A 110,523-nucleotide genomic window follows, 5' to 3' on the forward strand; every position below is an offset into this window, starting at 1 on the left:
CGTTACTACACATTTCAGTTCTGGCTCGGATCAACACATCTGGGACATTTTAGACCAAATATTATTGGTGTTATCCAAGTAGATATGTAGCCTGCTTGAAATGTACTTCTGTATCTCAACTCGTGAGGATACGCCCCCAGTTCAGTCCAGAAAGGGAAGACAGATAAGCAACCACATTGAAGTCGTTTCACTTGAGCGTTCCTTTTTTAAATTTACCTCCTTACTTGTTCGGTTGCACAACCTTAAAGGCGTGTCTGTGCTCATGGCCTCCAATGAAATAGGGTCTGCTTTCTGCGTCACTTTTTCTGGAGTAGATTCAATCTCTTTTTTTCCTAGTTTTATGAACGCACTCGCTCATTCTGGGGAACGGAACACGTCGGCGCCGAGACCCCCGTGACTGAACTGAAGTGAACATGCTGTCGTCTCGAGGGACCCGCTTCGCACCGACTGCATTAGATGGGTGCTCCAAAAAGCACCCACGCCTTCATGACGATGCAATCTGTGTGTTTTGTCTCCAGACATGAATTTGGCTTCAACACATCACGTTTCAGACGCAGTCGAGCTCATTCCAATGTTCCAGTCATCGTCGCCCAGTCACTCCCAGAGGGATTCCTTCGGTCTCACTTTCCTGAGTCGCCGGGTCTCCACAGAGAAAACATAGCAAGTAGTTTATCAGAGTGCTATATTTTAAGATGGGGCATTTGGGTTGTCTGTAATCCTTATGATGCATTCTGCTGAACAAAATGTTCATAATTATTGACTTGGAGTTCTAGGTCACCAACCAGTCGACTGAAAACGCTTCAGGTGTTGAAGAGAGGAGTTGTTTTTGCTCCGAGGACCTGACTGCGTTGGCGTCCCCATTCCTGTATTACGATCGGAGCGCTGCCTTTACGGTGAACCGCTGATTCAGCTGTTATTGGATCTGCATATACCGGTCCAAAATGAAGGTGACCTGGAACATGTCCGAGGGCTAACGCACCACGTATCGGCACTCAGCGGTTTTCATTTGTCATTGCACTAGATAATTGATTGAATGTTGCTTATTTTGTTATACTAATGTAAAGTTGTACAAGAGAACGCTAATAAACTCGAGTGAAAATGCACATTGTGTCAACGGTGGGAAATGTGGATGAAATGCTTTTGATTGTTTTCGTTTCCACTGAGGCCTTTAGCGCGTCCGTTCTGCTAACAACGAGATTAGTTTTCCTTGACCGTCACCTCGCCTTCCACTCAGTTTATCACACACCTTCTAGTCCTCCTGAGAAGAAAGCCCTTCTACTCCCTTTCCTGACCGTCTGTCAGCAGGAAGGGGGCCTCTATGGCCCGGATAGTAACCACACTGTGTGTGATCCCCAGCTGAGAATTATTACTCTATTTAATCAAGTATTGCATATAAATTACAATAATGCAAACACACTACAGTGTGCTAATGGTGTCCGTTTATTAAAGCCGAGGCCTGTCACTTTAAAATAACATGGAAGTGGAGCCCAACAAACATCATGGATACGAGACAAACACTTCAGAACCCAGTTAAAAGTGCAGAATACATGACTACAATACAGATGTGGCTCATTCAATAGAGCGGGTAGAAATTAAAAAGTTTGATCCCTGATGTGTGTCCTCGAGCGAGACACTGAGCCTCAGGTTGATCCCCAGGTGCTTTACGTGCTTTACAGCAGCCAGCGCACCTCAATACTTCAGATGGGTTAAATGCACAGGTCAGATTCCATAATATGTACCTGTATGTATATGATGAATGTAATTAAAGTTATTCCCAGGTGTTTGAGTTGTTGCCATACTTCAGACGAAAGAATCATGTGAATTCATAATTCATTATGTATTATTTTATAAGCTTTTATAAGCAATTTTGTATACTAAATGTGTGTTTTAGCCTTTGGTAAATAAATAAATCTAATCAAAGTAAAAAATCGGTTGCAATATGATTGCTGACTCATCAAACTTGTAATGAAAGCAGTAGCCGGAGGTCAACAAATTTATATATTAGGTATTAATTTATCACACCGACAAAGTATAAGTATATCAGAAGATCCCGGTCACCTCACACCGACGGCTAGAGTCACGGAGATGTGGAAGACACAGCTGGACGGTTCTTCAGCTCGGAGCATTTACACGGCACAACGAGGGACGTCGTGCCTCCAACACTCCATTCGGTAAACAGTCGCACGAAATATGCTTTTCTTATGCATTTTCATAACTGCCCTTCCCTCAGTGGCAATTTTGGCAGTTGGGATGGCACGGCTGGTTATTCACTCGGCATCTGCAGCCCCCAGATGTGTCGCCGCTGCCCTGCAAGACACGACAAAAAAGGGAAAAATCAGATTTTCTTGAATTCCATTCCCAAGACTGAAAAAGTGTTTTTCGTCTTCTTTTTCTTTAGCGTGTAAGTGAATATTTTTAAATTTTTTCCCCCTTTACATTTGGTCCCCAGCGAGCTTGCTTGGTGACCCAGCAGACTTCCGTCTTGCACATCAAACAGCAGATCCAGTCGCAGCCGTCTTTCTTCTGGATGACGATGTTACAGCGTGGGCATTTCATGGCCTCCCCGTTCTTAAGGAGGCTCTATATTCAAATGAATGTGGAATTAAATCAATCAAAATGCAAAGTAGCCAGTAGCCAGTAGCCAGTGGGTGGTGAGAACTGGCCAACACGACCACTCAGACAATCAACTGCTGGATTACACTTCCGGTACAAGTATCCAATACACGATGGCGATTACAAATATAAAAGTACAATAATAACCACCGTTAAACAGCCACATACACACCTCCACTCAAAACTAAAAATAATATGTTGATCAGGGCGCTTGGAAAAAGGAGCCTGAGGTTTTGGACATAAAAATGCATTTTAAATTCAAATATAAAGTCTACAACTAACTAACTGACTCCAATAAGTGCAGACAGTGAGACCGCCTCTTTATCCACCACTCATCGTAGAATTATTTCATAGCATTAGATTTGATTAAATCAACGTATTTATGAAACTCTAATGTTTCCTTCTGGTCACATGACATCTATTGTTCTGTCCATCCTGGAGAGGGATCCTCCTCTGTCGCTCTCCTGAAGGTTTCTTCCCTTTTTTCTCCCGTGAAATATGTTTTTCTATTTCTCTTTATTTTTCCTGATCTGATGTGAGGTCAAAGGTCAGGGATGTCGTATGCGTACAGATTGTTAAGCCCTCCGAGGCAAATGTGTAATATCGGGCTATACAAAATAAACTGAATTTAATTGAACTTTTCTGCGTGCTCAGGTTTTATTTGTGTTTTCGTCCTCCAGGACGTAATGAAGCTGCATTAAAGACCCCTCAGAACTTCCTGTACTGGCTTATGGCTTCCTGGGTAGAACACTGGTGCACAGCCACAGAAAGTGATGTGTTTTGTGTGGTTTCAAACTGGGCCACACACACACCCACACACACACACACGTTTATTGCCAAACGTCGCCTTCGAGGCCGACCTACCTCGAGCATCTGCTCCGTCTGCTGGGCCGCCTGGTCGTTCATTGCTCGTGTGCGCAGGTCATCCTGGTAGTCCTTGCAGTTCATGTCATTGTGGATGGCCTGCGAACACACACACACACACACACACAACTTCCTTTATGTTTGCCGCGCGGCGAGAACATCTCGGTGTCGGCGTGTCCCGTGAAGTTCCAAAAAGACTATACCCTGCAGAGGATGCAGTTGGTCTCGTCGCAGAGGGCACAGAGGAATTGGTTGACCTCGTCCTCGTAGATGCACCAGCCTCGACAGTTGGGCGTCTGGCAGTGGAAGCTGTGCTCCGAGCGGCTCTCTGCGATGCTCAGACGCAGGTCCTGGAAGCGCTGGCGCTCCTCGTCCGTGAGCAGCTGAACGCAGGATCACACAACGGGGACAGGGAGGGAGGAGAGAGAGAGAGAGAGAGAGAGAGAGAGAATGAATGAGTGTGCATACTGTAGGGTTGTCATCTCAGCAAAAACTGGCTATCTACTGCCTGTTGGAGGCTCTTGAGTTTGGAATATTAGATGTAAACTACCATTTATATTATATACAGTACGTTTCCGTTGGAATTCCAGACAGTACATGTCGATGCCAGATTCCTCTGAGGCCCCTGAGGAAGGTTCTCGCCCTCCAGCCTTACACTCACCGCATTGATCTCTCGGTCCAGCAGCTTGCTGTCACAAGCCTCCGGACAGGACACCTCGGCGTCTTGACTGTTCACTATCGTCGCTTTGAGACAGTCCCTAAACAAGGAGACGAGCACCAATCTAAACGTGCTTAAAATAGGAACATGTCGCCCACGTTGCAGATGATGAAGTCATCCGCCATGTCTGACCTGCAGAAGGTGTGCAGACACTCTCGGAGCACGACGCCCTGCTGGGCCGGGATGGCAGAGAAGCAGATCGGACAGTCGGTCGCCGTGGCGTTGGGGAAAAGGCTCGGCTCTTCGGTGGCCAACAGATGCAGGAAGTTGTTATGTCGTTCCTCCTGCTGAGCCTTCATCGACGAGAAAGGGAGGGAAGCAGAGATTGACTCCAAATTACAAACCCAGTGATCCTGGATTACCAGAAAATACATCTACGCTCTTGGCATCAGCTTTTACAAGTTTCCTTGAGCACTCGGTCCTCTATTGGTTCTGCGTTTATCATATCATGAGTATTAGTTCAACTATTGATACCCATTCAAAAGCCCTTCCATCAAGTTACAGTTTCTCTTTCCTTCCAGAATGAGACATTCATTAAATGACCAGATTACTTCACGTACACATTTTCATCTACAGGATATAACAATGTGGTGCAAATTGCTAAAAACAGAAAGGCAACATTGTGTCGCTTCAAAATTGGAATGTTGATTAAAAAAAATGTGTCACGGAACAAAAATGTAGAAATCTTTTCGGCCGGCTGACCGTGTGATCGGAGCTGAAAAACAAACACCCGACGTACCTTTTCACACCAATACGACAGCTCGGCCAATGCGTTTACTTCGGTGAGGCCTCTACATGTTCGGTTCGACAAAGTCATGAGAGTTATTAATTTAATGACATGTTCCAGCATGCGTGACTTTGTGTACAGTCGCCCGGTGAGTTCGATCAGATCCAATAGAATAGCCTCCAGACACCACTGCACCGTTCCATTTCGCCGCACTGCATTCATGTCATCCTTTTCGGTAAAAGCCACCAATCAGTGGAACACCCTGCTGGACGTGATGAAGAGCTGCAGCTCTATAAGCGCTTTTAAAAATAGTTGAAAGTTGGTCAGCGCTGTACTCATTAAGTACAATTATTATGGCTCGTATTACTTACTTTTAATGGTTTTTATTACTTGCTTTTGATGGTGTGTATTACTTACTTTTAATGGTTTTTAATACTTACTTTGAAATGGTATGTTCTTCTTAAATTTGAAATGTTGTACTTTGCATGTGTGTATTTATCCTACTATTAACAAATATACTATTTGTTATTGTTTTATGTTTCATGTTGTAAGGTCTGTCAGGGGACTACAGCTGCTTGAAGCTACACTGTGGTTCAGTGCATCGAATGGTGACATTTATGTTTTCACTCTACATGGTGCCTTTTAAATAAATATAATAATAATAATAATAATAATAATTGAGGCCATAGTCAGCGACGGAGCCGTTGAGAGGTGCTTCTTTAACTTGTGTGTGGACGTTTTGGAAAGTTGCGATGAGTCTCTCGTGTTCCGGTGCCGAATACATTTCAGGAGCACTAGTCGCCGTGTTTCCTAGGCAACGGCACTGGTACCTGTTCGTATTGCAACGTGGCCAGGGTCTCCTGCCGGAGGCGATGAACCTCCTCCTTGTCCGGCTGGTAGACGTCCGGCACCTGATAATCCTCTGGCCGATCTCCTCCACACATCTCACAGCCGGGGCGCGTCGGTTTGTTCACGAACGTACAGACGGCGCAGGGCCAGCCCAACTACACGGGAACACGGGGAGGGCTGAACTCAACGCTCACAATGCAGACGGGATGGCGAATGCACAGGTTGTTGTTCTGACCTGAGGTTTAGGCTGCAACGCAGGTTTAGGAGGAGGGGCGGGGAGAAAGTGTTGAGAATCAGGAGGAGCAGCTGTCTTCTCACCACCTCCTCCTCCTCCTCCTCTGCCCAGCCCTCTGGGCAACAGCTGCATGGCCTCGATGATGCCTAAGAATACATAATAGTGTTATTGAACTTAAATATAACCTGTATGACACCTTGTTTCTTCTACCTGTAATCAAGGCTGGGATTGAGATTGAGTTTATTGAAATGTGTCCGCAACAAAATTCAAAAACGCATCGAGTCAGGATTCAATATTTTTGACGGACGATATGATCATTTTTTTCATATGAATGGAACAGATTAGCCGAGAAAGAGAATAAAAGTCGTCACCGACCGTCGAGGCGCTGCTGCTCCTCGTCCTGCTTGTGTTGCCGCAGTGTGAGGTGAGTGGTGTTTGCAGAAGGGATGAAGAGGAACGCCTGGTCTCCATCCCGACGGACGCCGTGGCTGTGCAGCGTCTCCTGGTCGCCGGCCAGCCGCTTGCCGATCACCCAGCGCTGCAGCGGGGGCGGGAACCCGTAATCCTGGTTGACCTGTGGACACAGAACGAGGGATAGACGGGTCCTTTCAGTGACATTTGGATTTGAAAGATTCGAGACATAAAGCACACACTCTCTCGTAAGGGCTTCACTGTAGCGGCCATTTGTCCAATAAATCAAATAAAACTATGAATCTAATTGCCACCGTGGGTTTTGGAGTTGACGCAGACAAAAGAAAGTAATGTCCACTTCCTGATTCCATTATTCTTACAATTTATTTCCTAAACAAACAAATAGAAGAAAAAAAATGCTGACACTGCCTCTCGTGTGCTGGAAAAAAACCATCGGCCACCCCGGTGCATGCTGGTCCTGAAGCTACACACACCCACATACAACCACAGGTGCCCAGTGTTACTCAATCAGTGAACCGATCCTACAACTAAATATATTTAAACAACAATCACAATGAATTAAACTCAACTAAAACTATCATAAGAAAAAAGCTCTTCTAACATATCAAAATATAACCTAAACTAGAATGGGCACTCGGTAGAGCGCATACCTTCGCATATCACAAGATTGGGCATTGAATTATGAACATTTTGGCATTAGTTGCATGCCAATTGGACAAAAATGTATCGTGCTATGGTAAAAAAAGAGTTTGACCTTTCCATGACCTTGACCTTTGACCCGATCGATCCCAAAATCTAATCAACTGGTCCCCGGATAATAAACAATCATCCCACCAAATTTCATGCGATTCGGTTCAATACTTTTTGAGTTCTGTGAAAGATTTGGACCTGTTCATGACCTTTGACCCGATCGATCCCAAAATCTCATCAACTGGTCCCCGGATAATAAACAATCATCCCACCAAATTTCATGCGATTCAGTTCAATACTTTTTGAGTTTTGCGAATAACACGCATACAAATAAATAAATAAATAAATACACGGCGTTCAAAACATAACCTTCCGGCATTTTCAATGCGAAGGTAATAAATAAATAAATAAATACACGGCGATCAAAACATAACCTTCCGGCATTTTCAATGCGAAGGTAATAAGCAATGAATAATCAATATTACTTTACAATAAAACGAAATACAAATGTCAAAATAAATCGCTCCAACAAGCACCTTGTCTTTAAGTTGTGCGATTGTCATGCCGGAGGAAACCACAACAATCACGGGGATCGCGACGTCGGACTGACCGTCCTCCACTCCGACCCGCAACCTGAGGCAGAGAAAACAAAACAATGGAGCAGCTTCGCCTTCATGTTTCTGTTGTTTATGCATCCAAACCACACTTAGTTTCACATTTCTAAACAGTTACTACATACAGAGACACATACAGTACATGCACACACACACACACACACACACACACACAGTCAAGTCAAGTTTTATAGAAAAAGATATACAAACTAAGAAAAAAATATATAAATAAAAATAATTGTAAATTAATAAATCAATTGGGAACGTGGGGAAATAATCGCAAATTAAAATAAACGAAGCAATTGGCAAAATACTTTGAATTAACATCCAACGTGGGAAACGGGGCGGAGCTAAGAAGCCACCGGAAGCAACAGCGGGGGCTTCTTCACCAGTCTAGGTCGAGCGACAGATCGGGACACGCAGAAGAAAAATGTCTACAAGTCCAGAGAAGCAGACGGGTTTTTTCAGCGCATTCTGATCAATGAAGCTTTTGCTTTGTCACATGACTCGGAGTGAACCTACCTAAAAATAAATAAATAAAAAGGAGGAAAAAAAGAGCAAGTTTGTGTGGTCTGAGTGGAATTCCAGTTTTTAAATCTGTGTAGACGGATCTATTTCCTCTCAAGTGGGTAATTGCAAAAATCCAAAAGGACGTAACTTGACACACACACACACACACAGGTTTACTTATCAATGACATAATCTAAATACAAAACTGAATCCGTAACTTAACGCTGTCATCAGAATGATGTAAATTATTTCCCGCGGGCCAATGAGGTTCATGTTATCTTGTATACTAACTATGGGGCGAAATGAGGAGGTCACCCAGTTGCGTCCCACCTGATGGAGTCCTGGAGGTAGGCCTTACTGGTGACGCTGACGGTCACCGGGACGGAGAGTTGGGACAGTCTCTGGCAAAGCTGGACGGCTTCCTGTTCGTCCCCGCTGTTGAGGGCTTCGCTCAGGGAGAGCGCCAGTTCTTCGGCTGCACAGGGAGCAAGGGAAGAGTTCTTATCGGCGTGTGTTCTTCATCTTATTGACCACACGCTGCCTTCCTCCTCAGTGATGGATGTCACTGTCTGCTGCACGACGTGGTGCGTTGTCCGTGGATTTCTCTTCTGCATTTCAAAGCATTCATGTTTAGTGTTACAGCTGATACAATAATACACAGTTGTATTTGATTGTTGGGCGGGACTAGGGGCAATTGTCTTTCAATTCCTCCAATCAGAAACAAGCTAGAGTGATGACACCTATTCTGCACATGCCCAGGAGAAAAACATGCAAAACTAGGTATGAAAGTTACTCTTTGGATGTACAGTCCTTTTCTTCTGCTGTCTAATTAAATTAGCATCACTTCCATCTTTAATTCATTGGTTAAAAATTAACAGAAGCAACTGATGTTATCATGGCTGCAATAAACATGGCAATATAATGGAAGCACCATGAGCCCGTGTTGTCTTATTTTTCAATACAAATAATAGTTGTCCCTTATTCTAAACTAAAGGGTAGAATGTGAGAGTGGGGTACAACATGCTGACTTCTTACATTAATTTAATTAAAGACTTGTCTTTATTAGTGCTAATATATTATATTATTAATTAGTGTGCATATGTTTCTTATAGCAAAAGATGACTTGTATATTAAGTAGTCTGTGAGTTATGAAGGAAAATGTTAGCACATGTTATTGACCCCGGTCTCCCTTATTTAGATGTATTGGTATTGCATGATTAATAAGCTCTTTGACGCACTTTCACCTTCATCTACAACATGGAGCCCATATATTAAACATGTATTTGACACAAGTTATAATAACCTGTGATATATTGTGAATAGGAAGTTGTGACGTGACATCACAATCGAAACCAAATGGAGCCGCTCACCCTCTTTCACATCGACTCCCGGTGTCACTTCAGAGGCCATAATTACACCTACAACGAGGAGGGGAACAGCATATGTATCGTTATGGTTATGACAAACAGAGCTGTCGCGAGGGACACTCGTGTGTGTGTGAGTGTACGTGTGTGTATGTGTGTGTGTGTGTGTGTGTGTGTGTGTGTGTGTGTGTGTGTGTGTGTGTGTGTCAGTGTGTGTATGTTCTACCTGATCGGGTCGTGTTGTCGCAGTAAGAAGTTGAGAAGTTTCGTTTCCGGTCCGATTGGAGGACAACTCACAGCCAGGTGGAGAGAGACCTCCTTCTCGCGGTGGCCAGCGCCGACTTCTCAGCAGGGAGAACGGAAAGTGAAACTGACTCCGGATCAGGAAGAAGAGCTTCAAACGGGTTGTTCTGGAATCGCTGTGCTCCGCCCCCTTGAACTCCAGGAACCTGTCAAAGTGTATGGCGATTTGGTAGATCAACAACTGTATAAAAAAAAATATTTTAAAACAATAAAATATAGCCTCTAGTAGAATACCCCCCCCCCCCCCCCACACACACACACACGCACACGCACACACACTTTAAATGCCGGCGGACCACATTCGACACCACCTGGGTATTCAGCTCTTCAGTTCAAAGGCAATAATTTAATAAAAGGTATTCTTAAGAACGGAATTAACTTGAATGCAATATATAACAACAAATGTAATATGACGCAATCATAATGTATTCTCTATTTTTCAGAAAAAAAGGATCGAAATAGTGACTCCCAGCATCCAGCAGATGGCAGTGTCTGACACAAGATGGTCTTGTGGAATTGTAAAGCTCAAAGTGCTTTTGACGTGCATGTATTAAACATTCACAACGTTAAATTTACGTTGTGAATGTTCACGATGTACATTTGTATTTTTCCGCACCGTATGTGGACGTCATAATATATTTAAACACAATTATATATATATATATATATATATAATTATATATCAGAAAATATGACTTGCATTAAATATATTGACTAAATATGTCAATATCAGAGGCGACGGAGCGTCATTTGGGTCCGGATGAAGTTGACGCTTCTGCTCCAGATGCCCAGCGCAGATAAGCGAGCCAATCACAGCGGCTCCAGCAGGAGGAGCGCTGTGATTGGCCGGCAGCTCTCCGCTCGCCAGCGCACCTCAAAGTTGCAGAGCATCTCCCCGAGTGCCCGCCCGCTCCTCGCCTTCACTTGGCATATAATATCTGTCACACCTGCAGCCAGCCTCTCCTCCGGACTGCCGCCGTGACTTTAATACTTCAGCCTTACCCACCCACCACCGGGCCCCCCGCCCCCCTCGTTTGAGCGACCCGTCGGATCGTGCTGTGTCTCGACGCGTTTTAAAGATGCTGGCTTGTACGGAGATGATCACCATGTGCCTGCAGTCGGCCAAACAGAAGCATCTTCTGGCTCAGCAGCAGCAGCAGCAGCAGCAGCAGCACACCGCCGGACAGGGGCTGACTATCTTTCATGATGTGAGTGCATGACTCTCTCTCTCTCTCTCTCTCTCTCTCTCTCTCTCTCTCTCTCTCTCTCTCTCTCTCTCTCTCACATCTGTCAGCTATTTGATGTTATTCTCGACGTCTCTTTAATAGCTTTTTCGTATTTTTTTTAATCAGAAATGTTTTATCAATTGTATTTACTCGTTTGTGTGTGTGTGTGTTTGTGTCAGAGGAAGAGCTGCAGCTGCTGCCTCTGCATGAAAAATTAAACTCTCGCAGTCGGACAGGTTTAGGGACTGCTGGGGGTTCTCCTCTTTTTGTTGCACACACAAACACACACTCAGACACACTTGCTGCAAAAACACATCTCAAAAGTGTTACGCAACTACAGATATCACACACACACACGCACAAACACACAGAAGCAATCATTTTTTCATTTCTCAAAGACATAATTCTCACACACACTCTGGCAGTGCATGCAACATATCATATATCGTGATATGAATACCGTCTTAGATTTGAGATATTGTAATATCACATGCATTACACGTTTTCCAGACTACAGCCCTATTGGTCATTCGAGGAATTGCAGTTGTTGGCAGTTCCGCGTGAGCTTAATTTTTTTGCACATTAAGGTGGTCGCTTGGCTGCATGCCAGTAAAATGATGTCATTCTCCAGACTTCTCTCGCTGCCCTATTAGTTGCCTTTATACCCACTTAGTCGTTATATCCACATTACTGATGTACTATATCAAGATCAAGACTTTTGTGAGATGTAGCAGAAACTTTCCAACGCCACAGAAATGATCCATCCATAACACAACTGTCGTGTTCTGGGTCAGTCGGCCAAGGATGTGTCCAAATCAGAGCTCTTATAGACTAACTGCCATCTCTCCGTCTCCTCCGTACACAGAGGTGCAGCACAGAAGTTTGAAGACGTGTCATTGTTGTTGTTGATTTTGGCTCCAGAATATAGAGCATTTTTTAGTACGACAGCTCAATAAATCCAGCAACAGTTTGGATTGACGCCCAAAAAAAAGCATTGAATGTGTTGTGTACCCCAGAGTAAAAGATGTGAAGCAGATCAATGGGTATTGATTTGTGGAGAAAATGCCAGTGGATGAACTTCATTATTTCAGTATGCACATTGATTTTAAATAATCTACTGAAGACTTTTTTTGTTTTGTTGAAACAACGCACTAGATGGGGATAGTAATTAACATTAAAAAAGAAGAAGATTGAGATTGTTTGAAAGCATCGGACCGACTGATTATAAAAAACATGCATGCAAGAGGGAGAGCGATCAATACATCGATACACTCAACGCCAATATTGAGTCCTTTGCCCATGGTCATGAGCCGGTCGGTATACTGTTAGAGCGACGCAGTAACAAAGCAATGGCTTTAAAGAAGGCTCCAGTTCAAAGTGGGCCGGGTCCCTGGAGGTGGTTTCATCATCCGCCCTGCATGTCGCCGCTCTCTTCTCATGTGTTGGTTTCGTGTCTCCGGTGGATCTGCATGTTTGAGGATTTCTCTGTCACCACCACCTTTTCAGATTTTCTCTCACTCACTCTCGCGATCGCTGTCCTCCCTCTCATCAACAACATGTCACGTGAGGAAACAGGAAGGGAAAATCCGTCTCAGTAAATTACTCCCAATCGGCAAGAAAAAATATATATAAAATCGATAAAATATGATGTCGCGCTCTCGTTTTCCTCTTTTTTTCTTTTCTAAACACATGTTAAGCACATCTGTGTCAGCAGAGCCCGAGAGACGGCGCCACCGCCACCACATCACATAACAGCAGCGCTCTGGGAAGCACGGTCTGACCTTTCCTTGGGGCTCGCTGCATTATTATCATCCCCTGGAACTGGAGCCCCTCCTCCACCCCCAAAGCTAAACCAAAAAAAGTGCAACAACAAACAAGTTTTACTGTCTTGTCGGTGTTCTCCGCTGACTCAATGAGAGAAGGGAAATGCAGCTTCCCATGTGCGGCCGGGTTACAGGGCCGAGGAGGGGAAATGAAAAGCTGCTGCCGTAGTGAGCAGGAGGGTTGCTGGGTCAGAATATTTTGTCCTCAACAGCAGCATTTCACTTAATGAGAAAAAAAACACAGGCAGTAATTTGAAGCTTTAAAGTCACCTTGGAGTCTCGACAGACAAATCCAAAACAGAGCTGTGTGTTGTGAAGTGGATTGAAATGACCTGGCTCTGGTTATTAACAAGGACTGAAGCGGTCTTGCTGACGCAGGGGAAATGAAAGTGAGGGGCAGGTTCTGCTGTTATTTATAACCTGTAGGTCAAAGCTGTCAAGCATGTCTGACCGCTACCGAACAATGGAAAGAAACTGAGGGCGTGGAATAGAAGCGATGGGAGAGAACAGCTCTTTCGCAACATCTGTGATGAAGTTATGTTTATTCATGTGGTGTCTTTCGTGCCTCTGGTTGATTGCCGTGCTGCCCACGTGAATCTTAAACAGAAGATAGTAGCAACATTTGTCGTATTCGCCTTGCAGTTGTCATAGTCTCATTCAACTGCTGAAATATTGTGTTTGTCGAATAATACAAAACAAAGAAATTAATGTAAACAAGTAGGTTGAAAATGAATGTAGTGGTTTAAAATTCCAGTTTTAGATTCTTTGTTTTTGTCATTGAAATCTTAACTTTTTGAAAGACATCTCAGGACACAGAGGACTGTGTTTTTTCATTCTCTTATTTTCATTAATCTTTCTTTAATCTTCTTAACTCAGAATATTACAAAATAACAGGTCAAACACACACAATCACCATGGTTCTAAAAGAGTACAAACCAACACTGAGGAACGAGACAGGGTTCAAATACACAGGGAAGGCGCAGGTGATTGGACACAGGTGCAGGTGATTGGACACAGGTGGAAACAATCAGGACCAGGGCTGACAATCAAGGGACAGGAAGTGCAGGGAAAGAGAGCACACGAGAGACAAGGACTTCAAAATAAAACATTACACAAGACACAACAACTCCAGATCCTAACAGAAGTCACCTGTTTTTATTTTTACATATTGAGTCACAGGTACTCCAGTCGACATTCATAATGGAGGAGTTTTTTCTCTCGGTTAAGTCAGATTATTTAACCCACTTAGTGAACATGAAAACAAAGCTGAGCGTTAAAACCGTCAACAGTAAATATCTGTTTGGTTTTCAAGAGCTACTCCAGCTTTGATTGACCGTACTTTAGTTGTGTGATTACAATAAGCCTTTTGGGTGCACTGACCTGATTTTCAGTCTATAAAAAGTGGTTCAGTGCCTATGGATTCACTGCGGACTTATTAAAAACATGCCTGATCAAATATGCGGCTCCCCAGTGCAGTCGGTGGACCTCAGATCCTGTTATTTCTTCCTTTAAACTGCATGGAGGTCTTTCAAAGCCACGTTAACACCCCCTCACATGGTCAGCCATAAGTCATATTGTATGGCTTTGTGTCTTTTTCATGTCAGCCAACAAATTGCTTTCCCGGTGTTCGTCACCCGCACATACGGAGGTCATTCTGTTGTTGATTTCAGACAATCTGTGTCAAAGTTTTTTTTTCATGTGCCTTGAAGCAATAAGGCGGCGATATACATTTTCTGAAATTTTGATTTTAAGTGTGTTTAAACCTTTGTCAAAAATAGGCATTTTTATAATCCGACATATCGTAAAATCTCCATGGAAATTCATAGAATTGCCGACTCCAAACTAGTCATACAATTACAAGAGCTGTGAGGTGCCGACTCGCCGCCGCCATGTTGAGAGACTTTCTGAAGCAATCGAAATTCTCCAAATCTCCTATTTAGCACTTTTTAATAAACTGTCCATTTCTAATCAGCGACAGATCTCCGAAAGCATATTTGGGCTTTTGTGCAAAAGTTAACCGGTCCTTGTTATATTCCTCATTCTTCGGGGGTCGAGGTCATGCACTTTTTTACTCTTCGTGTGCGATATAAAAGGAGCTTATGCGACCAAATGAGCCAGCAAGCATGATTCACCCATCGTTAAAGTTATCACTTCCCCCCCTGCGTCATGTTGACATGTCTTCAATAGAAGTGGTCTGTTGGATCCCACATGGGTGGAGCCCGGACCGGTGGGTGGTGTCTTTCATCTTGCAGTTGCAGCCACTGGCCAGTGAATACCGTGAGCCGTAACAGGAGCCCGAAGCAGCAGCTGGAGTCGGGACTGATACTTAGAGTCCAGGTTTTTAATAGATTGCTCTGCTAGGAGATTGTTAGCGCTCGGAGAGGCCAGCTGGCCTCGTGTTCCTGCCTGCATCCTTATTCTGGGCATTATCGATGAATCAGCTAGTGGCCATTGCTCCTCTGTTTATTGTTTATTTTGAGCCCCATCCCCACAACTACTCTTCCAAATATAAAATATACACTATGATTGACAAATGTTACACTGACAGCATATACAGTAAATTAAACAGTTAATTTCAGTACAATACAAAACCATATCACCGAGACACCAAGCTCAATATACTGTAATAACATCTTTATTACAAACATCTCAGTTGGCTTAGTTTTTCCTCTGAGCCTCTTTCATGACTGAGGCACCTGCCAGATACGGACGATGAAGCCTCTTTGCTCTTAACCCTCTTCTGGAATAGCTTTTCACCCCAGAGGTGATGATGGCACCTGTTTTACAACTGACACGTACTACAAACTGCCGTCCCACCGCTCATGACTCATGAATAGTTTACCTCCATCGGGAGACGTCCTTTACAGAGATGACATCATTTTTAATAACCTGTATTAATATATTATAAGAACCCCTTTAGTAATGATTGGCTAAAGGTAATAACCATCCCCTCCTATTTTTTTTCAGATTTTCCGCAGAGCTGACAAAAACGGTGAGTCAACAAATGTGTGTTGATGAATAATTTGTGACGATGCATGCTTGTTGTTCACCCACATCCTCCTATTGGTTATCAGGCCTCAGATAATCAAGGCGGAGGAATAAAGGATTTGTATGGATGACTCTTGAAGTGAAGGTCCTTCCCTCCTCACGCACCAAAGAGTTTCTCCGGCCAATTAAAACGATGCTAAAATGCTGGATTATAGCCACGACTGGAAGAATGTGTCACACAGATAAAGCACCTCTCTGTCCGTGTCGGCTCAGATGACAGGGTGCTGTTTACAAATGAATATGAGTCATAATAAAGCCGGATAAGCCATGTAATCGTTTCAGCTGTGAATCCCTCATAATATGGCTGTATTAGTGAGTGCAAATAAGCTAACGGCGCATAGATATTAATATAAACACACACATCCTTCATAAGTAAGTATGTACTTTGAGTAATTTGAACACATTTTCCTTAAATTTCTGCTTCGGTTTAAACCCTGAAAAGAGGTTAGTGGGAGGATTGGCATTTATGGACTGGGCAATGTGTGCTTGTCAAATCAGGGTCATTATTTTAAACTGAAACTAAAACTAAAAGAAAATAAACAGTGAAATGTATTGTTAGTAATCTGAAAGGAAATGAAAAATATATTCAAAAACTAAAATTAAACTGAAACAATATTGCCTGGTGAAAAGAATACAAATTAAAACAAACAAACACAAAGAGTGAAAAAAAGAAGAGACCATGAATCTCATGACATTAAACCACAGAAACTGAGAGGACGTGACCGTCGAAGACATGATGTTATGCTGCTATCGTTTTACATAAATTAGCGTGAAGATTAAACATTAAATATTTAGGTCGTTCCACAATTCAAAACTGTTATACACTTCTTTCTTTTCATATGGTCAGATGTCCTACAGCAATCACTGTGATCGGGTGATTCCGGTCTCGTTGGGCACCCGGTGGAGCCACCGATTAGGTGATTTATTTCTAAAGTTAATCATAAAGACAAGAAATGAAATCAATTTTCTTTAACCAGGTGTACGTGATTGTTTTTGCAGTGTGTATTGAACTCTGTGATGTTTGCTATGAGGATCAGGTCTCAGTAAGAATTTCTTTATCTCATTACATGGAGTGGTTCAGTCCAATTAGGGTGGGGCCAGGAGGGGTGTATAACGCCACTCTGACTGTGGGAGAGTTCTGTTATTTGGCAGCTACAGTTACTTCAGTTATATTTTCACCCCATTTGCTCCTTGGTAATTTCGCTGACTGTGGTTCTTCTCCTCTGTTTCATTGTGATGTGTGGTTTATAAAACCACCCCCTTTTTTGGAGGACTTCTGTCTTTTTCTACTCACCTTCAATGCCATGAATAAATACCAACAATGCTGCAATTGCTGAATTGTTTTATAACAATACAAAAAATGTGTATTTTGACTTTTCGTTTGACTAAATAAATAATAAAGTAATAAAAAGAAGGGGAAAAGTAATAAAGTAATTAAAAAGTACAAAAGTAATGTAAATACAAAAGTAATGAATAGTACAAAAGTAATACAAAAGTAATAAAAAGTAATTAAAAAGTAATTAAGTTACAAAAAAGTAAAAAAGTAATACAAAAGTTTTTAAAAGTTAAAAAGTAATACCAAAATGTAAAAGTAATAAAAAGAAGAAAAAAGTAATAAAGTAATTAAAAATAATGAAAAAGTACAAAAGTTATAACAAATTACAAAAGTAAGAAAAGTACAAAAGTCAGAAAAAAGTACAAAAGTGAGAAAAAGTAATAAAGGTTATGAAACGTTAAAAGTAATAGAAAAAGTAATAAAGTAATCAAAAGTAAAAAAGTAATACAAAAGTAAAATTGCTATATTTTCTGAACTCTGACTAAATGTATCAATGAGGTCTTTCTAGAAACATTACCCTTGTGATTACTTGTGAAAGTGTCAGAAATCCTTCAGGTCATACAGAAACAGAGCAGGGGGCCTTTGAAGTCAGTACAAATTGAAGATTCTTGTCCGCCTACAATCAAAAAGTATATTTCAGTATAAGTAACTGCCTGTGTCTGTATATGTACAGGAAAAGGACAGTATATGTGTGTAACTGCACTATTTTTAAACACCTGCTTCAAAATTTGAAGTGGATTGTTTTTCATGAAAAGATCCAGGCTGAGCTCCAAAAAGGACATTTGAACATATGGTAACCAAAATGGTGAGACACTAAAGGTGTTTTTTCCTTTCCATGTTGATGTGGTTAAACATATACCAATAGTTATAACTGTGTAATAACACTTTTTTTTCCTGAGTTGAGACTATCCTGCCCTAAAGATGGCAAAAAATGTATCTCATGTTGAACTCACGCTACACTGTACTGCTGTTCATGGTCTGTAGAATCATACCGAGGTGCGTCACACACACCTAAACCACTCCCGTAGCTGCATAAAGCTCCTTACGAGAAGCCGATCGGTCAGGACCACTGCGGTCCAGACACAAACGATTAAGCCTGAAAAGACTCCTAAATATTACAAGAATCCACAGTCATATTTTTATTATATTGTGCTCAGTTCAGACGTCATCACTGAACCAGTCTTTGAGAAAGGATGATGGGGTGAGGAGGAGGAGGAGCGTTAATATAAAAAGGAAAACACAAAGACGATATATGCTGCGCTACATTCACTGCTCTTCATCTTTTAGCAATGAACACCACTGAGATTATAGAGTAATGTAAAATCAACAAAATAAAGATACAACACTACGATATGCTCTATTTTTCTGGCATCTCAATGAATGCTAATGATGCTCTGTGCCAGCAGGAACAGAGCTGGTTCTAAAGAACTGTGAAGAATTTAATTAAAGCCAGTTCATGTTAATTGACGTTTCGTGGTTCAAGCATATGCTTTTAATGGTTTAAGACCAAATATTACCCATGTGCATGACATCTTGAGGATAATGGGCCAACCCTACATAACCCCAACTGTCACAACCTCATTAGACAAATTGTCACAAACCAGAAATCCTGTTTGAGATTGTAATGCGGATTTAAAGTTCAGGTCAATCTATTAAAAGATAAACGTCTACATTTAGCGGTAACATTATATTCTTTGTCCTGATATTCATATATCCCATAAATATACACTTTCCATTGTGATAGCTGAAGAGACGGTGTGCTCTTTTTCTCCAACGCTTTTAATGAAGCTCGCTTCTCACCTGACAGCTGCTCCAGGAAAAGACCAGCGAGCTCCAGACCATTAGTGAGGTGGAGAATCGAGAAGCAGTGTGATGTGCGCTCTAATAGCAGCATCGAGGCTCAAATTGGGATATGGATATGCAAAAAGGAAGCTTATATCATAGCTGTCCTCACAGATGGCCTGGTGGAACACATCTTAAGTGGAGCATCAGCAATTAGAATACCAGCATCTGCCATGGTTTGGTACAGGAACAGGAAACAAGACCCAACTCTCTTTGCAATGTGAAGCTGTGATGCGTTTATGGGAATTCATAAACCACTTAGGAGAGGCAGAAATGAGACTCGCCTTTACAGTGATAAGAGCACGGCCTACTTTGTGCCCTACTTTACACGACTTCCTCACTCACTCATTTGGTTCTTGTTTACTCTTTGTTTAGAGTATTCTGGCTTTGTTTTTTGTTTTTAAGAAGAAAAGGTCACAGAATCACCACATTTCACATGCATTAGTCCATCTATGGAAACAAAGTTCTCACCTTGAAATTGTTTTTCTGCTTTAGATTAATAAGCAATTTATGCACAGTGCTTCTGGCTCAAGTGTGATTTACAGATATATATATATATATATATATATATATATTGAGCCAGAAGCACTGTGCATATATTGCTTTTTACAGCTATATATATATATATATATATATATATATAGCTGTAAAAAGCATATATAAAAAGTATATATATATATATATACACATATATATACATATATATGTATATATATGTATATTTATTGCTGTATTAATAGAATTGCCTGTGCAGCAATGTGCTGTATGAAGGCTTGAACTGCTTACATTGTAAAGGAGGATATCACACAGTTAGATGATGCCTTTCTTTCTCACATATGCTGTGAATATTCTCTCCCACATCTACGCTCAACATACCGCCGGTTTATTGTTTTTTAAATAAGACAACTGCTCGGACAAACTGCTCCAGCGATAAATGGTTGTGTTTGGGTTTTAAGCCTTATTATTCCTTACTGCTTTAGATTCTGGATTTGTTTTTAATTTCTTGATCTTCAAAATAAGAAATCATGCAAATGGTTTATTTGAGCTGAAAAAAAAACTGCAGATGATATTCCAAGTTTTAAGTCTACTTTTCAGTGAACAAGACAAACACAGGGATGTTGTTTATCTTAAGTAGCTCCTATTTCCTTTCAAACCAGTTCCACAGCATTTGCTAATGCAGAGATATGATTCATTTGTGGACTATGATTGAGTTATTTACAAGGAAAATGGTCCAGGAATAGCTTCACATTAACTGGGAACACAACAGGAGCAATGCTTCAAGTGTTGTGTTCACAATAAACATAATGTGTATATGATGAGTGTTATTGGAAATGGTGATCTACTTAGGGAACCCATGCGTGTTCCTTTTTGTTGGGCCATGCATGAATGATTCATCAATCTAGACTCTGGAGGCATCAGCTGGCGTTTGGGAATCTGCAGTGAAACATTTGAGACAAAGACAGTTTCAAATATAATACGACATGACATTAGCTGAGTGTATGCAAGCTGTGAGGGAGACAAAGAGCTTATGAGCTGTGTCATTTTGGCAGGTTAAGAAATGTATCTCAAAATATCAAATCTCCCTGGACGCTTTCTGCTTCAGTGACCTCGCATGAGGGTTCTGACCCCACACCAGGAAACTCTTCAGTAAAAGACAACAGATGTGTCCAGAACAGTCCACCAATTAGTATTACATAATACAGCTGCTCAAAGTGTCATAAATGATAAACATCACTTCAGAATGACGCTCGACTGAACAAGGATGTCCCATTTGGTAAACAAGCGCCGCATGAATTCCTTCACCCTTGCATGTGTCAAGTCATCATAAGAGATGCAGATGAAGTGAGGATGCATACGTTGGGATTGAGAGGAGGCCAACAGGTATACACGTCTTGATGTAGCAAACATATAATCCCTTCGTCTGACTCTTGAATCTTCATTTTCCTGATGCTTTTATTTAATTGTTTTCATTTATTTATTTATTTGAACAAGGACCGTACACATCAATCAACCCAGGGGTAAATGTGTCGGTCTTAGCTAAGGCTACATTTCAACCGTCGTCCCTGTGGCCAGATATGACAAGCCTTCACTAATGGAGAGAATGGTTATCGCAAAAACATCATAAAAAGCAATAAACATACTGGTTACGATCAAATATAGGCCTCAACATTTCGTGGCATCTTTCGTTGCCCCCTGTTACCAGAGGATGTGCGTGAGATTAAAAGCAGGGTGGCTGTTTGACTCTTAAAGGGCCAGTGTGTTAGATTTAGTCGCGTCTTACCCCTTTGGTGGAAGGGGCAAACACACTCAACGGACCTGCGTTGATGTCCAGTGTGAAACCAAATACTTTAGTGACTTTAACTGACGACATTATGTCATGTGATGTTATGTCATGTGACGCTAGGTCACTGGGTCACATGACGTTAAGTTTGAAGTTTAGGTTACATTACAAGCGGACTTATTCTCGGCTTATTCTCGACCGTCCTCAACCGTCACCATACAAAGTAAACCGAGTGCAAATCTTGAGCTTTGAATACTGCGTGAAAAGGCCGCCCCTTGTGACAAGACCCTGACAGTGACAGATGGGGGATCATAACACGTTCTAATAATAGAAGAAGTAAGACACATGGATGCCCGTGGCAGGCTCGTGTATTTCTTGTGGCCGTCCTTTGTCACGAGGAAGACATTTGACCCAGAACTGTCCGTGGATAGAAGAGACTGCTGGTCGTCATCAGTCGTCCATCAAACTGATTATGAAGAATGTCACTTCTGAGCAGAACTGCTGCCTTGACACCCTAATTATAGAAATCCTTCCAAATACAACCCTCTGAGAAAGGACACATGTGTGGAGGGATCTTTAGTCATAGATCCACAAACTACAGATGGCATCCAAACTAAACTAAGTATAAAATACGTTAAAAGTATGATATTATTGCATGAATATAGCTAGTTTTAAAATATACGCATATACAGCCATATATATCATGGATACATATTTGTTAATGTATAGTTTGCTAATAGTGCATTATAGGTTAATTGCAGTATGCTGAATTATGACGGATAATGACAGCAGTCAGCTTCTGCCTTCTGATTGGTTCAAACGTGAAGCAAGTTGCCTGATTGTGTTAATTTAGTTGTATCTGCTTACTGTGCTTGTATAGCTTAATGTTGTTGATTTGGGTTTTTCTACCTGTTCAGTAAATGAATGAAGCAAAGCAAATAGACAAAAGAGTTTCATTGTATGTGTCAACCATATACTTGTAGAATTTTCAAGAAAAAGATGGAGCCACATTACGAATAAACTTAATGTTCTCCATGTGACGGAGGACAGTTCAGTCTGTGTCCTGCATGCACAATAGAAACCAAAATAATGACCCTCGATGGCTCTAAAATACAAATAATTCGGTGCTTATGAAGACGTTGGAGGGAGTCATTTGGAAAAGGAGACAGAAATATGTCTAAGATTCAGTGTATATATATATATATGTATATATACATATATGTATATAGAGATCTATATATATACATCTATATATATATACACTACCGTTCAAAAGTTTGGGGTCACTTAGAAATGTCTTTATTTTTCAAAGAAAATCACTGTTTTTTCAATAAAGATAACATTAATCAAAAATACACACTATACATTGTTAATGTGGTAAATGACTATTCTAGGTAGAAACGTCTGGTTTCTAATGAAATATCTCCATAGGTGTATCGAGGCCCATTTCAATCAACTATCACTCCAGTGTTCTAATGGTACATTGTGTTTGCTAATCGCCTTAGAAGACTAATGTCTGATTAGAAAACCCTTGTGCAATTATGTTAGCACAGCTGAAAACAGTTATGCTGGTGATATAAACTAAACAACTGGCCTTCCTTTGAGCTTGAAGGTTGAAGAACAAAATTAATACTTCAAATATTAATCATTATTTCTAACCTTGTCAATGTCTTGACTATATTTTCTATTCAATTTTCAATTCATTTGATAAATAAAAGTGAGTTTTCATGGAAGACACAAAATTGTCTGGATGACCCCAAACTTTTGAACGGTAGTGTATATAGATCTATATATACATCTATATACTTTATATACATCTATATATAGATATAAATATCTATATATCGATAGATAAATACATAGATATATATGTTCCTATAAGGTCATCAAAATCTACCACTAACTTTAACCTTGCAGTCAGTGAACAAGGACGGTCAATGACAATTAGCTATTCACTATTTAATTCTACACTTTATTGGACAATTGTTGTACAATTAGCTTTAGTTTGTTGTATGTGTTCCTTTCAAATAAACAGACCATCTGAAAAAGAGAGCCCGGCCCTTGACACCTTCTGGTACGAGGTCACGACGAACAGATGGTGTTCGCTGCCCTTGAGTCTCCGGCTCCCGCGAGTCAGCCGACTGGAACTCCACGGCGCGTTACGTTGCTCTCGTTCTACCTCGCCGTTGTGCAGACAGGGTCATCGGGTAGATCGCCGTAGGCCAACGGTGACCCTCGGTCTGTGTGTGACCCGATGAAGTCAGACTCGTTTGTGTGCGTGTCATCTGGACTCCAACGTATCACGCGGACTGTTCACACAACGACTGACTCAGTATCCAACTCCCGACTTCTGAAAGCTCGAGTGTCTGTCGTGGCTCAGAAAATATCCACAGACTCCAATCTGTCTGTTGGCGTGGACTCTTTTATCTTCTGCTGCAGATTTCTCTGTGAGTTGTGTTTCACAGCAAGCTGTGCTTACAGCCAGCTAGTCTGAGGAGAAGAAGAAGAAGAAGAAGAAGAAGAAGAAGAAGGAGAAAAAATCCTAATCTGCTCACAACACATGGCCCCTTCCATTTGAAAGTTGTTGCAGTAATTATTAATCGTACAAATTATTACATTTTAGTGATCAGAACTGTCATCCAAACAGCATAAGGTTGAGATAACGTTTGAATGTAGTCGAAATTGTTCAATATGACAGAAAATATCAATATATTTTTGCATTTTGTACTTTAAATGTTTCTAGGTGAATTGTTTAAACCAAAACATAAATGTCAAACTCGCTTTGGCGCCTAAAAATGTGAAAATGTGCTGGTTTTGTGTCTTTTTATATGATTCTAAATTAATTTCTCGCATGAGAATGTCTTTTTTTTCAACAATCAAGGGCTGGTTATAAGTCATAAAGTAACTAAAGTTTATTTATATTGCACTTATAAAGACAAAGTATCACAAAGTGCAGTACATTAGTCAATTAAAACAATTGGGCAATAACAGGAGGCAAAACACATCAATAGTTAAAAGAGCAAAGTACAATACACAGTAAAAGATGGTGCAAAAAGATACATAAACAGAGATATGAGTCTAAATGATTCTATGGAATCAGAAATCCTTCGGGGTGTAGGCAGAGCGTTCCACAGCTTTGGTGCTACTGCCTCAAAAGCTACACTTATGGTGCACTCTTCTAATTATCGTTATGCATATAATTGTGTACTGAAGCCTGTACTTGTGTTGTACTCCATGTTCCAGACGATGGCAAGCTGTCATTTGAGGAGTTCAATACTTACTTTGCGGATGGAATCCTGACCACTGAGGAGCTGCAGGAGCTTTTCTTCTCCATAGATGGCCGACAAAATAAGTGAGTTTTTGTTATTTTAAATGAGCTCTGATTGTCCCTCATGGGGAAAAAAATGACTAATGGTTTGTTTTTTTGTAGTGCTATATAACATATGTGCCTTTCTCAGTGAGGAAGAATCAGAAAAACAGAGTGAACAACAAGTGTTGGAGGGTTTACGTCACAGTCGATGTGTTCCTTTCAAGTCATCAGTTACAGGCTAAATGTCTCACAGCTGGAGGGAGTCTTCAGTAAGAAATGAGCCCTGTCGCCAAACTCAAGCAGGCAGAATGAATGTTTACCCTAATTCCTCTGGTCATAACATGCTGCAGACTGAACCAGCCACTTCAAAACCCACTCGCCCGCAATTACAATCAGAGCGATGTGCCTGAGGGCTGCTGCTGAAATCACTGGCCTGCGGAGAATGTTTAACTCACTGCAGCCGCAGAGGAAAAGACCATTTATACTCTATATGGAAGGCTTTCTATCCTTTCTCTAAAACCACTTCTTCTCTGTTCTCTTTGCGAGATGAGAGATTTGTTTTCATGATATGTTTACAATCTTTGCTTTTTTCTTTCATCATTTACTTCTTTCTCGTACCAATGCTGGAAGACTAATCCAGACTTTCTAACTCAGCTGTGGGTCAGTGGTCAGCAGGTCTGTCTTTCAAGCAGTGGGTTGGCGGTTCAATGCCCGCCCGAAGACACTTAACCGTAACATGATTCTAAGTCGCTTTTGATAAAAGTGTCAGCTAAATGAAATGTAAATGCTTCCGTGTTGTTGATGTTTAAAGTCACATAACAACGACGATATACCCTCTCTATTGAAAATATAAAGATTCTCTTTGCTCATCGTACTAAACTGCAACAGTGGACATCAACAAAACTGACGAGCATTGTTTTTGCCACTGAGGCTGGCTGAGATTTCTGATAACACAAGCAATTATGCTAATTGTCTGCATTTGATAGGGGAAATGACCCGGACAGTGGCAGTAAACCCACAGGGGAACTTTTCCGATCTATTTCATCAAACTGAGAACAATGTAGACATGGTCAAAGGAGTATTGATCTGAAAATATTTACAACACTGGAGGGAGTTCAAAATAAAATGTTGAAACATGCTTTCAAGTTTCAGAATTTTGTGCAAAGTTGAATGATTTTGTTTGTTTATAATGGAATAAGAACTGTCGAACAAAAGCTTTTTTTCTCAGAATGTCGCGTCAGACGTCACTGCAAATGTATAACTATTGTAATGCTTTCATCAGTGGCAATAGATAGTGACTTAACATGTATTTATTTCAATGAAAATATTTGAGGCAGTTTTAACATGCATTTTTATAAATCAATAACAACTATATTCTTAGCTGATTTGCATGTCTTTTATTTGCCTTTTTGGGGATTGTATTGTAACATTCACACAGTTTGGAGCCACTCACTTTATCTAGCCGAAATAAAGAGCAGCATGACCTTGAATTTTGAATTAATTTTCTCAACACGTTTATCTCATTTTGTGTTCTGCGCTGCAGCAATCTGGACACTGAAAAGCTCTCAGGTTGGTGGGAAACTGCTCTGTCTGGTTTAATGTGTCGTCATACTTCAATATCTGTAAAGCTGCTCTTTAAAAAAAAATGTGTCTCATTGTGGATCCATATTTTGGACATTTAAGGGAATTAAACAAATGAGATAGCCATCCATTCATCAATCCATTATCTGTAACCACTCATCCCTTTTCACGTACATTTATTTCTAATCACATGACTCACGTGAGTGGTCAGTCACATGACTCGTAGTAACGTAAATGATTAGTCAGTCAAGTTAACGTCAATCACCCTCTTTCTCAACCAAACTAAGTTGTTTTGTTGTCAAACCTAACGTTTAGAATAACAGTATGCATGTTACGGGCATTTATTGACGCTACAAGGGTACATAGAGCATAATAGTTTGAAGCTTTGGGCCACTGACCAAAGTATTTGGCTAGCATTGGGGTGAGAATGTGTTGCACATTCTTGTCTCATTCAACTCCACAAGCTCTCTTCTTCTCTGTTATTTAGATATTTTGGGAGTTAAAAAAAGAGCTATGATATACAGCAACCAACACCACCATCCACAAATCGGAGGGAAAAGAAATGGCACAGATCTAATGACCTATTTTTTTGTAATTAAAAAATGCATGTAAGTGTCAGATGGCCTGATTGAAGCGAATAAATGGGCCGGAGACCCGTAAATACCAATAGGACCCAGAAAAAAACTTCTGCATAATTTATTGAATGGAAATGGCAGATCTGATGTCTAGATGTCGACTGTTTGACTGTTCTCAGATTTAGTTCACTCGTCGTAAGAGCGGTAAAACTGGTGCTGCTGATCTATTAACCTTGGATATGAGTTTCATGTTGAGTGCACTCGTTGGTTGTCGTAAAATAAGTTTTTTTCAGTTCAGAACTATTCAAGATCAAAATCCATACTCTGCTTTACTGGTTTTAAGCACTTTCACCACACATTTACCTTGATTCATTTTGGTAAATATTAATATTATTGGCATGTATGTATGCATGAATGTATTCATCAGTTGTTTTTGGTATCAAATGAACCCTTATAGCTCCTTTCACCAACTGTACGTGGACGAGCTATCGTCATAACGCTCGGTGATAATATGATGGTGAATCAACACAGTTTCCACTTCACGGGGAACATTAATTGGTATTGACACGTAGGCATGTGAACATCAAATGCTTCCACCTGGACGGGGACGATGGCTATTTTTACCCACATCTAAGACATCCTCACTGCCTTTGTCATGGTCTTCTTTTAATTGGAGTCTGTCATGGCAACATATAGGAGTTTTTCTCCTAACTGCTATGAGTTAAAAGAAATCTTTGACTCTTCTGACATTACAATAACACTGACAGCTTATTTTCTATTTCCTCTTAGAGTATTTCTCTGAGCACCTGGGGGAGTATCTCAATGTACTTTCATCTCTGGAGAGCCTGAATGTTGCCATTTTAAAGGCCATGGATAAAACTAAAGAGGTAAGATTGATGGTTAATGTGAATTGTCTTTAAATCAAACTTCTATATCACAAAAGCACATATGCAAGTTGGCCATCTGTGCGACAGTTATGCGTAGTTGTGTGCTGAGAGGAAATACTGGTCCGCACAGATGGAGCCAATGTTGTGCCAATTTTCCCAAAAAGAGGAATAAAAAACACTTCAGCCGCGCACACGCTGTACCAATGTATTACGCTTGACTTTACAGGAATAGTCCATCATTGTAGGAAATATGTGAATTCAATTTCTAGCAACGATTTACAGGAGATTATACTCAGGTACGGTGAGTGTTAGTTTATCTTAGCGCTAAGAGCGGGAACAGCGGGAAACCGCTGGCTAGCGCAAACATAAATAGCTCCATTTGACCGAGCCAGGCTAACTGTCCCCCACTGTTTGCAATATTTGCGCGAAGCTAAGCTATCAGGCTATTGGTGTTATCCTCGTATTTGCTGTATATTTAAGGATATGATATCAATCTTCTCATTTAGCTCTCGGCGGGAAGGTAAATAGATGTATTTCCCAAAATGTAGGAATATGTCTACAATAGTCATCGGAAAAGTCTTCACTTAGTAGGATACAGAACAAGAGTCACAGTTGGTCCAGGTATTCTTTTAAATGTTTTATCTCTGATGTCGCTAAGTATCGGAGGGACTTGCCAGCTCTGTATTTTGACATTATATTGAATCAGAATGGGAATCAGAACCTTATATTAGTGTGTTTTCACATACGAGTAACGTGTCGTGGCAGGTAGTGCAACAATATACAATAACATTAACAACTAGAATGGGCACTCGGTAGAGAGCATACCTTCGTATATCACAAGATTGGGCATTAAATTATAAACATTTTGGCATTAGTTGTATGCCAATTGGATAGAAATTGACCGCGCTATGGTAAAAAGAAGATTTTGACCTTTCCATGACCTTGACCTTGACCTTTAACCCGATCGATCCCAAAATCGAATCAAATGGTCCCCGGATAATGACCAATCATCCCACCAAATTTCATGCGATTCGGTTTAATACTTTTTGAGTTATGCGAGTAACACGCATACAAGTACATAAATAAATAAATACACGCCGATCAAAACATTACCTTCCGCATTTTCAATGCGAAGGTAACAATCAACAACAATCAACACATTGCAAGCATTAAGATACAAAGTGTATCAAGTGATTCGTGTTGTTTCTCCAGAAAAGGATTCACTCCATATTCCAGCGTGATTAAGACGCCGAAGAACCCGAACATGTTGCTTCCCAGTAAATACATCATTTAGTTTCAAATTACCGCATTCCTTTTTTTCAGGTAACAGCCTCGAATCAGGGATTTTAATTGTAATACCGGCGTAAAAAAAAAAAAAGCAACGCTTGTTAAACGAGATGTGGAGAGGAGATGTGTGATGTGTAATTATGCATCCCGCCTATAGATCACCTTGTTCCTCGGTTTCCCGCTCTACTTTCAAGCTGTCGGATTGTAGAAATCCGAAGAGCATTGTGCAATCGTTAGCAGCTGTGGTCTGTCACAGAGTGCTCTAGATGGTAATCACATGATGCGTTTTCAGTTGAGGCTACTTGTCATTATAAGTTAGAACAAAGCGCTACTGCACTGATTCTTCATTAGCACTTGGCATGAATAAAACTCCCTCGAGAGTGCGTAATCACGTTTGTGTTGACGGAAGCAAGCAGCAATTATTTTGAAGTTCCTACACCTTGGAAGTTGGATGTGTGCTGTTGAATATTGCATAAGATAATTAATTCGCATATTTAATTGCCGCTGTCACACATTTAAACAAGTAGGTCTACCTGTTGTTGTTTTGGAGAAGCTGTGTCTCTTTCTCCGCTTCTCTGCGGTCTACTTACTTCCTTGTTGCTTCTGTTTTGAGCATCATGTGCTCTAACCGCTCCTTCTGTGTGTCTCTCAGGAGTACCAGGGTTCCAGTGTGTTGGGCCAGTTCGTCACCAGGTTCATGCTAAGAGAGACGTCCAATCAGCTGCAGTCTCTACAGAAGTCCCTGCAGTGTGCAATAGAGGCTGTGGAGGAGCAGAGCAGCCCTGCACCGTCAGTACTGCAATATACAATATACATGTCTGGACTCTGTGTTACTTGAACAGATATCAATAACAATAATAACTAGAACGGGCACTCGGTAGAGCGCATACCTTCGCATATCACACGATTGGGCATTGAATTATGAACATGTTGGCATTAGTTGCATGCCAATTGGATACAAATTGACCGTGCTATGGTAAAAAGAAGATTTTGACCTTTTCATGACTTTGACCTTGACCTTTGACCCGATCGATCCCAAAATCTAATCAAATGGTCCCCGGATAATAACCAATCATCCCACCAAATTTCATGCGATTCGGTGTAATACTTTTTTAGTTATGCGAGTAACACGCATACAAATGAATAAATAAATACACGGCGATCAAAACATAACCTTCCGCATTTTCAATGCGAAGGTAAAAATCATTTGGACTACGGATGGAAATTAGCTCAAAGCTATAATCTGGCATATTTACACTGAAAACATAACCTGTCTAAAGTGTTCATTAATGTGCATTGTCCTTAAAATAACATAACATAACATAACATTTATTTTATATAACGTTTCGCAAGACACCCGAAGTCGCTTTACAGAGTCCAGAGTCCAGTAATCAAGACATTATCTATACTCCACTATCAAAGATCTCTAGGTTACAATAATGAACCAGGACACTAATAAGGCCTGTGTGTACATTTGATGCTAAAGCAGGAAGTAATGTGATGTTCTTCATACTGGAAAAAAACAAAACAACTATGGGTATCTCCAAAAAACTGTTAATTGTTTTTTCCCGGAAAGTGCTTCAACTTAAACAAAACGTAACAAAAAAACACGATTTTTTTTCATGAATACATATTTTACTTCATCATACACATTAATGATGAGCCAGACCAGAACATATTTGAGTGTGGAAGTTACACAAGGAAACCTCTTGTTTGTTGTTTAGATACCATAACTTGTTTTATTATCTTTTATATAATAAGAAAGGTCCCATTGAGATTCAATTTCCCTTCTGCAACGGAATCCTGGTCAAGATAGGCAAACCGGTTTTAGGTACGACTGCAAACGGCGGACAGTTCAAAAACATACCAAAACACGACAAGAAGAACTACTTACAGGAACCACAGGCTTGCATATGGAATTAAAAAGTATTTCTAAACATGAAAAGAGAGGCTAAAGATTGACCCAGCTCTGTTTGAATGAGGTGAGGATCATGTGCTCTTGGGTACCCAATGTTGGAGCAACATGTTTTATAACAGGATATTTATTCAAATAAATTTTTTGTTGCACTTTACACCGAATAAAAACTAGAGAAAGTGCCACTCATACTATAACACTATAAGCAGTAAGAAACAACAGTGTGTCCACAGACACAAAAACCCTGGAGGTGAAGAACGCCAAAGGTTGCTGCAAATGTCTGACGACTGATGGAGAAAATGTTCAGTTTAAATGACTATTTATGCAAATTCATCCACAGCTATGCCAGACCACAATCAGCAATGCAAAACTAAATAGACTGTACTTTGTTTCTTTACTACACCGTATTATCAAATTATCAAATGCACTGCAAGAAAGCAGCCCTGAAAAGCACATCAGCTTGACAACTATGCTGGAAAAAATGAAAATGTTAGCGGGCAAGTCCGCCATGGTCTTTGCAGAAAGGATATCCAACTAATCACAGCTGCATTTTTTTACAATGTCACAGTAATTCAAACGTTCACTAAAACGCAGGCTGCTTGAAATTCAACATTCCCATCAAAGAGCTTCACTTTCATGAAATGTATATGGAGCTCACAGAATTAAAAAAACATCTAAATTGCTGTCACTAATTTGGGATTTGGTGAACCACCGCGTGAAGGGACACGGTCACTGTTGGAAAGGAAAAAAGCTGCACTTTATACATCTCTCTACACGTTGTGGTTCATCAAAGACCCCGGCCTAGGCCCCCGCATGTCTTCAATGTGTCGCATATTAAAGAAATTCAATGCAGAAGGTGTGTAGAGGAACAATCCGTCAAGGACCTTTTGATGAGTAGAAATCCATCTCACCACAGGTCGATACCATGACCAATGTTTCATCTGACTCATGACTACTTTGAAGAACAAAGATGCTTCCTCCTTAACTTGCAGCTGAGGTTGTCTGGTACACACTGCGTGTGTCTTTCTCCCCTCTGGGTGCCACAGTGGTATTGTTGGGAATAATGGAGTGAATACAGCCAAGGTGAATTATTGAGATGGGACCGGGGGGAGGCAGAGGGGGAGCAGAATGTGAAAGGATGATATGGGTGGCATTGGAATATGAGTCATAGGGAAAGAGAAAGCAAAACGAAGATGAATACAAAAATGTAATGAAGGTCTGATATGAAGGAAACAAAGAAAGAGAGAGAGGAACCAGGACACGATGAGGATCCTCTAGTCCACAAATAGCTTATAAGATTGTATAAACGGGTATAGATTTTGGAAAGAGAAAGGGCGAGTGTGGCAGGTGGGGCTGAATTAGAGAAACAAACAGAGTATTTCTCTCCTCTCTGCTCCCCTGCAGTGGATGTATGGCTGTCGCCGTGGCCTTTGGGCTGCAGGCTGTTCTCAGCATGAAAACCTCCTGGCAATGCGCTCCCTCTGCGCCGTCAGCATGACGCTGCACACACACACACACACACAGAGAAACACACACTTACACAAAAAACATTATGTATGCACACACACACAGAAGCACACACTAACACAAACAAGATCACATTTTTTGTGTGTGTGTGCGTATAAATGCCCTCGACACGATGCATTTACAGGCGGCAAACACTGTGTGTGTTTGTGTGCGTGGGGACAACAATCAGACAGGTATATATATATATATATATATGGAGACAATGTACCCATAACATTAATTATAACATTAATCATAACATTTGAGGGGGAATACTTGGTTTAAGTTAGAGTAAGGGTAAGGATTAGGCTTGTAGTGGTTAAAGTTAGGGTAAGACTCCAGGAAATAAATGTAATGCACCCAAAAGTCATGAAAACCAGACAGTGTGTGTGTGTGTCTGTGTGTGTGTGTGTGACATTTTTAGTGTGTATGTATGAGGGCTCATCCCCCTTAACATCTAGCCTGTGGGTTAATAAGCTGTGGTGTGTATCTGACCTTTCTCTAAATGTTTTCACCTCTATTATGGACACTTCCAATCTGCTTCTTGTGTCTCTGCACAATTGAATGCTCTCTCTCTCTCTCTCTCTCTCTCTCTCTCTCTCTCTCTCACACACACACTCTCTCTCTGTCTCTCAGACATTATTCTGTCTCTGATTTGAATCAATTATTAATGCCTCCTTCCGTACCTTCCTCTGCTTTGCTCTGGTACCCTCTCTGCCCATCTTCTCTCTTTCCTCTTGAGTGTACTCTTCTGTATTCCCTCTGCCTTTCCAATCTTCAATTTAATTTGATTAAATGTTGTTTCAGTCCACACGCCTCTGACTCTCTGATGTTTTCCTACCTGGCAGGAGAGAGGCAAAGGCTCCGGAGCTGACAGCAGTCCAGAAGAGTGGCCGGCGGTGTGGTCGCAGGATCCATAACAACCTGTGCATGTCCCCATCAGATCCCTCCTCTGGCATCCTGACCACAGGTCGGAAGACTATCATATTATATGAAAACATTCTTTTAAATTATTTGTATTATCCTCAACAAACCTCAGGAAAAAAAGCAAAAGACAATTTACCCTCCTAAATATTATTACACTTGACAAATTAATTGATGCATTGTCAACACTCACTAATGTTGAGACTCTTTGAGTCTCTCAACCCCAGGTTCCTGCTGAGGACGTCATTATTAGGAATGGGTCACGCGTATCAGCGATATTGCGAGGTACACTGTATTTAACCGTGAGTCTACGTCGACGCTCACTTAACTTACTTAAATGTATTTACTTACTTAAATATAATTCCGTAGGATTTATACTCGGAAATCGTTCAAATTATGAAAAACATTTGACTTTGTCACACCGACATTAACGACCTAAAGTAAACACATAAAATGAAGGTAAAAAAAACCCCATGTCTAGTTTAGAAAACAGTTTACGTGTTCATTCAATTGTGAATATTGTAAGTCAAAAATACTTTTTTTCGTGAGCCGCCATCTCGAAAAACTGAAGAACAAGCAATAAGACGTGTGAGGCACTCGGAAGGAGTTTGGGGAAACTGTGGGATCCTAAAACTTGTCAAGCATGCATTTATTCCAAATGTTTTTAAATATTCGTAAGATACGCCAAAGCCTTTTGACAGTATTTGTTATCGTAGAATGTGAATAAGTCATAAAGCCATCAAGTATTATGTTTGCAAGACAGCGTTAGCTAACGACAGTAGCACGCTGACACAGTAATATCATTACATTCCGAGTCCGTGAACGCTTCCAGTGCGCAGATTGCCAGTTATTTACTCATGTCAAAGGTCACCACCATCGTAGAGTCGTGAAAAAAAGCCCAGCGAGCCAACTCACTTTACACGCTGCTTCTGGGATAGATCGGGGGCCCCAACCAGTTCGATCCCCTGGAGTTCGCCAAGAGTGCAAGGTGCAAGGCGTCGCGCTCTAAATAATAAAAATAAACAAAAAGTTGCCAAAGCGAAGTTCTTGCGCTAGTACCTAGAAAAGAGGAAAAGCAGAAGAAAGAAGGAAGAATTTAAACGCTGCACTTACTAACCTTAAAAACATTTAACATTTACATTCAACAGAATGGAAAGATCATGGTATGATCCAGATTGAAGATGAACATGTATGAAAAAATGTTGAGGCGAACGACGGTCCGAGTTGAAAATCAATGGAGATACTGCTAATGCCACGACTACACGGGCGGCGGCCTTATTCGATTATTACCGCTGCCTCTGGTGCGCGGCCACCACTGAACCGCTATATAAAATATAATTCTTTAGTCTATGCTGAGGTTTTCAACGCGCTTTGCTGTGGTTTTTTTTAGGCTACGCCAATAGTAGCTTGTGTTCTGTTCTATAAACAAACACCCATAAGCCATCCACGCTCGTAGCGCCTCCCCTGACAGGGTCGCAATATTTCGCCTGCTTTCTTTATATTTATCGATTCTCAGCATTTTGTTTCATGGCTGTTTATTTATTTGTTTACATTGGTTTCACACATCCTCTGCTTGTCGATCTATCAACGATGTGCCGTGACGACACCACACCACCGCCATATATTCACAAGCATGCAATGTCGGCTTGTGGAGGGACTTTGAACAGCCTAAACTAATTGTTATTGTGTACTGGATACTGGACACAAAGTGAAATATGACATTCGTTTAACAACTAACGGGGCGTCGTTGGGCCTCTTTCAGAGGGGCTTTTTATTTCCATTGAATAGTGTATTTGACACTAAAGTAGTTCATCTTTATCTCAGTATTCATGTCCAAATTAACATAAAATATCACGATGAGCCTAAAATTCTGTCTCTAACAATGGATATCAAGGCCCCCGAAAAGAAAAGTCAAACATGACCGGCCACTCCGCTCCCCTTGGGGCTGAGCCCCCCCGTTCTTTGAATCCTACAAACACCCCTGGTCTCATCCTCATGCTTGTAACTGTACCAGTGCTAGATTAATCCTTTGACATGCAGACATCTGATATTTATAGTTAGATACTTCCGCTGTAAATCTATTGGGTCAAATTCTGCCTACTTGGACAAAAATGACACCAGGCTATAAATCGGCATGTCAAACGTCCTCATGACATTACCACCAAAGCATATGAGTAACGACATGTACTTATTGTCACCCCTCAGGGAGACGTGTTCAGCGATGGATCATTCCCATCGTTGTCATTATTGGAAGCGTCTGGAAGCTCTCTGAGGGCTCTTTTCACTTCAATCATATTGAGACGAATATTTCATGTTGAGTCTCGAGTCAATTTTCACTCAACCGCATGAGGAGTTGGGTGTCTTTTTCGATACATGATAACAAGTCAGTAATTGTACATTAGTTGTCATATAGTTGAAGGATTTTAGTGTATTTCTCAATCATTGTTTCCCTTGATTCTTTTATATGATTTTGCTTTTAAATAAGAATATATTTTGCCAATTTTTAAAACCATGTCTGAATTGCTTTCTGTGTTTTTTTGTTCTTAAGCAGATGGAAGACATCTGTTTTGACGAGACTTTTCAAATGATAAACACAAAAAAGGAAACTTTCAGCGCTGTCTTCTTACCACAAAGTATATATTACGAGTAAAAAGCCGACTTCTCTGTGTACTACTGCTCCGACCCAGTCAGCTGGAGAACGCACAAAGGAGCTGGGACAGTTTTACATGTTGTTGGACATTCTGATGACTTGTTGTGATGTCTGCAGGTGTCTGCATGGAGGATGGAGAGAACTGGTGCTCTCAAGTCAACAGGCTGCAGCAACTGCTGGATAAACTGGAGTGTCAGGTATATGAAGCCACTCCTTGAGGTTGAAATGTTTATTTATTGTCGTTGCACAACACGGTTGTGCTTTTGTTGTTGTTGAAAACACAACTAAAATATATGGTGGATTTTGGAGAATTAATGTATGAGTCTCGCAAGAAGGAAAGATGCTCTGAAGTGGATACGTTGATCGAGGTGGGTGGTGGGTGTTGTCTTTTAATGCCATTTGTGTCAGGTCTTTGTGACGGGGTGAGGCTTAGGCGCAGAGAGACAGGCTGGACGCAATATAAATAACAAAAAAGCACTCTTTAATGAGGCAAAACAGTTTACAAAAAAACCAAGGTCCAAAAGGGGCAGGCAGAGGATCGTCTGTCAGGGCAGGCAGGCAGGATCAGATACGACAGACAGGACGACGGGAAAAAGACACGGAACTAGAGACGACAATCCGACAGCAGACAAGGGAAAGACTGACACACTATATAGGGGGGGAAACAGGTGTACGACATCAGACAGTAACGAGACAAGAGTGGCTGAGGGCAGGTGCAGGGAATTAAACAATTAAGACAGAGAAGACACAGAGGAGACATAGGAGACACGGAACACAGGAGAAACAGAACAGGTTGTTACAATTTGGGCTCCTAGCAGTCACCTCTCGTCACCAATATCACGGATGCTCGGTAGATGGGTACCAATAATATTCTGGGTGGTTTTAACACCCGCCCTGGAGCCCTCCTGTCACATCCCATACCAGTTTGCGATGTCTCCAGTCAGGATGCATTCCATTTAAAGGGGAATACCACAGGTGTGGCACATCCCTACCTGTGAAATCTCTCTGCAAGGCTACATGATCACAGAGGACACGTGGGTTTCACTTGAATGGTTCGACGTTCTGTTTTTGATGATGACGTCCTGGACACGGTGTCAGCTTAGTGCTTCGATGGTTTCAGCCGTGAAGTGGAAAACGACAAGCCTGCTTGCTTTCAGTTGTTTAGGTCTCATAAAACTGTCTATTATTTAGAATATCGAGCGTAATTCAGAGTATGTCTTTGTGCTTTAGTCCAGTTATTCTCTTCTATATATGCTCATTGATTTATGCTCATTCTTCCTCTGCTTCCAGTCGCTCTGAGCTTTTTTTTTCTCTCTCTCCGGCCCTTCGTTCTGCCGACCCAGAGGGACTCAGAGTGCAATATCAAAAGCAATTCATAACCTGCAGCATGTTCTGAGTGCAATATTCATCCCCACACTTCAACGCTGCCTCACACGTACACCTTCTGTCCACTTCGCTCCCTTTCTCGGCTCTCTCAAATGCAAGAGAATGGGTTTTAAGGCTCAAAGGTTATGTTCTCTGTGTACTAACACACACACCCACACACACACACACACACACACGCAAACACACAAGAACCATAACCTTTAATATGGAAAGCTCAATCTGTTTTTATTAGATTTACTATATTTCATTATTCATAACATCATACATTTACTCTGTGCTGTATATATGGTTGAAAGAAGGACGTGTTTCCACTTGTTTTTCTTCTCTGTGTTGCAATGGCTGACGGCATCCCATCATCTGTTTACTTTCACATCACATATTTAGCTCTAAGATATATAATGGCATTATTGAATGCATGGATATAACCTTTATAGCCCTGGAGGATATTTGTGTTACACAACGATCTTTAAAAAAAAAATGCCAAATCCCATCACAAGGACACTTCCGGTGTTTAACCAATTGTTTTTTTTAATGACTTTCAAAAGAATACTGAATCAATCAGACAATATGAACTGTGTTACAGAAAGAAAAATAACCCCCATAACTATTACGTCACCAGGCTTTCATTACGAGATGTTTAACAGAGCTGATACGTTCATCTATATTATATACTATCGATATAAATATAAATATTATATATATTATATATATATATATATTTATATTATATATACTATATATTATATATATACATATTATATATTATATATATTTATTATATATTCATATAATATATATATAATCTATATATATATAATATATATACATATATATATTATATATTATATATATATATATATATTTATATTGTTACCTTCTTGTTTCAGGGTCCCAAGTTGGAGCCACTGAAGGAGGACACACTGGCCACCACGTACAAGTCTGTAAGTCAGCACTGATGAACACAACAAAGACGCACTGACTAAACATGTTGTTTTGGGGCACATCTCTTTATTTAGCATTTGGGTTTTTCCTCATTAAAATAGAATTTGTAAACGGTTAGCGATCGCTTAAGTGTGTGGGTTAAATTCAGGCTGCCACATACAGGGTGTTATGATAGCAAGGTGTAAAAAGGGTGCTAATGACACAACTTATTTTTACATTTTACAGGATAATTAAGGTAGCATAGCCACACGCGCACACTATTCTGTAAATTGTATTTTTCGTTGTCCTTTTGAACCAAGGCTTTTTCATTGTTATGTTAAAATGTGATATTTAATCAGCCTGGTTTATAATATAGAACAAAACGTTCTTTATGAGACTTCACAGTGCCTTGATTACAATGATTGTGAACGACTAAGTAGAGTACACTGTGCAGACAAAATGATTCAATTGTTTTGTTAATCCTTTTTTTATTGCATAATCCCCCTTTAACTAAATACTCCGTCACCACCCCTGGTTACTCCACGCGTTGCTCTCTCTGACTGTCTCCTCCTCCGGTAGTTACGCTACCTTCCAAACAGCTGTTTCTGCACATAGAAATGAGTTCACCGTCCCCCATTTTAAATGTCAAGCGGCGCATGTGTTTTCTTCTCAAAACAAATGATACCATAACAGCGGGTCGCGGTTTTTCAGTCACATTTGTGCTCATTCTAGCCCATTCCAGCTATGAAAAATCAATATATGACAAGCCTGGCAGGCGAGGGTCAGTGTGTGTTGACAAGGTCACACAAAAGAGTCAATGATTATCAGTCTGAGTTTGGCTCTGAGTGGATAAAATAATGTGATGCACTTGAGAGGTAGAAATGGTGTGAAAACACAGACCGGTGGGAGCCAGTGACCTATATTGTTGGTGGGAACTGTGACGACCCTTACATCAGAGGATATTTAAAACAGCGATTGTAAAGTGAAGTCTGTTTTCACAAGTTTCAATACTTGTGAAAATGGAAATGATGGAAAAAGCAACATTTGCGTTTATCCGTTTATTCTATGATTTTAGAATACGCCTTCTGAAATGAAACCCAGTAAAAAGCAAACATTATTTCAATAAGAGCCTGTGACTAATTACTACAATTACACGCAGGATCCATGTACAGCATAAACTGCTGTCCTTTTTCACTTTGTATTTCCATGCACAATAAAATCCACAAGATCTAATGCTAGATATTTTGCTTAATTACAAAAACTATATATATTTTCAGTCATCTTTAGTCGTTTGTTATGTGTCTGAAGGATGCACCTATAAAGTTTCTGTCACTGTAATTAAATTGACACTGACACATTAATTTTAAAGAAGTTCAATGACAGCTCTTTAAAGATGGGTCTGTGGGTTGTGCAGTTTATATATTTTTTAAATGCAATGAGCATCATCAATTCAATTCCCTTTGCCGCTTTTTTTTTAATGACTATTTTAAGATTACTTTATTCTACTGCCTCTATCTTACTTTGTGCTGCTGTTTCCACTCAGGCTTTACATATTAAATATTGGCAAACAAAATGTCCAAAAAAAGTGCCTAAAGTAGGAGTGATATTCTAAGTTGCAAAACTGTTTATTTACTTCCCATCTGTTGTTAGTGAAAGGGAGATTTATACATTAGAATATGCTCAGTTCCTCATCAAATGCTTCAAAAGTATCAATCTCGACAATATCTACACACACATGGCTGCGCCTCAGGGGGTGATGTGAGCCTCCTCACACACACACACACACACACACACACAGAGCAACATGCTCTTCTCCTGGTCCACCAATGTGTCATCCCTCTCCGTCTCTGGTCTCGTGGCCAACAGAACATCCTGCTGGTTCAGAGGCAGATGTCGCTGACCGATGAAGCTGAAGATCTGGACAACTTCCGGAAAGTCCTGAAGAGCTACATCACTTCCACCGCAGCGCACTCCGACAACCTGCAGTGAGTGTTTTGCCCCTTTTCAGGAGCTTTCGGGTAGTTTCGTGAAGATGGAGATGTTGAATCGAGGTTTCGGAGCGTCGACTTTGCCAAAAATGAAACGAAAATGAAAATGAAAGGAGGAAATCGACTGTTCACGAAAAGTCCCCATCATCATTTCATCATCCCTCATCCTTACAGCGTACATACATTACAGCAGCTTTTACATGACCCCGAGCTGTGAGCAGTTTATATACAATTAAAATCCTTGAAATAACAATCTAATATTTTCACAAATATGAAGGCTAATCTTTTAATGCCGTTTGTTGTCATGCAACAAGCGTTCAACCCGTGGTGGAAGAAGTATTCAGATCCTTTACTTCAGAAAAGCTACAATTGGTAACTGATGAAAATATATTATTTTCATAATTACTCAGACTGTTGCTATTGTGTTTTGTGTTTTATTTTTTATCTTTTAATAATGCTCTAATGTGCACCTGCACATATCAAAAGAAGCACATATCAAGGAATATCAAATCTAATCTAATGTGCGGACAGCAAGACGTGAGATGGCTCATCTGTGAACAAATCAGCCAATCAGAGCCGAGGAGTCTCGACCGCAGCTGTCAATCACAGCTTGTGAAGCTCTGGGCTGATCAAGCTGTCAAAAAAAGCCGCTTTGATCAAACATGAATCAATACTTTGTGACTGTATTGCTTAATTCTCGCCTCAAAATGTGTTCAGAAAGATATTTCAGTGTTCCGTTTAGCTGCGAAGTGACAATGATCTTTCTTCAGTCAGTGGGTGGTTCTTGGTTTTAGCTTTTACAGCTCACTTGAGTTAGGAGTATCGGCAAACTGTACTTGAAGTGTGAAAAGTAAAATAAGTCACTGTGCAGTAAAATGTTACCTCTAAAATGTGTTTTACTATCATTGTGATTTTGGATCAATATAACTGCGGTGTTGCATTTGACTGATGCCGATGTTTACGGTCGTTCGAATGTGAACTACTTTATTCAGTGGGGTAAATTAAACAACAGCATTTTATTCTATCATATAAGTTCATCATCGTGTTTGTAACGCCCCTGTCCTGTGACAGACGCTTCAGAGAATGTTCTCAACAGATTAAGGAACGTTGCATCCTTAGATACATGGTTCACAGGAGGGGGGCGAGAACATATTCTGAAAAGCAACGAAATTAAACTGAGGTGCAGCAAAAAGTATATATATTATTTACCTCTGACATGAAGTGAGACAGGAGGATAAAGTTGTATCGGGAAATACTAGAACCTGGACAAGTACGATGTGTTTTTTTCTTCTTCTCCCTCCTGCTGTCAGTGTGTCCGTTCAGAAGCTCCCGGGAAAGTCGTGTTACATAATGTATGAGTTCTGGCAGGACCGCATCTCCTGGATGAGGTCAGTATAGTGTGTGTGTGCATGTGTGTGTGTGTGTGTGTGTGTGTGTGTGTGTGTGCATGTGTGTGTGTGTTGTGTGTCAGATATTGGCGGACTGTTTGGCAATCTGAACATTTTGATGGAAATGTTCCCCCACCAGGGAAGACGAGCAGATGGCCCATCTTTCAGTTCACAAACACACACACACACACACACACACACACACACACACACACACACACACATGGATGGATGGAGATTAAATGGTTTTAAATAGCATCTATATCTTTATCTGGGAATAAATTACTCTGCACAGACCTGTTGAAGATGTGGTTTCAAAAAATCAATTACGGTTTTCAATTACACGTTATAAATAATTAAAGGGCCAGTGTGTAGAGTTTGGTGCCATCTAGTGGTTTGGTTGTCGATTGCAACCAGACAGCAACCGCCAGATTTGTTGTGCGAGAAAAATATCCTATTTTTCACTTGATTTAACACCTGAGTAAACATTATTAACATTAATTTAATCTCAATAGCTGGATTCAAATCATATTCCAAACAGCATGATGCTCATATCATGAGTTATGGTCCCAGTAAAATAGACCATAAAGCACCATACATGTTTTGATGCTGAACTCAAAGCCGTCTCTCTGCTGCCTCATCGTTGTCTCCTCTGTAGCTACCTGCAGTCCAACAGCAGCAAAGACTTCCAGCGCTGCACCATTGACATGTTGGAGGATGCTGAAGTAGTTTCTACCATGTTGCTGCCAGGTATTTATATATATGTGTGTGCGTGTGTGTGGAATATTTCAGTTTTTCTTTTTTAATAAATTTGCAAAAATGTCTACATTTCTGTATTTTTCTGTCGAGATAGGGTGCTGAGTGTACATTAATGAGAAATAAATGGTACTTTTTTGATTTTAGCAAATGGCTGCATTGAAACAAAGAGTGAACATTTTAAAGGGGTCTGAATACTTTCCGTACCCACCGTATGTTTGGCATCTCTGTAAACTGACTTTCAGTGAGACCTCGTTGTGTCAAGCAGCAATGAGTCGCCACATGACGACATGTTGTCACTGTTTCTGGCACAGTGATGAAACATTAGACCCAAACTGTGATCTGTGGTCATAATGTGCGTGTCACTCAAACAGAGCCTTGTGTCTTCAGCAGATCAAGTCTTTTCAAGAATATCTTCCAGGGATAAAAGCCTCGCATGATACTGGATTTGTAAATGGCAGCAACACGTGTCTGTGACAGGGATCTGCTCACATTCACCAACCGTTGCATGCTTTGAACTTTCCAAATAACTTGTTATCAGCCTATCTTTGCTCATCTTAGTTAAAAAACAACCGGTGGCTTGTGCAGACGACCTGACTGTTGTAAGACAGTCAACATGCAAGTGTTTGTTTTTTTAACCCTCCTGTTACCTTCAAATTTACTAACATCTTTTACCCCTGGGGTCAATTTGACCCCAGCAATTAAAACCTAGAGAAAATTATTAGAATTTATATTGTTTCCCAACTTTAAGTGTCATGTATGTTTGTTTGTTTGTTGACTACCTAAATAGCCCTTTAAATAAATAAAAAAGTTGATATTTCTTATATGTTTTACACAGTGAAAAAAGCCTGGGGTCAAATTGTGCAGGACAGTGAAAACATATCATCATGTGAATTTTATGTTTTCCCAGTTGTCCCCAATAAATTAGGAAAAGTCATGAAATATGAATCCCAAAAAATGATGTCAATGATTTTTTTAGAGACGTTAAACATTGAATGGGGTCAAATTGACCCCAGAGGTAATAGGAGGATTAAGCATTCTGCATTCTAAACATTTTTTAGTGGACTTTTGTCCCTTTTCAGGTGATAGTATGTTTGTAATATGCATTGGGACACAGGGGGAGAGCGTTGTGTTGGCCGAACAGCCTTTTTCATGTTGGCCCAGACTCGTTCATGTGGTAATCTGTGTGTCACGTTCAGCTGTTGCATCAGTACATGAGGCCTGGACGTGTTGTGATATGTTAATATGTACTAAAAACCTCCCATCTGTGGAAACCGGCGGTGCGTCCAAAATTTCTGGGCCTCCTGACAATAAATCACTTTGAAAAATTGGTTAAAGGTAAAAAAAAATTCTAATCAGGGATTTAATGTGAAAATATTGAATTGTTTCTGAATAAATAAATATCCAAGTGGGAATATTCTCTCCAAACACCCCAAGAACCGGCGTGTTGTGATGTGTTGCTCACACAGATACTGTGCGTGTGTATTGTAAAAGGTGTAATCACTACAACAACACAGATTATCAAATACTTTCTTTGCAACAGGCTTAATTATTATTCCTGCATCCATTGCGAAGGGTTTTAAGCGGTGTGGGCTGCACGGGTCACACTCGTTGCTATGGTTACTGTACGTGGTGTGGTTTACTTCCACATCTGCGACTCGCACGTACGCATGCTGACTGTTTCCAACATAAATGAACAGCTGTGGCGTAAATACAGGAATTAGATAAGGGTCACTTTTTATTTTAAGCAGGAGTACAAACAAATCTGATGAAACGAAAAATAGAAGAAACAAAACCTCAACGTGGACTCAGAAGTCATTGTACTTTATTTAAGAGAACTACAGAAATAGAGTTTGTGTGTGAGTGTCTGTGAGTGTGTGCATGTGTTTGTGTGTCTGTGTATGTATGTGTGTGTGTAGGTGTTTCGGTGTGTGTGTGTGATAAATCCACAATAAATCAAAAGTAGATTTCCAGAACAAAAACTAATCAACATTTTAAAGACATTATGTCAATATTTGAGTGAATTAAAAAGTTAAAACATTATAAAAGATGATAAATTGTATTAAATTGTACTGAGACTGCACTTTGGCGTGCATGCTGTGCAGCATTTCCAATAAAATAGCTGTTAGGCTGCTTCTTCGAGAACACCGTGTGTGTGTTTTCATCAAGAGGCTCTCGGATGAAGTTTGGCTGCTGGGGATTCGAGGGAGGCCAGAATGCGCAGATTGGAAGAAAGAGGGAGGACAGTTTACGAGGCGCACGTCAGAAGCGCAGGAAGGAGTGGACGCTGGAATCAATAATAGAACAAATAAATAAAACACCACCAGGGGGAAACCACTCCCATAGCTGCATTCTCCTTGGATGCCCAAAAGGCATTTGATAGGGTGGAGTGGAACTTTTTGCGATATACTCTTAAACGATTTGGGTTTGGGGAAACATTTGTTAAATGGGTAAACGTAATTTATTCAAATCCACGAGCAGCAGTGATGACAAATGGAATGATATCCCCCTTTTTTAATTTAGAGCGAGGTACCAAACAGGGAGACCCTCTAAGTCCCCTACTCTTCACACTATTCTTAGAGCCTTTGGCTATTGCAATAAGGACAGAGGCGGGTATTAAGGGGAAGAGGAACATAACATGTTTATGTATGCAGATGACATTTTATTATTGATCAAGGATCCTTTGATGTCAATCCCTAATGTTTTATCCACAATTGAGTCCTTCTCAAAAATATCAGGTTACAAAATAAATTGGCAAAAGTCTGAATGCATGCCGATATCAAGAGGATGCATTCTATCAAGGGTCGATTCATCCCAGTTTAAATGGATCCCAAGGGGACTAAAATATGTGGGTATTAGGCTGTGCTCAGATATAGAAAATATAATCTCTCTTAATATGCTTCCTTTAATAAAAAAATTAGGACTAACTTTGACAAATGGAAAGTGTTAAATCTTACCTTATGGGGAAAGATTAATATCATTAAGATGGTGGTCGCTCCACAATTTAATTACATCTCTATGATGATACCAGTAACCATCTCCGAGGAGATCTTTAAACAATATAACCAGCTTTGTAAAACATTTTAATGGAATAACAAAACGCCTAGAATTAGTATGAAAAAGCTCTGGGCCTCAAGAGATAATGGGGGATTGGCTCTTCCAAATATGGAATTGTATAGCATAGCAATCGAAATACATAAAATTGCACGGCACTGGGCAAATTATGAATCCAATCCGGCATGGGTAAAGATGGAAGGGGAATTAGCCTTTCCACTCCAGGTTATGGACTTGCTATCTCAGAAACACACAACGGAAACCGACCAAAGAAATCTAGTAGTACAACACTCCAAGTGGGCATGGGCAAGGGCACATAAGATTCTGGGGATTTCTCAATATAAAAAAAGCTATTCCTCCACTTGGAATAACCCTCACATCTGCTTAGGGAAAAAAGTATTTATATGGGATACATGGCTGGCAAAAGGAGTACATGTCATCAAAGATCTCTATAGAGATGGCTCATTTAAATCATTTGAGGACCTTAAAGAAACGTTTAATTTAGATGAGAAGGGGGATTTCTGGAAGTATTTACAGTTGAGGAGTAGCATGGGCGCTGGGTTCGGACTGAAAATAGAAAAGAAAGAAGAGAATAAGATTCAGGAGTTCCTAAATGCTTCCCGTACCCAACAATCTGCCTCAATATTTTATCGAAAATTGTCGAATATTCAAGTTGGAATGTGCGATGGACTGAGACTAGTATGGCAAAAAGATCTTCGGACTGAAATAAGGGGAGATGTATGGCAAGAAATAATATCAAATGTAGGCTGGGCTACAAGGGATGCAAGAAGCAAGTTTACTCACTATAAAATTGTACACAGATATTATTTTACACCTTTGAAACTGTATAAAATGGGATTGAGGCAAGATCATAATTGTTGGAAATGTAATATAGAAACGGGCACTTTTCTACATGCTATGTGGGAGTGCTCCAATGTGTGGCCTTTATGGAATGCAGTTCTAAAGACATTAGAAGGGTGGCTCAAGCGGCCTTTACCAGAATCCCCACAACTGTGTTTATTAGGGGACACATCCCTGGTGCCACCAGGCCTCACCAAAGCAGAGATCAGACTGTCACTAACAGGCTTCCTGGTGGCAGCGAGGTTTATCCTGAGAAACTGGAAGAGCCCACATACGGCCACGCTCACAGACTGGCTCAAACTCATGACGGAGACGGCTGCTTTTGAAAGTATGATTGCCAGGCTGAAGAACAGTTCAAGTCAAACTGACCAAGCATGGAAAAGTCTGATGGCTTTCATTACAAATTAGAGGAGGGGTCAAATACTCAGGGGTAAGATTTGGATTTTGAGGGGATTGCAAATATAGATGCGTGTGGAAAATCTTTCCCAGCTTGCAGACATATACTTGGCATTATGACGACTATCTGAAACACATTTCTTATTTTCTCGTTATGACATCATCACATGGCAGAGCAGCACTGATCACTGCCGGCGGCCCGTTCTGGGGCCACAATCAGGACTCTCCTCTTGACATTTGATTCATTTCTTTTGCTTGCCTCAAAAACATGCTTCAGAAAGCAACAGGCTTAATTATTATTCCTGCGTCCATTGCGAAGGGTTTTAAGCGGTGTGGGCTGCACGGGTCACACTCGTTGCTATGGTTACTGTACGTGGTGGTTTACTTCCACATCTGCGACTCGCACGTACGCATGCTAACTGTTTCCGACATAAATGAACAGCTGTGGCGTAAATACAGGAAATAGATAAGGGTCACTTTTTATTTTAAGCAGGAGTACAAACAAATCTGATGAAACAAAAAATAGAAGAAACAAAACCTCAACGTGGACTCAGAAGTCATTGTACTTTATTTAAGAGAACTACAGAAATAGAGTTTGTGTGTGAGTGTCTGAGTGTGTGCATGTGTTTGTGTGTCTGTGTATGTATGTGTGTGTGTAGGTGTTTCGGTGTGTGTGTGATAAATCCACAATAAATCAAAAGTAGATTTCCAGAACAAAAACTAATCAACATTTTAAAGACATTATGTCAATATTTGAGTGAATTAAAAAGTGAATACTTATAAAAGATGATAAATTGTATTAAATTGTACTGAGACTGCACTTTGGCGTGCATGCTGTGCAGCATTTCCAATAAAATAGCTGTTAGGCTGCTTCTTCTAGAACACCGTGTGTGTGTTTTCATCAAGAGGCTCTCGGATGAAGTTTGGCTGCTGGGGATTCGAGGGAGGCCAGAATGCGCAGATTGGAAGAAAGAGGGAGGACAGTTTACGAGGCGCACGTCAGAAGCGCAGGAAGGAGTGGACGCTGGAATCAATAATAGAACAAATAAATAAAACACCGCACTCTGCTGCTGCTAGCTGCGGCTATTATTGTCTGCGCCAGTCACACTGCTTTCTCTGTTTGTGATCCAGGAGGAGCGTTGCACTTGTTTCCGTTTAAATGCCACTAACAATCTGTTCAGTAAGCAAGTGCTTCTCTTTAACCGAAAATGACTTCAGGTTAAACATAATGTCAAATCAATGTCTTTTGTATCTGCCCTGTGTTTGCTGGAAATTGACTGGGACATAAACAACTAGAACGGGCACTCGGTAGAGCGCATACCTTCGCATATCACAAGATTGGGCATTGTATTATGAACATTTTGGCATTAGTTGCATGCCAATTGGATAGAAATTGACCGTGCTATGGTAAAAAAATGATTTTGACCTATCCATGACCATGACCTTGACCTTTGACCCGATTGATCCCAAAATCTAATCAAATGGTTCCCGGATAATAACCAATCATCCCACCAAATTTCATGCGATTCAAGAATATGTTGACCTTTTCATGACCTTGACCTTTGACCCGATCGATCCCAAAATCTAATCAAATGGTCCCCGGATAATAACCAACCATCCCACCAAATTTCATGCGATTCGGTTTAAAACTTTTTTTGTTATGCGAATAACACGCATACAAATAAATAAATAAATACACGGCGATCAAAACATAACCTTCCGCATTTTCAATGCGAAGGTAAAAAGGTGTAAACAGTTTGAAAAGAGCAGAACTCTGTGCACACAATGGATGCTCCTGTATCTATTAAACTGAGATGTTCCAGCATTTCATGGATTTAATAGCCGCCATTCCCAAATGATGTAGATCGTTTACACATGTGTCATTTAGCTGATGTAAAGGGTCAGCTGAAATGAGAGTTTCATCAAGTGTGAACTCGATGGAAGATGGTTTCTAGATGTACCCGGACGCTGACCCAACTCTGTGTGTGTCTCCTCAGCTTCCTGGTGGATTATGACTAACAACTAGCAACTGAATCCAGAATGTCACATCTACTGCCGACACTGTCACAGGGACAAAGACACACACACACACACACACACACACACTCACACGATAATTCAGAAGGCCTCCGTGTGTTTGAAAGCAACAGGAGACGGTGACGTCATCCGGCGCTCTCCAGCAGCATTTTCTCTCTCTGTGTGTTCTTCTGTGTCCGACTGCTCATTATTGTGCCGCTTGTATCCAAAGGGATGGTTGCATCCCTGTAGCCAATCTAATGACTTGAACGTGTTTGATTATCTGCAATGCAAAAAAAATTGAATTAAAGTCACCATGCCAGTGGTGTTAATGTGTTCTTCTTATGAGTTGTTTCAAGTTGAATAACATTACATAGGAGATGAAGAGTTTCTTCAGGCAAAACGTGCATGTCCTTTAAATCCTGGCTGTGTATGCTGTTTTTCTTTTATTTATAGCTATCGTGTGCTCAGAATTATACAAATCGGCCCTTATTGCTAGATATACATATTTATTATATTAGTGACGTCTACTCTGAAACACACTCTTTGTTTCTAAAGTATCTCCAGAAGTGTGACTATCTAACGGAAGTCACGCTTTGTGAGGACATTCCATTGTATCACTAAGTTATAAATAGAAAATGTGTTTAATGTGTCATGTGTTTACTTTGTTCATGTCCATATGTAGCTCAGATATATTCATAGTTATGCTGTGTTTTGCTTCTGTAATCTTCACCACAAGTTGTAACTAAACTGAAACTGGACTTCAATACAAATAAGATTAAAGCTATTCATTGTTTTGAACAAGTGAAAATGCCTCTGAATGTTCAGTTTTCTACAGATATTTTCCTTGGATAATGTGACTTTGAATTCATTTTAAGTGAATTTTCAAATGTTTCAGTTTCCATTCATTCTAAGATTCTCTTCTCACGGAACAATTTGAAGCTGCATTAATAAAGTTTTGGACCATGAGGAGGAGAATAATAATTTTAAAAAGCCGTTAGGTGCAGATTATCAATTCATAAAGTTGTTATGGCCAACATGGAGCACACGTCAGCAACGCAGGGGGCACAGTATTCACCTGATACACATTTCAGGTTGTTTGATTTCCATAACCAGGAAGTTGTTAACTTGTCTCTCCAGGACAGGAAGTCATTTACAAATATGGTTCATCAGTGTTTTTGTTCTTGGACTCAACCATGAAGTATTAAAAAGATTTAAACAATCTTAAGAGAGTCAAATAGCTCATGCGTGTGTCACAAGCAAATATTCTCACATTCTACTTGGTCATTTAATTCAGTGCTTACAACAACAACAAAAATATGAACTTCTCCAAGTTGACACCAGATGAGTCTGAACTTAATTAGTTGGAATGCTTTATTAAACTTTTTTTTATTATTCTATTTCTTCCGGACCTTTTTTGTCCCTCTTCTTCTCCTTCATATATTCAGCTATTTAAACAATTCAAATATTAAGAAAGTCAGCTTCTTCAGCAATAGAGGGGAAAGACTTTTCATATTTCAAATGTTTCAAATAGTTGTATCTTTAAATACATTAATGTTATTTTTAATTCATCAGATCCTATGGAGAAAAGCTTAAATTTAAAAAGCTTACAGTATCTTCATATTTCGAGCAAATTCAGCTATTTAATTTTTTAAATGTTCACATAGCCTTCACCTATTACTGTATATTTTCAAATTATTAATTTTTTTATGGAATAAAAAATTAATGGGATCCAATGGTGGAAATCTTCAAATCCGCTTAACCCTCCCGTTGTCCTCGGGTCAATCTGACCCGCGTCACTGTATATACACGTACATATGTGAATTACAGGCCCTCTACCCCTGTCCTCTATGTTCAGCTTTAAAATAAGTATATTTCAGCTATTTTCAGACATGTTCAGCTATTTTCAAACATTTTCAGCAATTTATTTTTTATTTTTCAGCTTCAAGCTTTCAGATGTTAGCATTCCAACGCATTTTCAGCAGGAAATGCATTTTCTAGTTGGAGTAAGTTGTAGAAATAAATATAACTAAGTGAGCAATCTGAAAACTAAAATTGCCCTGAAGTCTGGTTCACAGTTCTGGATCATACAAATAAAACTCTGCTTTCTGTGACCTATACATTCCACCGCATTGCCTTAAAATATTGATAGTTTCCGTGGATGACAGCAGCCACTTCCCTGACTGAGATTATTCAAGTGTGTGAGCAGAATGCAGAAGAATTAATGGAGCTTCTGCATCGTGAACCGTGTTGGTACATAAATGTGGACTCTGGACGATGCATGCAGAGCTGAAGAGACGTCTAAAGTTACAGCAAATTGTTGCCAACAACTACAAAATAAAGGCGGTTGCTGTTTAAAGAGGAATATGTCCAGCAGTAGGAAATGGACAGTACATTCTAAACGTCATTTGTTCCCCGGTTTCCAGCTGTTCTTCAGAAAGCAACACGTGTAACATTTGAAAAATACTTTTTCACGATGAGAAGATCCAAACTCGACCAAGCTCCCTTAACTCCTCGGACCCCGCCGCCAAGAATGAAAAACACGAGTCACAAATAGGGTTTGACTTCATGAATATCTTGAGGATTATAAATTAGAGACATTAGAAGTTTGGTTATCAAAAATAAACTCCACCTCAGGGTTTCTAACAAAATGTACCCAGCTACTAGTCACTATTCGCTATACATAAGATTCAGATAAGAAATTCACCCCCCTGCTATAACTGATGTTCTCCCAACGCTATACCGACTGTGTTCTCCCTGTTCTATTGTATTTCTTGGAGGTACAGCAGGGATTAACTTGCCGCTCTCTCCTGCTGCCTCTGCTGGATGAGCATTGTGTGCAACCACAGTGGAATGCATTATTCTCTCCAAATACAACCCACAAGTCTCAGGAGAGTTTGTCTTACAGTTACATAACTCCACCGAGACACTGAAACAACTCAAGGACCGACGAGCTTCTCTGACTCTCTTGAGTTTTAATTGGATAGATGTCTGATTGGAGAAAAGAAAAAAGCCACCTGCACATCTCAGTACTCCTTCAATTTGATTCAATGATATTTTCCCGTGCTTCATTTCCTGGTTTCTGAAATGTGCTGTTCTGTACGGTGGACTGGATGTAGTCCACGGATGGCGAGCCAAAGTTGACTCATTTGAATACCACTCTCCTTCAGCGGGACATTAATACATCCAAACAGGTGCCCTTGGCTCTGCTGTGCAAACACAGCTTATCACTTCAGAGGGCCAAGGGTCAGGGCTGAGGTGTCCAAACGACATCTGTTGTTGTGTTGTTGTTACCCACCCCCACAGAAGAAGCCAAGCCAGTCAAAGTCTGTGTTTGTTGTTGGAGTGCTGAAAGAATACAAATGTCAAAGTACAAAATTGAAGTAAACTACTAAGATTCTTTAAAATCTCATCTGTCAGTGTGTTGCAACAAGTATACAAGTGTGTATGAGGTCGAAGCAGCAAAATAGATCAGAATTAATGAGGCCACAAGATGATTAATTATGTGTGCGTGTGTGTGTGACGTGTTCATCTGCAACTTCTCTTGACAGAAATCCAAAGACTGAGGTCCAAAGGTGATGAAGCATCATCTATTTCATGCCTCAGTATCTTAATTTCTTTCACTCTGAAAACTGGAGTGTGTGGGAGGAAACATGTTCGGCAGGCGTCTCGCCTCTGAAGGTCTGACTCAGGCGTCGGCTTCGACTGAGCGGCGTCTCACACGGACTTGTAGTTTGCCATTAAGTCCCAATTTGTGTTCTTAAAGGAACAGTGTGTAGCATTTAGGGAAATATATTGGCATAAATGGAATATAATATTAATCAGTATGTTTTTGTGTGTATAATCACCTGAAAATAAGAATCGTTTTTCAATAAAGTATATACTATTATTATATGTTTTTGTTACCATTGAATGAGCCGTTTATTATTATACCTCCATAGAAATATGGTTTCTTGAAACATATTCTTTTTTTTTAAAGATGTTTTTTTTATTAACAAAAATGTTGCCCCACAGAACATCCGCAGTGGAATAGCACCTACAGTTTGTTATGCTGAAAACACTATTCTACAAAAGAAAATACACAAATGTATAATCCTGTGGAAATCACCACACAAGGATGATGTTTTTTGTTTTTTTTAACATAAGATGAAAACAAGGAGAGAAAAAAACAAAAACAAAAAACAAGACCAAACAAAACAAAAACATTACACAAAACTTTCTCCCCATCCCACCCCTCCCCTTGTATGGCTCTCAGTTTCCTTTCATTTATACATCTACACAGTCTCTACACAGTTTACCTACACCCATCCGTACTTGAAACATATTCTGACCCCAAATGACGCCTTTGTGTGATGTGTTAGACACAGAGGAGTAAATTGCCGTATGTACGGAGTGAGAACGGGTGGTTCCCATAGTAATGTCTGTAAATGAGATGTGAAAAAGACAGATGAGAAAATAGAGTTTTATCATCCCAAAAATTGCTTTTCTTTGTGGTGTTATGTGAAGTCCAGCTGGGCAGTGAGATGAAATCCAATGTCCTCTTGGGCTCTCTGGGATGATGAACCGTGACAGATCCTCCAATGCCAGTATGTAATTTAAGCATCAGGCTGAGCAGAGCTGGCTGACACAACGTTAACTCCCTGTGCATCGATAACTTTTATGAGTGCTCTGGAATTGTGTAATTTGGACTGTGAAGTTGTGAACTTTATATTCTCACTTTGCTGTGCTCTCATCACTGGGGCTCTGGTAATAAGTTTACCATGTTATCCTTGTGTAATCATGGTGTTTATCTCGTATTAAAATAATCTCATCAATGTGTGAGGTAACTTTTCTTTTTTTAGCCATGCGAGAGTTGGTCAGTCAATCTACTACTTTCATCCAAACAACATATTTCATAAATCCATACTCCCCAGATGATGGATCCTACTGAATTGGGTGATGAGCATTTGTCATATTTAAGGCCTTAATCTGCTGGCCTAAACATCATCAGAATATATATTTTTTCTAAATATATTTGCCCACAAATATGTATTTTATTTCCCAGGTATATTTTACTTTGTATACTTCTATATCTTTCATCGCCTGGTTGAGATTTATGGTCTTTATGTTAGATCTTTTATCCAATCATATTCAGCCTTGTCGTGTTTGTTTATTGGGCTAAAATCTGCCTTAGGCCTTCAGAATCAACATTGCGGGCGCTGGTAGCTTCAAGTGAATAAACCTCAGAACTAGGAAACTGAATTTGATAAACGAAATAATTTGATATAATTAAGGCCATTCTCAACGAACTTTAAGAGGATCTACAGATCGCACAATGAACAGGTGAAGAACAACAGGGACATATTGAAAAGACTCATTACTTGTGTCATGTGTTTGGGTAAACAGGAACTTTCATCTTCATCATTGTATAAATACACACATACATCGATAATTCTCTGAATTCTCAGTGTAACTGAGGGTTTTGAACACTGGTGAACTAATATCTTACATTAGGTTGTTCAGCTGTAGTAAGACGGCATTGAAGGCCTAGATAGAAAATGCACGGCCCGCCACTGGTGATGAGTGTTCCTCTTGTTCCACCAGGAGGTTGACATTTCTGACTTTAGCGCGTTGTCAATTACATCTATTGCCATGCAATTTGGTACAGATATCATTGTCTCCCACATTTTAAATATGTTAGTGATCCCATGACTTTTACTCCTGTCACACTCAGCTTTAAATTGTCCAGTACTTTAATTTAAGACCAAATACCAGCAAAACAAATGACTTTCCCTGTCACGATGGGATTGAGACAATAATGCAAATAAAGATCCTTTACTGAGAATGGACAAAAATGATGACGTCCGAAGCCTCGCTGCCCGACTGTACCACGTGACTGCTTCGGGAAGTGGTTCAGATATTGCCGGGAGGTTTGACAGCAATATAAACCCCTCAGGCTCCATTCAACATGTGGGTTGTTGGTTGAGAGTTTGGAGAGTTTAGAGAGATAAATAATTTGGAGAGTGAGGAGAGGTGATACAATGCAACTGTTGAGAAACTGTTATTTCTGAATAAAAATGAATAAAATGTCCCCTGTCCTGTACATCACTGTCCAAGTTACACAAGCATATTCAGTCCCCTCTTCCTAGTTCCACACACACGTTCACTGTTCTCTGCCTGCTTAAGCCCATGCCATTTTCCTAAAGTGACATAACATTATAATTTATTACACAACCTGCCATATCATACTACCATTTTGGGAACATTTACACACACAGAATACATTCAAAAAATATTTTATTATGCACATATGTGATAATTTATGTACAGAAATGATTTGGTCATAAATTTTTGTAATTCATAGTCATTCCCAACAGCCATAAGACACAAAAATGCAATGCATCATATTATGTGGTTCAGATACAGCTGCCTGTGATTATACACTTGGCCAGTAGGGGGTTTCGTGAGCACATGAAGCTTCGAGAAACGAACCCTTTCTCGAACCAATTGGCTGAAGTGGTTCGATGCCTCATGAGGCTTCATCTCACCATCACTACTGAGAGCGTCGTCAGGAACGGAACAGACAGACAGATTAATCAAACACAATGTGGAACGCTCGAGGGCTTGGTCGGCAAAACACCAGACAATCTGGCAGAGGACAAGAGCAAGTGAGGGGACCTAAGTAGACAGGGACTAACGAGGGAATGGGCAACAGGTGAGATGGACATGAGAACCAGGTGAAGGTAATGAGGGACTAACGAGGGAGTGATCAGAGGCAGGTGAAGGGAGTTGGACTGACGAGATGGGAAGCAGGATCTGGAATGACATGACAGTTAGAGACAGGATGAAAACAACTAATACAAAAAGGAAGGTGTGGAGCTAAACTGTTACAATTCTCAACAGCCTCAGTTGTACTTGAGTGATAATTAGTGAACGTTAGCATGCTAAAACACGAAACTTAGATGGTTAATATGCTAAACATTACACCTGCTTAACATCAGCGTTGCCATTGGTAGCCAGTTAGAATGGTAATGTTATCATTTAGCTCAAAGTACAGTAAAGCCTCAAAGAGCTGCGAGCTTAGCCGTAGACTTTTAACCTGTTTCTATTGCATGTGTTTCCATCTTATCTCCTCATGACGCACAGAGCGTATCTTGGTTTTCTGTGAAACCCTTTGATCGCTCAGCTTCATAGGATAACTGCTTTACAGTTTAGGTTGACATTAAATGTATTATTCACTAGTGATGCACTGAATACTAATACTAGCTACCATCAGGCTTATTCCACCTGCTACCTACTTATCTGGATCTCATTAAGTATCTGCAACAGATCCTGTTTTATGACAAATGGTTTGCACTTTGGTTGCCGAGCTTTTGTGAATAACCTAAACTGAAGATGTTCACTTAATGCTGTAGGACCCAGGAATATCATAATGTATCCGTCAAAAGGCCCTAAAAAATCATGTGTTTTTTATCCATCATGCCAGATTACAATATGAACCAGATTGTGCCAAGTACATCAAGGAGGTAAACATTTATTTACTTGCTAAAGGTTCAGTGAACTTTTGTTGATAGGTCATTGCAGAAATCGCTAAATGTATCGGTCATTTTCTATGTGGGGGAATAACGATTAATTTAGAAAATAAAACCAACGCTGGTAGAGGGAAAACATTTAGTTTTCTGTGTTTAGAGAATATGATAAAAAGAAAGCACAGAAAGAAAAAAAATAGTGAGGAAACAGGAATGTAGGGAAGGAAAGAAGGGGAGAGATATGCTTCACTGCTTTGCTTCCGGTAGCGTTGTAGAGGATTCCTCCTGAGAGGAGCAAGGACAGAATATAACTAACATTACTCTCTTTTTTGGGACTGAAACTATTGGCACAGAAATGATCAATTTAAATATTAAAATGCAGTGTAATAGATTTTCCTTATTTCACCTAGAATAAATTGTTAAAGGGCTTGGGAAGCTACCATGCAGCATCCTATAAACTAAACAAACGCTGACCACAATCTAAAAGATTCAATATTGTAATAGTGTACAGTGAATGTGGCGTGGGCATGGGGGCGGGGCTTCTCCATTCTCCTGGCTCCATGCAGCCTGATTGATGAACTACATCGGCTCGTCCAATGCCAACGCCTTGCCCACGCCCGACCATCGCCATGGTTATGTGTATGTTGGAAGGTCTGAATAGCATCGGCCTAATGCACAGCACACTATGGAGCAGATGGATGTATTCTATTTAATATTGTAACTTTATTCTCATTAAATTGAGGCTTTATTCTTGTCTATATAATGACCTTTGTCTTCTAAAAATACTCCAAGTTCTCAAAAAACACAGATATCAACGATATATGTGCAGAAAGTTTTGAACATGAGCAGAAATCTTAGTGAAACACAAATGAGCTATTCAATTCCAAAGGTTTAGAAATGTTAAGAAAATGCATTAATGAATCATTGAGGTAAATAGGAGCCCGTGATTCTTAAGAGAGGTTACCATTCTCAAATAAAAGGCACACAAGAGGACGGAGGAGTAAATCATTATTGACTTGGCAGCAATAACCTTATTAAATGAGGAAAGTTGATTGAAGGAGGAGGATCATCATTTGAAATCCATACAGAATGCATGAGAGCCTTGCTGCTTTATATTCCATCCTATATTCGAACGTCATCTTTTTCTTTCCATCAGATATTTCCATGAACAATTGCTGCAGAAATCCGTGCATAAAACATTTACCAGAATGCGGTCAATGTGTTTGGATTAGAAAGCTTTATTAATCCACAGTGGGGAAACTAATTCTCCTCCAAATCAATTCATACAACAATAGACACAATCCACAATGCCAAATACTTTAATTCTTAAATTGTTCTGGGGAGGATCCACAGACCCTCTGCTTAAAGTGTCCCCCGCCAGGGTGGAAACAAAACCGGTGCCCTCAGGGCAGAATGACCTTGGTAAGGTGAAGGTCAGTCTGGCAGAGATCCTTTTGTGAAGATGGGAGAAACTTCCAGAAGGACAACCATCACTGCAACACACAGTAGCCCGATAGAGGCCGAAGGCAACGACACATTCACATTCAAAGGCTGCTGGGAAGTTTGCATGAAAGCACCGAGAGAACACGACCCTCTGGTCCGAGGATACATTCTGAGCATCATAGCAGGAGGCATCGCTCATCACCTGGGATGTACCATCCTGATGGTGGAGCATGGTGATGTGCAGCTGCATTGAGTGAAACACGGAGATTTATTTTAAGGAAGGGTTCAGGGCCGACGGTTGGCCTCGTAATGGACCAATGACATGACAGCACCGATCTGGACTCAATCGGATATGAATGGGGTGAACTGAAACGCCAGTCCACCGACGCTCCCCATCCAACCTGGAAATGCTCAAAGGCACGCAAAGCTTATCGCGTGAAGATTCGATGCTTGATAATAATAATAACTAGAAAATATCGCAAGAAATTCAGATGGTGTGGCTTCTACCGAGAGGTGTTTATATGTGTATTATAAACATGTTTAACATTACCGGGATGTGTTAATGAGGTCAGTTTGCTCCCGTGTGTGGGAGACAAATGTATTTGCAAATTACGTTTTAGTTCTGGGGGGGGGGGATGTAATCTCCGTGATAAAGGGTTGTATTTGACCAGAAAAATTAAAGAAAAATATTTTATAAAAATGTTTAAAAAAGAACTGAATCAACATTATATTTAACCCAACAAAACCTTTTTATACACTTATTTTCGTTTCAAATACATGGTTGAATTGTTCAAAGCTCAAGACCAAAACATACATGCTCAGAGGGGACGCTGCTCCGATCCAGCGGGTGGAGCTGCAGAGTTTTTTCTGAGCCTCTTTACCTTATGATTGGTCAACTGTTGGTTATCAGAGTCGCCACAATCAGCCATCTTTCTTCTGACCTTTGGCGAGAAGAAACTGCTGCTGCTTGACCTGCAGAGTGTCTTCGAAGCCTCTTTATCTTATGTTTGGACAACTGTTGGCTGTCAGAGTCATCGTCATCGGTCATCTTTCTTTTAACGCTTCGCGAGAAGCAACTGCTGCTGCTTGAGGTTCCTCGTCTGATTTTCGGCATTTTCGTGGATTAAGTGTCGGTTTGATCTCTTAGAAAAGTAATTCCCGACTTTTCCCGATCAGACCGCACGTTTTGATGTATTTTGACGCATTTGCGAGGTATGCTCTGAAACCCTTCGTTGTTTAAATTGTTTTTCCCTTGGCTCGGCGAATCTTTCATTAAATGTACACGATACTCAATCAGGCCGCACGTTTTGATGTATTTTTTACGCATAGGCGACCTACACTGCGAGCTGTATGCTTAGGACAAAGTTCTGGAGGAAGAGGGAGAGTTAGAAGATAACAGTCAGTGCGGTGTTGTCGGGAATTGAGTTTCTGAATGCATAATTTGTGTATATAATGTGCAACAACCCAGGGTCTACAGATCCGTGTTCGAGCTATGAGTTAACTCAGCGAACATCCAGACAACAGCAGCAACGACGACTTTTCTGATCTTCAGCACGAAGCAGACGTCATGATCCCGCTGCTGAACAACAGTCGCACAATTATCTCCAAATGAGTCATATTTCATTTTTCGATCGACTAATGATCTGGAGATACACTTTATACTTGTGTTATTTTTGTAGATCTGTGATGAAACAATGATGCTTATAAAGACAAACAACAGCAGCTGCTTTTGTTGACATATATTATCTACAATTAAAAACTGCTTCTATGCTTTGGCTAGAATGTAACCAATTACATTCGCTCATATACTTTAATTATGTGTGGTGTTCATATTTGTGTTATTCAGCAAATGTTCATAGGTTTGATAGACCTGCTGCATTTCTTAGTATTTATTTCAACACAATCAAACAATTTGATGCTAAAATACTGAAACAGCATATATGGCAATGTGGGAAGGTGAGAGCAGACAGGTGTCGGTACTTGAATTGTTTTCAACTTTTGTGCGGGAACAGCAGGGGCATTAAAATCAAACTCTCAAACACACACACACACACACACTCACACACTAAAAGCGCTTTTAGTTTTCCATGTCATGCTGTGTGTATACACATTTTAGCTTTACTAATATACTATACAATTGTATAACACTGTCTAAAAAGAATTTGTGTGTACTTTTATTTTTGATGATTTGAGTATGTTTTTTCATTAATACTTCTGGACTCAAACTTAGTGTCAGCGCAGTATTTTTACTTGTGATAATATTTTTTCTCTTTGACACAAAATCCTACTAGGAAGATTATAAAGTATTATTTCATAGATGAGTAATTGTGGCCTGTGATCACCTCCTGCTTTTCATCACAGACCTTTCCATCAGGCTACCCACCATCTTCTAACTTTTAGAATCGAAGGCACTTCTTAAAATATATCATATACTGCCACCCTGTGGTTAAATAAAATATTACATATGTCTCGTGCATTTTGGCCTCCTTTGAAATGATCAATTAGCTTCTTTTGATGTAAAACCCAATGATGACTAGAGTAACAGTTGAGTTTGTGAATACAGATGTTCAGTATGAGCTGACTTGGTGGAAAACATTATACATTAAACAGAACAAAATTTCCAGCCACTTCAGAATAATTAAATCTCGGGAGGAGCCTCCCCAATACTTCATAGCTGAATTTCAAGATTCCACATGCAGATTTTATCGGGAGTCACTGAATATTTCACAACATTAAAGAGACGAAGAGTTTGCAAAAATACTCTGCTGCTGTGTAGTCAAAATAAGTTGAGAAGCAATCGTTGTCTATGGTTTTTAATATAGAAAGAAGATACTTTCATACATGCGTAATGAAGTTATACAGAAATAATATAATATTGAGACGGAAAATGAATAAAGACTTTTTCCAAAAACTGTTTGAAGCTCGGTTAAATAGAGTTATTTTGGAAGAAACAGTTTGCGGGTCAATATAAGGCTGGTTTTTTAATAAAAATGAGTTTATCATCAGTGTCATTTGTTCAGCTCTGCACAAAACTAATATCTGAAATATTAGGTGCACTGTTGAAAGCTCAAAATAAAAGCAACAGTAATAAGATTATCTCAGATAATAAATATGACCCCAATAAATGCTGTGCTGAGTAAACAACCTTAGAGACTAGTCATTTCAAATTCTGCATTATTATTTATAGTTTAAAAATGTTGAATGAATTATATTTAGCCTTCGAGGTTGATATATTTTATAAATAAAAATAAATAGTTAGTTCTACTGACTGGAAGTTCATAAGACATTTTAACAGATGAGGTCAGATTTTATTTTATATTTCTCACAACACCGTGATGAATGATCGCTATTTCATCATAATATTAAAATCAGAGAAAAGACAAAACCGTTGAGGTAATTCTATTTTTTTATTTCATACTTCATGTCAAGATATCTTTTTGTCGTATGAAGTTATGCCTCAAAACAAAAGAACGTGTTAAAAGAACGAAGAAAATCGTGGCTCACAAAATAAAGGCATTCTCTCATAATATTCTTTACAAAGTACATCTTACAACAAACGGAAGAAGAAGAAAAACAAAACAAGAACAATGTCTGTTATGAAAAAAATCAGTCTAAACTTTGGACTTAAACCAAACGGCGACAAAAAAAAGAACAGAATGATCTGTACATACAAACACAGTTTAGCTGCCTCCTGAGATTCTCCGTGGGACGGAGTCGCTGCTCTGAACCTGCGCCACGGCAACGGGAGCATCGGTGACAATGTTCACCCGTCTTTTTTTATTATTATTTCAAATGAAGAAAGAAAAAGATTTAACCCATCGTTTCCTTTTCTTTTCGCTGTGTGGAAAGCGGTCCTTGGGCAGAGCCGTGTTACGGGGCCCCTGATGCGCATGTTGCAGTGTGGTGGCGAAGATCCGGAGCAGCGGCCGAGCCCGCCACACACACACCTGGTGACGCCAACGAGTGCCAGCCACCCTCACCTTGCCCTCTGCTCTTTGAAGACTGGTCAGAAATGAAAAGATAGTCACCAGCGTCCCGAGCTAAGCTCTTTATAAAAGTAGATATTGTAGAACTATCTTTCGTTCACAAGACATTTACAGGAAATGGAAACGTCTCTCTCGCGACTGAAAACTTTGGTGATGCAGAAACGGCTTGAGATACCTGAACACTTCACTTTTAATATTGCTTTGACAAACGTTCATCATATGCTGAACAATATTCACGAACTGCACGAACTGTTGGACACACGCATGAAAACCTGACGAACAAATATTTATGTATACAGGAGCAGATGTTCCTACAGGGAGAAGAAGACAGATGCTTTATGGCTGGTAATATTACACTGTTTCCATTTTGCACCACCACCACCACCTCGTCATCTTAAAATCTATACACGACAACGTGAGGATATTGTCGTGAGGCGAGGCGGCTTCATACCTCACTGCTTTTTTTTTCTCTCTTCCCTTCGTACTCCTTCTTTAATAACTTCCAGAGATGAAAGCAGTTTTTCCTCCACCCTTTGCAGATCCAAGATGAGTTGTTGTTTTTTTTTGGACAAAGACAAACACGTTTCCATCTGTTCCGGAGATCTGTTCCTCCAATAGACGCGTTCGAGACGTTCCCTTCTGTTCTTTGCCAACGCCAGAGTCCCAGTTGACATATCACTCAAACAGTCATCCGTAATCTGTTTTGTTTTGTTTTCAAAGCGCGTGATGACGAATCTGTTGCCCTAACTTAACCCACAAACAGTTCCCCGTCCCGCTGCTTGAGTCACTTCTTCCCCCCGGTGGGGAAGAGCGTAGGCGACGCCGCGTTCACCACCGGCGTCCTCGGCGTCCTAGTGTCCGTTGTTTTCGGGGGCGGAGGCCGGGGTGGACGGGGTGGAGGAGTGAGAAGCGACCGACGCCTTGTCTCCTCCGGGGCTGGCGGCCGGCGGGACGCTGTCGGGGGCCTTGGCCCCGGCCGGGCCGACGGGAGACGCCCCGGCGGCCGCCGCTGTGGCCGCCGCCGCCCTGCTCGCGCTGATGGCCGACACGGGTTTGGGTTGAGCCTGAAGTCCCGGGCTGCAGATGAGGTGGTGCCTCTCCCAGTCCTTGTGCTGGCAGAAGGAGCCGCAGTAGCGCGCCGCGTTGCAGCCGCTGCACGTCTCGCTGGCTTTGCGGCCGCAGTTCCAGCAACACTGAGAGGAAACGGGAAGAAACGAGACGACCGTCAGTCAAGAGGCCGGTCTCCATTCGAGGAAGCGGAGACCTCGCGTTGGCGTATTGTCCCTCCGATCGTCGGGTTCCTGGCAAATTCAAGTCCTCGTTCGTCTTTACCCGCTTTTCTTCTCTCCGCCAGCCCCCCCGGGAAATATCTCGCCTTTTAGCTGCCAAATGATCCGCTCGCTTTGTCTCTTTTGACGATTACAGAGAGCACGCTGTGGAGCTTCAGATCTCGTTTGCACTGAAGACAACCACCTGCATCACGATACCGATGAGTACCGATAACAGTGAGCTACACGATGCTGTAATGCTCTGAACTGAGTTTTAATCCAATTTTAATATTTAAAAAATCTTGATTATAGCAGCTATAACAGGACTCTCCATCTAACTGTAACATTTCTTTTATCTGAGGCGCTTGTGTGCAGAATCCCTTATTTCAGTGCATGACTTGACTTCATAGAACCTCCTCGACCGATCGCCCAGGCTCACCTCACTGGAGTCCTCCTGTTCATTGATGACCATGACGGCATCCTCTTTAGCCTTCTTCTTCGCGTCGACCAGAGTCTTCTCCATCTTGGCCCTCTCGGACGCGATCATCTCAAAGGCCTTCTGCTCGGCCTCCGCGACGGCCTTCTGGACCTCATCCATGGCCTGACGCTTGACCTCGTTCACCGCTTCTTCTGTGGAACAATCAATCGTTATTTCATTTGGTCTACCTTTTTTTTGATATCCAAGAACATGTCTTAACCCCCCCCCCCCCCCCCACACACACACACAATAAACACATCAGTAATTAAATCCGATTCAGTTCTCACCGGCTTTCCTCCAGATCTCGTCAGTAACGTATGCCGCTCCTGGCCGGGGAGCAAAGTCGCGCTGGGAGTCTGCGGGAAAAGACGGAGACAGACGGCGTGAGCACCTGCCGGGGCTCACGGAGACGACTCGTTGTTGAAATAATGGCCGTCTTTGTGTGAGCGACGGCTCAAATCAAGGTAGGGGGTGAGTTCTAAAGAGAGAGAGAGAGAGGCCACAGAGGCGGGCAGCGATACCATCGTTTGTCATCCGGTCTTTTATTTCCCCCGCATATCCTTTCGAGGCCACGCAACCAAACGTAATTGTTGTTCATCAGCGTCCCGGACTGATCTGAGATCTGACAGCTTTGGGGAGGAATGTGTTTGGCTCGCAGGGAATTGCAGACCAACAAGCTGCGTCAACATTCTGTCTGTTCCCTTAAAAAAACTCTCTCTCTCTCTCCCTCCCTCTCCCTCCCTCTCTCTCTCTCCCTCCCTCTCCCTCCCTCTCTCTCGCTTTCTCTCTCTCTCTTGGCCTCTCCAGCTCTGCCACCTGGCTCATCTCTTCTTTCCCCATATTTTACATCCTCCATCTCACCATTCTCTCTTTGCCTTCATTTACATCCGCTCTCTTTAACCACGCACGCATCCACCCTCCCGGTCGCCATTTCCACCCCCACCACAGTCTTCCTCCGCTCGGGCCCAGGCGGGCGGGCGGGCTTCCCGGCTGGGGGCCCAGATGGCGCTCAGGCGAGTCGGCCAGCTCTGGGTCCCTGAGCCGGCAGGACGGCCCTTCTGTGGCCGATATGGCCGAGGCCAGTCCTGGCACCTGTCTGTGACTATGGACCAGCATGAGGGGGGGGGGGGGGGCAAGGCTGGTACTCCGAAAGAACCGTGCCAGTGCACGGCAGGCTAAATGTGAAAGGGACTCAATAACACTGGGACTTAGCTGCAATTCTCCCACCGGCCACTAGACGGCAGACATTGAGAAGGGGCATTCAGACCTTTCAGTATCCAATATTGGGCACTTTAAAAAAAAAATGGACTTGATACTCAATGTATGTCTAACCTTCTGGGTATAGTTACACTTTCCTTCCAAGACATATTTGTTCCTCCAGGATCAGACGCGCATCCAAAACTCACATCATGGAGCACTCACAATACGCTCCGCTCTAATCTGGGTGACCCGGCCCCTTAAAAGCCGAACAACAAGCTTCTCCAAAAACGGTTTCCACTGGTTTGGCATCCTCTGCTCATGAGGCAACCGTCTCTTGTGGGGAAACAACGGGCTCCAATCACAGAAACCACGACGGAGTTTCTTGGGTTCTGCGGCAGCATAAGCGGCATCATTGAATTAAAAAGAAAAAAAGCGGCACCCACCCGACTCTGCGGAGTGGGGGCTGTGCGTCTTCGAGAAGGGGGCGGGGCCCGAGCCTCCTTTGCGCGGGTCCTCCTGCTCGCTCGAACGCCGTCTCCAGTAGTTGAGCTCCTCGCGGTCCGACTCCTGGCATCGCCGGAGCACGCTCACGGACCGCCGGGTCTTCTCCACCATGTCCACGATGCAGTTCAACACCTGGAGGGCGAGGAGGGACACATCTGGTTGAGCCATTTGCAGAGAATCGTATCAAACTCTTCACACTGCGACTGAAGCCTCATCACTTGAGGCCGGTATGTTTATTCGGAGCAACACACTAAGTTAATGCATCATATCCAGATGTGCTACAGAAGTCATTGCTTTCCAGCTCTGAGAATATAAACTCCTGAGCGTCGTAGGATCCTATAAGACGGATTACATTTGACATTCTTTGTACATCACAGGCCATTAGCAGCAGCGGTGCCCCGTCTGCAGACTTACGTGGTCCAGATGCCTCCATTCATCAGCCCACTCTCTGTCCGTCAGTCTGTGGTCCACCGGCTCCTCGCGGTAGCCCCCGTTAGTGCCTGATTAAAACACAGACAAGAAAGACCACAGGCCAATGTGATTAACATTCTTGTTCATGTAAGGGAAGCCACAAGTGACAGTGTGTGAGGGGAAGGGGTGTGGCAAACCTGAAACGTGAGCTACCGTGGCTTCATTATTTTACCACAATATATATATATATATATATACAGTATATATATATATATATATATATATGTATACATCTTGTGATGGTGATTACATATTTCCCACACATCGCTGAAGAGACAAGAGTCACAGGCAGCAGCTTCATACATGCAGAACTCAAAGTGACGGCAAGAAAAAGATGCAAGATGTACCGGGGGGGGGGGGGGGGGGTAGTGGTGTGGGGGGGGGGGGGTTGTGAGCGAGCGAAGGTGGGGTGAAAGGAGAAAAGGAGAAGCCTGTGATGCAAAACAGACTTCCAGCACCCAGAGCCTGCACACATCTGGAAGTCAGCTGTCAACCACACACACACACACACACACACACACACACACTGGAGCTCACAGCATTCCAGTAGGGAGACACTCAGGCTGAGTGGAGTGGCTCCACCTCTAAACACAACCAGCCGGTCTGACACTCACTATGGACCATTATAACCATGAACACACACACACACACACACACACACGCACACACGGACATTTAGTAAACTATCTGATTCCAATTCAGTTGTTACACAACACTGTGCATTAAACAATACATAATTGTACAATAAACAGCAATTACAGTTTGCACACACACACACACACACACACACACCCCCGTGGTCACGCAGAGCCCAACGACTTCTCGAAACATATCCCCATAAAAGAGACACAAACGGACTCCAAAGACACAGCAAACCACAATCTCTTAAAATTGAGTAGCAAACAGCCGGCAAGGGGCCACATGCATCCTCGGCCTGCTGAACAGGATCACGATTCCCTCATGTACACACACACACACACACACACACACACTCTCTCATCTAGCCTTCCCCTCAACCTCTTCCCTACTCCTGGTTCTCATCAGTGTTCATCAGTTCAAAGCCACGAGTGTGTGGACTGGTGTGTTTATGTGTGTGTGTGCGCGCGGTTGTGTGCACACGAGTTAAATGGCGGCAGGCGGGCGGGAGGCTGTCAGACAAGGGACTAAGGCCTCGTAAACACAGCACCTCTAGCATGAACATAACCAGGTATGTTTCTGTACGTGTGTGTGTGTGTGTGTGTGTGTGTGTGTGTGTGTGTGAGCTACTGCCGTTTCCACTGCATGCTGACAAGCCCCAAATGGAGGGTAGATATACACCAGAGTAAATCCGACACTCCCTGCCTGGACAGTATGGCTCTGTTTATACACATGTGTGGACTCCAGATATATATATATATATATATATATATATATATATTAATCACCGGTTCAACGTCCTCAAGGATGTCGAGTAGCCTTTAATCATTGACTAAATGTTGAGGAAATAATGCCTGATGCCGTTTGTTCAACGAGCCACGACAGACAGAATATCTCCAGGGGAGTAAATAGAAACGTCCGTCGTCGTGATCGGTAAATTCTCGAGACGCTAAATGACTCTCAGGAAGCCGCCACGCACCAGGCAGCCGGGGCCGGTCTTTGAGCTCGCGGATCTCCAGCATGCGCTGGCTGTGCTCGCGGTGCAGGATGTGCGGCGCCGCGATGTCGTCCAGGGCGTAGTGCTGCAGGGGCGGAGGGGTCGGGTGGAGCTGGGCGCTGAGGGGCAGCGGGTGGGCGGGGCTGTGTCGGGGGGCGGGGCTGATGGTGCAAATCCGCTTGGCGGCGGGCTCCATGGCCGGGGGCGGACGCTCGCGTTCGTGGAAACCATTCTCTTTGGCTCTAAAGGAGGAAGAAGAGAAGGGGGGGGGGGCAATTAAAATAAGTAAGCAGAAGTACGAAGGGGCCGTGGATGTAGACGTCCCCTCTTTGGCTCACCTGTTGGGGCTGTGTCTCTTGGCGACCGCCTCCGGAGGCTCCATCAGCAGCTCGGAGGAGTCCGGAGAGGAGGCCATGGTGGTGCTCAGCAGGAGGTGCTCATGCTGGGACAAGTACTGGGCCGGGGTCTGCTTGGCTGCCCGCGCACAGTGGAGCAACTCCCTCTGCAGGAGGGGCAGGTTGGCCTGGCAACAAACACAAACACGGGTGAGGTTTCATTTTACTGGGCAGAGGGATATAAAAAGACTGGGAGGAGGAGGACCATTTAGAAATCTTCCTTCCCCCCCCCCGCTCTCCTTCATATGACGGAGCATTGTAGTCCCAGGGTTAAAGGTCAGCCGCATGTCGAGTCATACATCACGTACTCATTCAGAGGGACACAGAGACCACCGGAAAATAAGAAGGCACCAGAAGCAAACAGAGCGTCTGAGAGAGAGAGAGAGAGAGAGAGAGAGAGAGAGACCACCAGCACACCGAGCTGAGAGACACACACTGTACACATGGTGTGTCTCTCGTAGTGGGAGTAAGGGGGGGGGGGCACTGACTCCTTGAGGTCTGGCTGCAAGGCTCAATTTGTGCCTGGGTGTTGTTCTGCGGCTGCGGCTTCCCCTCGCTGAAAAAGAAAATGTTTTTCCGAAGCCGCCGCTGAAGTTGGTTGCTAAGCACACAGTCTCTCTCTCCATCTCCCTCTCCCTCCATAAGCGCGTCTGCCTCGTTCCTCACCTTCTCCCTGCCATGGAATATTTATCTGGGACCGTCTCTCGGCCCTATCTTCCAATCTCGCGGCGGTTCCCGGCATTCCCCTAATTGGGAACAGACTCCGGTGTGTTTGTAATTACACTGCTTCCTCTCCCCCCCCCCCCCTCGTCTTGAGCAACCAACTGAACAACCCTACCGTTCTCATTTAGTGGCTCTGACCCCCCCCCCCCACTGTCATGTGGCCCTTTCAGCCATTACCGAGCAGATCCTCGTGGAGCTCCCTCCTCTGGTCCGACCTCTTCTGCTCACGTCTCCAACGAGCATCTCTCCCTAACGATGTGACCTCTCCTCTAGGGTCGACTATAGTAACACACCAATCCGCTCTCTCTCTCTCTTTTTTTCCTCTTTTTGCCCGTCTCCCTCGCTCCTCGGCCTCCCTTCTCCCCCCGGGGGCCCCCCCCCCCCGAGCTCGTGGACACATGTGCTGTGTGTCGGCACAGAAGACGGCTCTCCGGGGTTCAGCGGGGCGGAAGCGAGAACGGCGGCGCCTTGGCAGCTGAACGCTCTTTTAACGGGACAGCGGCTCCATATGGCACATGGAAGCCCGTAAAAAGAGAAGGCAACACTTTATAGGCATGTTTCACACTTCCGAGTTCCCACTTTTCTCTCTCTCTCACTCGCTCTCCCTTTTCCACGTCCCCCCCCCCCGACTCTGTCCCATCTGTATTTCTCTCTCTTTCTTAAGACGGGCCGGTCTCGAGGAGCTGGAATTAAGTCGTGTGGACCCCACCCCCTCGTAATAAATGAGTAGCGGGAGGGGAACAGAGGTTTCTTGTCTCGGCGCTCTCAGGCAGACAGATGGAGGGGCTCCAAAGGTGAGTAAGAGGTACGCGTGGAAAAAGAGCCGATTTTTTTTTTGACCACTTGAAGTTACGGCGGTACGACGGACTGAAGATTTATGGGCTGCTTTACAGAGGGGAGCTCTTAAAAAGTATACTCTTGCAGACTGCACTGGTTACAAAAGGGGCTCGAGAGGCTGTTTAACACACACACACACAAACAAACACACATATGCTTCTTGTCAAGTCAACGCGCAAATCTTGATACAGATTACTTTGAACCGCGGAGAAGCCGTTTATTCAATTAGACAACCTACAAAGAGGCCTATTTATAAAATACTGCATTGTATCCTGGACACACAGTAATACACAGTAATGAATGTATTACAACCACGACTCTCAGGGCGCCATGTGATTGGTCAGATCACCCCTAGAAGAGGATTGTGTTGGTGTCGAAGGACTTTCTCGCCATCACTTGTTATTCTGCGATTAATCACGAGCCGAGATGATTCCAGCGGGCCACCGGCGTACCGTAGGGTGTCGGGTTTCAAAGTTAAACAGAGAGGGGGGGGGGAAAGAAATACGGCCGCAGAGAAAAAAAGGAAGTGGTCCAACAGACTAACGCAGAGCAAACATGGGAGCAGTGAGGGCAGTTCGGAGCTGTGTTTACCTTGAGAAAGGGGATGACAAAGGGCCGTAAGGGGAAGTTCGTGGCCTCCTGAAGCCGCGAGTGGAACTCCTCGATGGTAACTGTCGAATTCTACGAGACAGAATAACAAAAAAGGGACGTTCAAGAAGCCAGTGGACCCAAAGTCACGGTGTGGAAGACGTACGTTCTCCACGCGATAGAACTTACCACGAGGGCCAGAACGAGGCTTCGGACGCTGTCCCCGATCTCAGGAGAGATGTCGTTGCCAAACTGCTGCAGCGTGGTCAGGAACCGCTTCAGCTTGCTCAGCTGGCGAGCGCCGCACGTGGCCGGCAGCTGCTGGTTGGCCAGCGAGGAGGAAGAGGAAGAGGACGGTCCGTTGCTGTACCGCTGCGGTGGAGACGGCACTGCATTCAGGGTTGGCGGGGAATGGTGATTCCCATTGGTCACTGGAGAGTAAAGGTGAGAGAAAGAGAGGGGGGGGAGGGAGGGGTTGAGATGATAGAGTGGACCCGTGCTTCCGAGCCGCTTATAAGATACAACGTGTGAGAAAAAAACACAAGCTACAAAATCCACTGAATGAATTGAGAGGTTTGAGGAGGAAACGTCGCGCTTACACGCCGTGGTGGAGAAGGAGGCCGGGCGGGGGCCGCTGGAGCTGACAGAAGGCAGAGGTGGCATGGTGGAGCTGCTGCTGGGGGCCGATCGAGAATGAGTCTTAGCATCCACAGGAGAACCGGGCATGGCAGGGCTCTTCTTCTCTCGACTGTCTGCAGGGGGGAGGGGGAGAGAGAGAGCGAGAGGTCAGCTGTCGGTCAAAAAACAGATCGCTTTCAAAGATGTTTCCGTCACATTGCACCATTATCACTTTATTAAATGAAACACACGTGCAAAAAAAAAAAAGGGTTTAAAAAAAAGACAATTTAAAATAGAAAAGAAGGAATTTAACTCACTATATAGCGTCCACATGAGAAATAAACAAGCAAACAAAAAGAGCACTTTCCCTACGAGTTTTGAATAAATTCAAACGCTTTAGGTTCATCGCCACAAAAGAAAACAAAAATGCCTCCCCCTCCCCCCAAACCCAACCCACTTCACATCATACAACACTTGCTGCCAGGGCATCAACCGCCCTGCCCCCCCCCCCCCCCCATCAAAGAGCCAGATGTCTAAAGTTTAACCCTCACTCCCAACCATTCAGATCAATAACAGAAGAAATGCTGAAGAAGCCTATTGTGCGGGAGAAGAATGCCCCCTTATTGAGCTCCCCAGTAAATGGGGGGGGGGGGGTTGAGAAAGGGGGGGGGTTATTTCACGCTTTGCTAACAAGATCGGCAGGGCTTTTGAATGTTAAACGCAACTTCTCAATCTGCCATGGCCCCTGAATGAGACCACCAGATAAGGGGTATGGAGAACAACGGGGAGACGTGGGATCAGAAGGCGTCTTTGTCTCCCGGGGATCCATGAAGGCCGGATCCCGTCTCCATTTAGAGTGGATCAGACTTTTCTAACTGCTTCAAGAATGGACCGTTAATAGACAAGCACGGTCTCAGAGGTCATGGGTCAGCGGAGAGCAGCTTTTTAAATGTGGTTCCATGGTTTTAGGACCGTGGCTTCAATGGCACCCATTATATCTTTTTCACAGCTATGAACTCTGCATGGCCTTGAGCCACAGGGACCCAGTTTATAAATGCGGGAGCTGGACGCTTTAAGTCGTCGGGAGGTAACTCATGAGAACTCGAAATGAAGAATAATAACACCCATTGAATGAGGAGAATGCATTGTGAGGTCGGGTGCGAAATTTGTACATAGAAAAATCAATGCGTTAACAATTCCACCTGTTTACCAACACAGGAAGGAGGGAAGCCACACACACACACACACACACACACACACACACACACACACACACACACACACACACACACACACACACACACACACACACACACACACACACACACAGACAGACAGACAGACAGACAGACAGACAGACAGACAGAGAGAGAGAGTCCGTATGGCCAGGAAATTAGCTTGACATCTCAATAACAGAACCAACCATATGGCCTTAGTGTCAAGATGGTTACCACGTAAACAACAACAACAACAACGTTGCATGGGGATGTACGCACAAGTCGACCCTTCGTCAACAGCCCTTCATTTTGGCTTTTTGTAGGCCTGTTGCGTTCAACCGGCAGATCCACAGGACGCCGTGGATGAACACAAACATGCGCAACAGGTACAAACATATGTCTTCAGAACGCTGACCCCCCCCCCCCCCCACGTCTGGAAATAACTGACCAATTAGGTTACAGACGCGTCGGTGCAATATGGAGATGCGGCAAGGTGCAACGACTCGTTGGCCGCGACAACAGAGGAGCCAATATAGGAGGCATCAGGTAGGTGTGTGTCTGTGTGTGTGTGTGTGTGTGTGTGTGTAGTGCTGACAGCCCACAGAGAATTGCCTCTGCTTGTCAATTAGACCGCGTACATAGCCGGATGACTTCATCTGGCTGACGAGCGCACCTGAGTCCATCCAGTGGAGTCACAGGACTGTCAGGGGAGGCAGCTGTGCGAGCAGCCACAACACACACACACACACACACACACACACACACACACAGACAGAGTCCGAAGTGGTCGAGCGTTAACTAACCGCGATGGGGTGTTTGTGGTCAGAAGGCCACCTGTCATCTCTGCCCAAATTAAACAAAAAAGGCGTGTCGCTACACGACAGGAGAACGTGGAAAAGCCGCGACGCACAGAGAGCTCAAAGCTGGAAAGACCAATGCGTCCTGAATATTAAAAGATGAAAACCAGAAGCGTTCATCCACGGAAAATAAGTCTAAATTCTGCTCACCGTTTGATTTATCCGTTCGTCCTGTCGTCTTCTCAAAAAACATATAATAGGCACTGAATATGACGCGTTATCTTGGGCTTTCTTTGACAAAAAGGTTGTTGCCGCGCGGATGGAACAGGCAGCGTGTGCATCCGTGGTGACGACTGCCGTTGCTAGCCAGGTGTTCCTCGTTTGTTCAGCTTCAGGTGACGCTCGTCTGCATTAAAACATTTAATCGGCCTTAATCGCCTCGGCCTGCGCAGATGACGGTTTTAGAACGAGGCTCGCGACGAGACAAAGAGTGTAACACCCTGTTCTGTTTCTCCTGTGTTCCGTGTCTCCTATGTCTCCTCTGTGTCTTCTCTGTCTTAATTGTTTAATTCCCTGCACCTGCCCTCAGCCACTCTTGTCTCGTTAGTCTGATGTCGTACACCTGTGTTTCCCCCCCTATATATTGTGTCAGTCTTTCCCTTGTCTGCGGTCCGATTGTCGTCTATGGTTCCGTGTCCTTTTCCTGTCGTCCTGTCCGTGTTCCTGATCCTGCCTGCTTTTGGACCTTGTTTATTTTGCAACTGTTTTGCCTCATTAAAGAGTGCTTTTTGTTATTTATATTTCGTCCAGCCTGTCTCTCTGCGCCTGAGCCTCAGCCCGTTACACTCCTCGTGACAAAGAGAGGGATGGAACGGGGACGATGCCGCTGCGCTACAACTGTGACCGAAAGGCAAGCCGTTAAATAATTAAATGTGAAACAATACGGCGCCGAGAACACTCGCTTACCTCCCCCGGCGACGTGAGGACGGTTTACGGAAAAATAAGTTGTTCTCGAAGTGATGTGTAAATAAATGTGTTGGGCGTTAGGGTTCACGAAGCTGCTGCTGGTTTACCACGGAGGTTGAAAGTCTCCGGCGGCTGTGAGTCACGAGGCGAAGTGTGTGCGAGGGTGTGTGGCGATGTCGGATTGTGCGCGCTGCTATCGCTCTGCTGTCGCTGGAGAGGAGGTGAGAGGAGATGCAACGCAGGCCGGAGTCATTCATCAAAGAGCAAAAAAAGACAATTCAGAGCATGTGCAACGCTACAACTATGTGGGCCCGGTTAATGCACACACACACCAAAGCTTTCAAAAAAAACATGTAACTTGCAGTTTTTTTATTTTTGATATATTATTGACGGAAACTAAATGTGTGGTTTTAGTGAATCGGCTCACACACTGTCACTTTCGGACAAACGTGGCAGAAGCAACGTACTCACTTTCCCAACTCTGAACAGAACCGTGGGTGTTTTGGTGTGTCGCTTGACAACTACCACGCCAACACATGTAAATGATTTGTTGTGCTTTGCTGTAGCCCCACAACCCACCGCGTGTTTTAGGGGTTGGTTCGCTTTCTTCTTCCGCTCTTTGTGCCAAGCTACGCTAAATAAATTCTACCAAGAGTGCACCGAAATTAAAATGAATAAAACGTTGTAACTCTCCATAAAACAGTGAGCATCAAAACATCTTGGGTTTTTTTATTGGACGTATGAAAGAATTCTCCATTCAACCTAAACTCACACCATTTGACACCCCCAGAAAAAGATCCCATCTCAACTTAAATGGCAGAGAGCAGACCGACAGCATTATATGTGAAAATGAACAACATCAACACAAACTCGAGAGTAAACAGAAAATAATGCGAGACATGGAGTGGAAAAAGGCGATGACACGCGAGCAGCACCCATGCAACTGATGTGCACTGCTCCCTCCTCTTCCTCCTCTTCCTCCTCTACCATATGGATCTAATCGGCCAAGAGCTGGCCAGCTGGGACCTCCAACAGTCACCTGTGAGGGAGGAGGAGGGGGGTGCAGAAGAGACGGCTGGAGCCTCCTCCGCTAAGCCAAGGCGGCCCCTCCCCCACACACAACACAACACACACACTTCTGCCTTCCCTCCAAGGAGTGGAGGAGGACGTGGAGGGGAGGGGTGGGGAGGCACGAGGCGGCTGAATGCAAGCGAGTGGACTTAAATGCCAGGGAGACAAAGGCTGCACCTGGTCCCCGTCCGTCCACGCACACCACAATACAGCACACATCTGTTCCTCTATCCTGCGCTCCCTCCTGACCCACACACACACACACACACACACAAGGCTAGGCTGCATGCACCAACACAACATCCACTTATAAAACCGATTATTCAACAGCGCATGGTGTCTCTCAAGTGTCAGGTTGTCGTGATAACCTTATGACAAAACGACAGGTTCAAGGACATTGGATTTTAGAGACTTCTCGGTGTGTGAATGGCGTCGAATGTCTGAGAATTAGGACACACGTGTCCCCTCTGCTTATTGCAATTAATTTAATTCATGCCATTGCTCTCTTGGGACTAACGCCCCCTTTCAACTGTTGCAACACACAGTTGACTATAACTTCCACCAGATTTTTTTTTTGGACAATATGGTTTTTACAATATAAAGACAAGCCACATGTTAAAAAAAAATCTACGTTCATACGGGTTTGTTAAAAACTGGCGGTATTTTCTCATTAATTTTTTTATTAAATCCAATTGAAGGAAATAAATGTCCGTTTATCACAAACACTTTTACTGAGCATGCAAGAGTGTTTAAACAAGCTCCGACTTGAATAAGAAATCAGTCTGAGGCGCCAGAGGTGGAGGAGGAGAGATGTGTGCAGAGAGAGAGAGAGAGGGAGGGAGGGAATAACAAAAGGAGAGAAAATACTGTTTTCATTTGGTTTCATCAGAAAGACAAGCCTGGTTGTCAGACTCGCCGCCGGGCTGTTTTTCTTGGCTCTCATTCCCACCGTCCAGCCCCGTAGACATATTTGGACAAAACCCAACGTCAACACGGTGCTCCTCACTCTGCGAGGGCGGGGGGAGACTGGGAGGTGGCGAGGTTGACGGCAAAAGGGGGGAAAGCAAGAGGAATATGTATAGATGGAGGGAGAGAGAAATATAATCGGTGAAGGAAGAGACGTTGTGACTTTCCTGCACACACACAGATGTTCCTGAAGGGAACTCATCCCATTAGCCCGTGGCATTGAGTGAGAAGAAATGACTGTGACACTCACAGAGTATAAAAACACTGCTGTAATCCAGCATGCCACAAGGTGAAGAAGAAAAAAAAAGGCACCCGAGGATGGAAATGTACTTAGTGGCTGAGCGAGAGAGAGAGGGAATAAAAAAAAAAGGGAATAGAAGAGCAGGCAGACGTCTTTCATAAAAAACTAAGAATGAGCCGTAAAAGAGGCGCAGTGGTGAGATGGAAGCAGGGGAGGGAGAAGAGGTTCGGTAGAGAGGCCAGTGTCCACGTGGACACGAGGTCAGGGAGAATATACCGGATGGGATTTCAATCTCCAAAACACTCCGGTCAAAGAAAGGCCATCCCGGCATGTTTCTTTGCCGAGTTGGGCACTTCCCCAAACCCCATCGTCGTTTCAGCAAGAGCAACTGCTTTTAACCCCTGTGTGGTTTTTCGGGCCTACGGGACCCGTTGACATTTTTTACCGACAAAAAAATGACACAAATTATTTTCCGAACTCAGACTCATTGGCCGTGGCTCATTTTCTGTAAAGAGCGTATTTCAATAACCATACCCACACACACTGTACATCCCAATCACACATTTACATTACTTACAGGTGTGTGTGTGTTTGTGTGGGTGCGTGTGTGTGTGTGTGTCTGTGTGTGTGTTTGTGTGTGGGTGTGTGTGTGTGTCTGTGTGTGTGTCTGCCCCTGCCGTTCCCGCACCAAGTTCCAACATTGTTGAAAAATTAAAGTGCCGACACCTGTCTGCTCTCCCCTTCCCGCACATTTTACACTCTGTCTTGCGGGAACCAATTTTTATTTGCTCTTACAAAAGGTGAAGGGCAAATCATGAACCATATATGCTATTTATATCGATTGTAATTGGGATGAAATAAACTAATACAAATCTAATTGAATTTTAAAAATGCAGCGCGTCTACCAGACCCACCAACACTGGCTGAATAACACAATAATTAACACCACACGAGGGTTAAAAATGTTGGGATATTTGATGAATTACATACACCTAGAATTGTTTTTAATTAAAGGTTGAGAGAAAACAAATAGCAGCATATCCCAATTTGCACTTCTAGATTCTGTCTACGTCCCAGCATAAGATTACAAGGCGGCCAGAAGGCCCATGGGTAGAGTAAATTCAAACAAGATTAAGTGAAAGTGAACGTAATTGACGAAGACTCACCGTGTCTAGTTATGGTCGGCCTCTAACTCTCCTGTCACTGGGTCAAACGGATACGTGCTACTCAGAGTGGCACAAACCTTAAACCCAGACGCACGCCTGCGTCACACACAGCTGAGCCACGAGGGATATGCTGGAAGTGGATGTGTGTCATTATGTGTGTGTATGTGTGTGTGTGTTGGCCTTGAGTACCAGGTGTTGAGTTTGTCATCGGCTTAGTGGAGAGAGGCCTGAAGTGACACACACACCTGTGTGAAATGGCCAGCCTAAGGCACGTGTATACACACACACACACACACATAACTGTGGCAAAATGGAGACAATTCAAATCTGTCAATCATGACCTCAAACCACAAAAGCTTTGACACGCACACACACACACACACTTAAGCAGACTGTCCCACACCCTTGTCTCCGAGGGGCAGTAGATTATGTGCCTATCTGGTTACAACCCTTCTCACCTCTCCGTAACTAATTGGTTAGCCTGCCCATCAATCACCGTGAGCCCGCTGAGTCTTTAAACCCGAGACTGCGGAGAGAAAAACGATCAGCTATTTGGGAACATGACGGCATTAAAACCAAGTTGTGTTGCCCTTGTTTTTTTTCTCCCTCCGGCATGTTTATTCTCACGGTGAAACAAATAATACGATGACAGAACCGATTTACAGAGCTCCCCCGACAAGCGGTGAAGATGTAGATCATCGTGTGTGTCTGGAGGATTAAGACCGCATAGCTCCGATACATCATCAACCCAGACAACCCACTTGAACTGCAGCCAGGCTAAATACGGGCTGTTTTCCCTCGTCTCCGTACTGTCGGCATCAGACGTATACGCGGACACGCACTCGGTAAGTTACGGTAGTCCATAAAACTAAATACGAGCTCGAGACGTGACAAAACGAAGCACTAAGACCGGCCTGTTTCAGACCAGGTGTCAGAGGCTCTCGGGCTCGGGTCCAACCAGATGTTGCCATCACCACGGGCCACGCTGAAGACATTTACACAGCCTCGCTTGACCCACACTTCACTTCCCGTGAACATGTGGGTAGAGAGTCACGGTTTATTGACGCGTGACGGTTCATCGACGTACACAAGTTGTTTTGGAGATCTTCCGTTTCCGGTTTGAAACATCCGACCCCCCCAACAAACATTCAGGAGGTATATCACCGTGTGAAACGTTGGTATTTCTGGGAGTCAGACTGAGCAGTAAAGCTCAAACTACAAACATTTCTGTATTGTCGTAAGCTATAATCATTTCCCCCCCCAAGCATTATTTTGGGGTTCCAGTGACTCAAAGCGGAGCAGTAGATCCAGTAAGGCCCATAGACTCTATTAAACGGAGCTGGGTGGAAGCTAAGACCAGCTGCATGAAAGACTCAGACCTCAGCAACCACCGATAGGGGCCGAGAAGTAAAACAAAGGGGCCAGCTGGGCACAAAACAATGAGGAGAGCGAGACGGAGATCGCCGTGTGAGGAGGAGTGTATGTTTGTGAACGCGTGGGCATACGGCGTTGGATGGTTTCGAGCGCACGTGTGTTTAAGAACGCAGTGGTTTTTTTTTTTTTAGAAGGTCATGTCTTGATAACATACATCCGTCTTCTTGATAGTGAAGCCGGGTTATTGTTGCCCCAACATAAAACTACAATGTGTCAATGAGTTTGTGTGTCAGGTTTTAGTCTTAGCCAAGCAAATTAAATGTTGAAAAACATTTTAATCCATGCTTTTTCAAGAAGGAGATAGAAGGGAAAGGAAGAGAGCAAACAATGACTCTGACAGACAGCTCATGCTGAGAGGCGGCAACACCCGTTTCTTGTCCACCCACACACTTAACAACAGCACATACATTTTTTTTGTTGCTCTGGCACGTCCTCCGAAGTATCAACGCTTGCCTTTTGGATTTTTCCAATTGGAAAATAACAAGTCTTTCCAGGAAAGTCTAAATGCATCCCGTTGCCTGGGTTTTTCACAGATGCTCACAAAACGCCAATGCCCCCTCTGTTTGTCTGCGGCTCCTCGGTTAAAGACTGGAAAATTCAAATCAAAGACTTCCCGACGTGATATTAACATTCTAATACCTAATAAGGGAAGCTAGTAGGCTAATGCTGAACAAACAACTCAATCTGATACCTCTGTGCAGACTGAAAGATACAGCTTAGCTTAACTATAAAAGTGAAGGTGGCAATTTTGAGCCAACGAGTTTAGACAAACCAAGTACATGCAAACGATATTTGAAGAAAGTTGCACAGACTCGCAAGCTTAAGACACAGATTTGTTTCTCTCTCAGGAAACGGTGGACTAAACATGAGCTAAAAGGCTAACATTCGGTAGCCAGTGGGGCGCTAACGTGGATCTGTGTCTGTTGGGTGAGTGAGTCGGCAACCGTTAGCTAACGTGTTCGCAGCTTTGTTTTTGAGAGATTGTTATTTTGAAGGGGGGGGGGGGTCGTGCAGTTTAAGAGATCAAGTTAAACTTTTAAATGTTCCCATATTTTTGTATTTGATGTACTAGTCTTGCACGTATGCAGAACGTGAAGACCTTGAATTCATTCGTTTGAAGAATTTGACTGAGCCTTTTCAAGAATGTGCCGATACTCTTCCCCTCTCAGACCTCACGAGCCCAGGAAAAAGAGTTCTCGTCTTGGGTCACTGGGCGAGTCTCCCAGGCTAGTAAACAGTCACTAGACCCCGGGAAGAGACCTCTACTCACGCACTTAGCACAAAGAGAGGAGATCCCACACAATGTCAATGGGGTTACAATAGGAGAGATGGCGGGGGGGGGGGGGGGGGGGGCACGCAGGTTGTTTCGATGCTCATTGACACAGATACGGGTCTGCATGCTTGCCAACACACACACGCACACAAACACACAAACAGACACACACACACACACACACACACACAGGAGACGCTCCGAGTGATGAAATAATCTTTCATTGCGCCACTTGAAGTGACTGAGCTGTTTCTGTTGAGTAAATGACCCAACCCATTCATGTCCACACACACACACACACACACACAACCTCTCATTGAACCCCCCGGGGCCAGATATCACAGTCCTCACAACTGGAACTAATAGAGCACTTCCTGCATCTTGACGCAGCTGCTCTATTCTGTGTGCATGTGCACATGTGTGTTGAAAAAAAAGGGGGGGGGGGGGTTTCTGTGCATGAATTCTTCAGATAATGGCACGGCGAGCGAGGGTCACGGTGGTCCATTTCTCCCATTTATTACTCAACCTTTGAGCAGATAAACCCACAGCTGAGAGGGAGGACCGAAAGAAAGGGTAGAGCGACCTTGTACTCGTCGGTGGACAAAATGTCCACAAGACACCAGGCACACACGTGCACACGCGCTCACCTCCTCAGACTCAACACCGCACGCATCTAGCGCGCTATCGGCGACTTCAAAGACGCACACATCCACGTCAGACACAGCCACCGCATGATGGGAACGAGCGGGGGCGAAATACAATCATTTCGGAGGAATATAAATGTCACATCCTTGATCGTCACGCAATCACGCACAAAAAAAGCCTCGGACGCAGAGCAGCGCCACGGTGTCAGGAGCGTGACGGAGTCCAGCGGAGCAGGCAGGGGGCTCTGGCTTGAGACTGTGCAGGCGACAGTCAGTCGCTCCTATCTCCCTGATGGACTGACCTGGCCAAACACTAGCCAGGTCTCTCTGCCTTCTCTCTGTCTGCTGCTGCCTCCTCCTCCTCCTCCTCCTCCTCCTCCTTCCATGCACATAAACAAGATGTTCTCCTGAATAGAATGTAGCTTACTGTGCATGTGGTTATAAAAAAAGAAGAAAGTAACCGATATTAGAACAAAAAGATGTTTTAACAATCTAACTCCAATTACTTAAACACAACTTGCAACGATCTGACATTTGCACTCCGGTGGGGTCCACATTCCCACTGATGTCTGTGTTGTGTAACATGTAGGCACAGCGTGAAAGACCGAGACGGGCACTTCCCCATCCTCTTCCCATATGGCTGGGATACTGTACAACAGATGCACACGTCTTCTCCACCTATTTTCTTGTGCTCTGCTTTGCCGTCTGGACCGAACGGATTACTATGCGAGTAAATGACAGCTGAGCCCCTTTCACACATGGAGCCAATCAAGCTGCCGTGTTTATTTATCCGGTTGAGGTAGCAGATTTTGATGTTTACATATAAGCACTATTTCTGGGGGGTGGGGAGGAGGAAAGAAACGGTTTGCTCCCACATACCACAATCATTCCAGGTGGATTTGACGTGTCTTCTTCTGCTTGCCACGCTTGGAAGCAAACGGGGGGTTGGGGGGATTAGGAGCAAGATGAAAAATAAAGGAACAACAGATGGCTTCATGTTTTGGCTGCTAGTCCTGGGAATATTGCTTTGGTGTTCACTAAAAGATGAAAAGTTTTAAAGGAAAAAATGAAAATACTAAAAACCTCAGATGGCCACAGCATTCTGAAAAAGAGAAGAAACGCAATCTGCTTGGGATGTTACGACATGATGCCGAGCTCTGAAATTTGCCACAGTATTTACGAGTTGATTTAGGGGTGGACATTGAGAGAAATTATGGACCATTCATTATTGAAATCTCAAAAGGAAATGATTACAAACAAGCTTCGACGACAAGATAACCAGAGCCTGAGCAATCAGTATGGCAACAGAAGTTTAAGTCCACTGGTAAAGAAAGCAGGCAGACAAAGTCATTCCTCCTACCTCAGTAGATAAGGATGAAGAGATAAGAGGAAAGGATGAGGCACCATCTGTACAGCAGTACAGAACAGCTCTGGGAATTAGGCTGGAACACACACACACGCACACACTTAAATGCACCGTTTGCAAAAGCACACACACACACACACACACACACTCTCTCTCTCACATATAAATAAATGAAAATACACCCTGGAAAACGCAAACACAAATTCCACGTTGAGATGCTCTCTCTCTCTCTCTCTCTCCTACCTCCACTCTCGTAGAGACAACTCCTCGGTCCTCGGGTGTGAAAGTCAAGCTGCCGGTGGCTGGGGTTGTTCGGCTTTCTTATCCTTTTTGTCTCGTTCTGTGACTCCACGCCTTCATATGTCAGGCATGTGTTTGCATTCCCACATATGTGAGCTCCGGTGTGGCGAAGGCCAGAGCCAGAGACACAGATGGCACCCAGATGGAGACGGATCACCGAGTAGACCAGCGCAAACGCTGCCGCTACTCTCTCTCTCTCGCTCTCTCTCTCTCGCTCTCTCTTACTTTCTGCCTTTGTCTTGTTTCTCTTTCTCTCACGTGAAGCTCCCTCCTTCCCTCAATCTGCCTCCGCTGCTGTGTTTGTTTTCTTCAAATCTCTTCTCTCTCTCTCTCCGTGATTACGCGTCCGCTCCTGCGCTCTCTCTCTCCAGCTCTGAGCCTCCTCCCACCCTCTCGATCGCTCCCTTTCCGCTCTGGCTCCTCCCCTGTTTTCCCACACACTGTCCTCTCCTCTGTTTCCATGGGCCGGGTGCACCGACGACGTTGCAACCCCCTCCCCCTCCCCCACCCCGCGTGTCCTCCTCCCCCAAGTGGATCCTGGCCAATCATCCGCCGCTGACAGGCTCCATCCAACCTGCATTCATCGGCAATGGCCCCTGCAATTAACATAACTAATTGCTTTGGCACCTAAAGGCTAAACAAGAGGCCCTGCCAAGAGAGACAAAAGTGTGTGTCCTGTGCATGTGTGTGTGTGAGGGGGGGTACCTCTGCAACAACCCCACTCCCTATATCAAGCTCCCCACTCCCCCCTTGAAGAGAAGAGAGGATCTCCCTTGAAAATGTGTTCATACCATCTACCCCCTCCTTGCAGGCTCTTTCATTGAAGCCCTCTTTTGTCTCAGCTCCTTAATGCGGCGCTCAGCGCTGCCTCGCCAGCCAGCCCCATCGGTGGGGGGACGACACTTGAGGAGCATGAATGAGTTATTCTTCTCTCCCCGCGGTATACGTCTTCACTGAGTTCAACTTAAATCACCGGCTGATTTATGCCCGGCCCTGGAGCTCAAGTGCAGGCTAAGACAATAGGGGCCCTGGCTGGAATCGGGCGGGCTCTGCACGCTTCATTCACTCCCGCCACTCTACTTCTAGAAAGTAAAAGGGGATGATGCTCAGTTCATTCCACGTCATTAATCTGCTTTTAATCAGACGTCAGACAATCGAGAGAGCGCGCGATCGACGTGTGAGAATCCACAAGCACTCGGGCCGCGTAAACAAACAAGCAAATGGTGTCGGATAAATACTTAAAGTTCGCCCTTCATCTTTGCCCTTTACACGTATGAACACCACTGAATAACCTAAAGATGTCATCCGTCTTTTTTTTATTGTATTCTGTCCTTCAGGGACACAGGTAGAATCCACAATGATGCGACAACTAATGTTTTGTAAGCACACAGAAAATAGCTTATTTTTAAAGAGATATGAAGTGAATGATCACCCGTAATAACCTTGAGTTCCCCTCCTCTCTCCTCGTAGGCTTTATTCAGGGTGCATCTGGTCAGCCAGCAGGCTCAGAGGCTGGGCCAGGTGGCAGTGAGTGAGGGAGGGGGAGGGGGGGAGGATGGAGACATGAGGATGGCCTCGCTCCTACTGTAACCCACATGCTATTGTAGCACACGAGCTGCTACTGACACTGCTGATGGACAAAGGCTACCAGCTGATGTAAATTAAAACCCGGGTGTAATTGCATCCAGGTGGCATCATTAGGACCCTTTGCCATTTTCTCCATCGTGGCTTAAATCCACCCTGATTTTAACGTGATCAACTTTACACAAATATATATGGGAACTTGCAGGAAGTACAAGGTTTCTGAACAATATCATGTACTATTCAATATCTTGGGAAGATGAGGAATATCATTTTTGATAGACCACAGAATTACTTCCCCTCCGGCTGTCACGCGTCGGTTTTCTCAAAAATCACCGTGTTGTAAAAAAAAGAAGACGGGGAAAAAAGAAGCAAAATTGTCCGTACGATAAACTATTCTGTGTTTATTGTTGAGTCTGAAGGCTGTCAAACGCGTTTAAAGGCTTAGCAGGCGTCCGCTGAGCCTTTAAACGCATTAATCTGCTACTTCAACTGAACTTCCTGGATCGTATTTCACGCGTCTCTCACCGCCGCTACCTGAGGCAACACCCTCCCCCCTCCCCCGACCGCCACGCTGCCCCCCCGCGCACATGGTTCAACGCGGGCCGCTGTTCTGAATCTCTACTCACACTTAAAAGGAAACGTGAACAGCTGGTTGTCATCAGCCGAGTTTCCACTCGATCGTCAAGGGGATTCTAACTTTTACATGCAAATGAGGCACTTTTTTTTTTTAAATCAACCGTGTTTGCAGCGAAACCAACTGGGCTGGTGACAAGTTGGCGGGACCGGCTGCACGTGGCTGTCGAGCTCCAGTAGACGGGATCGAAGAAGTGGAGGTTGCGTAGCAGAAAACCAATCGCCTTGGCCGATCTACAAGAGAGCACAATGGGGAAGGTCTGAAGGAATTTGAGAACATTTGAGAACATTTGAGTTTGAATTGTTCTTAAGCGACCCCTTTTCTTCTCCACCAAATATGATCATCATAAAATCACTCATGACCACTTTCACATATTCGAGGGTCTCTTGGAGCACTTTGAAATACATTGGCAAAAAGTCTGAGGGGCTCCTTTCAAGACCAAACAAGGAGACTAATCAACACTATCTATCGATACTATGAGCGCATCTACTGTATGGATTCCTTTTCACTGTCTCTGCTAAAGCCTCACGCAGCTGTTTGCCATTGTGTGCATGTGTGTGTGAGAGAGAGAAAGAGAGAGAGAGTGACGGAGCAAGAGAGTACGCAGCATCTGTTTCTGTTCACACGCTCCTTCGCCAAACTTCCACTTTTAGAAAAAGTAAACAGCATTTTTGAGAGAGGACAAGAAGGAATGGTGGTTTTTTAATACTTGGGGATTGAGTAAACAAGATGGGAGCACGAGTTGTCTCCGTTTCTCGGGTTGCGTGGATGTCGCTCATTTAAAGGCATTTGCGTTGATTGTTCGGTTATGTAATTTGTGTAAATGTTTTTGGTCATCCCAGCAAGTAAAAGTACGGCGGCCTCAGCCTAATGATATTTCATGCACCAAGAAAAGTCAATTGTAATCCACAACCAACTCCATTCATTCACCTTTACCACTGCCTTTACACTCCTGGATCCCAGGATGCACATGTGCCTCTGATCTGTGTTCTCCGAGGTCTCATTATCATGACAATGGGCCCTGCCCACCGGCTGCATGAAAGGCAAACAGAGGAGTTGCATGTGGTGAGAATAGGAGTTGCATGTGTAAATAAAGGATAGCATTGACCCGGGATAGCTGTGCTTTCACACCAACAATAGCGACCCAGCAAAACAATAACAACAACGGGCTCTACCGATGTGGGCGTGGCCCAACAGGTAAAGAGGATGAATTGCCAACCAGGTTAAAAGGATTTACCGAAGCAGCAAATCATCACAATAAAAGTAGGTACACGTTACAGGGGTTGTTTTTTTTAATACTTTGTTTGCATGCAGAAATTCGATTGGGTGACGAATTGCGTTGATATTTTCATCAGCAGTCTTCCAGTTCAGCTAGTGTCGAGATGGAAATCAGGAAGTGTGAGAGACCCTCTGATGAAACGAGGTCTCCTTGGCAATCGGCCACATCGGCGCCGCTAGCTGTGGGAGGAAATGTAAACTCTGCCTCTGACACAATCTGTGCAACTGGAATCACAGAAGGACGTCGATTTTTGGGAAGGCAATACATACTCGCACATTGTGAAAGCATTTTGCTCCCAGCGTTCACTGATCGGCTTGAAAGGGTGAAGTGGATGATGGGATTTCACTGGGAGAGAGTGAGTGGGAAACGATGGAGATTCTCTTCAAATCAATCTTGTCCTGCTTTGTATTCTTTACCCACTTCACTGAGTTGAGTCAATCTTTGGGACATTTTGTGAATGCGGCCTTATCGGTTATCACGCTCCCACGTGACCTTCCAGTGTTGAAAGTGAGCCAGAACAGCATATTCCGGTCCAACTCCCACCGACCTCGATTTCACTGGCCTCAGATCTCCAGAGGATCAACCGAGCTCAGAGAACTAGCGCACATAAAGACAGACTGGCTTTGTATGGCCTCTCGGTGGCTTATGTTTTATGATGACAGACAGTTGCCACATGTATGCATGAAGAAAATGTAGAGCTGGAAAATAAGAAGAAGTGACAACAAAAGGGTTAAAATCCGGTTTGCTCGGTTCAACGACCAATAAGATCGCTGGATAGGCGACATGGCTGCTAATAAATGAAGACTAGAGTCAACAGTGGTGGACTCAAAGCAACAATAACCGCTTATGATGCCTGGAAATGTCAGAAAAGGGCAAAACAACATTGGTTTAGTGTGTCGAAGTGACACACCCGGATGCCTCTCTCTCTCTTTCTGAGTAACTAATACAAAGTTCTCATTTCTTTAATCTTCCACGTTGTTGCATCATTGCAGCTCCTCCCCCTCCATCTCGCTAACCATCTTACCAGCATGGCTCCCCTCCCTCTCCTTTCCCTGCATCCCTGTTCAGACTCCTGATGTCCTCTAATCTGATGCAGCCATAGATTTCCCTGTCTGATCACGCATAGCCACATTTTCCATTACATCTTCAACGGCATATTTATCTAATCGGGACACGTTATAATCCAGGTCCACGTCTGTCTGGAGGACTATTAAGTGTAAAAATAAAAAATAAAGTACATTTACTACATAAAAGTGGTCATATACAATGATTCTCGGTAGTGATGGGGAGTAAAGGGGGGGAGGGGGGGTATTTTCTCTCCGATAAATGATAGACCATATAGAGCAAAAGCAATTTTACTATATGTGTTGGATGGGCGAAGGGAAATATGAGGTTCCGAGAACATGACGCACCCACACACACGCTTTTGCTTCTGCTTCCTCGTTCTCAAACACGGAAAAAAGTACTGTTACATAACTGCTAAACGACTATCTATTTTTCCGAAGATATTACTGTTACATAACTGCTAAACAAGTATATATTTTTCCTAAAAAATTATACATAACTGCTAAACCACTATCTATTTTTCCTATTCACCTTTTATTCAAAGCGGCCCTGTCGAGGCCGAACGAAAGTTGCACAGAATAAACAAGTCGGGAGCCGCTCATCAAAAAGCGGCTCGGCGGCAGAGCTACCGGAGGTCTAACACGCCACAGGGAGGCTTTTAATAGCAGTCAGGAAACCACGGAGCGGTTCTGGTAAGCAGTGTTGGAACCGATCTCACAAACATGCCCGGTGACACAGGCTTTCCACGGCAAAGCCCCGAGTTATGCGCCTGTTTTTGTTTGTCACTTAGTATTTGGTTCAAAGTAGCCAATCGCGGGGGGGTGCAGCGACGACGCTGCATCAAATGCATTTTCATGACCTCGTGCAGTAAACACAGACGTGGATGGAGACAGCGGGAAGTGTGGGCAATCCACACCGCAAGCATTTTTGTTTTGGCCTCCAGAAACGTTTATGGCGGAAAAAACACACCAGAGTGGCGGCGAATTGCGGCCTGCGGCGAGCTGCCGTGCAACGTTTATGGAAAGCTGCGGAGGCCGCTGCGTGCTCGGTAGTGCGGCCTAACTAAGAGTTGGGGCTTGTGGAGCTGCCATCCAATCAGTAAACATGGTGCCCTGCCTCCTTGTTTTGTAACAGAAAAGTATAATTATTGATTGTATATCAGCGTTATGCTTCCATTTCTGGCAGTAGCTGATAAAATATGATAATCCTTTATTCGTCCCACAGTGGGGACATTTACGGGAGTATAGGAGCAGAAGGTACAGTGCAAACATGGTAACAAAAGAAACAAGATCAAAACAAGTATTATAAAGAAGGAATGTGCACTATACTAGTGAAATAACGAAACACAATGTGCGTTATTCAGATCCAAGTTGATTAACTTTTATTGACATGTAATCTACTCAGTGAAAGAAAAAGGACGTGAAGAAAAAAAAATGTCATGAATATAAATGGCAACAACAAAATATTCTGTGAATATGTGACATGTGTTTATAGTTAATACAAATTCCTCTTCAGTTTTGTGGAAGTTTGTTTTGCCGGTATGATTTAAAATGTTGCCCGCGAATGAGTCGCCCTTCCCCGCGTTCACTACTGTACTAACTAGCTAACGTTAAGCCAAAAAGCGGATAAATAACGATTTAAAATGTAACCGCTGAAAATCACACAGTAATCACGTCAGTAATACGGGACACATAACGGGCTAAATCTGAAGTTTAGCTTTGTTAACTACAACTGATAACTAGTGTTACTGCTGCTAGCTAAACATTGCCCTAAACAATGTCTTTAATGTCATTAAAAACTATTTGCTTCAAGGTTTACTTTCCACATGTTTTCTATTCAACATATTTCGATGAATACAAGCAGATTAAAATTCTGTTCTTACCTTGGCAACTCCTGACCCGAAAAGGAATTTTCTTTATACACATGGCACTATAGTCAGGGGTGCACATAACTTTTTCAGTGAGTTACTCAGGTGAGTACCGGGAGATGGTGTTTGGTACTCCATATGTAGCGTCAGCCTTTGTGATGTCCACCTCCGGGGGGGGGGGGGGGGGGTGCTAGCTAGTGAGAGTGCTCACCTGTGTGCGCGCATCACGGCTGGGCGATGCGCTGGCATCGTAGCTCTGCAACGCGCGAGACGGACCTGACTATAGTAGCTAATTGTGTTGTTACCTATGTGCTTTTGCAGGCATTTATTACATTTTGTAATTTCCATTTCCATCAATATTAAGTGGAAAATAATCTTTTTAGAAAAGGAAAACACAGAAAGGGGGTGATGATGTATTTGAATTGTCTGTTAGCGAAGCAAACCTCTTCGCAAGCCACCAACCGCCGTCCATCTACCTGTGTGGGGTTACCTATGCGCTTTTGCAAGGACTACACAGTTGAATCAGCTAGAAAATATGTGTTGTTTGAACTATTCCAACACTAGTGATTAGTTAGTTGGGCACAGTTGAACTGGATATTTCATGTGCACCCAACACTTTATGGAGGACTTAAAATGACTTAAGTATAAATAAATAAATTAATGCATGAATAAATACAAGAATAAATAAATAAATGCTTAAATCAATGTATAAATAAATAAATAAATACAGGAATAAATAAATAAATGCTTAAATAAATGTATAAATAAATACAAGAATAAATGTATAAATACAGAAATAAATACAGAAATTAATAAATATAAGTTATAACTCAACAGGACATCATTAAATAAATGTATTTCTACATTTCTGTATTTCTTCATTTATTTATATCTCTATTTATGTGTCCACACGTATTTCTTCATTTATTTATGTGTGACATTTATGTGTCCGTATATTCAAATGAACTGGGGCGGTCCGACCCTCATTGTTAAACAGGATTCCATAACACTTTAGTCGAACTGCTTATGGAAATGAGCTAAATGAACTAAAACCTAAAATCCTTTTTTACAGTGTAGCCAGTTATGTTGATGACGTTGATGAACAACTTGATGCTTATGCACCACCGATGGCCTCGCGTAGTGTGTGTGTTCTTTGAGTGAAACATTTGCTTAACCACTCTTTTGAATATGTATGCTGTTGCCATGCTACATTTCCACAAATCCGCATTTCTTGGCACGCCGATGCCCCCAGCTGTGCAAACGACATTTGCATCCTCACGCCCGTCCAGCACAAGAATGAGCACCGAGCGGGCTCATCGAAACAAGAGCAGTGAACAATGTTACTGAGGCGACAGATGACGGAACAGCAGCCTCGCGTCCCTTTTTATGGCACGTCCTACAGCGTGCGCGTTGTTGTCGGTCAACAATGCTGACGTAGTCGAGATGGAGGGCCGTCTGCAGACGTTCGGACATGGCCTCCGTTCAAAACTACAAGACTCACTCCACAACTCATTCCAAGGACAAGGGGGGGTTCCCCACGGTGCTGTGACCCAAAACAACCACTGACTGGTACTTTACCCCCTCCTGACACATCCCACTAGCCCAAACACGCCCCTCCCCTCTTTCCCCACAGTCCACCGCGCCGCCCTTGCCCTCCCCCCGCCCCCCTCTGACCATCCATCCCACGACTATTGTGCCCTCCTTTTCAGGCATCCCCACATAACCCAAAACAAATGGGTCCCGTATTTTTTCCTTCTCTCCTCCTCCCCCTTTGCTCCCTCTCTTTCTCTCCCTCACTCTGGGCCGATGAAAGGCAGGCATTGAGCCGGCGGTGGCATTCCAAAACCTCAGGCCTCGGCTCCAGTGTGTCTGGCTATTCAACACTGCTGGGAGCCATTAGTTTAAGTAAGGTCTGACCCGCCTACTCACCCACGGAAAACCCTCAGATCTCCTGTTACACTCGGCACACAGAGGGGAGACACACGGCTGCTCTCAGGGCGAAGAGAGTGTGCGTGTGTGTGTGTGTGTGTGTGACGGGGACAAATAGAGACGAGTAAATAGAAGGAGAGAGAGAGTTTTATGAGCGAAAGGGAAAGTGAGTGTTAGTGTGTTGGTATGAGAGCAAGAGAGAGAGAGAGAGAGAGGCTGAATGTGTGCTTATAATGTATGAGCGGTCTCATGCTCTCTTGGCTGCGTCTTCCTAAAGTTTCCACACAGGGAGGCCAAGTGTGTAGCCAGACGCCAAACCCTTCTCACCAATAACTCCCCTTAAACGATATTCAACAACCAGCGCACTTTCCAAAGTCACACCAGCCGCTCCCTTGTTTAACTCATGGACCAGATACGCTGTCGGGGATATCCATCCGAGGCACTCGCAGTTTAAACCTCCTAAATGGTGCAATTTCACCAATTGGAAAATGATACCGCCAATCAGAACTTGCCAGCCTCACCCAATTGTTGGCACATAAAAATGAAGAGTGCTCATAAACAACTCTAGGTTTGGGCGAAGTTGTGCGTTAGAAGAGATGGTGGACGAGCCCACACACACACACACAGTGAGTAACTGGACATTCCTCTTAGTGCAACAGGCTTTAATTTATTGGCAGTAGGCCCACTGTGTATTGTTCCCAGCTGGCCAGTAAAAGATTTGTGACTTTGCCACCTTTTTTGTATTGGGAATTAATCATAGTACAAAACTGACATTTTAATCACACAATTTTGATGTTATTCACATCTTGTTAGAGGGTGACACCATCTGAAGACCAACCGTAGACTGGGCATAAGAAGTGGGACCGTGACCAGTGGCGGCTGGTGAAATTTGTTTTGGGGGGGGGCGCAGTTTAAATAGCACTCAACAATGAGAAGAAAAGAGGTTTTGAGTAGAATATTGTAAAAAACAAAGCTTTATTTCAAGAACACAGCGTGCTCAACACTGTCCAATAACAACTATCAACACACTGTAACTTTGGGCATGAGGTTCAAGATTCAAGATTCAAGATTCAAGATTCAAGATGTTTTATTTGTCACATACACACACAGGGTGTGCAGTGAAATGAAAGTGGCAATGCTCGGCAGGTGCATGTGCAACACAACAAGTACACAATAAAAACAAAAAAAAATATTTACAGGTGTGTGTGTGTGTGTGTGTGTGTGTGTGTGTGTGTGTGGGTGGTGGGAGGGGTGGTGTGGGTGGTCTATGAGTTCATAACCTGTCTCAGTCTCAGTTCCTGATGAGGCTGAGTCTCTCTACTCCTCATGCTCTGACCTGTTCGGCGCCTGACTGTGACCAAGAGCCCAGCTGGAAATGCCTGAGTGTTCTGTTGGTGAGGATCTGGTGGTGCACCTCCCTGTCTGCCCTGCACCTGTGTCGTTAACTCCTGTCATAGTGCAGACCTTTCAGCAGTCGCTCAGCAGTCGCGCTACTCAGTGCTGAGGAGCACTTGTCAGTGACTGTCTTGCAGGTGCCAAACCCAGAGTTTCCTGTCAGGAGCTCTCTGCAGCTGAAGAGGTAGAGGGAGAGAGGATCCTCTGGGAAGAAGGATCCTTTTGCCTTCTAGAGGTCTAGGAGGCCAGAAGGGTGGTAGTCGCTGTGCTTGTGTTCCTCAGTCTGTGTGCTAGATCCTCGGTGATGTGGACTCCCCAGGCAGTAGTATCCTCACCCCTCTCCACAGTAGTCAGTGGTGTCCCCAGTTGGTGAGTCTGTCCTGTTGCCTTACCTCCCAGAGTCCAAATGTCTCCTTAGCTTTGGTGACATTCATGATGAGGCTGTTGCCTGCACCAGCAGCCTGCCCAGGTGCCGCTTCGGAGAGCAGGTAGGCCACTCCTGTGTCATCCCAGCCAGGCAACCACTGTGTGTACATCCCGTAAACTTGATGATGGTGTGTGGAGCTGAATGGCCACACAGTCAGGTGTACAGGAGTACAGTAGGGGGGTCAGGGTGGGGAGGGGGGAGGAGGTGTTCAGGGTGAGGATTTGCTGTGCACTGTGTGCCCACCCTGACCACCTGCAAGCGGGCAGTCAAGAGTCAGATCCAGCACAATCAGGGTGTTCAGTCCCAACTCAGTCTGGTGCCAGAAGCTGGGGACTATGGTGTTGAAAGTAAAACTATAATAGTCCAACAGTAGTCTCACAGCCCCTCTGTGTGTCCAGAGAGAGAAGGTGTGTGGTGCTGGGAGAGGGCGAGCAAGCAATGTGCAGCATGGGTATGCAAACCATGGGAGATGGAGGAAGGAGTCCATGGAGGAAAAGGAGGGCTCTCTCAGCATTCACAGCATCAGCACCTCAAAGGAGGTCATGGCCACCACGTCATAGTCATTTTCACATGCTGTGGAAGCATTCTGGGCACAGGAATAATAGTGGATCGGACAATAGTGGATCTCTTGACGGACTCAGCCAGGGAGAGGTTGAACATTGTAGTGAACACTTCAGGGCTGGGTCATGCTGGCTCATCCCCCGTGCCATATACCACCAGCACACTGTTCACTCCTGTCAGCACTGTTGTGTCCCTCCTCACCCTGTGCAGAGCCCTGAGACCTGTGCGTGCGAACGCGAGACAGTGTGTTGTTGTTGTTAGCCGTGTAGTTAAGTTACGCGCTTGCTAGCTGTTGTTGGCGTATAAAGCCGTTGCGTAATCTGTGTGCCCACCTACCATATCATGCCGTGGGGACCGTCGCCTCTGTGCAGTCCGAGCCCGTGCTGCTGTTCATGTTACGATCTGCTCACATCACCCATCCAGCGCTGCTCGCCATGGCGCCTGCCCTTTGTCTCGGCCGCCAGTGGCGCCTTTGACCGCTGCTCCACCTCACATACCGGACAGACCGCATACTCACTCGTCCATGGCGTCACTTGGACACAGTTACAGGATCATGACCCTCAGCTATTCACTGAAGATTCAACTCAACCGTGGGGGATTTGGATATCCACCCTCGGCTTTTCACCCTGGGACTGATCTGTTACTCAAGCCACTGCTGAGGGTTTCATTGCTACTTCCGGCTGATCACTGCGCGCTTGTAACTTCAGCCTCTGATTGGTCAGAATCAATCAGACCACCGACCTGTCGAGTGGTTTGCGAGCGCTTGACGCTTTTATACCCCAGTGCATCCTCGCATCAGCCTGTTGATTCCGCGCTTCCACTGAAGCCGCCCGGCATTATAGAATCGGAAATAGCACAGTGGTCCAAGCCTTGCCTGGGGAGGAACGGTAGCTGGCAGAAGTACTAATGACACTTTGAAACCTGGTGTTCGGTTTTGAGGTTTGGGAGCCACGACTCTTTGCGCATGTTTACAGCCGAAGCTGATTTTCCAGTGTCCGCATCGTATAATGTGACCACCACACGGTAGGTCATACGGCTGATGACCCCGCTGTGGTGGTACCCGAGCTGGAACTGGATAGTGGCGAGCTTGGATGTATGAGATCGATGGATTGTAGGTCGGAATGGGTAATACCCGTTCCCGAGGAATGTTCTTGGGTCGCACCATGTTGTTGACCAAAGAGAAGCAGACCAAGTTAGACTTACCAGTCTAGGCTTTCCGAATCGGAGCCAAAAAACAGAGAAACCGACTCGACTTATTTTTCCGCAACGCACCAGATCCTCAATTAAAGGTCCACCGCTCCATTAAAGTCATTACACGACTGATGTCCCTAAGAATCGCCCCTAAAATCATCCATCATCCAAGTTGTCCTGATCTGTGTTTCCATCATGAAAGAAGGAAAGCAAAAGATGGACGAAATCGGCATAAATTCAGTCTCTTTCCGTTCCCTCTTCTCTCCGTTTCTGGCTCTCCTCGAGCAGCGACTCATCAGAGCAGCTTTAAGGAACATTGGGTTGGGTTTCAGAGGTTTGCAAAATAAAAGAGTTTCACCCTCACATGAAAGAGGTTCAGAGCAGAATAGAGTCAGAAAGAGATCACATGTTACATTGTTTGACAGAGTAGACCCACTTCTGTAAAGAAAAGTAGCCTCCTCTCTTTAAAGTTGGCAAACTTCTCAATAACTCTGGTTAAAGTCAATCATGTCTGTAACCAGCCTGTTTCCATTATTCTGGAGGGAATGTGTCTGTTTGTCAGAACTTCTTCGTTGTGTTTTCGATGCCAGTTCGGTCTCCTTCTGCTGCTCTGCTCTGCAAACAGGGTTAGCTTCAGGCTGTTAGCGAGTTAGCTCCATGCTCTGAGCTAGATAACTGCGGCAAGATTCGTGCTTTACACTTGTCTGAAGCTCTTTAGATCCCTCTCCCCGTTGTAGTCCAGAGAGTTTCAGTCCCAGGACTTTGGAACAACAGACAGGGGAAACTAAACAGCGCATTACTCACTGAGCTCCAGCTAACAGCTAAGTGGAGCTCTCTGGGCTGAGGGAACGCCGGTCTCTGATCTGCCGAATAGTCCAATCACGTGAAATAATAAAACGATGTCATTGGCCAGAGCGCACATTTTTGTGCCCCAAGATTCACGTTTCATCCGCCAATGAGAAGCCGTCCTTGCCGAAACGACCGTGAAATGTTTGCTCGCTGCCGTACACACACGTTGGGCCGGTGTCCCGAAAATGGGGAGGGGCTTCTCTCCGTGATAATGAGTGGCGATATATTATATTTTTTCACATTAACTTAAGTGGTTGTTGACAGGCTGATGGTCTCCCACACACATTTAGCGCGTCAACACGGTATATTTACTATTTAAATGATTTGGCATATAATGTTTTTTGACAGGATGTATTTTTTTTTTTTCATCTCAAAATTTTAAGAGGGGCGGCGCCCTAGCACCCTCTATGGACGAACCGCCACTGACCGTGACGTCACCCATTGGCTTGTTGTCGTTGGTTTTAAACCTCGAAGTTCGGCCTTTTGGCCTTTCATCCTCTTGGTTTGTTGCAGTCGCCATATTGGGGTTTTTTTTCAACCAGAAGTAAAATGAGAGGGTGGAGCGAAGTAGAAAAATAATTTTCCCGGTGACCAAAATGTGACATTTAACTAAAAACAAACTGCGAAAGGGTTAAAGTTGAAAGTCAAAAGAAAACCTCCTTCTTGACACCGACCTGTCAATCACAAGGAAGCCACGAGTATGATCTTGCTTCATCGTAAAACCCAATATACTCAATGAACATCGTGTTGTAATGAAAGCACATGTTTACATGTTTACTGGGGTAATAAATCAAGTGATAAAACAGAATAATTCTCGCGTGGACTTCTATCAAATCGGACTTCTTTTTGCAACCGCAGGAGTCGCCCTTCGATGTCTTGCACTAAAGGGTCAAAAAAAGTCGAGCCGTAAAAGAGTGGACGCACAAAAGGTTCTCGAACCGCGAGAGCATGGATGTCTCTCTAATATGAATAGTGTTATGATAACACGCTGCGTCGAGGTTCACAACACAGCCCACTCTTATCGAAGCCATCAGGCCGAGCTGCTTTAATTAAAAGCACAGCGGCAGCAGGGAAAGTTGTCTTTCATGAAAGGCAGGCGATGACAACACCACTGATATAATGTTACTTCATACTTTATACTTGTGCCTGCTGTGTGTGTGTGTGTGAAGAAACTTCAAGCTACCAGCGACTGATTCTATATAAATCTCCCTTTTTTTCTCTCTCCCGAGGCTGCAGGAGCAGCTGTGTTGTTCTCTTCCCTGGCAATAGCCGCACCTGTGATCTGCAGGTGGTTCATCTGGCAGCCGAGCCGGGAACACCTGGCCCGGCAGAGACAGAGCCTGCAGGCTCGCCTCACTGTGTGTGTGTGTGTGTGTGTGTGTGTTTATGTGTGCGCGTCATACTTTTTTTCCGGTTTCTGAAGGGCTCAATTAAAGCTGAAGGGGAGATAACGGCTGGCTCTGCACACACACACACACACACAGGCATGTGTTGGCATTTCCCAAGGTGAAGCCTCGGGGATGTTTGGGCTTGTCAATGTTGCAATGCAATCCTCAATAGTGTGTAATTGAGACGGGGGGTGTGTGTATTTACAGTTTTACCTGTTCCGTTTTCTTATTTTACTTCAAGATATAACAATCAAAACTAAACCTCCTCTTGTCTTCGACATTGTCTCCGCCTGGTTTTTGCGGACCGAAGGGTACAAAACATCTCCTTGGATCGGAAACAACCGCAGCGTGTGGCAGCACCTGCTCGGCTTGTTGCCGTGCAGACGCACCGCGGGCGGTCCGCGTTGACGCAACGGCGCTCCGCTAGAACAAAAAGCGGCAAAGACAACAAGCAGCGACGCCAGCTGAGGACAAGACACATAAACAACAGCACGTAGGACACATTCCGCCCCGGGAGCGAGAGAGCCGGCCCTCGTTCTGTGGCAGCACGAGGCCCGGCGGGACGAATCAGAGGCGGGACAGATGAGGTGAACTTGACAAGAGTCATACAAATCAGAACCCCGTGACTCTGGAGAGCTCGGGACTGATATTGGCTTAGGCTGCGGTCCTTTATCGTGTGTGTGTGTGTGTGTGTGTGTGTGTGTAGCAGTCCTTATCTGGGTCAGACTCCGCTGCGTGTTGCATGTGCTTGGGATAAACATTACACGTGTTTCGGCTATTAATTTGAGATATAACGCGATAACCATACCTTAAGCTTTGGGTTCCGATACCAGTGTTTAATCAATAACTTCCTCACTTGAAAAAATAATAGATATAGATATGAAATTACTGATGTGTTATGTGCATATTTAAAAAATAATTACAAATAATACAGTCACAAAAAACTTGGTAAAAAGTCTACAAAGTTAACCGGAATTACAATGTAATACATGTTTTAATAATTATTTTAAAACATCTTATGAAACATTCTACAATTAAGGGGGAAGTGACAAATGGAAAGAGTGTGGGGTGGGGTGGGTGGGAAGGGGGGTGCAGCAGGGTTTTTTTATAATAAGTGTGATATTGACTATATCTTGTTAAACCGTGAATCGAGACTCCTCTTCCAGAGTCTTCATACGCGGCCGGGACGAGGCGAGCTGGGATGGAGAGACGGTAAAGGAATGAAGATGGAGAGATGTGGGACAAAGAGGGATGCCGGAGGGAGGCCGGACGTCAGACAGAAACACGACGTGAGAAAGGAGCGCTTGAGAAACCCAAGGCGTGGAGAAAAGGGGGAACCAATGCTAACTCCTCTTTGTCTGAGCCAAGTGGGACATGATAGAAGGGGTGTGTGTGTGTGTGTGTGTGTGTGCATGTGTGTGTGTGTGTGTGTGTGTGTGTGTGTGTGTGTGTGTGTGTGTGTGTGTGTGCGTGTGTGTGTGTGTGTGAAAGTCCTTTATTTTTTGCCTGATAATTCTGATTCACTCTGAAGTGACTGGGCCCTTTTGTTCCCAGCCAATGCCCCTCCACTTAAGAGTAGAAGACCGAATAAATGCCTGCACACAATCCTGGGACCTGCCCCCCCATCCCGATAAAGGATACACGATTGTTCCCCCCCCCCCCCCTCTATGTGATGATTTAAACGAAACACCGACGGACACACAAAAGAGGCCTTTATCCCATCTCGCCGAACGTTTCAAAAAGCCATGTGACAAATATGCAAAACCCTCTCAAACCGCGCGAGACGTCTTTTTGGGAATAGTCAAATGCGTCAAAGTGATGTTTACGCTCGCAACCGACACCTGAATACAGGGCCGCCGCGCAGGACAAAAAATGATAGCAACACAACGGCCAGCCAGAGCCGAGAGAGAGAGAGAGAGAGAGAGAGAGAGAGAGAGAGAGAGAGAGAGAGAGAGAGAGAGAGAGAGAGAGAGAGAGAGAGAGGCCAGCAATCACCAGTGAAAAGAGCAGAGCTGGTTTATCTTTCAAAGGCGGGACAAGTGGTGTTTTGTCAGGAGGCGGGCGAGCACGGACACTCTAATAGCCCTCGTCTCCCGTACTCTCCCGCGGCTGGTATTTCTGAGGATTGTTATTGTCGGGTGATGCTCGGCGGCGGGATCACATCTGGATCCCATCCTCCCCGGCCGCTCTGTGCAGTGCCGCGCCGGCAACAAGAAACAGCTGTGCAAAACTGGTTTCAATTAGCCTCACATTCTCCCTGACAGTTAATCCCTTTCTACTCCCACTCCCCCCTCCCCCCCCCCTTTAACTGTTTGGTCACTCGTCTCTTTTTTTTTCTCCTCCATTTTTTTTTGGCATGCTTTGCTTCAGGTTGCCACACGGTCTGAAGTAACAGGGGGGGGGGGACAGTGTGCAGGATTGGAAACAGACGACGGGGGGGGGGGGGGGGGGGGACGGAGAACTCAAGACGTCTCACGAAACAGGAACATGACAAATCCTATCTGTTGGAGAGCACTGATGACACCGTTTGGGCTTCAACACAAGGGGACTTGATAATAGGTTGCAGAGACGACACATTTCTCCTTCCTGCCTTTGGGTCGTAAACATGTCATTACAATTAGGGTTTATTGAAATATCCTGAATTTCACAGCATGCAATCCTTAACAGTAGATACGTGGCACATGCACACTGTGTAACGAGCCATTTGGTCACATAGTGTTAGTACTCAAACAGAAGATGCCGGATTCTTTGTTGTGGTTCTCACATGTGGAGCGCTGGGCAACAAAGTGACCCCATAAAGTCAGCCTTTAAAGGTCTCCTTTCCCACTAAAACCACAAGTGCGATCCAGCAGTGCAGCACACTGAATACAAATGTTCTCGCTCGTGAGTCATAAATTATACTGGTTTAACTGTGTATCATCTTGACTCGACACAAGGGGACTTGATAGAAAATGGGAGCCTGGTCTGAGGAAAGGGAACCGATCCGATGAGCTAGATGAGGAAATCTGGAAGGTTCTGCAGTCATTGTGGCTCTCGGGGCCCGAGTAAAACACTAACAGGTGGTAGCGCTGGTGGAAAAGACCCACGCAGAGACCAGAGGGAGCGAGAGGGATACTGGGCTTGCAGCCTGACGCACACAAACACACACAAGCACACACAAGCACACACAAGCACACACAAGCACACACAAACACACACAAACACACACAAGCACACACAAACACACACAAGCACACACAAACACACACAAGCACACACAAGCACACACAAGCACACGCACGTGACAAAAACACAGCCAACCGCACGCATGACACATAACAACCACGCAGAGACGAGCATTTGCGGCGACAGAAAAACACGCAGCGTTTGATGACTTTCTCAACAGACGTACCTGGAATGACATTTCACACACACACACACACACATGGCAACTGTGCAGGGATGACTCAGAGAAGATCCACAGGCTCTGCTCTCTACCTCCAGCACGGGCACATTCTCCCACATGGCAAAACACAAAGGGCCCACATCTGGCAGTGCCAACAGCCCACTCAAGCCAAAAGCAATTAGGTCTCTAATGCAAACCTGCAGGGCCCCTTTGTCGTTTATTTCCCTTTTTAATGTCAGAGGCTTGGAATCTGACTCCATAATGCAACCCAAAGAAAAGACGGGAAAAGGGAAAATTATCGTGGGGCTCCAAATTATCCACATGTTTTCGAGTAGGGTTAATTGAATCAGCGGTGAATGGAAATGATTGACTAGTGTGAGCAATGTTGAGCCTACATGCTCTTTAACACATTTTCTCCCAGAGTGTACACACACACACACACACACACGCATCATCTCAGCTTCCCAGAGGGCTCTTTAGCTTTTTGCGAACGCATCGAATTACCCAAACTAAACAACGCTTAGGGTAAAAACAGAAGAACACACGTATTCTTTTGTCAGTCCGAATCAAGTTTTCCAAAACAAAAATTGCTTTCGAAACCCACCAGAATCCATCATGTTTACAGTTTTATATTACAGTACACACTCTGCTGCTCCCTGGTGGCAACTGCCCAATCGTTATCATCATCATCACCATCATCATCACCATCATCACCATTATCAGTCATGTCTTTTGTCATGCGATTATTTGTTTCTCTGTGGGGAGAAGAGGGACCGGTTGGAGTCCAGAGGGGAGGCCCATGTGACACAAGGAGGCCTACAGTGCTGCACCCGGGCCCTGCTGACCACTTATATTGCAGGACTGTACTATTGAACCCTGATGTAAAGCAGGCAACAACAAAAAAACACAGACAAAAAGGGAAGAAAAAAAAACTCCTCCTGGCATCAAGCAGCAGCTCAAGCCTGATTTCACACCGCCTGGTGTTTTTGTCTTAAAAAGTCCAGATGGTGGAGAGAGAGAGAGAAAAAACTTTGCCTGGTGGATTAAGGGCTCCAAATCCTCTAGTGAATAGACACACAACCCGAAAGCTACTTTTCAATCAAATGGGAGCATAATAGCTGTCTTGTGGGGGCTATATGAGGGATACTGCATCCAATAGAGTGTGTGTTATGCATAGTTTATTCTCACTCTTCAATGGATCCTAATGAGCGTAAGACCTCGGCGGACAAAGGGATGACGGGAGTTTTTGTTTGGTCATTATAATGATTGGATATGATCTGAAGTAACACATTCAAAAGGTCTTCGCTGAAGAGCTGCTCCCGGGAGAGGAATCTGAAAATAATAGAGTCTACATTATGTAGCCTATATATATGGGCTCATTACGAGGTGGAAGACTTAACATAATAAAAAAGACAATGGGATCGCGCGCGCGGACGTGGTTGTTTTAATGAGCTCAGCACGGCGTGTTATCGCGTGCAGGTGCTCCGTGAACCCACCTGTGGATACATGACGTCAGGTAGAAGTAGAACCCAAGTAAGCGATGCTTATTTTTTATTTATAAAGATGTAAAGTCTACTCACAGTTTAATAAAGCACTGGGCATTCCGACCATCCTTTTTCTCCGGAGTTGTCTTCCTCTTTGCAGAATGATGGCTGGCACGATCAGGCTTCTTCTTCTTTTTTTCTTCTTTTTTTTTTCTCTTCCTCTTCCTGTTATTTTTTCTTTCTTTTTTTAAGTCCTACGCTTTTTCAAAAACATGTAAATGAAAAATGTAAATGAATAGGGTGGAAGGGAAATACTGCCGGAAACCGATCGATCCGCTGCAGGTATCTATAGATATAGAATATATATATTCTCTGCGACGCGGCGGTGAATAGTTGAGTGGGCGGGACTAAACGCGCGCATTTAAAGCGGAAGGCCAATCACGGCGCGAGTACGGCGGGGACACGTCGTCTGTGTAATGATTAACTCCGAGCGGCAACAATGGGACGCCGGAGCTCAGCGCACATAATCCTCACAGCAGACACACTTCCATTGCCTCCAGCAAAGTCGTTTATGACCTCGACTTGTTGTTTGTTGTATTGATTTAGTTTTTTTCGTAGCCTGGAACCTGGAACGCCTTCTTAAATTGTCATTGCACGCATAACACGGAGAGCATGTGGAACTAGAAGTGATGGATTGAATTTAGATTACTAGAGGCGGCAAATTATGATTTAAAACAAAAAAGTTGTGTCATCTGTTGGGTTTCATAAGCCGGAATACAAACACACACACACACACACACTGACCCCCCCCCCCCCCCAAACCCAAACTCACACACACACAAATCCGTGTTACTCTTCTTTACAAGCATACTATTTAGTCGTTGGCTGAGAAGATTGTGAGCTATACCACCCCCAAAACACACATCCACCATCACGCCCCCCCCCCCTTTCCTACAGCCACCCACATATGCCACACGCTCCGGTCCTCCCCCCTCCTGTCCGGCCCCTCCAGCCCCCCCATCCTCCACTCCTGCCAGGCTGCCACCTGCTCTCTGCAGCATGCTGCACAGCTGCTCTGCTACAACAACAAATGAAGGTCCACGGTGGCAGGCAGGAGTCATTATACCTACTGCTCCTGCAATGGGGGAGCCAAGGAGCCTTCCGCTCCCGCCACCTCTGTGGCATGTGGAGAACACAGGTCACCCCCCCCCCCCCACCCATTGTTATGGGTAAAGCGAGAGGACCAAGGGCCACTAATTGTTTTGATGTGGAGCACCCGATCAGGGGGCCGATACGGTCTGAGGACACAGAAGCTAAGAGTCACCACTTGCTGTGTCAGAGTCAGGTCTCCGTGCTGCTGACTGTGCTTCCCCCCCCCCCCACAAAATCAATGAAGGAAGGAGAAAATACATATATATACAATACAACAACACATGGTCCGATACCTGCTTAAATCTGACTCATTTATTTACCATAATCCATTCTTCAGAGATTGTTTAAGCACTTAGAGACACAATTGCACATCCTTAACAAATGAACCAACACATGCTAATTCTACAAATGATGTTGCTTTCCTATGCATGGGTTAGTTCTTTTGCCACAAATTGGAAGTGGTTTTGAGCATTGAGCCCACCCCTGCTTTAAAATCGTGCGCTAAATGTATCATCCTGAGCATTAATTGAATTTTAAATCATGAGTAAAAAAAATGCATCAACAAAAATATCTGTTTGGATTCGTCAGGACCTAGAGACGAAAGTGTGAAACTATATACCGTCCAAGAATGAAGTACCAAAGACAACAAGAAATACTGACACAAGAAAACAAAATGTTGTACACGTAAGGGGGGAGACTGTAGCCAACCGACCACACACATAGTGGCAGGTGCAGCCGGTGCATTTACTGCCTGCACAGACGGACGAGATAATGTTACTGCGATACCTTGAATTAGCTGCATTGACCGGATAATTCTTGGTAAAAAATATATATATATATATATGTATATTTATATATATATCAGAGAACACTTCACATCAGATACATAACAATTAATAGAAAACATGCTGAAGTCCCACATGTTTAATGCAAGAGAAGGCAGTCAAAGTGTGTGTGTGTGTGTGTGTGTGTGTGTGTGTGAGGGATGCATGCAGAAAGAACACCAGACTCTATTTATATGGGTCACCTGGCTTTGAGTTACATAACGGTTGTACATAATTGGACAGTGTCTAGAGAATATGTGGCTTTTGATTGACCTCTGTGCATCCGATTCTCATTTCAAACTTATTTTAACTACAAACGTGTGAATCCACGGGTGTCATTTAAACCCGAACATGTATTCAGTGAGTGGCTGACACAATGCATCAATCCAGAGCAAACCTTTTGATTGTGACAACAGTGTCCCGACTAACTCATCTCGTCAACAAGCTCCGTGACAGGTCCACAAAGAGATGACTCATCAGTTAGCAGGAGGCTGAAGTCAAAGAAGAAGCGGGGGGCTCAGACGGCGGTGGTGGTGGGATTGGCCCCGGCCATTATGGTCGCCCTGTGTGACAGCTGGCCACCGCCCCCCCCCCCCACACATACCCCTTCATCGCCTTTCAGCATCTTTGTCATAGCTCCTTTAATGACGCCAGCAGGACTGTTACGCAGCAAATCAGCTGACCTGACCTCCTGGCTGAACATGTCACCTACACACTGATCTGCAGCAACGTTTTATTACAACATGGAACCCGTCTCCGGCATAATGCCCACACATTCTCACCACGCGCTCATTAAAGTGCGAGGCGTTGGGCAAACTTTCGAAGCAAAAGTTCCGGATGACCGGTGTGCATGAAAGGTCAACCGTATGCTTCCTTATGACGACAAAATAAAGCCTCCCAGATGTATATATATATATATGTATGTATATATATATATTGTATATATATATATATGTATATATGTGTATATATATATACATTATATATACATATATATATATACAATAAATATATATGTTTATATATACAGTATATTGTATATATATATGTATATATATATATATATAGTATATATATATAGTCACACAACCTGCCACTACATCACCAATTGTCAAGCACCATCTGTTTTAAGGGAACACACAGATGGATGTCGCTGTGCTATTTCAAGGACATTAAAAGACGAGAAATATCTGTTCCAGTAATGATACTGTTCTGCAGGTCTTCTCCGGCCGCCCCCTCCTCCCCGCTCAGTGTGCCGAGTTAATCGGGGCCTCGCCGAGAGCCGGCGGTGCCAGCGGTACCGTGAAATGATGCCATGAATACACAAGCCCACGCATTTAACCCTCTGCGAGGTTCGCTTGCCCTCTAACGCTGTACAGTGGTTAACCTGACAGATCCTTAATCCCCCCCCCCCCGTCCCCCCCACTCACTTATTTGCTCTTTCACTTCACTGTACCGAGTCAAGAGGGCCCGGGTCATTAGCCGGGACTGTTTACCCTACTTTTCTCTGCATTCGTGCCATCTGCGTGAGCTCTGTCGGTTGCATAAGGCCTGGCAGATATGACACCTCCACAAAACCTGTTCCCTATGCTCCATTGTTTCAGCCTGCTCCATCCCATATTATCGGTCCCCCTGTGCCGATACCTTCTTATTCCCTCTGATGGCTTTTCACCATTTCCCTCTCCTCTGCAACTATCTTGTCATCATTAATTGCCAAACCCCCACCCCCGTATATATATATATATATATATGCGTAGAAGCGTATATATATATATATAATATATATATATATACGCTTCTACGCACAGCTCTTCTCTGCTGTCCCCCCTATCTCTCTCCTCCTGTCACCCCCAACAGCTGACAGGCCAGACACTGCCTGGTGAGGACACTTCACCCACGCTGACCCGAGCCAGAGCCCCTGGTCCATGTGGGAGCCACAGCCAGGGCCAAGGCCAGGGCTTCTGCTTGAGGGGGGGGGGGGGGGGCAGGGGGAGGCCAGCAAGATGGCCCTCGTCATCATAATCATTCATTGCCTGCTGGTCCTTCTGTCCTCGGCCTCCTCCTACTCCTCCTGCTTTTTTTTTTTTTTTTTTTTTGTCCCCTCCACCCCGCTCGTGTCGGGGGGCCCACGGCCGGCACGCGTATCAGCTGAGCCCAGGACGCTCGGTGTCAACGGGGTCAGGGCGGCAGACGCCTGGTTAATTCTCTCCGGGGCGGCAAAGTGCTCGCGTCATCTCGCACAGACGGACACTGAAGTGCACGGATAGAGAGCGACCCCCCCCGCCCCCGCCTTCACTGTGCCGACTGCAGATAGAGCACTGCGGCATTAGCCTGAGCTAAATTGTTTTCGGGACGTTTGTCAGACAAACAAGATAGATTGGTATTAAGAAAAAGGAGGAGGGGAAGATTATAAAACACATGACCAGATGGAGAGATTGCCCTATTATGTAGATCCGTCCATCCCTCAGCCCTGTCCCCTCGCTTTGGATCCCTCATGCATATATATACCTTTACATTATTCAGTAGGTTATAATGAGAGTGACTGAACGCGGAGGGGGTTAAAACAAAAATGGTCGCCGGGCGGTTTAGATGGCAGAAGGTGGGCCACAGGTGTACACGCCCGGGACTTATTCTTCTGTTTGACCTCTCATTATCACCCCAGAGTTCTCATTCATTATTATGCCGTGTCCTCGGGTGCTCGGGGAGCACCGTGGTGTGCCTGTGTGCCGCAGTCTGTTCACTGCACAGCCTGTCATTCATATTTTGAGAATGAATTATGCCATATTTATTTTAATCCGTTATCGTCTGCTCATCTCTTTGTCTTTTCTGTGAAGTCCATCTGTGTGTCTTTTGACCCGGATCTCTTTCTCCCCCTATCTCCCACATTACCGGTGACTCTTCCAATGGCTCGGCAGGTGCTTATCAATAATATGATTTGCAGCTGCTCGTCACTTTGATTGAAATCTTTGAAAAACTGTCACATCTGCACATCTCTCCCCGGCTTCCTCTCAATCTATTTATCTTTTTGTCCGCGGCCTGCTCGTCTATCTCTCCAGCAGCCTGTCCTGGGCGGCCTAAACTGGAGAGGGTCTGGTCTGTTGTTACAGAGGAACAGGTGGGGCAGGCGAACAGTCAGAACAGGCTTGAATCACACACACACACACACACACACACACACACACACACACACACACGCAAGCTGCAGGCAGTCAGCCGCTCAGACACTGGCCCATATGGTAGACCTCTGGAGCTGTTGCCCTTTGCGGAGAAGGGGAGGGATGGATGGAGGGATGTTGGGATGACTGGAGGATGGAAGGAGGAAGAGGAGGGGGGGGGGGAATTAATCAGCAGGCCACCCCAACTGTCCACTGTCTTTAGGGAATTGAGACATGCATATATGTGGCTGATTGAACCGGGGGTGAGGACGGTAAATGGGGGTTGGAGTGTGTTCAGTTGTGTGAGTGTCTGTGTACATTACTCTTTTAGGACCATAACATACATGGGGTTATTACATTATTTTTCACTTAATATTATTTCTTAAATAGAAATACAAACATTATTCAGCATTTCTAAATTTTAAAAATTGCAGTAACCTGAGCGCATCCCATAAACCCTGAATATTTTCACAAATATATATTTTTTTAAATGGTAAAATACAGATAAATAAAAATATATGTATGGTAAAATGTTATTTTCATGGGAATCAAGTTATCTGTTGCTAAACCTTTACTTATCCTTTGCATTCTTTGTCATCCGTATTTTGTTATATTTCATTTAAATGGTAAATACCTCAGAAAATATTGTTTCACACAAGAATCCTGCATAAATAAACTTACTTAAAATGTACTTGCAACACTTATGTAACATTTTCCCTTTAACAATGTCCTATTATATATTTTGTATCATTGGATTGATATTATTAATGCATTTAAGTGAAGGTAGTATTTTATTGTTGTTATTGGTCGAGGTGGAGATCATTAAAAATATAAAAAATACTGCTGGGTGCTCAAATGTATAAAAGTGCCTTATTTTTATGAGATAATCATTATTGTTTTCAATGTAAAATACATGTTTATTTGTCCACACAGTACATACGTTTCTATATGACAAGTAACTTGTCAGTGCAGTACTCTAAATGTGTTTTCCATGAGATAACATTCGATTCTTTTGTCTGTGCGAGATCCTTAAAAATCCTGTTGTTCCATTCACTGAAGCTTTGAAAAAATAAATAAATATTACAGCCTGGTACTGTGAAAGATAGACTGGCCACCTGCCATTCACATGACAAAGGAATAGACTGACAGATGTATAGACAAGAGGTCAGATGGTCAAACGCCTCGTCATAATGCTAAACATCATGAGGTAGATGCACGGCTGCAGGCCAGCCCCGTCGTTGAAGCCCCCTGTCCATTGTTGCTGAGCCGTTTGTACCAGTTGTTCTACTCACATGCTAAATACTACATGCAAGTGTTTTACGACGGGGGTGACATTTTAATGGGGAGACGTATATATAAAAAAAACATATATATTGATTTGCCATCTTGGTCAATGTAATTTGAGCCCATCTTGCAGATGTAATTAAAGAGACAGTCACCTGCATCTTACATGTATTTAAATGGCCACTAGGGGGCACAACACCTCCACAATGAGCTATTACCTGTTGTTTTTTTAGCGAATCCGTACCTGCCCGCCATGTATATTTTTCTACAACTCCTTAACTGGCTAGTTAGTGAAATGTCAGCTGGAAGTGAGTTAAACGGTTCACTTATGTGTCCACTAGCTGTCGCTATCAGGTAGCACATATGTAGTGGATTTATCGTTGGTGTTTTTGTGTTGTCGCTAAAGAGCTCAGCAGAAACAAATAGATAACACACTACAATATATTATGCATTAAAGCTTCATTTGAGTCTGACATTTTTTTCTCCATGTTCTCATTGGAGCTGCTAGACAATGTTCATCTCAACATTTTCGTCCAAAGTCAATATGAATTATCTATGTTTTGAGTCATTCATTCCTAAATCAATCAAACCAGCTAATGTACGTGGAGCACTTAGTTACAAAGTCTTCTTTTTGCATATTGACAAGGGGTTGCATAGTCTATGAAACATGATATGCATACATAGTATCCCATTTGTAAACACCATGCTCCCGTTGGTAAAGAACATCATTGTTCTGGCGGGAGCAGTAGAGGTCTCTTCTGAATGGGAAAAAAGGGAAAGGTTAATTAAAAAATAATGCCTCTGTTTCTTCTTGATTAAAAATGTTCTCGCTTATGTTTTCCAAATGAATACTTCTTTAAAACGTACAGTACTTGAGTTATATGCAGAGCTGTTTGTTTAATATGCATTTCCCCTGGTTGGATATATGAATGTAATAACTGTGGTGCAATTTAATCCTGGAAAAGATTACTGTGGTGTGAAGTAGTTTTAGTTGATGGCAGAGTATTTGTATTTAATCTATGTTTAAGAGATTAATCTATAAATGACAAATATTCAAATCAATCTGTGAAAAAGGCATCATACATGACACTCCTTCAGTCAGGGACAAATTAAAGTGAGCAATTTAGCTTTTTTCTTATTTGTTATTATTTCTATTGTGTCTATTACAATAGAACTGGTAAACACAATAACTATCAAATGCTCTGAAAAAAATGTCAAACAAAAAAGAGGCAGAACATATTGAATATCCCTTAATGCCTCAAATTCAAAAAGATGACCTTGTGTCAAACCATTTTAAGTTGCATCAGTCTTGAAGTAATGTAGCCATTTGACCACTAGAGAGAGACAAAGGATTTAGAAAACGCCTGTTTTGAGCAGGACATTCAGTTTGTCTGTGCATTATCAATGATGCATGGAATTCAGCTCAGAGAAACACAACTCCATCTCAACATTAAAAGCAGCCGACTATAAATGAATGCAGCAGCTTGGATAGGAGCGTAGCGTATGTGCTTATCTGCATTATAAGGAGGTTTAGTTAATAGATGTGCATCTTTAAACCACCTGGGCGAGTTGAGAATTTGCAGTCAATGTCTCCAACTTGTTTTCACTAAGGAAGCAATAGCCCCTGTGCTCTTCTAAATGTGGACCCTGGAACTTCTTTGTTTGTTCACCTGCTGTGAAGCAGATGCATCACAGGCTGCCACACACACAGCTGAAGGCCTGCAGGCAGATGACTTGCAGATGCACGACGAGAGCAGAGGGAAATGTGGTCTGCTTCATCAGCTTGTTTCAGTGACTCACACCTGTTGTTAATGTCTACTTTGCAAAATTAAGTGCACCTCTGCTGAGTCGCCCAAGCAGTGCAGTACTTATCCACGTTGAGTTGGAGTTAAGAACAACATGGATTTGTTATCGAGTATTGCTGCGGAAATCATGACTCAGTATACAAATTAGTTTCAAACATGTATTTTAGACAGCACTTTGTGTTTTTATAGACTATGTAAAGAACAAAAAAATAGAAGTTTGCACAAAGTTATTCAAATTGTGGACAGAAAATAAATAAAATTGCTTGATTGATCAGACTGATGGAAGGTGGGAGAAAAATAAAGGAGAAAAATAGGAAGTTATTTAATGTGTAGTCTTGTGAATTGAAAGTAATCAAAATCTAGGAACATATCATGTTTGTCATATGATTTTGAGGACTTAGGATAAAGCTCTGTACCATGAGTATAGGGCCACATGCATGTATTTCTCAGATGAGTAGCTTTGGTGTGCACCAATTCAAAGAGAACAAACAGCACACTTGCTTCTTAGCTAATAACGACAACGTATATATACATACATACAGTGTATATTATTTGGTGTCTTGAAGTCTTTCTATTTTAATGCAACATCGTTGGGTTGGTTGGTGTCTGTGCATGGCCAGTATTGATTCAGTGCTCATAAAGTGTTTTAGTGCCTCTATGGATGAACGCTGACAGCTGACCACCATTTAGAGAACACCACGCGTTATTGAGATTGTGCTGTGTATCGATCGGAGAGGTTTATTTTCCACCTGCGGTTTAACTAAGGAGCAGTCTATGCCACATCACAGAATTATCAAGGTCCTTGCATGCGAGGTGCTATTATTTCTTTACATTTTGTGAAAGAGAACTAATAAGGCATATGGCCTTCATAGCCTTTTAAGATGATATGTCCTTGGAGCAACATGGTGTCATTAGGTATAACTAAGCATGTTTTCTGTCTGCACAGTTCAAACTGAAGATGAATTTGCAGAGCAGTGTATCTGGCTTTGGAAGCACTATTCATTATATATATATATATATATATATATATATATATATATATATACACTACCGTTCAAAAGTTTGGGGTCATCCAGACAATTTTGTGTCTTCCATGAAAACTCACTTTTATTTATCAAATGAATTGAAAATTGAAGAGAAAATATAGTCAAGACATTGACAAGGTTAGAAATAATGATTAATATTTGAAGTATTAATTTTGTTCTTCAAACTTCAAGCTCAAAGGAAGGCCAGTTGTATAGCTTATATCACCAGCATAACTGTTTTCAGCTGTGCTAACATAATTGCACAAGGGTT

General features: G+C 43.4%; 3 protein-coding genes across 7 annotated transcripts; 1 reads left to right on the plus strand and 2 right to left on the minus strand.

Annotated features, from left to right (window-relative positions):
* Positions 1-1,424: 1,424 nt before the first annotated feature.
* Positions 1,425-10,007, minus strand: rbck1 (RanBP-type and C3HC4-type zinc finger containing 1). The gene is made up of 13 exons (XM_056437616.1): positions 9,843-10,007; positions 9,623-9,670; positions 8,583-8,727; positions 7,665-7,761; positions 6,382-6,580; positions 6,007-6,152; positions 5,753-5,926; positions 4,328-4,488; positions 4,139-4,235; positions 3,681-3,860; positions 3,478-3,576; positions 2,437-2,580; positions 1,425-2,307 (listed from the first exon to the last, which is right to left on the minus strand). Exons 2-13 carry the CDS (start codon positions 9,660-9,662, stop codon positions 2,227-2,229), a joined length of 1,563 nt encoding a protein of 520 aa, XP_056293591.1. The 5' UTR covers positions 9,663-9,670; positions 9,843-10,007; the 3' UTR covers positions 1,425-2,226.
* Positions 10,008-10,841: 834 nt separating this feature from the next.
* On the plus strand, positions 10,842-49,691 carry necab3 (N-terminal EF-hand calcium binding protein 3). The gene is made up of 13 exons (XM_056438536.1): positions 10,842-11,127; positions 15,936-15,960; positions 24,719-24,827; positions 26,329-26,354; positions 27,731-27,828; positions 29,768-29,904; positions 33,385-33,506; positions 36,228-36,307; positions 38,384-38,437; positions 40,284-40,402; positions 41,716-41,793; positions 42,452-42,543; positions 48,858-49,691. The coding sequence occupies exons 1-13, from the start codon at positions 10,999-11,001 to the stop codon at positions 48,884-48,886; spliced, it is 1,098 nt and encodes a 365-aa protein (XP_056294511.1). The 5' UTR covers positions 10,842-10,998; the 3' UTR covers positions 48,887-49,691.
* Positions 49,692-61,215: 11,524 nt separating this feature from the next.
* cbfa2t2 (CBFA2/RUNX1 partner transcriptional co-repressor 2) lies at positions 61,216-101,319 on the minus strand. 5 transcript variants are annotated; one of them, XM_056437793.1, is made up of 11 exons: positions 101,104-101,319; positions 70,510-70,662; positions 70,100-70,341; positions 69,914-70,003; positions 67,706-67,890; positions 67,350-67,609; positions 65,678-65,763; positions 65,203-65,395; positions 63,847-63,915; positions 63,521-63,711; positions 61,216-63,006 (listed from the first exon to the last, which is right to left on the minus strand). In XM_056437793.1, exons 1-11 carry the CDS (start codon positions 101,132-101,134, stop codon positions 62,665-62,667), a joined length of 1,842 nt encoding a protein of 613 aa, XP_056293768.1. In that variant the 5' UTR covers positions 101,135-101,319; the 3' UTR covers positions 61,216-62,664. The 5 variants fall into 5 exon arrangements, with proteins under 5 accessions (XP_056293768.1, XP_056293770.1, XP_056293771.1 ...); XM_056437795.1 differs by lacking the exon at positions 101,104-101,319 and adding an exon at positions 84,180-84,201; XM_056437796.1 differs by lacking the exon at positions 101,104-101,319 and adding an exon at positions 81,913-82,246.
* Positions 101,320-110,523: the final 9,204 nt, after the last annotated feature.

Source organism: Pseudoliparis swirei, chromosome 18 (genome assembly GCF_029220125.1).
Source record: "Pseudoliparis swirei isolate HS2019 ecotype Mariana Trench chromosome 18, NWPU_hadal_v1, whole genome shotgun sequence".
NCBI lineage: Eukaryota > Metazoa > Chordata > Actinopteri > Perciformes > Liparidae > Pseudoliparis > Pseudoliparis swirei.

Excerpts from the sequence above, each read along its gene's own strand:
- rbck1 (XM_056437616.1), bottom strand. The coding sequence starts at position 9,662 with ATGGCCTCTGAAGTGACACCGGGAGTCGATGTGAAAGAGG. Across the intron at positions 6,581-7,664 it reads TCGCACAACTTAAAGACAAG|GTCAACCAGGATTACGGGTT; the intron begins GTGCTTGTTGGA and ends CTGTGTCCACAG. Across the intron at positions 6,153-6,381 it reads GGAGCAGCAGCGCCTCGACG|GCATCATCGAGGCCATGCAG; the intron begins GTCGGTGACGAC and ends ATGTATTCTTAG.
- cbfa2t2 (XM_056437792.1), bottom strand. The coding sequence starts at position 81,300 with ATGAAGCCATCTGTTGTTCCTTTATTTTTCATCTTGCTCCTAATCCCC. Across the intron at positions 70,004-70,099 it reads GCCTCGTTCTGGCCCTCGTG|AATTCGACAGTTACCATCGA; the intron begins GTAAGTTCTATC and ends TCTGTCTCGTAG. Across the intron at positions 67,891-69,913 it reads TTGTCATCCCCTTTCTCAAG|GCCAACCTGCCCCTCCTGCA; the intron begins GTAAACACAGCT and ends GTTTGTTGCCAG.
- necab3 (XM_056438536.1), top strand. The coding sequence starts at position 10,999 with ATGCTGGCTTGTACGGAGATGATCACCATGTGCCTGCAGTCGGCCAAA. Across the intron at positions 15,961-24,718 it reads CCGCAGAGCTGACAAAAACG|ACGATGGCAAGCTGTCATTT; the intron begins GTGAGTCAACAA and ends TCCATGTTCCAG. Across the intron at positions 42,544-48,857 it reads TTCTACCATGTTGCTGCCAG|CTTCCTGGTGGATTATGACT; the intron begins GTATTTATATAT and ends GTGTCTCCTCAG.